Source organism: Bactrocera tryoni, chromosome 5, assembly GCF_016617805.1.
Source record: "Bactrocera tryoni isolate S06 chromosome 5, CSIRO_BtryS06_freeze2, whole genome shotgun sequence".
Lineage (NCBI taxonomy): Eukaryota > Metazoa > Arthropoda > Insecta > Diptera > Tephritidae > Bactrocera > Bactrocera tryoni.
The window spans coordinates 43,201,107-43,345,285 of record NC_052503.1 but is presented as its reverse complement, the minus strand read 5'-3'; the positions used below and the strand labels follow the sequence as shown (position 1 = coordinate 43,345,285).

Here is a 144,179-nt window from a genome sequence, read left to right as displayed (position 1 = left end):
AAACGCATGTCAATGCTTTGGCAACAATACCAAAATTATGACGTAGATCTTGTTTACTTTTTAAAAAATAACCACATAATAATTGCGAATTATTGTCATAATATGATGGATACGCAATTTTCCTTTATTTTTCCTCCTGAAAATCGACCCACTTTAGTACATATAGATATGCTAATACATTATAATTTTGTAAACATAATATAATTTACTATCAATTAAAATAATACGCGTTGGACTAAACCCAGAAGTGAATTACAATAATATTGTATCACACTTATTCACAAACATACGAACAATTAATAATTTACTAGTAATATCGAATTATTCTAAAAAGCATTGTATTTAGACAAATTTGTGTAGTCAACAGAATGGCTTTTACGTTACTAAAGTGAACAATCATCTATTAAAATCGATATTCGGTTTTATTATTGCGCCCGACACATCGATTGAAAACGATCTTCCAAATTACCGATTGCGTCTTTGTAGCAGAATCGCAGTGTTTCGTTCCAAAAATAAGCCTCAGCCTCAGCATATTTTCATTATAAATCTGCTTTGAATTTATTTTTGGCCAACATTTTCTAGAGACCTGATTACAGAAAACCATTGTGGAGCCCGATTCATCTAATATGGTGTACTCATACGTAGTTCTAATCTTAATGCATGAAGTTTTTCAATCCTTTCCATTGATTTAAAGTGGGGCATCGAAAAATTAGTAGTACTTACTTGTGCGGTAATTTCGTTTACCCTAATTTTGAAGAGTGATGTTTTGCAACACGTTATTTTAGATATCTTTAGATTAGCTAACAATCAATCAACTTCATTTAACGGTTATCCAAAATCATTCAGATAATTTCACCCTGTAGAGGGTATAATAAGTTTGCCAAGTTTTTAGTACTCGCCGGAGTACATATATACGTATACATATAAATGGGTGCAACGAGCTAAGCCGATTTAGCCAAGTTTTGGGTCCTCAGTTTTTGCACACGGCCTTTTCTCACAAAACAGCTACTTATTTTTCGGAACTGCTGATATATGAACTATATTATATAGCTGCAGCTGAGCGATCAAAATCAGAATAGAGCTCCAAAGCATACAAAAAAATACCAAAAGCTCCGTCAAGATCAGGAAAGACCTCTTCGAGTCGTTCGACACCAAACGAGGTTTCTGCCAAGCCGGCTCCTTATTATGAGAGAATATAATTGGAGCTGCAGAGCTGAATATAAAAGGTACAATCTTTTATAAGAGTGTGCCGCTGCTGGCGAACGAATAATATCATTGACCTCAACAACTGCGCCGTTAGTTATGCCTTCTCCAGTTTGGACAAAGAAGCGAAGGAAGAACGAGAGAAAGACAAAATATATCCTGTCATCAAATAAGCCGTCGTCGCATTCGCGACTTGACTCCCACGTCACTTTTGACAGTCATAACTTCGACGTCGTAGATAATTTCGTCTATCTTGGAACCAGTACTAACACTATCAATAAATGTCAACCTCGAAATCCAACACAAAATAAATCTTGCCAACAGGTGCTACTTCCGAATGAGTAGACAATTGAGAAGTAAACGTACAAAAGACCAAATTCTACAAGTCACTCATTATTCCCGTCCTGCTATATGGTGTAGAGGCATGGACGATGACAACATCTGACGAGTTGGCGTTACGAGTTTTCAAAAATACATTCTGCGTAAGTTTTATGGTCCTTTGCGCATTGTCAACGAGGAATACCGCAGTCGATGGAATGATGAGCTATACGAGATATACGACGATATTAACATAGTCCAGCAAATTAAGAGACAGCGGCTACACCGACTAGGTCATGTCGTCCAAATGGATAAGGTCAATCCAACACTGAGTGCATTCGTGTATGGCGCTGGTAGAAGTAGAGGAAAACCTCCACTCCATTGAAAACACAAGGTGAAGAAGGGACTGGCTTCACGTGGAGCATCCAAAAGCAAGAATGACTGGCGTGCTGTTGTAAACTTATCTTCCTGTGGCACCCCCACAGAAATGGTACTAACGTTCTTATCCTATATAAGCAAATAAGTATTTTTTGAATGAAAACACGGGAATCGTTAATGAACTCAAGAAAAGTTGCTCTTCAAACTATATATAGAACTCGACATTTACATATCCGTTTTGAAATATTTTCAGACTGACCAAAATCAGGGAAATCTAGTCGGACAACAAAATTACCAACTGCTTGAATGAAAAAAGACAAACAGTTAACTAGTTGAGCTTGGGGTTGATCCTAGTTGTAGAATAGTTTATGATTAGCTGACTTAAAGTATTTATATACTAAGATGTTATATACATTTCAGTAATGGTCATATAACTACAAAGGCTTATGGCCAACAAAGTATTCCGCAAAATACAAAGGCTCGATGGAACAAAATTTTTGCATATGTATATGGTCTCTTATGTGTATGTGTTGGCAAGACCACTTGCCTGTTTGCGATTTAATCTGTATTCATACATCACTGGCGTGTAAGCCAACGACCCGAGCGTCAGCAGCGTTGCAATGTTGCTGAGCGTACATGGATTGCCAATTAAAAATTGCATATGTGGTGATTGGGCGTAAACAATCATGGCGGCGCTTTTGTTATTTTCTGTTGTTTTCATGTTGATGAATGCACAACGTTGCAACGAAATTGCATGCAGTCATTTATACAAGCGCGTACGCTTTCACAAATACATAAATACATGCGCATACGAGTATATTTGTGCGAGCATATGTGTATTATATGGTGCAAGAGCCTCTCATATGTATGCGTGTACGTGTGTGTATACAATGGACCATATGCGCCTATTGCCTCGCAGCCGCATCCTTCACCATTTTTAAAATCCCATTTTTGCGCTAAATATGATGGTCAATGAGCATTGATAAGTATTATAGACAATGCAGTTGTGTTCGTAGCTTGTGGCTTCGTTTTGTTTGCAAATCTATTGTTTGCTCGCATATTTATTGTGTAAGCGCCACCAAATTTAATTAATTGTGCAAATAGTTAAGAGTGGAGAAAACACACACAATTAGTTAGCAGAGTGTAAACAAAGCGCTTACAACACTAATTTGAAAAGTGGTGCTTCATTTTCCCCACAATGATTTCACTAAATTAATATTATCTTAGCATTTCATGTTTTCAAGCAAGTACCATCGCATGAAGTAAGGTCAGTGTCGGAAAACTATATTCACTGTTATATTTGCTTTGGATATTTATACACAATGAGACATCAAACAAACTTTAATTCACAAAATAAAATCCGAAAATGTTGACCTTAATTTAAGTAAAATAATAAAATTTATCGTGATGTGACCTTACTTCTGCAGGTGTGATCTAATAAGTACTTAACCTCACGGTCCAAACGGGTTAATATTATAAGAGAAAGTTACTAACGTATGGTCTTAGATTTCCATAGCCGGCTGTTAGCAAAATTACAGTCGAAACAAACCCATCTTGCATTGACTATGTGCAAAATATGTTTCCGCTAATACTTAGGGAAATTTTAAACAGGAATTAGCGATCTTTGCATTTTGAAGGAAAATATCGTATTGAGATCAAAGAGCCATTGAATGCTGTGTAGGGTGATAACACAGGTCAACATGATTTTTGGGTATGACATCTAGATGTTAAATTTTAGTTTCTCCTATGACAAAAATAAGGAAACAATTTTTTTCCGGTTAAAGTTTGCTTTCGTAGAAATTAGAACAATTTTTCGATTTTTAAGCAGAAATTACTGATTTTTATATTTATTCTACAATTTCACTATAGATTATAATTAGGAAACTTATTTTTAGATACAAGAGTCGTTTTTATTCAAGATGTGTGATAAACAATAATAAAATAACAAGAAATTACTGTCTAAAAGTGCATATTTTTTGTATTTCTTTTATGCTCATATGAGCTCTCTCGTATTAAACCCCAAATATACTTAGCGATGTAGATCAGCCAAAAGCAAACTTAAAGAACTAAAGATTAATATTTAAGTGTTTTTCAATGTCTAGAATCAGAATCAAAGCATTAGAACAGAAACCCAAAAAAAATATATTTTTTTTTGACCTGTGTATTCCACCGTTTATTGACGAGGTCAAAAATTGCTTTCATGAGTTTCATCGTAATCGCAAAGTCGTCTTTTTTATATGAATAAGGTGGGGCAAATTCCATGACTTCGTTTTGGCAGAAGCCGTACATATCGTACATGAGTTGACTGAGCTGCCGCGTTTTCTTACTACAGACAATAAAGCATCCATGAAACCACTTCACAGCATATTTTAAGGCATGCAGGGAGCCGTCGCAACAGGGGCTACACCTCAGCAGTGTGTTTCGACGAGATAAGGGCCCTTAATTTTTAGAATCAAACCGTGTAATGCACAACGCTTACTTAGAGAAGGCCAGAAGGTCACACGGCTCTACTTATATTAACATGTCAATTCCACGGCGAATCTTTAGAAAACGTATTTTTCAGAGGAATTAAAGAGGTTGGAGAATGGCAATGGCAGACGCATGGAGCTAACAGACAAGAACTCGATTTTGATCGTTTAGCTTCTTTGGCAGATATGTCTAATCTGAAAATTTTCTTCGGATATTGCAGCATTGCCTTAAGCAATAACATTGTTAAATTTGGTGAAGATATCTTGTCAAATAAAAAGTCTATGCAAAAACTAGATTTAAATCGTTTAGTTTGCATGGCAGTTATTTACTAAAGTGGTTTGATATAAGCATATTTTTGGAAAAAGAAAAACGTGTGCAAAATTTCACCGATATCCCATAAACTGAGACGCCAGTTCGCGTTTATTCAATCCGACGAACATGGCTAAATCAACTGAGCTCATCACACTGATCATACATATATTATAGAGTTTGAGACGTTTCCTTCTGGGTGTCACAAACTTCATAGAAAACTTAATAAACTCTGTTCAGCGTGTAAAAATATTGTGCTTTAATATTTATATGCTGCTAAGTATATTCTAAATAGAATTGTCTGACCAGGTTCCAATTTTGGTTATTTCCATCTAGTTTGGAACCAGCAACAACACCAACAACAGCGTCAACGTCAATCCAACGCAGAATCACTATTTCAAACAAGTGTTACTTTGAAATGAGTAGACAATTGAGAAATAAAGTCCTCTCTTGACGAACAAAGATCAAACTCTATTAGTCACTAATTATTCCCGTTCTGCTATATGGTGCAAAGACATTGACGATGACAACAACTGATGAGTCGACGTTGCGAGTTTTCGAGAGAAAGGTTCTGCGAAAGATTTATGGTCCTTTGCGCGTTGGCTACGGCGAATATCGCATTCGATGGATCGATGAGCTGAGCTGATCGATGAGCTGAGATATACGACGACATTGACATAGTTCAACGAATAAAGAGACGCGGCTACGCTGGCTAGGTCATGTCGTCCGAAAGGCGCTCCAGCTCTGAAAATATTCGACGTCGTACCCGCCGGAGAAAACAGAGTAAGACCTCCTTTCCATTGGAGAGATCAGGTGGAGAAGGACCTGGCTGCACTTGGTATCTTGAATTGGCGCCAAATTGCGAAAAGAAGAAACGACTGGCGCGCTGTTGTAAACTCTGCTGTAACCGCGTAAGCGGTGTCTACGCCAATAAAGAAGAAAAAGAAGAAGTCCTTCTGCCCGCCTGAAAAATAAAGCTCTTTTCTCCAAATCAAATAAATTTACAAGTTCTTTTATACAAATATACCTTAGAACTTGAACGCACTCAAAGTTGTACATCAAATACACAGTGGTACATCATGTCGTATGAGCAATACAGAATGTATAAATCATTTATAGGAATACTGAAGTCACTTAATATTTAACTTTGACTGCGTCTATTTAACTTTAAATTGGTCTGACAGTGAACAGTGCTGAACCCAATTTAGCTGTAAGTATAGTGGCATTAGATGAATTCGCCAAAAGGACTTTCGGGCATAGCTCAATAAGCGAGAGTTGGTGGATAAAATAGTCCACATATCATAACGCTTTATCTTATTTTCAAGTTAGACTAAGAGAGGGTGGAGGCCGCAGGAATATGTGATTCGCTAGCGGAACTTATTTACTACATCTGTCGATATCTATTACTCGGAATTCGACCTCAGGTGACCCTTCAAGGCGGAAGTCTTTACGGTCAGGATAGCTAATAACAAAAAGAAGATCAGTATATCGTCGATAACCGGTTATACATAAATAATGACCATACATACAGAAAATGCAGGGAAGTAGCCATCACAGAGACCGTGGAACACCGCTTATATTTCAGTCCAGATATCTAGAAGCTTCGTAATTCAAGGAACTAGACGAAGTATACCAACTCTATCTTAAATTTAGCAAAATGAGGCAAATATTTCGGCTCAATCGTATAATACTACTAAAAATCAGTAAGTGACAGCCAGCCAGTATAACTTAATCTTTTAACCTTTAATGAAATTGATCATTAAGAAGAGTGAAAAAATTTAAAATAGAATATCACTTTTTAAAATTGTAGATTTAATAAGTTTTTTAAGTTTAAATTTCGGGTGAAAATCCATTTGTCGAAATACGTTTTTATATATTGGTATAACTGTCAATGACATCTGTGACAAATGTCACGTCAAAATAATCATTAGTGTTTGGTATAAGCTCTTCTTTCTGAAGTACATAAAGAGCATTCGGCGATTTTTACGATGAGTGAAACTATTCAACAAAGAAGTTTCTTTAAATTTTGTGTGTAGTCAAATTTCTGGTGCCGAAACATTCAGAATGTTGGAAAAGGCCTTCGGAGATATTCTTTGTTGCAAGCAAATGTTTGGTACAAATTATTTAAAGAGGGTCCACAACTCTTTGACGACGAATCACGTTCAAAACGGCCATCAACATCAACTGATGATCAACACGTTAATGAAATAAAGGATTTGGTGTTTGAGAATCGCCGATTTAACAGTCAAATATTTTACTGGCATCGTAGGATATTCGAAGGATCAATGTAAATAAATTTGAAAGATAATTTGGGCCTAAGAAAAGTAAAAGCACAAATGGTTCCAAAATCACTCATTTTTTTCCAAAAACAGCAACGCGTAAACGTCTGTGAAACCATGCTTTCCTACTCCCAGGATGTCATGAAATGTATTATTATTGGCCATGAAATTTGGATCTGTGATTATGACCCAGAAACAGGCAGAACTTCTTCCGACCGGCCAAACTGTCAACAGGGAATACTATATGAGTGTTATGCGGCGTTTGCGTAAAGATTTTGGTAAAAAGAATCCGGAATTATAGGCCGGCAACTCTTGGTCTTTGCACCACGATAATGCATCCTCGCATTGATGATGATTCTTCGTGAAGTTTTTGCCAAATTTTTAACCAATATCGTGCCTCAACGACCGTATTTGCCTCAGTTAGATCTGTGTTACTTCCGGCTATTTAGCAAATTCCATCGACCGCTCCGAGGAAACCATTTTGAATCAAATGAAGACATTAAACGTAAATCACTAGGCGCATTGAAAGCTATTCCGGAAATTGACTTTAACAACTGTTTCGAGGTTTGAGGAAAACGTTGTCACAAGTGTATTAGGGTCAAGGGTGATGGAAAAAACGTTGATACGAGTAAAAGTGTATTGCGTATTACTTTAAGGGGGACGATATAGATTTTGAAGAATAAATTAAGTATTTGAAAATTAAGAGCAAAGTCTTACTATTTTTTGCCCATATTAGTATATGAGAAAGCGAAAATTATTTGGACACGGTTTAAATTAAAAATAAAGATCTTGTTTAAAAGGACATGCATGTTAAAAATTGTTGTTGAACACATGCGCAACAAGTGGAAGGGCATAAAAATAAATCTCATTTAGCATTATTTACAATTCTGCACATGTTTCCCACATGAAAATATTTTTACTCATGTGGAATAATTTTAAAATGTACAAAAAAATTCATTAAATTAATCTAAATACGCAGCACATACTCACACATATGCAAAAAAAGAGAAAATGGGTTCGTAATGCTACCTTAGCAATATGAAGCGTGAAATGCTGATAACAATTTGACGATGTGTTAAAAGTTTACGACATACAGACAGCCATATGTTGGTAATGTGACGGAAATGCTGAAGTCTTACTTAGGCACTGGCACGATTGAATTGATCGAAATCGGCAAGCGAAGAGCGAGACATTTTTGCATAGATATTGACTTATACGCATATGTAAATGTAATTACTTACAAATCATTTATTTGAATGATGAAGCGTGACATTAGAAAATAACAAGAAAAGGCAGCAAATGCGTGTGTAAGTGTGTGCTTTAGGCGTACTTTTGTATTGCAAAATACACTTGGGACACACTGCGAAGGAGGAAAGTTGAAAAGATAAATCCCAAACGTTGAAAAGGTTGCTTTTGTGTGCACTTGACAAAGCTTTCAAATACATTTTCAAGTTGGTGGCTGCAAGCTGAAAGCGGCAAACGCCAGAAAGCGCCATGAGCTGTTATTGCGGTAGCGGTAACTTCAACCCGCCCACTGACAAAGTGCGACAAAAGTGGCGACGAAATGCAGACATCAGGCAGCCAGTGAAGTGGAAAAGCAGAAGCGCTTCGATGCCCAAATGGCAAACAAAGGGAAGATAAAAGTAAGTTAAGTAGTGCGCTGAATACAATTGCGCGTGAGTGGTTGTATATGTATGTATGTGTTTGTGTGTCTAGTTGGGCATGGAGGGTCGTTGGGCCAAGTGTTAAATGGCGAAGAAAGAAAACTTTGTTTATGGCCTTGGAAACGGTGTTGATTTAGCTGTTGAGAGTAACCGAAAATTTACAGCATGCTGGTAGCATAATGTATTTGCTTGCGGCTTTGTGTGCTCAACAAACCAGACAGCAGCACAGCGACATGGGCGTCTATAAAATACAGAATCTCGCTTTAACTGAGCCATCAACGTAAATGTTATTAATGGTGTACACTTTGCGGTCTGCAAGACATTCAAAATGCATTTACGTTTGGCACAAATCTACATCTCTACATAAATACATGAATACAGCTACTGCTTAGGCCAACCAACTTTGAAGTCACTCATACGCCATGTACCACCTTGTTGCGTACAAATTACAAACACGCATTAAGCTTGCTACTTGCTACCAAAATTCTATGTTGCAAGCTAATTTCGCGCAAAAAGAAGTATCATTACTCTTAGTTGCAAACCACAAGCAATCAGTGGCATACTCAACGCAGCACTTACCATATAAACCGACGGCCGCCCGCCGTTGCCGCAGCAATGCAAACAAGTGTTTGCCATTAAAATTGCCAAACCGCACAATTGCAATTAAGTGGAGAAGCCAGCCGAAAGATGAACTGCAGTGTGTGTGTATGCATAGATTATGCATAAGCGTACAACAATTGGCTTTTAGAGCTTTTGCGTCTTTCATCGGAAGCCGATGCACTCCGATTAACAAAAACTGTCGCTTAGCTTGTGGCTGTGGTTAGCAAACGCATTGTACTGGTAATGACGCTTTGACTTTAGCAGCGATTGTAATAAATTCTATGCAGTTCGTGTTCATTCTACATACTCATATATAATGAGTTACATCCTTTTTCACGCTTAACTCAATTTACTGCAACGCAGAGCAGATAGTGCTTAAGTGCTGCTATCACTAAGCACTAGTATTGCCATCATGTCACATCATAAATAAAGGGTGTGTTAGTCTCACTTAATGGACTCGGGTTTTGCTTTAAAAATTTTTAGCAACATAGTTTTAGGCCTGCGCTATTAAATTAGCTTCTAGCGTTTTGGTCTACCTCACACCACTGAACTTATTTAATATTTTGGGATGTCCGCGTAGGATAACACTCCGCACAAGCTACAGTGATAAGACGATCTCTCCCATTAGTGACATTTTTAAACTCTATTTCTACTTAATTTAGCACGAGAAATTCTTCTCACAGTCCCATGTAACAGCGCGAAAATTAATGAAATCGGACTTCAACCACGCCTACTTCTCACATTGCACAATGCCACGTGATTCTTTGACTTTCCAGTACACAAATCAAGAAGAACGTTGCACAAATAATGCCTTTAAAGTAGCCACTTTATGACCAAGAACTGTCCAAATCCAACCAAAACCGTTCAAGGCATCAAATATCGGAAATGTGGACTCAAGTATCTGCAGTTGACTTTTGACCGATCTATGTATGGGATATACAATTGAAACTCAAAGAGAACACTTTTCTGGCCATAGTATTTTTGTGAACTAAAAATGGTTTAAATCAGGTAAAAACTTCCCAGAGGCCCCATATATGTTTCTAAGATTTTCAAACTTTCGATTGACTTTATACGGCATATATCAGCCAATACGTGAGTTATGTTAATGAAAATGATAAAGATTTTCAGTGCATGGAGGTTAAAATTGTATTTCTTGGTTCATGGTTAAAGAGAGAACAGGTCTTAAAGGTAATAAGCAGAAAAATCATAAATCGAGAACCGATTATTGTCATTTAATTCTATTGAGATATCTTGCACTCCAATATGATTTAAAGTCAGTTATACTATATCCGTATTAGTATAGAGTTGTCTCCATGACTGTAGTACTGTGATAGCTTATTTTGTTTAAAGATCTGTCCTGACTTATCTGACTTTCCAAGTGAACAAGTTTGATTAATTTGGAAGGATGGACACTTGAAGTTATAAGAACGAAAAAATTCCATTGAATTTGCTTCCACTGCCTTTTCTAAGACGCATTTTTATATTTTCTGCAACACTAAGCTGTTCATTAAAACAGTAGTGTTTGTCGCTAGGGGCCGATAAATGTAATTTATGAGATAGCCATGATAAAACAATGTATTTAAGTGACTAAGTTAAGCTATCTATATGCCGACTAGTGCGTTAGAATCTGCTATCTTTAACGATTCTCGAGCGAAAATTTCATGACATTTCATTGATTGGAAATGAAGTTATTGCGTTTTAAGCGTCAGTATGTTTGTGTTATCGGTGGGAAAATGAGCTTCGAACAAAAGGCCAACATTAAATTTTGTTTTAAAATTGGTAAAACTTTTACTGAAACGTTTCAATTGATGAAACAAGTTTGCCGATGATTGCATACCCCGTAGCAGAGTGCACGAGTGGTTTCAACGTTTTCAAAGTGGTCGTGAGGACATAAATTACGACCAACATGTGGGCCAATCAAAATCCGTGATCACCGGAAATTCCATCGAAACTGTGCGTGAATTCACCAAAAATCAGCCGAAATCATCATTGAAATTCTTGGGAATGGAATTGAACATCTCCGCAACATCGAGCTAAAACATTCGTTCGACATGCTTTTGGACCATGCAAAAAGCTCTATTGAAGCAATAGTCTCCATTTTGTATAAAACAAATTGATTTTGTCGAAAAAACCATTTGTTCTGTTTTTTTTTTAAGTTCCGATTACTTTGGAACGAACCTTGTAAGATAGACCAACTGCACAATTTATAAAATTCAAGTCCTAATCGTCCTCAAATATCAAAGACTTGCTTAAACTTGTCGCTTACTACTCTTACAAGTCGTTGGAAGCTAAGAAACTTGTGTGTGCAAGAATTAAGGAGGGAGTCTGCTTTAGAAGCTTCAAAAAATCGATTTTTTTTTTGCTTAAGTCTCTTTAAAAATAATCTAAGAATATGTCCCCAAAGTTATAGATGGGAATTCCAAATATTTTCGACGCTAGAAGGGAAATAGTGACCGAGCGTCTAGCAGATGTATTAGCGCTTGGGCAGCAAGCGAAAACTTTCTCGGTTTTTCATTTTTACAATTTTACTGAATTGGCGGGCAGGATAGAAAAAAAACTAAACGTCGTATGGAATTGGAGCAAAGTTTATTATCTTTGGCATTAAATTATCTTCTATTTAAACTAAAAAAAGACTAAGAAAATTCAAGTTGGAACATATTTCAAAACAACATAAAGTAAATTTTTTTGGTCAAAACCACTTTTTTCAATTTTTAAAATTTTTTAGAATTTTAACCTGTTTTTTGGCATTTTTTTAGTTGAACTAGAAGATAAGCTTTTAGCAAATATGAATCTCTTTGAATTTTTTGTTTCCGGCAGAAATTACGACCTGCATCCTGTCCGCCGTCCGACAAATGCACATGCGAGATGCATCGCACCCAAAGGCAGAATATCCAAGATTTCGTATCTAAAAAATTTGTGAATGATGTTTAAATATATAACTATAAACCCTAGAAATTTTGCTATAATCACTTGTTTCTTTCCTTCCCAGAAAACTCTTCCAAAAAATCGAATTTTTTAAGCCACTAAAGCAGGCTCCCCCCTCAAGTTTGAAGGAACAGGCTCCAAAAATTAAGTCCGCCCGCTACCAAACACATAAATTATTCCAGGCAGGCTACCTAAAATTTTAAACATGGTTTTTTGAGTATTATGGTATAGGTTTACTTTTCGTACTATGGTGTTGGTCCTACATATTTTACATATGGCACCATGGACTGAACAGAGTATGTAGACCTGTTAATGAATGTCGTGCTGCCATTTGTCAGCTGAAAAATGTGTAAACAGGATAACGACTTAAATCATTGACCTAGTTAGCTTAGGAGGGATTTGCATCAGAAAACATCAACATAATATCCTGACCAGCGCAAACCTGAATTCAATCAAAAATTTATTGGAAAATTTAAGCAAGTTATAGCAAGAACAAATCCATCAATTAAAACAGAACTTTGGCTATTCCCGACTACGCAGTGTCAAGATCCCATGCAACGTTGGTGCATCGAGGCTGTACAACCAAATATTAGTCAATCAGAAGTATTTAATAATATATGAAATTTAAATTTTTAACTAGATATTTTTCTGTTTTTCCTTCAACAAAATGGGCCGAAGCCATAGTCCACTTAGTTGAGTCTGCAGTAAACAATGGCCTTGCGACTACCCAATCTAAGCGAGATGGCTTGTGTTGGACTACGGGTAGACACTGGAAGATTATCCTCCCTGTTATGAAGCCTTGTCGGGGACGACCTACTAGTTCTGCTAACTAACAATGTGAGGATTCCACTCTGCCGTGGAAACAGCATGTTAACCTGACCTTGGTCGAAGCCACTAAAGCACTAATGGTGTGCAGTCAATCAGCTGGTCAATCCTGAAGCTACAAGGCAAGAACATCAGCCAAACACACACTACTTCGAATGACAGCAAAAAGACAGACGTAAGGTAATCTCATCCCAGCGTATGAAGGGCTTAGTGGTGTAGTGCAATTGGCTCTTCTTCCAAGGAACAGCAAAAAGAGTAAACTTCACTAAGAAGTTCAAGGTTACCCTTAGGCTGAATTGAATGATTCCACTCTGGAGCTACTGCGTAGGGATAGTACAATCAAGTGATACACCGACGGCTCGAAAACGTCGGAGGGTATTGGTGCAGGAATCGCAAGATCATGCAACAAACTCTCCATACTTATGGAAAGTTTTCCGAACACATTTCAAGCAGAGATCTTTGCCATAAGCCGGTGCGTAGAGATAAACCTCCAACGGTCAGGTTACTAATAGGTGGTTACGTCCTCAACAGGTTTAAATATGTAATCAACCTCCCAAGGGGCTAACACAGGCTACTTGTCGCATTCTTCACTGGCTACTATAAGCTCAAGAAGCGCTTATGTATATGACATGGACCTAACTTCTTGCGCAAATTGGCGGTTCTGCGACAAACAGTCTGGAACTCCAGAGTCAATTGGATCCCTATCCGAATAGGGATCATATCGCCTCATTAGCACCTAACAATATATAGAAATTTATCAATATTCTGGGACTAAGTGGGTCGTTGTGACTTAGGAGAAGGCACAATAGACTTTCAAATGCCCTTCCACTGACACCCTATAACACAACTGTGTCATGCGTTGCGCGTTAAACTTCTATTTGACAACCTCCGTTGCGTGCGGCATTAGCTTGAGGATACTAAGAGCTATTTGAAAAATGATTGTCATTTACACAATTACCAAAAACCAAAGTTAACCGAGAGCTAGAACAAAAAGTTACATGGAGTGTCGAAAGTAAAAATAAAATTGTATAATACGACAAACCCAAGCTTCTGCGTTCAGTGTGAGTACAGTTATAAAGTTGCAAAACATAAAAGTAATAGTTGTTGTCGCTTTGGGTGCAGTAAAGCATTTATCTGTGGTGGTGTGAAGCAATTTGATCCAGTACGATGGAGCTTTCGCAGCTTTTCTTTCCTTGCCCCGACATGGCATTTACGTGTGTGCATATGTATGTGTATGCCTTTACGCATCGTTTATTTTGCATATTTATTTCCGAAAAATACGTTAAATTGCACTTGCTGGTTTTGTACATGCAACTGCCTGTGCTCGGGTTTAAAAGTGGTCCACCGCGCATTTTTCAAAAGCTTACAGCCAACCAGCTAACAATGCAAGGCATGTAGCGATTTAGAACGTTACGGTTTACGTCAGCTACAACCACAAAAAAGAGACTGTAGCCATGTGTTTTAATATTTTTTATTTCGCCCTTTTACCTACTCTAAATTCAAGGGAAGGAGAAGCCGTCCCACGAGCGTACGTGGTTGCATTAGTTGACCTATTTTCTCAAACGTTTATGTGAGGATTAAGATGGCTATCTCTTTGATATCCGATCTAATAGCAGTTGCGTTTTTGAGCTGGATTCCGGTGTACCACTAAGAAAAAAAGAAATACATGGGCCTATTCATCTCACTTTTTGAAAAAATCTTTTTTTGGAAGATCTCATGGATCATATGTCATAAAAGCAGTGTGAATATATGGACATGGAGCAGTTCCGAATTTACACGACGATTGAGGTTGTTATATCACTCATTTCTATGTATGAGCCGGGGAACCTGGAGTGACTCTCATCATTGCCAATAGATATTTGCAGTCTCCAATAGCTAAAGTCTCCGAGTTTATAATTTTTTTACATACTTTATGGTAAGTTTTCACTTTTATCACTAATTACTTCAACTTCTAATCTCGGATTTCCCTTCATCTCATGATACCACAAAGTACGACACTCATTATGTTATCACATTGCTTTCTCAAGAGCATTATGTGAACACTGTTAGTGAGACAACTCGATACATTCAAAAAGCTGTATTAGTAAAAGTACTTGTATGTCGTTAATAATTACAAAACCGAAACTTAATTATATAACCTCAACTTTCACATGACAGTATTAATGTTATAGTTTATAATGTTGAATAACTTTTGTTGATAGTAATTAATATACTTAGTATTTCCATAAATTCTGGTACTATATTTATATTTCATACAGAGAGGGCGCATTATTGATCGTTTTTCCCAAACGTCTTTAGTTGATGGAATGACTGGTTGTCCTCGCTTAATTCAAACTATTTCAGCCATAGAGACTGTTCGCCAAAGCATCTTATGTCGATGGAAATGAATACATCGACCAAATCAATGTCAAAACTTATTCGAGATAACCTCCACATGAAAGCCGGCCGTCGTTCAACTAGTTATCTTCTCACACACTCTTAAAGCAATTTAGCTGCCATAATGGTTTGATGGGGAGTCTTCCATAAAGGCGTTTTTCACTACTGTGAAAAGAGATTATAACTGGAGCAAAAATACACCAAAAGGATGTTTTAGTTGGTATCTATCAATATATCCGGATAAATCTTTGCATAAATAGTTACCGGTGTGGCACCTAATGACAAAAAATTTTACAAATCGGTCTAAAACTTTTCAAGACCCGAGATAGCGAATAAGTGGAACCCAGCTTCTATTACTAAGCTTTTCATCGAAAATATCGGTCAGTACGTGAGGTATATTATAGAAATTCAAGGAAAATCTTTTATGTTAATAGTACGCCGGTATGCCATATACTTAATATGTATAAACAACTTCCAGCCGAATTCACACATTTCCAATGACTCGTTCGAGCATTTCGACTAGGAACTGGCGAATGGCACTTAGGATGCCAATTTCTGAATCGAAGCGGGATTGTCCGCATAGATAAACATATCTATTGACGGTTACGTTCTCGCCGGCATCATTTTTGAAGAAATATGGACCGATGATTCCACCGGCCTACAAACCACACCAAACCGTTGTTTTTTCTGAATGAAATGGCAGCTCTGGAACGCTTTCAATTTAAGATCTCAACGTAAAATGCGCCAAGTCGTTCCATACTGACGTATGTTGCTGCGAATAACGCCCATCAACTCTTCACGATCTTCATGGACATTCTTAGCTAAGGCTAAGAATATTATCCAATAATTAATGTTGAGTCTCAAAATGGGTGATAAGGTTGCGAATAGCTCTCTCAGCAAGCCGATTATGTTGACCATAAGTTGAGTGAAGCGCTTGAAACACATTCATTACAGAACGTCAATTTTATGATGGTAGCTGAAGTGCTTTAATGAAACTCAGAGAGATCGTTTTCCGTTAATATGCTAATGAAAAGTAATGCCAAAAGCAGATAAAACAAGAAAAAAGGTTAACTTCGGCTGCATTGTAGCTAATATACCCTTCACGGGTGCATTTCTTTTAGTAACTATGTGTCCAGTTTGTATGGTAACTATATGCTATGTTGAGCCGATCTGAACAATTTCTTCCGATATTACATTATTTCTATGAACAATAACTCATACCAAATTTCGTGAAGATATATTGTCAAATGTGAAAGTTTTTCATACAAGAACTGGATTCCGATCGTTCAGTTTGTATGGCAGCTATATGTTATAGTGGTCTGATATCGGCACTTCCGACAAATGAGCAGCTTCTTCAAGAGAAAGTGACGTTTGTACAATTTTACAACGATATCTTAAAAACTGAGGGAAAGTTGAAATATATATACAGACACACAGACAGACAGACAGACAGACGGATATAGCTAAATCGACTCAGCTCAACATACTGATCATTTATATATATTTTATAGGGTCTCCGAAGCTTCCTTCTGGGTGTAACAAACTTGGTGGCAAACTTAATATACCCTGTTCAGGGTATAAACATATCACTATCTGACATATACCTAATACAAGGTTTTAACTGAACGTATAATATTGAATACACTATTGTTTGAGATTGAAAATCAAGCTTATATGTGCCCCATACCACTGCGCGATACGCCGTTGCCTCAGAGCTTTTTCAACATCACCAATTGAAATCATTCTTGCGGAGTCAGGTCTACCAAGTGTAAAACACAGGATTGAAGACGCAACCCACCGTCTGCTATCAAAAGCGGTGGAAAGCACAAACTCGTCGCTGACCAAGGCCTTTGCTACTTCGCTGAGGCGTACCAGGCTAACAAAAATTTTTTCAGCAATAACAAAATGCGTTATCTTTGCAAAAAAAATGCTCTTCCACTGTCTGTGAGGAATAAAGTAAAGCCCCTTCATCCTCATTGGCTAATCCCGTGTGAATCACTCCCCAACAAACTATCCAAGCTGTCCAAACAGAACACACCAAACGATGTTTTCAAAAAAACGTTTTTGAAATGGAGCATGAATACGAAAAAAATGGCTGGAAGTTGATCTTCACAGACGGATCTAAGTCATTCGAATACACTTCCTTTTCCGTGGTCCCGAACACAGGTAATACAATCTGCAACTGGCTTATTCCTCATATGAGTTCGGTTTTCTCAGCAGAGGCATCTGCCATATTGAAGGCGGTCGAGCATGCAAAAAAACACAATGGTAAATACCTCATTTGCACCGACAGCAAGTCTTGCATCTCAGCCATTAAGTCGTTATCAAATTACAATCCGATAATAAGCAAAATCAGAGACGCCATGATCAGCGCTGGGAGAAAAATCAAAATAATATGGATTCCGGGCCACGTGGGAATAACTGGCAATCAAAATCAAACACAAAATGCTCGAAGAAAACTTAAATGCTTGGAAACTACACACTCATAATTACGCCATCATCAACCCAGATAGAATACCAACCTTGTACGGGCCCACCACGAAAATAAGCGCCATCAAACTCGCCCAGGATCGGACACACCATCCTAACTCACTCCCATATACTTGTGGGAAAATCCCGTTCCAATTGCCCATTTTGTGACAACTCCGTATCAATTCAACACATACTAGCAGACTGTCCAGTAATCCACTCAACAACACATTACTCTGACAACATAGACTTAGCACAAGCATTAAAAAATCCCTCAGATAAAAACGTAATGATTACATATAAAACTTACTAAAATACATCTAACACACTAACAACTAACACAATAATAGTACCTAAGCTATTAATAAGGCGGCTGAAGGCCTAGTAGCCAGTGCTGCGATTTCACGTATTTATATAATAAATATTTTATTGTATAAATGATTATAAAATAAAAAAAAAATAAAAATAAAAAAATAAAAATAATTTTTGAAATATAATGATTTTCGTTATCGTAACAAACCTGAAGCCGAATATGACGGTCAGTGTGAAAGTAAATACATATTTACAAAGTATGAAAACAAGTATACCTGACTATTGTCAACATTTTGTGTAGTCAGCTCAGTCCGTTTCCGCCGCCAATATACCCTTTATAATGATCCATCTGAGCTTAAACCGTTCAGGTTTATTAAAATATATAACATTTTAATGAAATTAAGTGAACTTTAACAAATTATATTAATGGTGTGTTGCTGACCTAAACTGATCAGACCTTAGTGTAAATCCTATATACCTAATGTAATGAATTCCGATCCTTTTGTTGACGTTTTCCAAATATGCGTATTAATTTTAGCTTCTTCGATCAATTGTCGTCAGATATGTCTTATTTAAAGATCATTTGAATATAATTTTCTCTGTTGGGAATTAAAATATATTATAAAACTAAATTGGTCTATGAGCTTTAATATTATTTAATAAGATAAAAATTCGATTTTAATAAATTAAAGTTTTCGTCGAACAATGAATGTTGAATTCTTTTGTAACTTTTTTGGAATAAACTCTTGCTAAAACCTAAAAATATTTCTCCGACTTTAATAATAGCAAGTTGCAATATTATGAAATGAATTTCAATTTCAGACTTCCTTACTCGTTTTCATTTCAAATAGAGAAAAACTTGAATAATATTTTAGTCCAACTGCTCACTTTCTGTCCAAGAATCTGGATTTTGAATCATATTTTATTTATGAATGTCCAAATGGTAATTTATGACAAAATATGAATTCCATTAAAATCAAATACGAAAGACCCACACGCAAACATGTAAATTCGTTCAAATCGTCATAATATTTTTTTCACAATTGAACGTATCCTTTCATAATCTTCAGATAACAATAGCCGAACTCTAACATATTTATATAATATGCAAAATATTGTTGCATGAGGTTAAAGGCAAGTTGATTCGCCGCAATAAAATTGCTGGTCTACTAAAATCTTTAAGAAATATTTCATACATTTCATTCTGTATCTCCACCGTTACTCTAAATGAGTTTCTACATTCCTTGCTTATAAAGTGTATTTGGTCTATCAACCGTACAATCCGAAACAGACACAGCAAAAACTCATTTGCATTTATTACGTTTATATTGAGAAATTGTGTCCTAAGACGGCAGAATAGCAAAAAAGTCAGTTGAGGGAGAGAATGGCTGAGCCAAAAAGTATTTTAATTCGAATGAATATTGCAAATGAAAAATCGAATATTTCTAAACCAAAACGAAATGAATCGAACGAAATTGAATTTGTGGCGAATTGAAGCGCAACGAAGGACAACGAAACCGCGCTTTCCTCACAACTTGTAAGGAGGGAGTATGTACAATTTTTTACGAAATTGTCCTCATCAAGGCAACAATGATTCTGGAGTCTGCTTGCCCCTAAGCTTTAGATGTGTATCACTGTCTTTGCTTATTCATTTTCGTTTGGTCATTCATTATTATATTGGCTACTTTATTGCATTGCCTTAGATTTGCCACCGAACGCACACTCACACGCAATCTTACTTCATTTGTTTTCTTAATATTAATTTAGGGATGGGTACACATAAATTCGTTACCTTTCGCTGATATTTAATTTGTATGTATCTGAGTATTTCAATAAGAAGAATGAAGAAAATATTTTTGCTCACAAACAAAAATAAATACTGGGGCGCACTGATTATAGATAATTCTACATGTACTGATACCATACAAGTATACGACACCATTAGATATATAAAACACTTTAATTTTTAGATAATTTTCTATGTGTGGAAAAGAGCTGAAGCCAAAAACAAGAGAAAGCTTGAACTTCGGTTGCACCGAATCCATAAAACCCTTCACAAATACAAACTATTTCTTACAAGACCTTTGGTCAGTCAGTTTATACGGCACATATATGCTATAGCAATTCGATGTGAATAATTTCTTTGCGGATTAGAGCACTGCTGTAAACATAACCCATGCTAAATTTCGTAGAGATACCTCTTGAAATAAAAACCTAACAAGAACTTAATTCCGACCATTTGTATGGCAGCTATATGCTATAGTAGTCCGATATCGACGATTCCTACAAAGCTTCTCAGAGAGAAATGAAATTATGCAAAATTTCAGATCGATATCTCTAAAACTGAGGGACTAGTTTTGGTATATCAGACAGACCGACAGGCGGGCTTGGCTAAACCGACTAAGCTCAGAACGATGATCACTTACAAGCTTACAAGTATATATATTCTAGTCTTGGATTTGGTTAAGTCTTTTTTGAATAAAGGTCTCGGCAAACTCTGTTTTGCCTTAGAGGAAACAAATAAGAAAGTCTTGGTTTTGGTTAAGTCTTTTTTGAAGGAAATACAAATAAACTATTTAAGTATTTTAATGATTCATTATTGTTCATGTATTCTAGTGCAGAGGTCGTACTCTTCAGTTAAGTACCTTGTGATACACGATCTTTTCAGTTTAATTATCGTGCGCAAAAACAAACAACGCAGATGACCTTCCGTCCCTTGAACATGTCACAAATAAATGCACATGCGAAAACATAGGTCTTCCAGATTCAAACCATAAACTTTAAAAGATTGACCTTGTGGTTTGTTAATGGTCATTACGAATGACAGAATCGGAAATTGAAACATTTTAACCTCAAACGGCATATCGGTTGGGATCATCGGTATACTCCGAAAAAAAAAACTTCCTTACCTTCGAATTTTCCTTTGAGTATAGTAACGCAAAACCCATCGTTTACTTACCAACAAACGCGCACCGTTGCATAATTTTATTTCGTTTATGTTTCGAAGCATTATTACTACGGAGCCATCCATTAGGCGTGAATTGTGAGTTGGCAAGCCAGGCTCATCCAAGGAGTTTAAATATTCAATTGATTAGTTAGTGGCTTCATCTTCATTTATTACTTAACCAATATATTTGAATTCATGCATTGATCCGATGTCCTTATTCTGTACACGTAGGTTAGGTCTTATACATCTTTATTCTTTGCTAAAATTGATCACTCAACAATTCATTACCTTTGTGGTTAGTAATGATGTTTTGTGATAAGTTCGTCTTTGGATGAGACAAAATTGCAGAAATTATCGGGGAAATGAAATCAATCCGCTCGATGCATTAACAGGTACTCAACTATTACCGATAGTCAACAATTGCCCAAAGAAACCTTCAGCAGATTTACCATTAAACAATGCAGTCCTTCGTTGCAGAATTTGGCGCTGGCATTCCTAACCTGACGAATAAACTATTGCACATGACATAACACATGTCTTCATTCAGTCGTTATTCTTTTCCATCTTTGGCGCCAACTGGAGACTCCAAGCATAACCAGGTCCTTCTCCATTTGATCTTTCCAACGGAGTGGAGGTCTTCTTCTTCCTCTGCATCCCCCGGCGGGTACTGCGTCGAATACTTTCAAAACCGGAATGTTTCCATCCATTCGGACGACATGATTTAGCCAGCATAGCCGGTGTCAATTTCGTCCTATATCTCGTAGAGCTCATCGTCCCATCGACTGAAAAATTTGCCGTTGCCAAACGCAAAGGACCATTAATCTTCTGTAGAACCATTCTCTCGAAAACTCCTAACGCCGATTCATCAGATGTTGTCATTATCTATGCCTCTGTACCATATAGAAAGACAGTGTCTTGGAAGCCATGTCGTGAAAGCTTGCTTGCTTCGCTTCTTTGTCCAAACTGGAAAAAGCGGAACTAAGGTGCGATTGCTTCGGCCAGTATTATCGATGTCGCAGCTCTTGATTTTGCTCTACGTCAGTTCACATAGCCATATTAGTTTTGCGGGAATACCAAATTCAAACAAAGAGGCATAAAGGCAGCTCCTTTTCGTACTGTCAAAAGCAGCTTTGAAATCGACGAAGATTTGGCGCATGGTAAATATCAGTTGTTGATTTTCCAGGCCTATAGCCACACTAATAAGGTTCAATCAGTTTGTTGACGGAGGGCTTTAATCTTTCACACAATACGCTCGATAGAACCTTATTCGCGCTGTTGAGGAGGCTTATCCCACAGTGGTTCCAATGGTCGGGCATGCTTTCGTTCGACCATATTCTACAGAGAAGCTGAAGCAAGCTCCTTAACAGTTTTTTGCCATCGGATTTGAATACCTCAGCAGGCAAGACATCGACCCACGCCGCTTTGTTGTTCTTCAGATGGACAATTGCTATTCGAACTACAACATCGTCGTTTGCTTCATCGAATCGGATTCACCATCTTCTTGGGTTATGCTTTTACTGCCATTTAGCAAATTGGACAAGTGTTCCCTGTATAATTTCAGTATGCTCTGGGCATCAGTCACTAGATCATCTTCGGGAGTTCTACAAGAGTATGCTCCAGTCAAGAAACCTTCTGTTAGTCGACACATTTTTCGTAGAATTTTCGAGCATTATCTCTATAGGGCAGTTTTTCATACTTTTCCTACTTACGCATTTCGGCCTCTCTCTTTTTTGTTTGCAAATCATCTGGCTCTCTTCTTCAACTCTCGGTATCAATCCCATCCCGCGTGTGTTGTGTTTGGTTGTGACGATTGTAACAATCAACTCAGGTAGAAGTAGTTTCGATAGTGAGATCAGTGTATGGGTCCCTAAGAGCTAATTATTTTAAAGTACATATCTCAAAAAAAGCTATGATGAATTTAATTTGGTAACAATATTGCCTTTTGCCTCTTTTTGTTATGCAGTGAAAACATGGAGATAAGCTCATAAGCAACTTGACCAAATGCAATATACTGTCAATTTGACAGTCTAATTTTCATAGCAATAGATAACTTAGATCATAACAAATATTATCAAAAATAGTTTAGTGGCGTCACTAAAAACTAAATGATCCGAAAATTCTCTTTCTATCCCCGTATACTAAAACCATTCTGCGTTGTTAAAAACTGTGTGAAATCGATTCTTTTCGTCATCCATTTATCTAGCCAAAGTGAATTATTATTATCGACATCTTTGAAGTTTACTTATTATTAAAACCAATATTTTACTTCAAAGGTCTTTAACAGCATTATATTGCCTCAACCTCGCCCATGACATAAGCTTCCAGCAAAAAACAAATATCTATATATTCACACCAAGCAATATACATACATATGTTGTACGTATGTATCATATTTGTTTTTTGTTGCTACTATTGTTGTAGGTAATGAACGAAAAACCAACTAATTTAAAACGAAAATGAATTACATTCATAAGGACGTACTGTAACATCGACCCTGCAATAAATAAACGCGTATTTCAAGTTGGAGCCGGTTGCAAGCAGCCAGAGGCGGCGACACTTGATTGCTTTCTAATACGATTTTTCTTTCCTTTCTGCCATACCGTTGCACGGTTAAGCCACCGTTTTTTCTGGATTTATGTATATCCTTCTCAATCGCGATATAATTTACAAATTCACATAAAAAACGGAACTTTGGCAAAAAGAGCTTTGATAAATTTGCTGTATCGGGAACAACATCAAGGCGATGGTGTTCACCGCAAAAAGTTTCCTTCATATTTATAATCATTCAACTATATGTAGAGCATAATAGAAAGCTACAGTGCAGCAAAAGATATCAGATGCGAGTAAAATTTTGGAAATAATAAATTTGTAAGTTTTCAGTTCTCCACTGAAATAGAATGTAAATTATCTTCTTAGTGGCATTGAGGATGGGTATTAGAGAGATACATGCAACTACCGGGAAAAGGGTGAAGAATGCTGGTTAATTATAAATAATGGGTTGTCAAAAAAGTCTTGCGGTATTTTCGCTAGTTGGCGCTGAAAGCGCGTAGTTCTAGTATTCGTCGCATCGGTCCTTACTATACCTTTTTGGAAAGCTCATTTCACGCGCTAACACGTGTTTGATTGATTGTCGTTTCTTTTAAGTCGTTCGTGAGTTATAGCGTCGCAAACATGGAGCAAAATAAAGAGAAAATACGCCATATTTTACAGTACTACTACGATAAAAGCAAAAATGCATCTCAAGCCGCCAATAAAATTTGTGCAGTTTATGGACCCGATACAGTTTCCATTTCCACCGCACAACGATGGTTTCAACGTTTTCGTTCTGGTGTAAAGGTGGTCGAAGATGCGCCACGCTCCGGAAGACCTGTCGTCGAATATTGCAATAAAATCCCTGAATTGGTCGAAAAAGACCGGCATAGTAGCAGCCGTAGCATCGGTCAAGAGCTGGGCATGAGTCATTAAAAATTCATTTCATTTTCAATACAAAAAAAATAAAATTCAATAAAAATACCGCAAGACTTTTTTGACAACCCTTTATTTCGAGACTAAAGAACAAAAAGAAATAATAATTATCGCAAATCAATTTACTGTTTTTCATTAAGATATATAAACTTTGGATGCGCTTAAACCAATTTTCAAACACTTTTGGCTGTCTGATTGAGGCGTTTCTGAACGCATCAACCGACTCTTTAGGTGTCAGAAAATGATGATCTTTTAGTTTAATGAAGTCTTTCGGTGCGAGGTCAGAACTATACGGTAAATGACTCTTCAAATCAAATTTTTTGGGTGCTCAAACATGCAGTTACATCTCAGGAGAGCTCATAGTGTCGTGCTGAATAGTTTTTCATCTTTGGCGGTTGGTTTTTCTGATTTTTGAAAGAGAAGTGGTCAGCAAATGGTTGTGTACCCTCCGCTGTACTGTTCTGTGTTGTTCCAGTTGTATAGATCCAACACATCTACATAGTTTTTCCGAAAAAACAGACAACCTTTACCAAATACGTCTTGAAGTGATTTATGAACTCGATTGAGTTTACAATACATTTTCTGCCTTCTGTATCAGAATGTCAACTTTGGAAAACTCTAGCTAAAAATAACTTCTCGAATATTCAAGAGATTTAACCAGTATATGCATGTAAGAGTAGATATAAAGACAAAATTCGAACGATAGACAATAACATGTCTTAATAGTCTTCCAAAAGATAAAACTAACTGTTTTTGATCACTACAAGAACAATCGAAACCTGTGTTAAGACGAACAATACACAAGTATCAAGTCCTGATTCCATTTTGACATCATACGTCAAGCCAAATACTACGACATACTCGTATAAAACCATTTTAACTTTGAAAACATTGTTTATAAACGAATCAGTAAGAACTTGTAACTCGAAAGTAACAGTTTCTTATATATAGTGTTTTCCAATAAAAGTGATACGATTCCATTAAAAAACAAAAAACACAAAAATTTTTAAGGAAATTTAAATGTGTTTTTATTTAATGTGAAGTTCAATCGACACAATTAAGTTATGAATAAAACATATAGTAATTCAAATGGCAGCAACTACCTGATTTATTCAATATCAACTTCTATAGCTTGAATTTATTGCTAGAGCCCAATAACTTCAAATAACCCCACACGAAGTAGTCTAAAGGTATTAAATCCCAACTTCTTAGCACCATATAATGTCACAATTTTTTCAAAGAATCAAATCTACAAACTTTTTTCACAATAATTCCGTTGTTGCAAGTGCAGTGTACCACATAGCCCTGGAACCTGTTCGAACCAGATGTTGTCAAGATCAACTTCTTCCAATTGCGGCCAGAAAAAGTTGGTAATCAGCGATCTACTTGTATACCGCTCACCATTAACAGTAAATGGGTCACCAGCTTCATCTCGAAACAATTTCGGATCGATGCAAAAATCAAAATCAGCAAATTAACGACGTTTAGAGTGGTTCAATGGCTACAGTTTTGAGTGATGGAAGCCCAAAGCCTTTTTCAAAATCAGCCATGTTGTGGTTTGAGACAGTCCTAGTTCTTGAGAAAGTCTTCAAATCAATAAATTGCGGTGTTCAGCAACACTTGGCTGAACGGCACCAATATTTCCATTACTTTGAACGGTGAAGACGTAGATGTTATTGGCTCTTGAACATTATGTAAAGAAAATTTGCGCTTGAAATTTTCAACAATTTAATGAATAGTGAGCACAGGTGGTCAATTATTACGAGCACAAAATGGCAAAGCGCGCGAAAAGTTGCAAATGGAGGGCGATTATTTTGCTAATAAATTGACCAATTTGTAAGTGTTGTTCTTGTTTATGTCATTCTTTGATAAAATTGTAAACATAACTGAATATCATGAAAAAATTATAGACCATCATGACTAATTTAGGGGTTAAATGAATCTCCTCGGGTAAAAAAAAGTCTTTCTTCAAGACTTTTTCTCAACTGAAAAAATAAAATATTTTGTTATAATTTTTTATTGTTACAAACATACACTGTTAACAAAAAAGTTCAGAAATTTTTGGAAACACATTCATATTTTAAACTCGGCCATTGCTACGCCATTTCCGGTTACCCCTCGGAAAAAAGATGCGCCCGCGTTGGCAGGATAACTCCTTACAGGATCATCTAAAGTGAAAAAATACGTATTTTAATTAGAACCTTTACTTAGAACTTGGACGAAGGAAAAAAACGAAAATTTGATGTTTGGTAGACATTTTTACAAAAAAATAAAATTTCAGTGAAAAGCACTTGTTATCGAAAAGAAAAATCCTTCGTCCATGTCCTTATGAATTTTATCTCAAAGGCCTGCGTAGAATTTCATGAAGATCGGTTGAGTAGTTCTCGAGAAATCTTGAAAAGCGACTTCAAAGACAGTGTTTCGAGGAAATTACTTACATAATCAATAATAGTTTTTTCACTGATTTTCATCGAAAAAATCAAATCTTAGAATCTTAGAGAGGTGTCGGCAGTTAGCTACATGATACTTCCAACCAATATTGTGCTAAATCAAAGTTATGTAATTTCCTTAGTACAATTACCTGCTTTAACTACCTTCTTTATTAAAAGGAATCGTCTTAAAAATTCTCTTAAAAGTAATTGGCTTTCTTACTTAAACTCTATGACCTAAATAGCTGCCAAATGTAATATGAAAGCCAATTGAATGGAGCAAATATCAAAAATTCAATAATTCCATGTGTCCGTGGTTTTTTCACCACTGTCTTCGTTTCCTCATACATTCGTATTATCAATAAATGAGTCCATTTTCGCAGTTCATGCAGTACTGCACCGCACTACACCTACACATATACATATATATATATATTTGCTTCTTTGCAGCAACATCTGCTCCCACCACGCAGTCTACTTCATTGGAGATTTTAAGATGCCGAACTTTTACTTTTATTTTGTCTCGTTTAGTTGCCTTTCGTTAGATGTGCTTCCTTTTAATATATTTTTGCTACTTTTTCCATATTTTCCAGAAAATTTTTCAATAAAATATTATAAGTAGAAACGTTTGTTGCTAAGTGTATGTCGAATGCTCCGGGGCAGGCAAGTCAAACGACTGGGGCATGATGCTCGAACGAACGAATAATTTTACGATACAATTGCAGCCGGAAAATGCAAAGAAAACTCATTACATTTGTTGGCGCTGCTTCATTGTGCCAGCAGCTGCCTGCCCACTTTGTCGGCCTGCTTAAATACTAACTGAGTAGCGGCTGTTCGCGTTGCACGTTACATGTGCTTCGCCTACTTCACCTACTTCGCCTTCTATTGTCTTTTGCAGATGGCAGCGATTTCGCTTACGCGGTATCTTTCTTTATTCCTTTCATTATTACTCTGCTCTCATTACCGTTGTTTTTGTTGTTTGATCGCTATTGTTGGACCGGAACGGAAAAGTAATTCTGGCAATAATGGTCGAAGACGATAGTGAAAAGTGGGTGCCATCTTCGCGTATAAAATGGAGCCTGAAATTAAGTAGCAACGTTAAATAAGAAAGTCAGTCCTTTGGGTTTTGCTATTTTACTTTTATTGTTATTATTGTTATTCTTTTTTTTCTTGTTTTTTCCTTTTTACTTTCTTCTAGCGATAAATTTTGCTGTAGCCCACTTGCCGCTTGTGGTTGATCATGGGTTAAATGTGGGCGAGGCGGCGTGCAGCAGTGCAATAAGGTGTGAAGACAATTCTGAATTGCTGCCATTTCTTCTATCGCCTGCGTGCTATGTTGTTTTAAAAATTTTCCTTTACATCTTTATGGTAGTTTATTTTATTTTACAACTTTCTAGCGTTTTCTTTTTGTTGCACGTTCATACTTTTTAACTTTGCTAGTGCTTGCTGTTTTTGTTGCGGCTTTTATTGCTGCCATTGATAAGCTGCGTAATGAAAGGCATTTTTATCAGATTAAAAATGAAGCGCTCAGCAGGTAATTGTTTTAGAAAAAGTTACGCAGGTGGATGGAAAATTTCATTTCCTGCCCTTTCAAGTTTATTAAAAAGGAAAACGCTTCATAAGCGCAGTGCAAAGGCTGAATTAACGTTGCTTATACGCAGCGGTGCACGTAGATTAAATGCAATCAATTTTTATGATTTCGTTGCAGGCAATTCATGAAGTGTGGAAAGAAATTTTATGACCGAAGCTCAATTCATCACATTTTGTTAAAAAATAATGGCAATCAAAAGAGTAATTGATGAATAACAATGAAAGGACTGACGAGAGTAAAAAGTGTAAAATAAGGGAAAATTAGTACGAAGCACAAACCTATAGATTTATTCTTCATCGGAAACTGTTTGCAAAATATTATACAATTATTTATTACACCAACTTGTACAAAAATATGTTTTCATCATCATTAACTAAAAGAGAGAGCTTTAGTTTGAGTACCTACGCCAAATATTAGTCGAATATATATATCTCACAAGCTAATCGGTAATATATTGTCAAGGCAGTGTAACAAAAAATATTAAGTAATAACTATGTAGAGAATTAAACCGCTTTCTTCAACGCATATAGAAACACAAAGTGAGTATTCAAACAGTGGGTTAGGCAGTTTCTCAAGCAAAATTTTGGTCGTCATTTCAACCATTACAAACTATTACACCAATTTCGGTATTTTCGGTAACACACTCTGACAGAAAGAAAGTTATTATATTAAGTATTTGAGGGCTTGAAAAGTTATAGTCCCTTTGCGTGTAGCTAAATGTGTATTAAATGTGGTGCTAATAATTATAACAATAACCTCAACGATTACCTTCCACCCAAAACTATATTTTTAATGAACTAACAACAAAGCAAGTCCACAAAAAAGGGTCGTTTGCTTCAGCTAGGTGCAAGCCAATGCTAGCCAGCAGTAAACGAACGGTTTTAGTACCATTAATTTCGATAAATTTATCGCTTTGTTTTTTGTTTTACAAAAATGATTGAAATGAACTCAACTAAGTCTTACTAATAATGGTAAGTCATTGAAAAAAAATGCATGAGCATTTCCCTACGACTAGTGACTAAAACTATGGTTTCAAATGGCAAATAAACGAAGAAAGATTTCAGATAAAATGCCATTGGAAATGTTCTAAAACAAAAAGTAAAAATAAAAAAAAAAATTATGGTCTCTAATCTATCGGAAAAGATTGAAAACCCATTATATAGGTCTAATCAAAGAAAGAAAAAATTAAATCATCGTTAACCAAGGTCAAGAGCATATTTAACTTTTAAAACTTTATCCGTATATATGCAATATGCTTCTTTAATCGATAGAGCTATCTTAATGGCAAATAATTCAGATTTAATAATCGTTTTGGATGATTTCAATTTACCGTGTACCTCATGGAAAGCTTTTGATGACTATTTTGTACCGATAATCAATCGGTCGTACTTTAACGATTTTTGGAAAAAATGTCGGAATTGGGTCTGAACTCGTAATAAATTTGGTAAATGCTTAGATTTAGTACACCCTTCAAAGCGTTCCGATATTCACAGTAATTTTCTTCTTCTATCTGAGGACTCGTGTTTTTCTGATTTGGAAATAACTGCTGAAATCATAGACAATGTACTGGATAGTAATCATCAAATTCATAGCTTTTGTACATGGTTTAACTTTGCAAAAGCTAATTTTAAAAAGTTGAATAGTGAGCTTTCAACTATACATAAATTGGCCTGACTATTATGGAGATATTGAATTGAGTGTCTCACACTTTAATAGCACTATTATGAAATCATTCTTGGCTCTCGTTATTTTACGTAGCGCGTTACAAACCCAGCGCCCAACCCTGGGAAGGGATGGTTTGCCTTCTAATGTTTTTGGCTAGCCAGAGGATTCTTGGTCTAAGGCCGGAAGTCGTGAGCTGCTTGAGCCATATGTAAAAGACTGGCCACTCCCAAAAGAATGGCAATCAATCTTTCCTCACTTCCGTGAACTTCTACACATGACTGCATCCTTGAATAGGAAAATTCATCAAGCTACCTGGTTGTCTCTGGATCGAAAAGCTACCAACCAGATCGATCACACTGCGATAAACGGAAGACACGTCTCCAGTAGTTTAGATGTGCGTGCGCTCCGAGGTCCTAACATCGACTCGGACCACTACCTTGTTGCAGCCAAGATTCGCATCCGCCTCTGTTCAGCAAAAAAACGCACGTCAACAAACACAGAGAAGGTTCGACGTCGATAAGCTGCAATCACATCAGACAGCCGAACGATTTTCTATTCGAATTGCACTCCTGCCCTCTGTGAGCACTCGTCAGCAACTCTTTATATTGCAACTGTAGACGACATTTCAAACTCCTTACGTACAGCTGCAACCGAAATCATTGCTTGGTTGACGATGGAGCAGATGTTCCATTGCCCGACCATGAAAAAGTTCGAATAACATTTACCCGTCTGAAGAACAACAAAGCGAAGGGGGCCGATAGATTGGCGGCCGAGCTATTCAACCACGGCGGCGGAGAACTGATAAGGAGCATGCATCAGATTCATTGCAATATTTGATGAAATAAAATCAACGTATGCTGTCCTAAATTCCTCAACATCGCGTATAAATCAACATTGAGCGAGATTTTTAAAAGACTGAAGCCCACCGTCCACAAGCTGTTTGGACCTTATCAGTATGTCTTTAGACCTGGAAAACCAGACTTTCATCATTCGCCAAGTCTTGGAAAAGACCCGTGATAGGAAGATCGGCACACACCACCTCTTTGTCGCTTTTAAAGCCTTCTCCGAAAGCACAAAAATAAACTGACTCCGTGCCGCAAAACTAATACGGCTTTACAAACCGGCGTTGAGCAATACCAAAAGCTCCGTTACCATCGGAAAGGCCATCTCTAAGCCTTTCAACACCAAATGAGGTTTCAGACATAGCGACTACCGTTCGTGCGGCTTCTTCAATAAAAGTTTGAGCTGCAGAACTTAATCGAGCAAATAGAATCTTTTATAAGAGTGCACAGCTGCGGGCGTTTGCCAATAATATTGATAACATTGGCCTCAACAACCGCGCCATTAGTTCTGCTTTCTCCAGACTGGATAAGGAAGGGTCTGATTATGAACGAGGACAAGACGAAATATCTACTGTCATCAAATAAACAGTCGTCGCATTCACAACTTGGCTACAATGTCGCTGTTGACAGTCATAGCTTTTAAGTCGTAGATAATTTCGTCTATCTTGGAACCAGCAACAATGCCATCTTCGAAATCCAACGCAGGATATCTCTTTCAACATGTGCTACTTTGGACCGAATAGGCAATTGAAAAGTAAAGTCCACTCTCGACGAACAAATACCAAACTCTACAATTCCCATATAATTCCCATTAAGTTATATGGTGCGAAGGCATCTGATAAGTCGACCTTAGGAATGGTCAAGAGAAAGGTTTTGCAGAAGATGTATGGTCCATTACGTATTGGCAACGGCGAGTACCGCAATCGATGGAATGATAAACTGGATATATAGCGACATTAACATAGTTCAGCGATTCACGCTCATGTTGTCCGGATGGAATAGAATACTCCACCTTTGTAGGTTTTCGATTCAGTACCAGTACAGAGGAAGACCTTCAGGTTGAGAAGGACCTGTATACACTTGGTATCTCGAATTGGCGCCAAATAGCGAAAAGAAGAAACAACTGGCACGCTGTTGTTAACTTGGCTATAACCACGTTAGCGGTATCTACGCCAATTAAGAAGAAGAAGATTGATAAACCATATTTTAATATAGGAGAAAAATTGAACAATCGTCAACCAAAACAAGAACACATTTTACCTTTGAAACCGTTGTTTCAACAGTAAAATACAAATTAATCATAAGATCCACACTAATATTTATATCGTTAAGTTCAGTAACTTACATTAGGTTTTTTCATAAAGGAAGAAGATGGCGCAGATTTTCGTGAAACAAATAATTTAACATTTTTTTGGTCTGTGCGACAAAACATGTCTAACATACCAATTCACTAAATTGTAACTGCATATTGCCAGATTTTGAATATCCTTTTTAACTTTGGAAACTATTCATTTCAGAGATTTCTATAAATCAATTTTAATTCATACAATTTAACGCTGAATAAATCTCTGAGCTGTAAAGTCATCTGGGAATACGCAAGACAACAGCACTAAACCAAATATGTCCAAATAAACATAAAATAATGATAGCCAGCACAAATATTCCACTAATATTTGACTTCTAAAACAATTCTTCTGCGAACAATCACACCAACAAACTTAAAAGAACAAATACCCTGAAGCAAATGAAAGCTCTATATAAATATGTCAAACTGCTGCTTTCAATTCCATTATATTGGTATTAACTACACACGTATATAATATTTAAGCTTGGCGGCTAGTGTGCGTAATTATCAAGTCACTTTGGTTGACAGTAGAGTACAAATAAGCATACTCTATACGTTATATATGCAATAAGGTGCTCGTAAATACCTAAGTACATTATTTGATTTTTTTACAAACGCCTCCTGAAATTATACCTTTTCAGTTTAAACCGTGCCCAAGTCATTTTATTTCTCCCATATATTTCATATGCGATTTTTCGAAATTTTGCAATACATTTTTTATATTCAAAAGAAAAAATATTTACTTTAAAAAAGCGATGCTCAAGTACAAAATTTCCCACTCTACAAAAAAACTTTTTGTCATACAAACACTCCTTAAAAAATGATACGTAGTTAAAGTCATGCATCAAATCTACTGTATTCATATGGTACACCATGCAGAGTGAGCACCACTGGACGTATGTATATGGTAAATTACTTTTAAGAATACTCAGGTCATTTGCTGTTCAACTTTAACTGCGTTTAACTTTAAAAAGAATGTGTTTGTGAAGAACTAACTGATCAACGTGTTAAATAAGGGATACCCTAATACACATACCATATATATATATACATTAGGGTGTTTTCTTTTTTTGAACTTTTAATTTTTTCAGTTCCGTCACGAAATTTCTTTGGAAATACCCTAAAAAAAATTCCCTGAAAATTTTAGCCCTTATTATTAACATTAACAACTGGACCAAGGCCTGTAAAAATTTTCCATAGAAAATACACTACAATCGTGAGTTTTTATCTTTAAATTCCTACAGATCAGAGATATTTTATGGCATCGCTTTGACTTTAGACGCATATTTCTCAGAATTGTTCACTCTACAAAAGTGCCCTGTGCAACAAAGTCGTAACTCACACCAGCGAGGTAGTATGGGGCTCTAAGCCCGATTTTTCCAAGAATTTCGCATTTTTTTGTATATAAATATCTCGTAAATGACAGGAGCTATAGAAAAAATGAACATTTTATTTTCTATAAAAAAGTTTCAAGGTCTAAATCGCTATCATTAATACTTCTCGATATACATACCTGGCTTTTTAAGTAAGGCTGTATAGAATTTTCATAGATGGTATGTATTAAAAAATCTATGAAAATTGCAAGTTCAAAAAAAAAAAACACCCTAATGTATATGCATTGACACTTGATAGTCATATATGCTTTGAACAAATGTATTTCATGTGACAGTTTGCCACACAGTGTGGTCAATATGCTACACTTGATATATTTAAGCACAAATAAATGTACACATATAAATACATACTTAAACTCGTACAAGTTTTATATGTATGTATAGTAGATGCTTAAGTTCTTGTCTCTATATGATTTCTACATACAAAACATTATTAAGTATTTTCATGTTCATGTTTTGTTATATATTCCACAATTTATGTAACAGTATATGGAGTACTTTTCTGATTGTGTTCTGTTCTTAATTGAATGGGTGTGGTATTAGCCAACTATCTGATTATTAAGTGCAGACGTTATATAGCAAATCATAGTAGCATAGGCTAGAAAGCCACAATATTTACAGGTTAATTGACTCTTTGATTTAGTAAACTGGACCATTTGGTGTCGGTTTCTTAGTAAAACTGCTATTGCAACATATTCAACAACCTTCTCAAATGTTGCAAATATTAAGTAGAGTGATGAAGTTGTCTTTTGTTGCCAGCGTCCAAGAGGATGCGATTCAAATAAATAATAATGCCCTTAACTCTTGAAGCCAATCTATGAACGAATACAATAGTCGGCCGAATACCAATTGAAGTATAAAGCCAAATAATGAAAAAAGAAATTCCTTTCAGTTTTAATAAATTTTCATGAAAAAATCCAAATATTCATACAAATAATTAAAAAAAAGCTGCCACCCTTCAGGCTTATACAATTTCTAAATATGCCTATAGCAAAGCTAATATAGGAGAATGTGCCGAAAGCTCTGCACCGCGTCCCCAAAGAGCAAATTTAGAATCGTAGAACAATCGAAGACTGATAGAGTCTGCCACTGCCTATCATATGTGTTCCCGAAAACAAGAAAATATAAAGGAATAAGTGAGCGATGGAAGTACAGTTATCTCTTGGCAATCGGAGGCAATGGAAAGTACCCGGAGGCTCGTTAGGATAAATCAAAAGATAAAAGTTAGATGGTAGGATATGGCTAAGTAACTTTGGCCTAGGGTAGCTTAGCAAGAACAGCACTCTCTACACAAAAAAAGGTTGGTTGTTTTCAACCCAACTGTAATGATTGCAGTTTGAAGGGGGATAACAGATAGATGTGATAGATAGATAACATTTGACTGTCAATAATCCAACACATCACTCTTGTAAAACCAACCTACAAAGAACAGCACGGCGAAAATGTTCATTACTCATCGCAACTCTTTCTCATGACCAATATACTAGTGAGTAACGAATACAGATATAATTTGGTAAAAAAAAAAAAACAAAAAGAATCATTATATAGTGACCTAAAATGTAAAACAACGCATCACCAAAAAAATCGAAATTGAGTTTTTTATTGCTTACGATTCACTACATCATATTATAATAGGTTGTCAAAAAAGTCTTGCGGTATTTTCGCTAGTTGGCGCTGAAAGCGCGTGGTTCTAGTTTTATTCGTCGCATCGGTCCTTGCTATACCTTTTTGGAAAGCTCATTTCACGCGCTAACACGTGTTTGATTGATTGTCGTTTCTTTTAAGTCGTTCGTGGCTTATAGCGTCGCAAACATCGAGCAAAATAAAGAGAAAATACGGCATATTTTACAGTACTACTGCGATAAAGGCAAAAATGCATCTCAAGGCGCCAATAAAATTTGTGCAGTTTATGGACCCGATATAGTTTCCATTTCCACCGCACAACGATGGTTTCAACGTTTTCGTTCTGGTGTAGAGGTGGTCGGAGCGCCACGCTCCGGAAGGCCTGTCTTCGAAAATTGCGATAAAATCGCTGAATTGGTCGAAAGAGACCAGCATAGTAGCAGCCGTTGCATCGGTCAAGAGCTGGGCATGAGTCATCAAAAATTCATTTCAATTTCAATAAAACAAAAAATCAATAAAAATACCGCAAGACTTTTTTGACAAACCATTATATGTGCATGTAGCATAAAATTTCAGCTTCCGCTGTCAGATATAACCAATATATAACCATTTTAAAATCAAAACTCAAATTGTTTCAATATTAGTGGTTTGTTTTATATCGTTTTTCCTTCGCATGTAAACTTATGAAAAGTGATGTTACATTTGTTTGCATTTTCGGTGACGATATTCATATAATATATTATTAATTTTATATTTATTATTATTATTATAATTATTACTACCACATTAAGGAGTCAGTAGGGTAATCTGGCCTGTATTTTGACATTTTTTTCATAGAAATTTTTATTCTACAATAGAACTTTCTTTTTCATATCATGAAGTATATAGTGGAGTGTATAAAAATTTTTTTCGGAATTCTTTGATGACATCTGTCGGAGAAATGGCTGTGTGAATGAGATGAGTTTTTTCACTGGCGGACACGATTTCTCATATTTGGATCATCTGAAACACAAAACCCCAATTTATTCTTAAAAAGTACGTGACTGGTTATCGTTCCTACTAGAATCATGAAAAAATGTTGATAAATAAAAAAGTAATTCACGTTTTTTTTTAATTTTTCCTCATTTTTTTAAAATAATTTTGTCATAACATTGTCAATAAATTATAAAAAATATACGGACGTTGAGTGAAAATTAAAAAAAAAATAAGCAAATCGGTTGAGTAGTTCATGTCCGCCAGTTTAAAAACGTGCGTTTTGAGAAAAACCCGTTTAAGTTAGGGTTGTGCACTCCGAGCACTCCGAACATTGAGCGGTATTATTATTTTTGGGCCTTTTTAGAAACCTTGTAATGGTAAAGTGGGTTTCTACATTAATTCTGAGGGTATAAGCGAACAGAAAATGCAAAAAAAAAAAATTTTTAAGATTACTCTACTGACCCCTTAAATATACATAACAAACCAACTATACTAACAATTTATTTTGGCTACATTGCCAATTACTAAGAAAGCATTTGTGTAAATTGTGCAAGTACAAAGTAAATTCTAAGAAAGCTTTCGAGAAGAAAAAAGCTTCGAGACGATATAAAAACACTTGCGCAAAAGAAATCATTGCACACAAACAAAGTCACACATAACAAATGCAAGAGCCGCGAAACGTACTAACAACCGTTAGATGGCGCCGCGATATATCACGAACTAAGTTCATGTATCATACGTATAAGAAAAAAAGCGCCAGAAATAGAAGTATATTTCAAATATCGCTGGCGTTACAGAATTTCTAACTATATTTTTGCCTTTTAGTAGCTTTTATGAAAGCAAAAATTGTAACCTGAACGGAGTATATTAAGTTTGTAAAGAAACGTATGTAATATGTACATAAATATTGTATAAGCAAAACATTGTAAGGATCTACACAAAATTTAAAAATTCTTAATTTATTCTTCAAAATCTATGTCGTCCCCCTCAAAGTAATCCCCCTGCTCCAATGCACCTGCTAATAGTTTTCCAAACTCTCCAAACCGTCATTAAAGTCAGTTTCAAACAAGAAAAAACGTTAACTTCGGTTGCACCGAAGCTAAATACCCTTCACAGGTGCATTTCTGTTAGTAACTATGTGTTCAGTTTGTATGGAAGCTACATGCTATAGTTATCCGATCTGAAGAATTTTTTCGGAGATTACATTGTTGCTTTAGGAAATAATATATACCAAATTTCGTGAATATATCTTGTCAAATGTGAAAGTTTTCCATACCAGCATTTTATTCCGATCGTTCAGTTTGTATGGCAGCTATATGTTATAGTGGTCCGATATCGGCAGTTCCGACAAATGAGCAGCTTCTTGAAGAGAAAATGATGTTTGCAAAATTTCAAAACGATATCTTAAAAACTGAGGGACTAGTTCGTATATATACAGACGGACAGACAGACGGACGTGGCTAAATCGACTCAGCTCGACATACTGATCATTTATATATGTATATACTTCATAGGGTCTCCGACAATTCCTTCTGGGTGTTACAAACATCGTGACAAACTTAATATACCCTATTCAGGGTACAAAAAACTCACGAAGAATCTATGAAGTATGCGACGATGCGGCCCATAAATTCGGCCTCTTTTTACGAATAGCTTCGCGCAAATGACGTATAACACTCAAAAAATATTCCGTTTCATCAGTTTCACCGGTCCTTAGGAATTCGGAATGCACCACATTTTGATAATCGAAGAACATGACCATGATTTTTAACCTATTTTAACTTGGTTTTTTCGGCTTCGGCTCACCTCTGCCACGATATTCGGTCGATTGATCATCGGTTTCCTAGTCGTATGGGTAGACTCAAGACTCATCGCTAGTAATAATTCGTTTCGTCACAACCTGGTAGTCGGAAAGCTTCGTTTCAGAGACGTTAACGCGATGCTGTTTTTCGAAAAAATTTAGTGATTTTGGAACCAATAATCTTAAAACGACTTGAAGGTTGTTTATATCAAACAAAGTGGCTAAAATGATCTAGGATCCTGTTTCCTTTGGCGGGTTGTATTTTTTAATATTTTTTTATATAAGAATTCAAAGCACATAGTGAAATGCGTATTAAATACATATTTTATAATATGTGTTCCCATTTATATACAAATATGATAGCAAACATTTCATTATTAAATTTCCCGAGGTAATTAACAATTTCATGCAACCTATCAGCATTTTCACCGAAATCCTCGCACTATGGTAGCTTTGCATTATTGGTTTAAATGTCGATAAAATATGCTCGCGGCTAAGCGTGATGCATACAAATGAAATCTACATATCTACTTAACATACTTTAGATATCCACAACTGCTATGCACAGTGTGTACTTTTCGCGGAATTAAGAGATACTTTAGTAGCGAAGCTCAATAATAAAAAATTTCCTTGGTCCAATATATAATTACGCATGCACATATATCTCCAATTTAGCTGTAGTTATAAAAAACATCCTATAAATAGCTCCAGTTTCATATATTTTATATCCAACCTTCTAGACTTATTCTTTTAAAAAACTTAATAAAGAGTTCTTACCATTCCCCAACGTGAACTTGAATGTCGAAGCGTCGACTTGTAGCTACCCAATTTTTGGTTTCCATGTCACTATTGAGAGGTAGTAATTATTTTTGTGTTCGTTAATAGCATATTATGATATTATCAGGTAGTTAGAGCACCATATAATAATATCCATATAAAATAAACGATACCTAGGTTGGGCTAAGCATCGAGATTAATCTCTGCTCAGAATATCCTGTAGATCCCTCAGTTAAAGCACCAATTTTTTGTGATACCGAGAACTGTTAGGTATTGATAAAAATTTGAGACAGTCAATTTATATTCTGCAAACTGATGTGGAAACTTAATATTTTGGAGCGAGTAAAAAGGCCGGTGGTGATCTATATGGTGTTATACAGCAGTAGTCAAGCCAATCTTGCTTTATGGTACTTTGATGTGGTGGACCGCTCTCAGCAAAATCTGATACAGAAAACTGTTGGAGATAGCTAATAACGCAGGAAACAACATCAGCAACAACAATATCAATATATTGTCGACAATTAAGGCAATCATCTCAGAAGAAGAGAATTTCCTTAGAAGCTGAAAGACAGTAGATGTAGCGACTGCATTTATATTGGATTCCAGGCCGCCAAAGAATTCTAGAAAACAAAAGCAGTACAGGAAATATGTTAGTCACTAAAAACGTTACATAACGAAGTTTCGGGAAGGGCCAACAGACTGCTCAAGACGAAAGGGAACGCCTTGAGCATGTGCAGAATCGTCAAGATCATGAACTTGTTGCTGAAGAAAAACGTGCCAGTTTTCTACAAATACGGTCTCGAAAGAACTGCAAGACGACTGTTGACCTAGTCATGTGCATGAGTAACGACAATGCATGCAACAGTAAAGAGAAGTAGGCATGGGGCAGACACTCAAACACCGTCTGTGCTTCTGTCCTTCTGTCCAGTCTTAGATATGTAGGAGCTTTGCAGTTCAAGGGAATAGGTGAAGTATCAAAATTAGATGTGAAGTCGTTCTTAAAGTTCGGAAGCAGCGTACTTGAGCTCAAAATAAGCTAAATCTTTAGTAGATATATATACAAGTATGGTGTGATAATGTATGGCCAGTATTAGATTAAATTAGAAAAAAATAAAAAGGTTTCCGTATTATGACATTTCAGTTTATATGGCAGCTATATGCATAGTGGTTCGATCTGAACAATTTGTTTGCAGGTTGTACCGTTGCCTTAAACAGTAATACGCAGACACAGGCGAATCGTTGCATCTTCGTTAGCTCAAGACCTACCGAGGTCTGCCATGATTTAGAGGCCCAAGCCACCGCTCCATATGTAATAATATGTCGCACGATCATGGTGTACAACCATCTGACAATCTTTGACTTGCAGTCCCAGGCTAGCCGATGAAAAAGCGTTATTGATCCGACATGATCCCTATTTGAAAACATCGATCCAAGGGCATTTATCCTGCGCCTATAGACTGCTGTGCAGTCAACTAGCAGGAGATTTGGAGTTTCAGGCTCCATGTTCCATAACCGGCAATTCACGAAGAGACTAAACCCCTGTTATATAAGAGCTTCTTGAGCTTACAATAACCACTGTAGAAAGCGACTAATATGTAGAGTGAGTTTGTCCCTTACCAGGTTGATTACATATTTAAGCTTTTTAAGGTCGTAACCACCCATTAGCAACTTGGCATGGCGCATGCCCAGTAGTTGTTGCCAATACCCCTCCCTGCCCACTCGTTCGTCCTTGCATAGCAGCTTCATTATGGTATGGGGACAACCGCAATGAAAGGTGCGGTTCCTACCATGTTGGGTGATCAGCCAGTCATTCCCGGCTATATCATTGCAACCGGGCACACAGAGAAGGTGCACTTGGATACGATCTGATAGAGCCAGTATAATCTAATCTAACCTACCATATATTCTATTACAGCCAATTCATCCCTATGGCTAAAAGTATGACATTTAAGGTGTTGTAACCTCAGTCTATCGAAATATGGACAAAAAAGAAGAAGTGTCTAGATGTCTGAAGAGCGAAAGGTGTTTCTCTTTGTTAAATATGTAAGGTCTGTCCAAATTTTTAACATCAACGCTTGTACGCCTACGTGTATTACACATCCCCAATTACAATTTTTTTACCAAATAAACCACGTGTTCTGGCCACAGTACTCCGCACCGGATTGCCGATTTCCATTTAAATCGACCTTTTAATATTACATAACGCACATGTGAACATTTTCGCACAATTAATGATTTATTATGCCTGCGTCAATTTATTCAAAAAATTTAATATTCAATTAAGTATTTAAAATACTTATGTATACAAGAGCGTACATTGCAGCACAAGTTGAATGCGTAAAATTAATAGCGAAAAAATGTGTTCAGCGCTTATTCAGCTTACATTCAGCAGATTTACGATTATTTATCTTAGCCATTTAAAAATTAACATTCGCAAATACTCATAGTCAATTGTGCTTTGTGCGAATGCATGTGTGTGTGTGTGTGTACAGACGCAAACGCAGTCGTATTAACATAAACGTGTATGTATGCGTAGTACGCCAACGTTAATGTTGTTCATATATCTGTATGTGTAAATTATTGTTTATTTGCTTATTACAGTTTAATGTGCGGCAAATGTGCGTGAATGTGTGTGTGTTATTGCTTGTGTGTTTGTGCTGTGTTTGTTAAGACACATTTAATGAGTCAAAGGGAGGCCTTTGTTGCACGGTTGTTGCGTGTGTTTACGGTACAATACCCCAACTGTCAGCAGCACGTTGACACTTCGGCTGTTTGTTTAAATGCTTAAAATGTTAATGTTTAATTGCTTTTTGCTTTTCATGCAAAACTTTAATTATACAATTCATTAAAAATGAAAACACAACACTTAAATGCAACACAAATGCATTTGTCCAACTCGTATTTTGTTTGTCCCCTTCCTTTGCTTCATATTCCATTGCATTTTAATTCATCTTTCTCCCACAATGCACTGCTTTTGTGATTTTAAATTAAAATTCATTAAAGGGTCTCATTTATAGGTAAATATCCATGTTTTGAATACAGTCCTGAAACAAATTAATTCGTGTGTTTATATACCTGGCTTTGATGCGCAATGAATTTTACTACAATTTACAAAAGAAAGAAGCGTTTAATTTAATTTTTAACTGCTGACTTTCTTTATTTTCGAACAAAGCTTTGCACGATTTTAATAAATTTCCCAGGCAACTGAGATTATACCGTATTAATATTTCTCATACTTATACACACATAGTTATATGTATCAATATATTCGAGCTTTGAACATATTTGCCTAAAAGTATGCTACAATCTTTCCTGCTTCAAGCTCAATCTTATAAGATGAAAATCGGTGAAAATTAGGCGTGGTCCCCCTTCTAAATGATGCGGATGCTAAATCAACCAAACATGCGCTGTAAATATGTGTAAAATCAGATAATAACCAAGACCACTCTCCAAATGTTGGTTATATTGAAAACTAGTAAAGGTGCGAAAACGCACAGAATAAATGCGCCACAAAATTTCACAATCAAATGATTGAGAAGGGTTTTATAGGTTCAAGTGTAAAATTACATAAAGGAGTGGCACCGCCCACTTTTAAGTAAAATCCTATACCTCAAAAACTACTTGACCAATTTCAACTAAAATTGGTTATGAGGATATCCAATTATTCCTATTATAAACTGTGACACATATGTACTTCTCATACAAAAAACTTTTGAATTCCACATGATTTTATACAAATCAAACATCAATTGTCAGAATGCCACTTTTCTCAAATAGTTCCCTCAAGAATTTTATCTAACACTCAAAAACATATCGAAATTGGACTATAACTTTTCAAGGACCTACATATCGATAAATCTGAGAGATCAAGTTTTAAGATTTTGTGTAAATATTTTTCTGACTACAGCATGTCTTTGTGCTAAAAAATGGGTAAAATTTTGTCATTACTTCCCTTAGCCCCCATGTACCTCATATAAATAATGGGTGGTCAAAAAAGTCTTGCGGTATATTTATTGAATTTTTTTTTTTATTGAAATTGAAATGAATTTTTGATGACTCATGCCCAGCTCTTGACCGATGCTACGACTGCTACTATGCCGGTCTCTTTCGACCAATTCAGCGATGGCGCATCTTCGACCACCTCTACACCAGAACGAAAAAGTTGAAACCATCGTTGTGTGGTGGAAATGGAAACTGTATCGGGTTCATAAACTGCACAAATTTTATTGGCGCCTTGAGATGCATTTTTGCCTTTATCGTAGTAGTACTGTAAAATATGCCGCATTTTCTCTTTATTTTGCTCCATGTTTGCGACGCTATAAGTCACGAACGACTTAAAATAAATGACAATCAATCAAACACGTATTAGCGCGTGAAATGAGCTTTCCAAAAAGATATAGAATGAGCCGAAGCGACGAATAAAACTAGGACTACGCGCTTTCAGCGTCAACTAGCGGAAATACCGCAAGACTTTTTTGACAACCTAATATTTTCGATCCTTCGGCTAGATTTCGGCCGCATCTATTGGTCAATATGTAAGAAATTTAATGAAATAAAAAAAAAAATATCTGTCTAATAACAGTATATCCTCATATCTTAAATGGTTGATGTCAGAGAAATACTTCCTCTGGCCTCCATATACCTAATATTTTTCAAACATTCGCTTGACTTTATATCTTATACAAGGTGCGTCCCAAAGTAAACAGGAATCTAGCGCCCCCTGGTGGCGCCATCTATATGTCGACTAATGCATTAGAATCTTAAGAAGCTATCTTTATCAATTATCCAGTGACATTTCTTTGATTGGAAGTGAAGTTATTGCGTTTTAAGTGTCAGTATATTTGTGTTATCGGTGCGAAAATGAGCTTCAAACAAAAAGAAGAAGAGAAATTGGTAAAACTTTTACCGAAACGTTTCAATTGATGAAACAAGTTTATGGCGATGATTGTCTATCCCGTAGCAGAGTGCACGAGTGGTTTCAACGTTTTCAAAGTGGTCGTGAGGACATAAATGACGATCAACATATGGGCCAATCAAAATCCGTGATCACCGGAAATTCCATCGAAACTGTGCGTGAATTCAACAAAAATCAGCCGAAATCATCATTGAAATTCATGGAAATGGAATTGATACAAAACATCGATTTATCGCATTTTGACCTAACATTTGGGCTTACGAAAGGTGTGTGCACGGTTTGTTCCGCACAAATTGACTGACGACCAAAAGTTGCTCTCATCGATCGACACATGTGACCGATTATTTGACCAAAACTCATATTTTAACCATTAACCCGTCCCCTTATTCCCCTGATATGGCACCGTGCGACTTCTTCCTTTTCGGAAAAGTGCATTTTCCCATGAAAGGAAAGCGTTATGCAGACGTAGAGGCCATTCAAAAGGCTTGCGCCGGCATACCGGCGACCATACCGGGCAACGATCTAAAACACTCGCTCGGCAGGTTTTTGGACCGTGCAAAAAGCTGTATTGAAGCAGAAGGAGACTATTATGAATAAAATAAATTAATTTTGACGAAAAAACCACTTGTTCTTTTTTTCTAAGTTCTGTGTACTCTGGAACGCACCTTGTATATTGGCTAATCTGTGATATTTCTAATGAGATTCAAGAAAGGAAGAAAATTGATAAAAATGCAAACAACGAATGTTGAATTCTTTCGCAACAGCTTTTAAAAAAAGTTATGGAAACACCTAAGGCTATTTCCCTGGCTTTGTTCCTTATAAATTGCGATATTATAAAATGTTCGTGCGCACCCGAACTTAGCTCTTCTTTACTTTATTTAAATATCTTCATTTATACGAATGTATAAATGCATTCGACTAACGAAAGTGTTTTATTTAGTTGAGACTGCTATTAGGTTGAGATTAACAAGAACCAATTTAATTTATACTTCGTGTGTCTTTGGAATCGGTAAATTTTTTTTCTGTAAGTTGGGAGTACCTTTAGTGACATCTATGCTAAATTTCACGACAAAATATTCATTAGTACTTGAGATACGCGTCGTTTTGTGAGACTCTAAAAGTGAATTCTTCGACTTTTACTATGTCTGAATTTATTGAGCAAAGAAGTGCGATAATGCACCATCTCATACTCATTGGTTATGCGTGATTATTTCGCATATTTGCAAATAATATCGTGCCGCAACCACCGCATTCGACTGATTTAGCTTCGTGTAACTTCAGGCTATTCAGCAAATTCACATGACCACTCCGAGGACACCGTTTTGACTCAATTGAGGATATAAAAGCTGAATCGTACAAGGCTCTGATGGCCCCAAGACGGAAGATTTTTCCAAGTGCTATGATGACTCGAAAATTTGTTGGCATAAGTGTATTGCAGTGGGAGCGGGTTGCTTTGAAGGAGCTTAAATGGACAAAATTTATCTCTCAATTTGATCACAGTAGTATGTCTTTATTTATACCAATGTTTTGGACCGAACCAAAGAATCATCTAAGTGATTGTTATTTTCACTTCTCAATATCTGAACTTGTCTTCGGCCAACAGCGCCATCCAACACATCGCAAAGCTCGGACTGGCACAAAATTTTGTAAAAACTTTGCTTTGAGAAGGCAGTGGATTTATATCAAACACACAAATATGGAGGATAAGAGCTTTAAAGAAAAACGCTCAGGAAACACTCGAAAAGAAAAATATTGTGAACGATGTTCACATTTTTTTTGGAAACCATAAGTCGGAAAATTACAAAGACTATAAACGTTTGATGTCATATAAAGCTTTGTGCAGTAATATATGGCTATGTTCGTAAATGCATCATGACGCGCATCATGACGATTGCATAACAAACAGAACGTTCAGAAATGCAATATTGCAACACTGCAATAATCAAGCGTTCAAAGAAGCAACACTTCTATCAACTGTCATACATAATTTCTATCAAAAAATTGTTTACTGCATTTAACTACGATGTCTGACGAAAAGTAAGTGCAAAACTGTTTTATTTTAATTTTTATATTGAAATTTAGTTAAATTATGTTAATAATAATTGTATAAATTATTATTTTTAAATTTTTAGTGAAAATCTCAGTAATGGGGAGACGCAGTTATTGCTGAGATTACGGTTAAATATGGAGGACGAATTTAAATCCGGTAGAAAGAAGAAAAATGTATTGTGGAAGAAAGTTTTGAGCGAAATTAAAAATGTAAATCCACATATAAGACTGGACAGCACCACAGCGCAAAGAAAATTCTTAAATCTCTCTTGGTAACGTACAAGCGCATTAAGAAAAGAAATAATTCTTCCGGTAGAGAAGCTACATCCTGGAGGTATTTTTGAGGACTTCGACGAAGTTTATGGTACAAGGCACTCAATTACTCCTCCAATAGCAAATTTGCAAGCCTCTTTGGATTTGGCAACCTTCAACGTCGCCCACATCTTCAAGTGAAGTAAATGAGTCGCCAGATTCTCCACCGACTAGCAGTCAGAGAGCCACTCGTCCTCGAGCGACGTCTAACAAAGACATTTTAAAGTTTTTCGAAGCAGAGGCGGTTAAAGAAGAAGCTCGACATAACGAGGTCATGGCTATGGAGAGGGAAAAGCTGTCTCTAGAAAAAGAAAGAATAAAAGCTCTACTAGACATGAAATCGGTGTTGGCAGATTATTTAAAAAAATAGTGTTAATATGAATAGATAAGTATTTGGCCTGTGGTAGAGAACTGAAATGTACCTTTTTATTTTTTATATGTGTAAGAAGTTCAACTTATTTTTTTATTGAAACTAGGTTTAGTTAAATAAATGTTTTTTCTTATAGAAAATGTCCTCGGGAAACGACTTTATTGTTTTAATAAATGATTTGTTTTTAGGTATTTTTCTTTTTAAAGACAAACATTTGTACCTACAAATTTTTCTTTTTGACTTCAATAGCCTTCTTTTTCTTAAATTTAAAGAAAATCTATCATTTCTTTGCTCACAAATTTCGTCTAGTATTAGATTCAGCAAAATTTCCATTTTAGTATTATAGGCGTTCAAAAATGCAAACAAATGTATCTGCAAATTTTCAAAAATTGTATAAGAAGTATCAAACGTCAAACTTGCAGTGTTGCAACTGTTGCTTATGCTGCAAGTCATGATGCATTTACGAACATAGCCAATCCTTAAAAATACTATGCTGGACTATCTGGATTTTTTTCCGGCAAATTTGGGGGCTGTGAGAGTCGAACAAGGCGAGAGAATGCATCAGGATGTGCAGGAATGCCAGCAGAATATTTTGGAAACCAACACAGACCTTCCAGAACCTAAATATTCACGAAAACGATAAAAATTGCTTGATATGATGTAGCTGAAATTCTTTACCGACAGCACGATTTGTTCATAACGAACTTGTTGCCAGTTATTGTCTAATTAAAATATTAAGTAAATAGCTCTTCGTAATACGTTATACTAAAGGGTTAGATATAGAAAATACGCATATCAAAGTAATGATAGATTCTGAATATATAGTACATATATTTGTATGTATGTCGGATGACCGGAATTTGTGAGAGATATCCTTAGTAGCAATTAAAATAAAACGTGCTACGCAAATAATTAATCGCAAAAATATAAGCGATTTAATGCAAATGACATTAAAACTAACTTTTACAAATAAAGGGCATAGTTGGTTATAGCGCGGTTAGTTTTCTAATAACGAGTGATCCAAGTAGAGGTACTTTATTCAATAGCCTTTTTTGACAGACCACGCATGAGCCGTATCAAGCTGTCATGTAATTTTTGTTCAGTATTGTTTGGCATTTCATCATCCTACCTTCGTCTGAATAACTTTCAACTTTATTACGAAAATTCACGTCCTGTAAAGAATGTGTTTCGCGCGCTTCGCGCGCTCGTCTTGAGACCCAGCGTTAATTATTGGATAATATTCGACCAAAGAGACTACGTTCACCTACGCAGTGATGAAAATATAGCAGCTGTAGCTGAGAGTATACAAAGAGTGTGGAGACTCGATTCGGCGCCGTTCGTAGCAACTCGGACTGACGTATGAAACGACTTAGCGCATTTTACGTCGTGACCTTAAATTGAAACCACACAAAATACAGCTTGTGCAAGAACTGAAATCGCCCGACCTTCCCAAGCAACATCGCTTCGCTCTATGGGGTCTTAAAAGGTTCCGAGAAAATGCTTCGTTTTCGAATCAAATTTTGATCAGCAATGGGTATATAAAAAAGCAAATTGCCGTATTTAAGACGAGAGCAACCTTAAGGAATTCAAGAGCTGTCATTTCAAATTGAAAACAACGGTTTGGTAGAGTTGGTGGGCCAGTGGAATCATCGCTCCATATTTCTTCAAAAGTTATGCCGGTGGGAACGTAACCGTCAATGCCGACCGTTATCGCGCCTTTATAACCGACTATTCGATGCCTGAAATTGAAGATTGTGATCTCGGCGGCATTTGGTTTCACATAGATGGCGCCACTTTCTACACATCGCATCCAGCAATGGATTTATTGAGAGTACACTTCGGTGAGCGGATAATTTCACTTTTTATGCTGGTCAGTTGGCCACCAAGATCGTATAATATCACACCGTTAAAATTGTTCCTTTGAATATGTAAAGTCCAAAGTCTATGCGGACAATCCTGCTTCGATTCAGTTCTTGCAGCAAAACTTCACGCGTGTCATTCGCCAGTTACTGGACGAAATGCTCAAACGAGTCATTGAAAATTTTACTCAATGGATGGATTATCGGAGACGTAGCCGTGGTCAACATTTGAAAGAGATAATCTACAAGAAATAAATGCCAAGAATCTGGTCTTTCGAATGGTAATTAAATTTGAACTTTCTGTTTTTTTTTTCTTTAAAAAGGTAGGAAACACTGAAGGGGATCACCTTTTATGTTTAATATCTGTATCTAGTACTCACCAACTTTGACATTAGCGCTTTATTTGCTTATCGCGTACCAAAATGTGAAAACCAAAGACATTTTTTTTATATTGGAATTGAAATCCCCTTTTATGTCAAATTCTCTCATAACATTATTAACGTGAACGATGTTCTCAACAAAATCTAATCGGAGAGGGGCTTAAAACGATATACTTTTTGAAGATGGATGCCCCCAAATACTTTTACAGTCATACTTTGTAAATAGTTCTATAACCAGGTATGTTGATAACATCTCCAGGATTTCTGGAAAACCTTCGTGGTATGGTGCATTGCAAAGCACTTTAACTTGCCTTCAATAGGCACGTTTCTATATGTAAAAACGTAAAAGTGACAAATATTTAATTTACTTTAATTAATTTAAAAAAATACTCACCTTATTTGAGTATACAGAGTTCGGGGCTTCTCTCCTGTCGATGAAAATTATGCAAATATGCAGTAATAGTGTTAAATTCTTCGGCGAAAGCAAAAACTACTAACACATTTGCAAAGTCAATATTTAATTTAAGTAGTATAAAACGCAAAAAAATGCAGTATGTCATGAAAATTGTTTGCTAAGCAATAAAAACATTTATATGAAGTGTGTGATTTATTAAATTTTTTATTGGATTTCAATGGTTGACACAGCGCTTGCATGCCGCTGCGAACAGTTAGGCTGTAATGAGCTGAAAATCATCACAAAAATTTCAAATGTGTGGATTTTATTTATTACTTGCGCTCTTATTTCAAAGCTTAATAAATTACTTTATTTAATTATTATTATTTATTACAAAAAATATTACAACTAATGCGACACGCGAAAAAAATGCTCGACAATGGTGCACCTACGGGAAGTACATTGTATGTTTGCAAAAAAAAAATAATTTCATTTGATTTTTTATTCAAATACTCGCATTACACAAAGGTATTAAGTAGGAGTATGTGTGTGTGTGTGTAAATAATATCATATTTATATATCTTTTAACTGCGGCAGATACACATCTCATTTAATCATTGTGCATATAATTGCGTTGATTTTTCTTATTTATGGCTTTTAATTAAAAATATTATTTTATCTTATTTTGCAGGCATGTTAATGTCCATTTAGTTAGAGCTTTTTTGCGATCATAATATCAACGGATAGTTCAAAATATTTATATATAAATACATGTATTATATTTTCACGCTTTACAGTGTATAATCTTAGCAAAAGGTTGACTTAAAACTAGAATTAACATTCATTGTTAGCAGCTTGGTGGCTAAAAAACAGCTGGTGCTTATAACAAACTCAACACACACCTGTGTGTGGTTGTTGTTGCTACTGGATTGTCATGCTGTTTTGTCAATTGTACACTCCATTGAAATTCGCATACACAAATGGCTGAGGTGGGTTGAATGATGCATAAAATTGTGTGTTACTGAAACCGTTGCGTACCGTCTGTCTACACGCTGTACCTACTCGCTGCTGCCAAACGCCAACATAACCGCCAATGTGCTACAAAGAGCATTTACTTTCTTTTCATCATCAATTTAATTCGTTTTATGTTTACAATGCGGCTTTTAATTTTTTTTGTTTTAGTATTTATGTACTTTTTATTACAATTAATATATGTATATATATATACATACATATATACACATTTAATTTAATACAAAAATCATTAAAATTAAAAGTTACTTGTGTAAACATCCAATTAAATTTATATAAAATATAACTTCTTTAAACAAATACATGTGTACAAGTGTATGCACATACAAGCAGACGCGCATATGTGTATATGCATGTATGTGCGTGTGTGTTTGTGTGTGTGTATCAAAGCGCATAAATTTAAAATCTAAATTGTCCCAATTTCCCTCGCTCATTGTGGTACACGCGTAGCGGTGAATAATTAGAGCTGCCATTCAGCGCCGCGCCAGCGCTGGTGCTGCCCTGTCCGGTGCTGCCGGCCCCATTGGTGCCGTTGCTGAAATTCTGCGATGCCGAGCCGGAAATCAGCTCCTCGATATGCTGTGACTTGGCCGTGCAACGCGGCGCCAAAATCAAATTGTAAATGATAAAGTAAACGAGCGCAATGATGCAAGCGGCAATCGCCAACCACTGATGGATGGCCTGCGCGTCCGCTTTCGGCTCCTTGTCGTCGCGCGCCAAACCAATGACAGCACCCAAACCCTTGCCTGGAAAAGAGCATACGTAGTTAATGCGTGAGTTTTGCAAATTATAAGATAGATATGTAATAGTTCCTAATTGTCTCGTCGCAGATCCGGTAGTAACAGTAAAAAGATCAAATTTCTAAAAGTCTTAATAAAGCGGTTAGGTTAGGTTAGGTCGTAGGGTTCAACCCAAATCGAGTTTAGGTTAAGTTAAGTCGGAGACACTTGGACAAATATTTGTCTATATCCGTCGAGTCAAAATTCCTACAATAACTACGAGATGGACTTTGCTAAGGGTAAGTAGTTCGGAGTACCTCTTACGGTTCACTTTGGATCCTGGATAGAAAGTGACATAAATATTCCACCTCATATTTCTTTGTATTGCTTCGGCAAAGGACATCCGTTTAGTCATAATCCCTAGTCATAATCCCTACAATAACTGCGAGATTGACTTTTCTCAATTTAAGTAAATCGGCGGACCTCTTACGGTTCATTTTGGGTCCGAAAGATTTCGCAGCCGCACAAGCTCTGGTTTTTGACCTGTGATTGCCAAGCTCAGTGTAGCTTTATAAATACAGCGATAGAGCACAAGGGGACATCGGACAACTGACTCGATTGGAATGGTATGAATTAAGTGTAAGAGTGCGCTCCCTAGCAAGCTCATCGCTTTCTCGGTATAAGTCTAATATGGCAAACACTTAAAACTATTGCTAATGAGGTCAAGCACTCCTTGATGAGTTTTTGGAGGTGCGTAAGACCAGGCAGAGAGCGCAAGAGAACATCGGACAACCGACTCGCTTCCAATAGGATTAAATTATCGTAAGGAGACCCTCCAAAGCCGGTCGGCTATAAGGGTGAATGCATATCTACTTTGATGACAGAGATCGTTGATGGGCTTGAATGATGCTACGGTGATCTGGTGGTCTGAAACTAGAGTCGATGTAAAACTCCCTTTTCAAGAAATTATACTTTATGTCCAATTTTGTGTTGGAATAAAGTAAATATCATGAAAATATAAAGGTCAGTTAAGTAAATAGCGATGCTCTAGGATATCCTCATTTTTAATAACCGTTAAGTAAAGAACTTCTAGAATCTTACCAAAAGCTTTAACAATTAAGGAAATGTTCTTGCTTCACAAACATTCTTATTAAGAACACCGCTTAATATGCAAGTTTTACCTAACGCTTCAAACTTTATTGTACCATATTCCGTCACCTTACTAATCTCTAGTATCACCATTTCAAAAACTTAAATGTTACTTACCAATACCGAAGAAGGCCAACACAGCCACTGCCTGTCCGGTCGCTGTTAACTTGCGAGGCATTGCATGCCGCATATACAGTATAATGGTTATCCATACAACACCGATGACGACCGGCTCGACTGCCTCCATGACAACGGTCAACCATTCAGTGCCCTCACCACTCAACGCCGTGAAACGTATGACGAAGACCGCAAAGCCGGCGATAAAGATATTCGAATGTCCACAATATTCAATGAATTTGTCCACATTGAAGAACAGCACCAACACCAAGATCAAGCCCGAATAAGTGACCGCATACGTGTCACTGAATGTCCAAATGAGGAAGCTGTGTATGCTGCTCCAAAATGTGCCGAATAGTATGGCGACCAATGTAAGTACGAAAATTTCCGGACTATAACGGCGTATGGCCGACATGGGATAGACTAGCATGCCGGTCTTTGTATGCCACCACCACTCGGGCGGACTCAGCGGCATTTGTGTGGCAAAGAGCAACACTAATGCACCGATGAGCAGACACACAATGACAAGTATTAGGGCCACCAGTGCAGCATCGTGTTTCGAATCGTTGGCGAAGGCAAATAAATCGATTGGCGAGAAGAGTAGCACATAACCGATAGCGCCCCAGGCATATTGACGACATACCTCACCGCGTCCCTCCGACGTTTCGCGCACAGCTATAACGATGGCAGTATTGAGTAGTGTCAGCGCGGCCATCACGAAGATATCGCCCAGCAGACGGATGGCAGTGTAGCCGCCCAATGTGGCATCCAAGTCCCCAGTAATCTATTTTGCGGTTGAGCCAAAATGAGCGTGTATGTGAAAGAGAGGGGAGAGAGAGAGAGAGGTGGAAGTGGTGGGGAAAAACGAGATTAAATGAGTATGACTGACAGGTTGCAGACAAGCGGTGTGCGCGCGCTTTTCGTATTACTTACTTTAATGCATTCACTATCGGCCAATACACTGCCTTTGCTGTCGTAAGGATCAATCACTTGGCATTCAATCATCGGTTTGCATGCGGTGCCGTTCTTGATGTCGTTCATGTGCTTAATCTGTTTGAGTGGTATATTACACTGGAAGCCATCTGAAATGTGATAAACAGTATACAGGTGAATTGGTTGTCGTGACCAAGGAAATGTATGGATATTGCCAAAAATTCCTCCACCACACTTTGTGCGAGTATGTGTGTTCGGTAAGTGTTGGTCGCTGTTTATACTTGCAAATTGCCTGTCATTACATTTGTTCGCACGTAAATTTGTTTGCTATCGGACACATGTGCATATATGCATGTACATATGTATGTAAGTGTGTAAATAAGTGTTTATTTGTGTGATGTGTTCATTGAAGGTGATAATGATGAGGTGAGTGCCATAGTAACTGGTGATTAGTTAGTAGTTGATGACACGATTGCTGGTTGACACAGTTGTTTACAAATCACCAAATTGACACGAATATTTGTTGTCACTAATTGAAAGTGTTTGCAAAACACTTGTGACCTGGCAATTTACAACAATACATTGATTTGTGACACCCACACATTCATATGGACTGTGGTTGGCGTTTATCAGTGCAGAGAAAGCAGCCGTGAATTAAGATTGAAGGGGATTGAGTTGCCAGAATTTCCAATACAAATTGACCATAATGAAATAAAATGTCGATTACTATGTAAAGCCGCTGACAGATGACGCGAGCAAGAAGAATTATCATGAAGTTGATCTTCAGATAAGTCCTCTTATTATTAAATAAAGTTTTCATAGTGTGATGAGTGGTCTGTTGTGACTATATGTGATATAGCAGAGGCGATAGACCTATAGGTCGCAGTGCAAAACTTCAATTATTTTCTAACTATCTATGCTGAGTGGTAATTTTTATCTTTATATTGAATACCAAAATTAAATTCTGTTGAAAAACATAAGTTTGAAGAACAATTGATTTTAAACAGTCAAAACATGTTCTCGCAAAGTATTTTTTCTATCCAGGGCAACTTTTAAGGTGTTACGGGTAGTTAGAATTTAAAAAAAAAATCTTTGCAATGCATTTCTATAATTAATATCTTTATATATAAAAATTACGTGTCACGTTGTTTGTCCGCGATGAACTCCTAAATTACTGAACCGATTTCAACAAAACTTAGCACACTGTGTCCAGTTCGAACCAACTTAGAAGATAGGATAGTAAAAAAATCATAAATAAAAAATACAGGAAAGCTCTATTAAATAGACGCTTTATTAGGCGGACATCTCCATTAACCATGCACATTGGCATGTTGATGTTTATTAAGTACAATCTATTAAGCGGATAACTCTATTAACTGGACAGAAAGGCTGAAAGAAAGCTTAAGAAAGCAGCCATAAATTCACTGTTTTATCCAATGAAACTTTTTTGTATGAACATTTTCAAAGTTATGTAAATCTCAAATGCAATCCCTTGGATTCTTATACCGACAAAAACGTTTTTGCCTTTATTCGTAAATAAGATTTTCACTGTATTGAATAGTTTTTTATCTGAATAATAGTATAAAATTTATTCCACAGCAACGTGTGGCCGGAACCCCCTAGTATATTATAAAATATTCTCTCCAAATTTGAAATAAGTCTGACAAATAGTTTTAGAGTTATTCGTTAATTAGCAAAACGTTCTCAGGTGCCGTGGAATGTTCATTCAAAACTTAAAATACATTTTCCTCAAAACTTCGTTCTTTGTGTAAACTGGTGACTACTGTCGCTCGACAAGCGCTCGGTTCGATTTCAAAGAAATTTTTTTAGAATATGACTATCTTGTGCTCTAATTTTAAAATTTTTTTATTTTCAATTTCGATGTTTTATAAACAATTAACTGTGAGTTTTTCCCAACAATTCGGAAAAAACACGGAGGCCTCCATTTTCTTAATTTCCGAAAAACCAAAATATTTATTAGGACGGATCTAGTAATACACCTAATTTTGTTTGTCTAATTAATTTCAGATAATCCTAGAAGATTTAGTAATAGCCACCGCAAGTGACTTCGGTTGGAACTACTTACTATAAATCAACCCAAACAGCCATTACATATAAGATTATTAATTTGGTTTTATCAAATTTCTGTCATGTCAAGACGAAACCTTATTTAATGATGCTTTGTTTATACTTTTATAAAATAAAATCATTTACTGACAAAAAGACATACATATATAAAAATGTCCATGCCCCTGACAATAGCTAACTCTTTAAGGGGTTATATGGGTATACGGGTTTCAAAAAGTTGTGTTTTGAATTGAATTTTTATTGTCTTATTAAATTCTACGATACCTTTACAATATTATCTTAAATTATTAATTATCAAGTTGATCCGAAAAATAGTGTCGGAGATACAGTCTTGAGAACTTGTACGCTCGAGGCTAGCTCGCGTTTTTCTCGAAACTGTGTTCTTGAAGTCGGTTGGCGAGATTTCTCAAAACCTACTCAACCGATCTTAATGAAATTTTACACAGGTCTTTGAGATATAGTTCGTAAAGACTTGGACGAAGGAATTTTTATCAATTACAAATTTTGAAAAAAAAATTCGTGAAATTTTCGCTGCAATTTCCATTTTTTTGTAAAAAAAAATTTACCAAAAATCCAATTTTCAGTTTTTTCCTTCGTCCAAGTTCTAAGTTAAGGTTGTTTCTAAAACACGTATTTTTTCGCTTTAGATGATTCTGTAAGGAGTTATCCTACCAACGCGAGCGCATCTTTTTTCCGAGGGACACCGGAAATGGCGTCGCAATTGCCGAGTTTAAAATATATTTTCCAAAAATTTCAGAATTTCTAGTGATAAAAAATTGTAATAAACTATTTCATTTCTTATTTAAGAACAAATTTTGGAAAAACACTATTTTTTACCCGAGGATACTCATATAACCCCTTAACTGAAAATCTCTCGCTGAAAGGCTTGCACGATGTGGATTTTTTATCGATGATCATGTTAGAAAGAAAAAGAGTACGCTTGGGTTCCAGTTCAAATTTGTAACATTGAAGTGCTAGGATGAAAACACATTAGATGTACAGTTTATGCGGTACTTATGTATATATGTAGAAAACCCAGCTTGTGACTATTCTGTCTGGCTCTTACTTTGCTCTGTCTTCTGTTTCTGGCTTTACAACTTGAAGATCGTCAAGAAAAATTTTGTGATTTTACAAAATATTATCTATTAACCGATAAGCGGAAATATCATAAAAATCACAAAATTGGATTCGTGCATAACTTGGTCTCACATACAATGTTCACCCGTAGAATTAGATTTAGAATGTAAGTACTACAGTTTTTTCGCGCCTAAAAGTATGCTATAATATTTTTAAGATTTTTTCAATGTTTACATTAACAGCAATTAACTTAACGGAACTGTTAATTACAGCAATTCCCGCTTGGGAATCTTCGTATTTTAGTTAACGTACAGGTATTAGATATTTCTGAAGAAAACTTTCTAAGTGTTGATAGCTGCTTTTTAGAAGAGAAAATTTTTTTAGTAACTAGAATACTCCAAGTTTGTTAAACTAGAGTTTGATCAATGCAAAAATAATGGGGTCCAACCAAGAGTTTTCTTGGTGCTGAATCGAAATGATTTTTGCCGCTAAGTTATATCAATTCGTTTCGTACTCACCCAAAGGATACTTGCACCACTCGGCGCTATGTGTGTCGTTATCCTTGCTGTTATCCGCAGCACGCAGTACCGAATTTACAACAATATTGTTGGTGTCATGGGTGTAGACATGACAATTCTTCACCACCGTCTCACCGCTGTCTGTCTTCTCCGTGAGACACAAATGTGGTGGCTCCACATAAATCTTCTGTGGTGTGCCATCTTTCAAAGCACGCTCGACACGTTGATGTTGTTGTTGTTGAACCTCAGCACTCAACAACTCACCGCCAAATTCAGCCGAACCAGCAATCGCGCGTCGCTCCCGCAAACTCTCTGTTGATGTCGCTACCGATTCATCTTCATAATCGAACTCGGAACTTTGTTCCGTCGACGGCAACGGTGTGGGTATACCATCAAACCATGGTGTATACAAATTCTCATATTTGGTGGGATCTTGGCAGGTGTAGGTGCAGCGTGTCAAATTCACATTGCCCACCTTCTCTTTCCAACTGTGGCAGGTGGCGTCTTTGGAGCAGCGTTCCTGAAATATGACTGCGCCATGCAAATCACAACCGAAACTGACAAGCGGACGACGAGCTTCCTCCCTCTTCACTTCGGGTATGGCGAAGAGACAAGCATACACAATAACGGCGAGTATCAGAAAGATGGCAGTGAGGAAGCGTAGTATACGACCGAAACTTGTGGCATTCTTAGCAGCCAAACGATCGGCCAACGGACCGGCAACCAGCGGCCCAAGTATTGAGACGAATGGCGCAATAATGCTGATGCGGCGATACTCATTGAAATTTAGGCCGAGCAGCAGTGGCTTGGTGGCATGCAGCACGTGCAGCGCGGTAATACCTGTGGCAACAAGATATATATAGCAATATATTTGAATAGTTATTTTCGTTAAATTCTACTCACCACTGATGACGAAGAATACCACCACTTTGAGCGAGATGAGAGTTTTGTTGATGCGCGGCTTGTCGCGTGTTGCGCCCATTTTGAGTTAGTGTTTGGATGTGTTGTTGTTGAAGTTTGCTTTGATTTATTATTTATTTTTAACTTAAACTACAGCAAACTAAATGATTGCTATTGGGTTAACAGGAGAGACTTGTTAACGGTAATTTTGAGTACTTTAGACTGGCAGGATCCGTTTTAGTTTTTGTTTTCAGCAAACAACAGTCGAAATGCCTCGGAAGCAAAATTTCACAGACGTTTTTCGTTCATTGTTTCATATTTTTCATCGGAATCGTTCGGATTTTCTACAACCAACTTGCTGGAAAAATATTAAAAAAAAGAGGTTAATTATTTTTGAAAACAAATATTGGAGTTGTTATCTATGATATAGTTATGGCAAGAATTTGTATGACAATCGAAAAAATTTGAAATTCTTAGTAAAATTACTATATTGTGACCAAAAAGCACCCAGAAATTTACCGAAAAAAGTTAAGCATCGAGATCTCGTTGAAGACATGCGTCGTTCTGGACAACCTTCGACCTCCTAAACTGATGAAAATATTAAAAAGTGAAGGATATGGTGCTTGAAAGTCGTCATGCAAGTGTTCGAGAGATGAAAAGAAAGCTCGTTATATCTTGCGCGTCTGTTCGAATGATTTTGGTGGATATTTTGGGTATGAAACGCGTTCTTGCTTTACTCGTTCCGATAAAACTAAATATTTTCAAAAAGAGTACCGTAAACATGTCTCTTTGGACATGCTTGATCGGAATAATTAATTATTTTTCGTTTTATTTGCAATTTAAGGGTACTTTTTTGTCACAATGTGTAACTGTAAATAAGGAAAGTCACCTTGCAAATTCATTAATACCTATGAAATGATTAGAGACTAGTACTGGTATCATAAGAACGGGTAAGAGTACAAAATAAAGCAGGAGAGCACTTAGCATGGCTTGTGCACAAGCCAAAGATCTACATTTGTGCCTGTACTTATCTGGGTATGACTATAAATCAAAATATATTGATCTTTAAATTCAAATTATTTTCAATTATCCGATTATGTTCCTAAAAAGGAGTTCACACCACAATTGTCATCTTTGGTCAGGCAGAAATTGAATCAAAACATTTATTTGTATGCAAGTCGGCGAGCCACGAAACGACATAGTATTCATAGGTGCTGTATGTACCTGATTCAAAAGTGTTCAAAACAGACTTTTCATGCCAAAAATATATATATATATTTTTTTTATTATGAATGTGCATTAAAAATTCATAAATTACTCCGGAACAACGTTTGAAAATCGAGAGAATTTATTACTAAAATAATGTTTCGGTTCGCGAGATGCGCCCGATCCCGAATTTCACTCTTTTAGTTGAATGGGTACGTTAATAAACAAAATTGTCGCATTTGAAGTCATGAAAATTCACAAGCCATTGGTGAGACGCCATGACATCCTCAAAAAGCCACAGTCACGGGGGAATGCTATAGATCCATTATTACTTACTTTAAGGGCTTCAAGAAGGCGACGCGACATGCTATTTAGCCAAAGAAACAATCAATTTAGTGAAGAAAGTTTTTGGGGAGCGCATTATCTCGCGTCGTGTACCTCTAAAATCATGTGATTCGACACCGCAGAACTATATTTTGTGGAGTTATGTGAAGTAGTTTTAGAAGAGCATATTCGGCGCGTTATAGCTGGAATATTTTCGAGCCTGCTGCTGCAGTCACACGCAGCAGCTCAAACATTGAGAAGTGTCATATGCCAGACTTTGATTTCAAGTTATTAAAAAATACGATAAATAACTAAATTCTGAAAACTTTTATGAAAATCACTTTTATCACTAATTTTCTTCCATTTGGTTACTGATATATCAAACATTCCAGCAACCAAATAACTCTACTAAGTTAATCTAATATTAAATCATGTATGTATATAGACCACATGCTAGTATAATATCACCAAATCGGCCACAAAGGTTAGACAAAACCACCCACTTAGCTTTGAAAGCACAACATTACGGAAATGACCTTTATATCCGACTGCCATCAAAGTGTGTAATCTGAGACTTCATTAAAACCTGTGCAATTAAGCCAAAGCCCAGGTAAGCAGAAAGTGGCTTAGTTGCGGTTAGTTGGTTCATAACAGTCAGTAGCTATTATTTACTCAAACACCTGTAGTAGCAGCAGTACTTGCCACAAACTACAACAACAAATTAGTCCTACATTTGCTCTGCGCTTGTTATTGTTGTTTATGAATGTTGTATATGTGCATGTGTGGTTCAAGCATACGTTTTGAATAACTAATGACATTAATGAGCTGAACTTGTTCAGTGTGTGGATAAATGCAAATGTTACCCCAGTTTAACGCACATCTATATTATCAGCTAGTATTTACTATATATAAATGAGTCAATGACATATTAATCCAAGATAACACCGCTTGACCAGACAAGCTCTCTATGCATTTTCAGGTTATTGCTAATCACTAACAAATCTGCGCAAATCTGTTTATTTGAAAAATTATTAGGATTATCCGTCTAAAATTTAACACAACATCGATTAACATATGTATATACGATTGCATACATTTATTACGTGAGCAATGTTTCAATGAATTTTAACGTTAAGCTTTATAAAGTGGCTTGTGGCGGAATGGGTTGGGCTGCAGCGTTTCCGTTTTTTGAAAGATGGGAAATAAAAATGCATTTATATACATATGTATATATTTGTGTAATAATCACATCATAACCACACCTACTTCCAATTCGTAAACTTCATGCATTTTACGGCTTTCGGCCAAAGGGTTCGGGAAATCTAGCATTTTAAAAAGCGCAAGTTTGGGTATTAAGAATAAACTAGCTAAAAAGGTATTTAACTGATGCCACAAGGGTATTTTTACTTGGGCTCTGTGTAATACAAAGAATCGTTTTCCAAATTCCTAGGTTGGTAAGTTCATGTTGTAACGGTTATCTAGTCCCCGTTAGGGTGGTGAGGTTCAGATACTAAGTTTTCATCGAGGTCATCCGTGCAGTTTTGACGGGGTCTGTCGATAGGGAGAGGGGTGTTAAGTCTGTAGCGTTAGCTGGGCATGCAAAGAGAATATTAGAGTCGTGCGGGGACTCGTTGCATGCTGGTTATATATTTGGTATGTCGCGGGCCGATTCTGGATAAGTAGGAATTTAAACTGCTACAGTATGATATATAGAATGAAGCTGTGCAAGGGTCACCTTTGATTCTCGCCAGCCTGCAATGGGTGGTGGTTTGACTTCAAGTACGTCATTCACTGAGTGGGAGTCGGTGAAAGTGTTTGTGGTTCCACAGTGAATGTGGCGGTTAGTACATATCTGAAGTTAGTTGCGACCGAAGTCTGCTCGGCGTATTGTCTTATGTCGTCGACGTAGTTAAGGAAGTTCCTCTTATTGTTCCTGCGTCAAGAAGGCGACTACAGGTAGGGTTTTTAAGAAAAGAACCCAAAAGAAACTGCATGTCTGAAGCTTTCTCGTCTCTGTTCTAAAAGTGCAACTTCCGAGACATAGTCAAGAAACCTTTGACCGATAGTTGCGATTATTTTACTATATAAAGTCTTGCATTTGCATAGAACATATTCCACAATCTCTTCTTCTTCTACCTCATTTTTAAAATAGTTCACATTACACTTGAATCCTTCACCCAAATATTCTCGGAGTCTAGAGTTCCGCGCAATATCCTTTCTCAACCCACAAGAAAGTATTCGGTAGAAAGAAATTTAGTGGCCATGAATAAGCAAATGATAGATTCGGTTTGGTAAGATTAAGGAGTCAATCCTAAAAAGCATCCTCAATTGGACAGCTTAGAACGCCGCTCCGTTGTGGTACTTAATATTTTCTAAATACTGGATCATAAGAATCTTACAGATCCACAAAGCGTTTTGAGCCTATCACAAATTTGTTGAAATTTTTTCCTCATATCAATTTCGATTTCGACTCCTAGTGTATCGAAGGTAAGATTACCGATATGTTTCAGCCTCAGTCCCTTGGACAGCGGAAGGGAAAGTCCCTAGCAATTTCTAGCACACCCTTCTCCATGTAACTGTGACAACTAACGACCATCAAGATTTCAATCCTTACCGCATGAATGCCTATTGAACAGTGTCCTTTAAGAACTCCTACAATCGCGGAACTTTGCTCATGGCAAGTAATTCATAGGCCAAAAGGATCTCACAATCAGATAGGACCAACGCTTGCTAAGTGTACGCAAGATCTATTGGTCCAGTTCTAGAACGCAAGACGCCTATGCTGGTCGAAATCGGTACCATTCCGACGTGAGGTGGATAAAGGTGCCTCCTCTGGCTAAACTATTGGCTTTGCAGCTGCCAGCGATTCCGCTGTGAGCAGCTACTCAAACGAGTCTGATGCTGAATAGCATCTCTAGTGACTAGCATTGAACACTTAGTTAGCGAGCTGAGCGCAAGATTGATACGGGCCACTTCTGCTTGAAAAACACTACAGTGGTCCGGCATCCTAAAGCTAAATGCAAAAGCTGAGACGTATTTTGAAAGCCAAGGTTACAAAAATAGTATCGACAAGTGGAAGATCTTTTGAATTTTAATACTTCAGCATTCACCAGCAGTTATGTTGAATATTAATAAAAAATTTTGAAAAAAATGTAACTTTTCAGACTACTTAGTATTGCAGAAATGCATGGCAATTAAAACTTTTCAATCGATAAATTTTGTTCAGCCAATTGACAGTTTAAGTTATGAAAGTCGTAAAAGTGACAGTATGTTCGAACGCTATGCATCACTCAGCTGTCAGCCATATTTATTGTGTGTACTTTTCATCAATTATTTATTTATTTTCATTGTGAGTTCGCAATAATTTAGATCGCTGGTGTTACTGATGATGACATAATTTGTATATGCAAAAGGGTGTCAGTGTCAATTTAATTACATAATTTAACAAAAAAGTAGTTAGTGGTTGTTGTTGGGAGTACAAGTAAAAGTAACACATAAATGTGTAATTCGAAATGAAAATATTTATGTGACCCCGGAGAGCAGTGCTACTGAACATTAATTGAAATTGTAGCGCCAATAAAAATTCTAAAGCTCACACACATACACACACACACACACATACACGTATATGTACAATAGCAGCTTCGATATTTTATTATGCATTTATTATACAGTTCAACAGATCGCATTTTGTTTTCTCATCTGCCATAAATTAACAAGCATTTAGCTATGTACATACTTCAATCAATTGTCGAAGTGAATATCTCCCGGTGGACAACAACAACGAAACAACTAATATATTTAGCACTACTGCTATATTTGTGTGTGTGTGATAGCGGTTGTGTTGCACTTTAATGACGATTGATAATTATGCTTTTAGTTGTTGTTGTTGGGTGTCGCCACCGCGTAGGCACGTTCTAGGCGTGTCCGTCACTATGTCTGTCCGCCACCAACACGCCGTCTTGCTGCCATAAATCACCGACGCTGACTCAATGCAATTGTATTATTTGTAAGCTTATGAGTGCAACAAGCAATCAGCAACAACTACACAACAACAACACAACAAAAAGGCAACATTTGTCGTTTAAAAAATTAATTCAATAAACACAGTTAATGTGCGCATTCAGCAGAACTACGCTGCCACTGTGTATGTGTGTATGTGGGCGAGTGTTTGTTTGTGACTAAGTTCGTTGGTCGCCAGGCCGCGCAGCAGAAGTATTGCAACACTCCATTGTAGAAAGTCTGATGTACATATGTGCTGCCAGCAGAATAAAATGAAAAATACTGCAACAATGTTGTTGTTGTTGTGCACCTTAAGTGAACTAGCAGACATGTGCAAGTAAGTAAATGGCAAAAGAGAAATTGCGTGAAAAAACCAAGCAATTTCTGTTTACTTAAATATTTGTAGTGGCAACTGACTTTTTTATAATTTTATTTACTTACTAAAATGCCTTCAATGCTCAAAAGGAAAGTGTCATTGTGCGCTTAAGTGGTCTGCTAAACTTTTGCCACTTGTGTTTAATTTAATAATGGCATTTGTGGTGTCTGACATGGATTAAGTATGCAAGCATGAATGTAGGCATATTTTAGTTTATGAGTGTGTGTGTGCGAGAAGCTAAAAGTGGAAATTCGAAGCGGTTGCTGTTCTTGAAGTTTATTATAATTTATTGTCGACTTATTAGAGAGGCTTACCTTAACCCAATATTTCAAAGAATATTAATAATAAATGTCATCGAGCGATTAAATGAACTTCAAATATCAAAATTAATGTGTTATAGAAAATAGATCATATTATACATGTATGTATGTACGTGTATCAACATTTTATCAGATGATTACCATATATGCTATTTTATGACAACTATTTTATTCTTTCGGAGGCGAGCACTAGCAATGACTACGAGTTGTATATTACAATGGATGTATTTGTTGTTGCTATAATTAATTTTATTGGATATTTCTTGAAAAATTTGAAAAATCAATTAAAACAGCTTTGAAGTAGAAAATATTTCACGTAAAAGAATTTTTTAGAAAGGGTAATTTCAAATTAATATTACCCTATTAATTTAGAAGTAGATATATGTTGTGACAACAAAGTACCCGGAAATTGTAAATAAAACGCAAAATATTTAATATTATTTTCATTGTCGCCTTCATATTAGGTCTACAACTTTGCTTCCATCATTTTTTTTTGTATTCAAAATATTGGCCGTCGCTAGCTACTACTTTTGACCATCTTTCTGGCAGCATGCGTATTCCGTGACGAAAGAACTCCTCATCTTTCGAGTCGATCAATGTATCAGTCCAATTTTTGATTTATTCATAAGAACTGAAGTGCTCGTTAGCTAAACCGTGTGCCATCGATCGATTGTAGTAATCTTCACTAGATGTAATACCCTTATGTCAACGATTTTCCAGTCCTCGAAACACATTTCATAAACACTTTTTGGGATGGTTTTCAGCTCCTTCATCGAATTTGTTTATCTCTTCGATCGACAGAAAACGGGTTCCACGGTTTTAAGCTTGACTTTGGCCAACTCTGGTAAATACGGTGGTTTATTGTTGGTATTCGTAAGCATTAAATTGGGTCACAATTGTACACCTTTTGGAAAAAATTCATGAAACCGCGTGTTTACGTGGCGCATTTTATGGCGGAAGGCATCTCCAGAAGAACAATATACTCAATACAAAAAAACAAAAAATGTTGTCCAAAGTTATGCTCTACATAGCAGTTTCTCCTAAGGGTATTTCTGAGCCATTCTTTAAACCAAATGGACTGGCAATAAATCAAGAGACGTACATCAATCAGTGTTTGGACAAAATGTTGATTCCTTTCATACATGAACACCATAAAAACGATGAAATCGTATTTTCGGCCAGTCAAATCCTCTTCTCATTATGCAAATGTGACATTGGAGTTCTTGATCAACAAAAACATCTACTTTGTGCCTAAAGAAAAGAATCCGACAAACTTAACACAATGCCGACCGATTGAGGATTTTTTTGGGAGAAGGCAAAGCTTTAGTGTATAAAAATGGTTGGAAGGCTCAAAATTTGAAGCAGCTGACACGTCGCATTCGGAAGTTCCTCAAGGAAGTTGATACTAACGGTGTATAACATGCTTGCTGAAGTATGCTGACTAAACAAAGACGGATTGCTGACAATAGTTTTTTTGAAGTTCATTAATTTTTTCGTTTTTAAATATATAATATAATTATACTACATACAATAGCTTTCCTTTTTGTTAATAGTATATATTGAGTTACGCTGAAATAAAATTAGTGCAGATTTTTAGTTATAACGCGTTAGCTGATATAAAACTGAACGATCGGAATCAAGCGCTTGTATGGAAAACTTTTTCATTCGACAAGTTATTTACAAGAAATTTGAAAAAGGTTATTCTCTACGGTAATGGTATAATATCCATAGTAATTGTACAGATGGAATCACTATAACATATAGCTGTCATTTTTTATTCAAAGTAGTTTCCTTGTGCTTCGATACAGCGTTTACCCGGTCATTTTTCGGAATGCTCTTGAGAATATCGGTCGTCGCCTTTTGGATAGCTGAAATGTTCTGAAAACAATGTCTTTTCATGGGCAAATGATTTCCAAATAGGTAGAAATCACAGGGTGCCAGATCAGGTGAATAGGGTGAGTGATTAATGGTTAATATGTAGTTTTTTGTCAAAAAATCAGTGACAAGCGTCGACCGCTGACACGGCGCATTATCGTGCAACAGACGCCAGGACCCTGCCTCACGGTATTGTGGTCGAGCACGACGAATGCTTGACAAAAAACGCTTCATAACACCAAGCATTGATCGTCTGGCCAGGTGGGACGAACTCTCGGTGTACAATACCCTCGGAATCGTAAAAACAAATCAGCATTGTCTTTATTTTTGACTTCTGAAGACGACTTTTTTTCGGTGATGACTCGTCTGGATGCTTCCATTGGGCACTTTGACGTTTGGTTTCGGGATCATATTGAAAGCACCACGTTTCATCACCAGTCACAATCGAATATTTGTAGTTTATGTCCTTTCTCGACTCCTTATTCAAATCCTTACAATGTTGAATTCGTAGCAATTTTTGCTCTTCAGTCAATTTGTGCGGAACAAACTTGGAGCTCACCTTCCGTAGACCCAATTTGTCTATCAAAATGCTATAAATGGAGTCTTTGGTGATATTTTACTCCATTTCCATGTAACACAAAGAAGATTTCGGCTCATTCTTAATAAATTCCTGCACTTTTTCAATATTGTTTTGGGTAATCACTGATTTTGGCCGGCCCGACTTCTGATCGTCACAGAGGTCCTCACGAACTTCTTGGAATCGCTTAAACCTTTTACTACGGGATAGGCACTGATCACCATAAACTTTTTTCATCATTTGAAATGTTTCAGTAAACGTTTTCCCAAGCTTTAAACAAAATTTAATATTTGCTCTTTGCTCAAAATGCATTTTACGACCGATGACCAAAAGCTGCTGTCACTTTTTGATCGATAACATCGATTGTAGTTATCCAATTGTCTTAAAATTTTTACGAAATGTAAACAAGAGATCAAATTTTTTTTTCATATACCCACCAATAGGTGGCGCCAACAGAAACAGTTATATTTAAAAAGTTCTGTTTCTTTTGCGAGGGTCTTACAAGGTCTATCAAAAGCTACATTTGATTAAGCCTCAAAGAGAAAAACTCAATTGTGCCACAACCATCATTGAGTTATAATTTTAAAAACAAAGTGAAATCGTCCATTGAAGTCTATATGGATGTTGGCTCTACAAATTCCTCCGCATATGCTTACAAAAGGCCTTAACTTACTGCAGCAATATATCACAGTGTAAATCAAGCTATTCAACGTCTACAATAAAAATTCTTCTGAGAAAATATTGCCATTCTAGTCGAGTAGCTGGGAAAAGTAATGTGCAAGCCGCAAAAAAAAAATCATACTTGTTATGTCCAAAAGGAATGACCTTCAATACTTTTATCGAATGATATTTAGTGGATTCAATGATTTTAAATACAAAAACGAGTAACAGGTGAATACCAAAGGGCCAATTACAATCATGCTTTATTCTACCCACAAATTCGGTCGTAGAACCAAATAGTATTCTTTATTGAGTGCGTTTGACCCTGGGGATCAAAGACATCCTGAACTACACAACGGTAATCTAAGAAAAGAGTGAGCATTATATCGATTTTCTACGTGAATTTTCGGTTTTTGAAGCGTCATTCACTATTTTGTTGAACAGTTTTTAAGTCATTTTCATAAACTCCTCACCAGTAATCATGCGTTTCATGAATATAGGGTTCTCAGCTAAATTGTCAAGAACATCTACGCCTTCATCGTTTTCTCGTGATGAAGTAGACTCCTCAAAGCACGTTTGCAACAATTTTAACAATTCTGTACCCGTGATCTGATTAGAAAACAAACCAAATTTCGAACAAACTTGTTTTTCATTTCTTTTATGGTCCAATTTCCTAGACAAACAATTTAGTAAAAACCATCTATTCGCCTTGCGCGCGCAGTTTAAATGGAACCCTGTAAAACAGAAGTGTCTTACAGCATTGACCTTGCATACTACATATGTACATATAATATAACACAGCTGGTTATGAATGCTCTTATATGGATCAGTGTTGGTATGTTCCTCCATATTTTTTTGGAATTACAACTAAAAGCATCGCAATAATCTAAGAGGTATATATGTATCTATGTATGTACGTAATTCTTTCAAACTCTAAACTATTTACCGTTTAGCTTCTTGGCTAATACAACAAAGTAAATAATTATTAAACATGAAAATAGCTTTAAAAATATTAACAATGTAAATCGACTTAAAAATTTAAAACATGAATTTATCAATAAGTTAGTCTTAAACAAACAATGTGCCTTCAATGTTTGCTTAACAGCAAATCAAGCGCATGGAACCGGTGATCAACATAATTACGACACGCCTTTTATAAAAGATCAACAGCCATAATGACATGTGTATTCAACAGCTCATTGTGCGGCAAAAACAATAACGTCATCATTAATAGCTGACACAAATAAGCGTAATGAGCTATACAAACAACAACAACAACGATAATAATAAATGATGTGATAATATCTATTATAGAGAGACAATAATACATATACAAATACAGAAGAGCATATGGATGTCATAATAGCAATTACAATAACAAAACGCTTAATACCTTAATGCGTGTTTGCAGGGAAATATTCTTGAAACACATATACATATACTTATACTTAGAGCAAACTATATTTGCACGAACGAATGTGTGTTGGTGTCGGCTTTGAAATCACATCATCAACGGAAGAAACTAAGCGATAAATACGCCCACAACATCAGCAGGCAATATATATACATGTGTATGTATAAGCGTGAACGAAATGCTTTGAAAGATAAACGAATCGAGTTATAAGTCAGTATGTATGTAAAACATTGTGATCATATCTCTATGTGCAAATAGCGGAGGCTGAGCGTAAGCAATAAGTAAGAATCCAATGCCAACAAATGCTCTTATAAATATCTATGTATATATACATACAAGTACTATATACCCAAAGTTGTAGAAAAAACAAGATAAAACATTAACTTTAGTTGGACCGAAAACTTTAATACCCTTCACAGACTCCTTACATGAACCTTATTTTGATCGGTCAGTTTGTACAACTGCTATATTCTGTAGATATTATATTCATCCACACCAAACAGCCAATTTTACATAAACACGGTCGCCACGAGCTGTCAAAATCACGTCGGCTTTATAGATAGCAAACTTCGTGACAAACTTAAAATACCCTGTTCAGGGTATAATATATTAAGTGAGATGAAGTGACACTGTAGACGTAAATACTCTGACAGTAATGTGGGCAAAGCTTCGTTCCGAATGAAAGTAAAGCAACAGTAATTCGTTTAATTATATTAAATTGGAATTGAAAAGCGAATAAACGTTTGAAGGCAGACATATGTATGTATATTTAAACAAATATATAAATACAAACATGACATATATAAATACCTCTGAAAGTAAAAAATATTTTTTTTATAAAAGTGGAATCTCTCTTTTTCGCCAGAAGTGCAAGACACTTCGCCTCAACTACCTAGCGCTACAGTTCGAGAGGAAATAGTTTGATAGCAGCTGATTTTTCAACTATAAGACAGTGACAGCATTTTGTTAGACCATGAAAATCCATTTTATCCAGCGTTTTCGTATTACAAAAAGTTGCGTCTCTCAAAATGTCACATCTCACGAACCAATTACTCAAAAGCTGTGGCATGATGCATGTGTTTTGAAAGATTAGGTCTTTCATACAAAATATATGAATGCAACCTTTGACTTTTCTTTCCAAAACACTTGATTTTGTTAAAAATATTCAACAAAATTTTTGAAATAATTGCACAGGTTTAGAAGGAAGATATTAGTTCAATCGGTAAAGATTAAGCTTTGTGCGCCAATCCTTTTATTCCTGCGATAACCTTTATATTGGGTATGTGACGTTTACAATTGGAGATTTTATTTTTGTAACCGTCGTTTGAACGTTTTATATCGGATTTCAAAACTTTAAGGCATTTCGCCACAAATCATGTTTTTAAAGTCGTTACCCTGCATAATGTTAAAACTACTGCGCCGATTTTTAAATTTTGATTTTAAGGCTGTAGGGTTCTTTTTTATTAATTGTTGATATTTATTGTTTTACAATATCAGATTAACGGATTTTTTCGCAAACAATCACGTTTTTTCCCTGAAAGTTTTCCTAAAATATTTCTGAAATCCTCTCTGCGTTACCTGGGAAAAGTGATTATATAACGACGCGATAATGATTTTTTGATTTCAGATAATCCAACACACAAAAAAATTATAAAAACTGGTCTTGTTTGACACGTATTAAATCTGCTCTGCCCTTATTATTCCAGCAACTATAACGTATGGGCGGAAGTCTTCATCTGTGTTATTTCCTTATCTGTCATTAACTTATATTTTGCTCACTTCTGCGACATCGAGCGGGCAGAGTATGTCAGCTAGGTGGGTCAAGCAAATTGCGCCGTCTAGGGGACACGCAGGGCTTTGAGGGCATCACCTGGCACCACGTGGCAATCGCAAAAAAAGCACTTTTCGGTTTTTCTTGTCGCCCTTTGGCGGCCATTGACACCTAAACAGGGTGCACTGGATGACGGAAACTAAATAAACTAGGTGGCTGCACATGAGCACTTAATTAGAGTCATCAACCAACGATATAGGTTGAAATTCGTAAAGCCCAAACTGCTCGTATTAAACTTCCACCTTCATCAAAAGCCCAAAATACCGGAATATTTACAAAATATACTCTTTCGTCTTTCTTAGTTGGACTTTGATATTTGAAATCTTATGTATCATATTTGGGAGACTTTCTTATAAAAAGCTATATGTTACGATATTTGATTCTTCCAATAGTAAGGGTCTAGTAAAAATCGCTTCTCCACCATAACAATATAAAAGAGTTTATAAATATCGATACGCTTCAGTTGATACAAAAGACCGTTAAGTGAACAATTTCTTATACTCTATGCAATATGTTACGGGACTAAAAAAGTTTGAACTTATTTGCTTCAGAACAAAAATGTTCATCTTTCCAGATTGGACGGCTGTAGCGCCTAGCTGTCATACAAACTGAATGATCAAATTCTTGTATGGAAACTTTATTATTTGTGAAGAGCATTCTAGTTTCAGTGCAACCGAAATGTGAAAAACCATTCCTTTTCACTCATTTCATATCTTCGCCAACACGAAGACTTACTCTTTCTATATGCAGCGGAGCCATAGTTAAATTCTGAACCAAAGAGACGTTGTTACGACCCATCGCAATTTAGCTAAATTATTATTACCGCATACTTATATTTAAGAAATTTAAAAATGAATTAGCAAACATGTACCAGTAACGCCCATACTTCTTGTAATTTTTCCAAGTTATTTATTAAATATTTTGAAAGTGAAGCAATATTGAACTAAACTTTTGTATTGTAAAGAAATAAAAATTCGTTGAAAAAAATATATGAAGCATTACATTATTTATAAACGAAAAAATCGAACACCAACAATTTCCAAAAAAAAAGAAAACACATGTAAATGTAATTGTTCAAAAATAACTTTTCAGAAGGTCAGCTGCTACATGGCGGAGCCGTACAACAACAAACAAGCTTTGTCGATAGTCCCCTTATAGTTCGATAAAATAGTGTATGGAAGCAAATGTATCAAAATATATATATTTAAGTATGTTATATATATTAATGTATTTGTATGTATTGATGTATTGTATTTGTATGTTGAGCAAAATTTGTGTATGTAAATGAATTCGAATTGAACTAATAGTGGCTCATTTATAATGCATAGGGCGAAATTTGACATTGAAATGAAAACCAAATTGCCAGACGAGTTTTGAATAAATACATAAATTATTAAAACGCTACAAAGAAAACAATACCAAAATTGTTTGGCACATATTTAAGTATAAACACACTTTTCTGCATATTTCTACATGTATTTGTAAGTTGTTTTTTACATAGAACTCATGTGGTTATGGCGTTCACAAAGCGGACTATAGTGCTCTGGAAAGCTTTTGCTAATTCAATTATTAATTTTTTTCATTCTAAAGCAAGAAGGATTTGATGCGAAAAGGCCTATGGTATAAAATTATTTTTATTTTGCATTAACTTATGCTTATTCTAATATATTGTTTAATTCTACCATAAATTATGCAGACACTTGGCTGTCGAAAATAATAATTATTGGAAAATAGTTAATTTTAGCAAATAATTTTAATAATTTGATTTATAACATCCGCGGCTAGCTTTCAAGCGCACCAAAAGTAGTAGCAAACGTTTATTCGGTGTATGAAATTTATGAGGAAGTTCACACCAAATAATTCATTGAATCATGTTGTTTGGATAATAATAAAAAATATTGTGTTTCTAATCCAAGTTAAGAATAAAATTGAAAACACATACTTACATATACTGAGATTTCGATAAATGGAAAATTTAAGTTTATTGGTATATAGGAAGCCATGTGTGGAAATATTCATATAATGTCTTTGATAACGTTTTTAATATAATCTGCTGCTTTATTAAACCTACAATCCCGTAGGATTGGCGCCAAGCTAAAAAAGGTTCCTCAATCACTTATTAATCTACTTCAAAGGGATTAGTTTCTAAAATTCGTAGATGCTTTTGCCACGCTGGTTAAACAATGGTGTCGAATACAATTCCTATTTAATTTTAGTTTTCAGTCAAATTTCCATACACGGAAGACTTCAGTTATAACGGAAGGGTGATCCCAGTAAAGGCACTATTTTCAATAGCCTTTTTTTTGACAGATCACAAGTGATTCGTGTCAAGCTGTTATGTTAGTTTTATTTTGTTTGACATTTCATCATTTAAGGGTTAGACGCCTGAACAGTGTTGACAAATCTTTTGACTTTATTATGAAAACTCACCTTCTGTAAAGAACGGGCGTTTTGCTCAACTTATGGTCAATATAATTGCCCTACTGAGCGTACTATTCGCCACATCATCATCCATCGTCAGACCCACCATTCATTCTTGGATAATATTCGACTATATAGACCACGTCCAGTGAGGAAAATATAGCAGCCGCTAAAGGGTACCCGAAGACCGTGGATAGGCAATTCGACGTCGTTCGCAGCAAATGGACTGACGTATGGAACGATTTGGCGCATTTTAAATCGGGATAAAAGCTTACAAAATACAGCTTGTGAATCCACTGAAGCCGCTCGACTTTCCCAAGCGAAATCGCTATGCTCTATAGACTGTTGAAAAGTTTCAAGAAGATCCAATGTTTTCGAGCCAAATTTGTTCAGCAATGAGGCCCATTTTCGACTCAATGGGTATGTAAACATGCAAAATTCCATATTTGGGAGGAAGAACAACCTAAAGAGATTCAAGAGCTGCCATTTTATCTAGATAAAAAAACGGTTTGGTCTAGTTTGTGGACCGGTGGAATCATCGCATCATTTTTCTTCAAAAATTATGGCGTTGCGAAAAGTTAAGACTTTTTTGGAAGCTTCTGAAAGTTTGCTGGATCTTCCGCCTTAACGTACATATATACTTATGTCTATAATACTCCTGCTTACTTGAGCTTTGTTTGATCTTAGCTATCTTTAATTCAAAATTTCTTCGCTCGCTGTCCTTAGTACAACCGCTTGCTATTAAATTTTGCTTTACACGTTTGAGCCCAATTTAACCATTATGAATGATTCATGTGATAAAATTCTCTCAAAAATTAAAATGCAAACATTTTTATACCCTGAGCAAGGTAGATCAAGTTTGCCAAGAAGTTTGTAATACCCAGAGGGAAACGTCGCAAACTCTCTAAGTTACATAGGGTATATGAGTAATCAGCTTGACAAGCTGAGTTAATTTCGCCATGTCCATCTATATATATTCCAACAAGCCCTTCCGTTTTCGAGATATTGATCTGAAATTTTGCTTATGTCCTTTTCTGTCCAAGAAGTTATGGTCGGAATCATCGATATCGAGCTACCATAGCACATAGTATAGTTCTTTATAGAACACGTAAGGTTTTTAACTGAGAGACAACTGCTATGTATTTAATGGCTGAGAGAAAGACTTCTCCTTCAAAAAAGAAGCACAAAACTTTCGCGCATGCGTCACACGGCTGACATCACTTATGGCACTTTGTTTTAGCAACTAGACAGTTATTACATCATGTGGACGCCTACTGATCGGTAGTGCATCTATTTTAATATACATACACCTAACTGAATGAATCATAAAACTCCGTTGCGTTTACTTCGTCAGCGTGTGGTACCAACTACAAACTTTCCTTCACACGTTTCACCATATACACATGAATTTTTTGAAAAACATGTATCTACATATATAAAATCAATAGACGACTGAATTTGCATACGCTTTTAAATAAAATAATTCTTGTTGTCACTACCCATCAACTGGGTCAGCCATATATTGCAGTAAAAATGCGGCTTTTGTGTCGGCTCCATTCATATTTCAGCGAACGCGTGCCTGCACACATATTTATTTATGTACAAAACGAATGTACATATGTACATAGTAGAACAGCAACTGTTTGATGTAAAGCCTCATCGTAATTCGACGTTCCCGCACGCAATAAATCTCGGAAATTTCGGGCGGAGACCGAGCACAAAATAATTGAGCGGAACGAATTATGGGTTCTGCTTAAAAAAAAAGTTAAGAAAAATAATGCTTAAAATATAAAATGCATAATTTGTGTTACGAGTTGCAAGCGCGTTGAAAGAAATTCGAAATTTGGGGTGAAAATTGGAATAAAATTATTCCAATTCAATGAATTGGTGTTTAAGGAGATCCAAATGCATGCTGCCTTGTTCTCAATCGTGCATATACATATATATGCAAATATAAATAGCATATTGGAATATTTGTTTATTGACTATAAAGCGACTATAATGAAAGATCGCAGCTGTTTGGACTCACCGGAAAAGTTTTACTAATTTTTATATATTTCTTATAAGAAAACAGTCGACCATGACAATTTCAGGAAATCGCTTTTTGTTGATATTTAAGATGTGAGTGCGATCGAAATTAAATAAACTAAAATATTTAAAAATTGTGTCAATAAGATGTAAACTTAAAAGTGGAATGTTTTCTATTAGATTTTTTTATTAGTTTAAGTTCTATGAAAAATTTTCCCAGAAAGCATCACATTTCGTCTAATAAAAACAGCCGCTTTCGGAACAAAAATCCTGTATCAACAAAGCGCCTTGAACTTTTTACATACCTACCTAGATATTTTTTCTATATCCGCTAGTAGACTTGGATATTCAAAAATGTGAGATCCACAGTATTTTAGCCTTAATCACGTACAAGTGGAACAATAAAAAAGGAAGTTTTCATATAATTTAAACCCGTTCTTCCGAAATTAGCTTCAACAACTGACATCTGGTAAGAGATCTAACTCAAAAGCGTGGTCGTCGTTTGAGCAATTATCATACCATACCTACTGTTGTGGGCAAAAAATAGCAAGACTTTATAATTAAAATTTCGCGCGAAAACCTATTCGTTGCAATTTTTTATTCAAGGTTGGTATGAAATCAGTGACATCTGTGCCAAATGTCACATCAATACAACCATTAGTGTTTAGTATACACATTTGACTATTTTTTCGATCAGTGAAATTATTCAAGAAAGAAATTTCATTAAATTTTATGATCGGATTGCAAATTTCTGGTGCCGAAATGTTCATAATGTTGGAAAAGGTCTTGGGAGATATTGTTTGTAGCGAACAAGTGTTTTTGATTGGTACAAATTATTCAAAGAGGGTCGAGAACATGTTGACAACGAACCACGTCCAGGACAGCCATCAACATCTACTGATGATCAACACGTCAATGAAACAAAGAAATGGATGCTTAAGAATCGACGATTACAATTCAAAGATCTTACTGGTATTGCTGGAATTTCAGAAGGAACAGTGAAAACCATTTTGACAGATCATTTGGACCTAAACAAGTGAAATCACGATTGGTTCGAAAATCACTAAATTTTTCCGAAAACCAACGTCGGTTAACGTCTGTGAAATAATGCTTTCCGACAACCAGGATACCACAAAACATATTATTACTGGCGATGAGACTTGGATCTATGCTTACGAACTGGAAACAGATGATCAATCGGCTGAAGACCTTGGCAAAGATGGGCCGAATTGGAAAAAACTACGTCAAAGCAGGTCAAAAATCAAGGTTATATTTACAGTTTCCTTCGAATATCGCGGTGTGGTGCACTCCGAATTCCTTCTGACCCGCCAAATTATCAACAAACAATACTATTTGAGTGTTATGTGTTGTTTTTGGGAAGTTATTCCTAAAGAGAGGTTGGAACTATGAGCAACTGCTTTGATTCTTCGTGAGTTTTTCGCCAAATTTTCAATCAATTGTGGCTTAACCACCGTATTCGCCTGATTTAGTTCCACCTGACTTGTCGCTATTTGGCAAACTCAAAATACCGTTGGAAATGGATTATACACGAAAATATCAAGCGAAAACGGTCGTGTTCGAAGGCCGGTGAATCGCCCCAAACAGTGGCCAAGGCGGGGTTGACGGCCAGGAAGGGTTTGCTTTGTGATTAATGGTATTGGAAGGGAATCTTCCACTATGAGCTGCTCCCGTATGGTCAGACGCTTAATTCTACCATCTACTGCGAACAACTGGACCGCTTGAAGCAGGTGATGGACCAGAAGCGTCCAGAATTGGCCAACAGGAAGAGTGTAATGTTCCACCAGGACAACGCGGGACCACACACTTCGTTGATGACTCGTCAGAAGCTACGGCAACTCAGATGGTAGATGTTTATCGCATCCACCATATAGCCCGGACATAACGCCAAGTGATTGACACATGTTCCTGTCCATGGCGAACGCCCTTGTTGGTGTAAAGTTGAACTCAAAAGAGGCTTGTGAAAAGTGGCTGTCCGAGTTCTTCCCAAATAAGGAGGGGGGCTTCCAAGAGGGGGTATTATGAAGTTGCCGTCTAGATGGAAATAGATTATGGAACGAAACTATGGATATTTGAACTAAATCCGGTCACTCTTTATAAAGCATTGAATAGAGAGCATAAAAGCGGAAGGGAGATTTTTGACAACCTAATATATATACAAATACGTATACTAAAAAAATAAAATTGTTCCAAAAGAAATAATTTGCTATTACTATAAAATGTTCCTCTTTTAAAATTTTTACTTCCACTATTTCGGCATAAATTTCATATTTTTATTAGAATCTTAATTGAAGCATTCGTGCCTGTATGGGCTTTTGACCAACAGCAAGCGCAATCCAACTCATTTTGGGGCACTTTCTCATATAAAACACACGCACATGCAATTAACCCATAAGTACTTGCGTAGCCATAAATACGCACAAACCATAAATTGTGTACTTAAGATACGCAAAAGCAACCGAAAACCCCAGACACACACACGTAGACAAAGTAGTAGCGCTAGCAATAAACTTTCACTTAACAATGAATATACGAAAAAATATTTCTACTTTGAATAAGCTTTATTTCTACGCCACGCACCCTTTCTATCTGCGCTTGAGGCGGCTAATGGACGCGCTTATAAAACTAGCTGGCGTCATAGTTGGTTGTTAGAAGTGTATGTACATAATTAGCAGACCATGTGGCATGGGCCGCGGAAGCAGATGCCACAACAACATGTTTGATTGCTGATAATATTGCGGAAAAACTCCAAAAATAATAACACTATGAACAAAGCCAACTAGTTGGCGGCATGAAGCCGTGTGCACACTCGTGTGCCGGTTAGTGTAGTCAACAATGAGCAGCCAAAAAGTTGTTGTGTGTGGCAGCACCCACTACTGCGGCTGAAGAAAAGCGCGGCAAACGAGCAGCAACGCGCATAAATAATGCAGCGTAAGAGCGGCAGCGGGTGGAAGGCAAAAGATGGAATAATTTTCAATTAAAAGCCAACAAATTGCACTTTTGGTGGTGTACGGTTGATTATCAGGCAGAACCGTTACCATAACTATTTTGTATCGTAATGCTACCCGCATAGCGAGTGGCTTTTCAAGCGTATGCATGAGCAAGCGTTTATACTAGTAGCTGTTTAAGTGTCTGGCTGTAATTTTTTTCTAGACTCATTCGTTAGTGCGTGAGCGCAAGCGCAGTGCTTTTCCTTTCAACATATACATATGCATAATATCTAGTATACATACATATGTATACGGTACTTGAATGTGCGTAGCATGACAATTTTTTTTTCGTTCAACATTAACATATGAAGGCAAGCATTGCAGGCAACAAAAGGTGATGCTCTAATAAGCCTGACTAATAGGAAAATACCCAAATTTAAGAAAAATTGAAACTCACCAACGAATAACAAGAATGAGATCGCGCTTTTCAAAACAGTAAGTCGCGTACATTTTTCGTATAATTTTCAAAAGAAAAATAGTCGAATATTTTTCAAACGCATGAAAGTGTTGAAATATCTGAATTCGTACAAATTAATTTATAGGGTTGTCAACTTTTGTTAAATAGAAGATAAATACCCCTCTAGTGCTAAAAAGTGGCTTAATTATCCTAAAGCATAGAAACAAAAACTGTTTGTGGCGATCTCTTGATCATACTCATACGAACAGATTGATGTGTCTGTCTTCATCAAACAATGTATTATTACTAAGGTTAAAGGAAATATATTGACTCTTGTGAGTCAGAACAAACCAAATATTTTTTTGACTTAGTACACTGAAAAATATAGAGGTTTTTAGACACCTCTAATCCGAGTAAAGTTTCTCTAATTAGAGGGGGTAGGTCCTCCGTTTTACAGTTTTTTATTTTATACTTGTTATCAGATAGAAAAACTCAAATCTCGCTCTTAACAACTGAACAAAATATCCCGTATCATAGATTTTGAATGAAATTTTTTGATCCACCAAAAAGTATCGAACGAATTTGTCTTAAACCTAAGTGATTAAAAGACATTAACGATTAAAATTTGATTATTTTAATGCAATTTTTTTACTTATGATATAAATCAATGAAAAAAATTATAATAAATGGGAAAGGTAATAGTCTTTAGGACACTTTTTGCTCTACAAAAATGATCTGGAAATGAAATTAGAGAGCATGTTTTTGTGACAACAGTGTATCTTCGTGCATAAAATTGACAAAAACTTGATTTAGCCCTCATATAACAAACATATAACATCGGTGTGCCTTTACCCAATATTATTGGTGATTGTATGTGAGGTACCTTAATGAATCTCGGGGAACATTTTATTAGTATGTGGCATTTTCATCGTATGATGATATGATAAATAGGTCAATACTAACCACAACTAACAAATACTACATATGTATAATGATTTTCTGTTTTCCAACAAACCTTTTGTCGAATATGTCGTTAAGTGTTTGAATTATGTATATATATTTATATATATACCTTAAATACAAAACAATGTATTATCAAAAAATATTTAAAATCGTTGTCAGATATAATAACCAATATAAAACCGTTTTGTGGCGAAAACTCTAGTTTTTATTATGAGTATATGATAACTAATATATAACCATTATATAACAAAAACTCAAATGTTGTCGCAATATTAGTGGTTTCTATTATATCCTTTTTTTCTTCGCCTCTAACTTATGAAAAGTGATGTTACGTTATTTTGCATTTTAGGTGACGATATAGTATAATATGTACTCTGGTGGCCACGCAAATCTTACCAGTGGATTTTCTTATGTTCAAATTTTAATAAATTTTTGCTGTGATCTATGCAAGAACCTTTATTTGATATTGAAGTGTGAAATGTTTACAAATACATACATATGTATATTTGAATGATTTGTGCGAAGTCGTACAGTAAGCAGAAAGTTTTTGAAAATGTGCGCTAAGCAAAAGCGTGATAAAAAATTGATTATGTTTACAATAAAGAAAGTAAGAGTGTCGGTTAGCGAGATAGCGAGAAAAATAAGATGTAGCCATCCAACAGTACTCAATTTATTAAAAAAAATTAAACAGGACGGTTATTTGGAGCGTTACAATAGTGTTCGGACTAGGAGGAAGACATCTCCTCGAATAGATGATATTATCCATAGAATATCTTTAAAGGATAGCTTCAAGAACACTACAGAGAGAAGACGGGACTTAGAGCAGGCAGTACAATGTGGCAATAAGTGCGTGAACAAGACGGAGGACGTTGCAGGAGTATGCTTTGAATGCGCGGAAATCAGCGGCCAAACCGCTTTTAACGAAGAAAATGAGGTTTGCTTGTTTGGAATGGGCGAAACGCTCCGTAAGTGGTCCTTTAGTCGGCAGAAAACGGTATTATGGTCGGATAAAAGCAAATTTAATTTGCACTAATGGTCTGGGCGAGCTTTTCTTTTTATATCCGGAGTCATTTACTTTTTACTGATGGGATGATGAACGATCAGAAGTATGGAGAAGTTGTATCCCATTTTATTGTGCCCGTCGTATATATAGGCAATACTTCTGACATCATCTTCCAGGTCAATTCCGCCCCGTGTCATCGGGCTAGATCGTTTCAATGCCTCCCCGGGTTCAAGCAGTTATAGCCGCCAAAGGTGGCTTTACTGCACATTATACCATTTAATTAAATATTTATTAATTTATTATGTCAAAAAAAAAAACAAAGCAAAAATTACTCCAATATTAAAAAATAGAATACAAAATAAAAATTCTAAATATAGGAGAAACATTATTTTCATAGTTTTCTTACAAATAGTATAAAAATTAAAATTATTTCCTCACAAAACTACTCATTTATTATATCATATTCTGCATTTATTTTAATCTTAGAAAGGTTTGATAAGTTAAATCGCGGTAATTATAAAAATACGATAATATAAGTTTTCGTACTTAAAGTTGGAAAATTTGCAATTTCGGACCCATTTTTAAAACAATATTTTTTTTTTTATTTTTTGGCAATTATCGTTGAGCAGATTATTGCTCAATGCCTCATCTAACGCCTATTTTCAACATGAAAATCTTTTGTTTTTCTAGACATAATACTGAACACATATTTTTTTTTTATTTCGGCACAATATGAAAAATTTGGAATTATGAATTTTCGAAATTTCGAAATTTCTACGATCGAAAAAGCACTCTTAAACAGTGAAGAGCCTAATGAACAAAACAAATTAAAATTTCTTCCAATTCGAAATACAAATATTTGTTTAAAAAAATAGGTCGAATAAATCCAACGTATTTTCTATTCGAAAGCTGAGAAAAAATCTTAAACAATATGCCGGCTAGTTATTTTTATAATGAAATACTTTTCTTCGTTTACTCAAATACATTCCGTGTCAGAGAACACAAAAACCAATACTTTGCAAAATAAAAATTTTAATTTAAATTTTGGATGGAATGAAAGATATGAAAAATAGCCTGACCAAATGAAAAAAATGCTAAATTATTCTAAAATTCATCGCTATGGCAACACTGCCTACAAAACTGCCAGTTGGTCAAGTTTTGCAGCTGTTCAGCAGGCAGCCGACCGCGACCAGCAGCAGACCTTCGATGCTAATTTGAATATTCACCTAACCAAGCGCTGTCAGTCACACATACATACACGCCACACTCCAATACCTTTAATAAAAGCCAAACACGTACCTACATATGTACATATGTATATTTATATGAACACACTGTTATTGTTGACTTTTATTGCTTATGCTATTTCAGACAATAACAATAAAACAAAACGGTGTTTATTGTTGTTGCCATCGTAGTCATAGCAACATTACGTCATACCACGTTTTGTATAAAAAGTGGACTTAAAGTTGCCGGCAGCATTTATCATTCATATATTCGTATATATATTTATAGTGTATGCGTCTAAAAAACAAAGAGAAAAATAAACAAGCAAATAAGTTGATTACGTTGATTGCCTTTTGCTCTTCACCTTAAAGCGCGCGAGATTTTCATTCAAACTCTGTTTGCCAAAGCTTTAGTAACTGTGATTCTACTATTATATAATACATGTATGTATATTTAAGTATTAAAGAATTTGTTTGTAATGGCGATAAAAATACGATCTGCTATTGCTGCTGTAACAAAATGTTATTTTTGGCAATTTTGTTGTCATTTTACTTCTTCTTCATCTTAGCTGGAACCTTACAATGACAACATATTTACATAGATATGTGCTTGTATGTAAAATGTATATTGTCAGATATTTCAGTGATCATGACATTTGTTGAATAAATGACATTTTCTGAATATCAAAACATACGTACATGTTGTACATATATGTATGTGTGTAAGTGCATGTTACAGCTGATAAGATGCTCGATTGTTGTGTCTCAGTCATTGTCAGCATTTTTTTAATTAATCACAATATATACACACGTACATACATATATATAAGCAAATGCTATCATCAACTTTTTATTCTAGACATTTTTATTAGAATAAATGGGTTAAGGCCAGATTTTACAGCGCCATAAACCCATTTTTCATAAATTGCTTGCGAATTTCATGCCAAACAAAAAAACACTGTTTTTCTAATAAAAATTTAATATTGATAAGAAGAATGTTCATATTTGAATAATCTTATAGCACAAAAAAATATTTTTATAATAAAGGGTGTCCCAAAATGAACGCAATATTCAAATTTGCCGCCATTTCTGTACTAAAGTGTTGGCAACCCCAAAAATATCTTACGGCAAAAAAAAAATATTTTTAATAGAGGGTGCCCCAATATGAACGCAATATTGAAATTTGTCGCAACTTCTGTACCAAAGTGTTGACAACCCTAAAAATATTTTTTGGACTAAAAAAATTAATTTATAATAAAAGGTGTCCCAAAATTAAAGCAAAAGCAAGAAATAAATACAGGGTATGCCAAAATTAATGCAATATTTAAATTTGCTGCTATATGTAATAAAATGTGGTCAGCCCTAAAAAAAACAAATTGATAGCTAACAGTTTAGTCTTAGTAAAATGAAGCGTGACACGACCGCAGTTTAAAAACTTCGTACCAAATTTGGTCAGAATAATCCATGGTGTTAATTTTGAGACACCCTATATAAGTTCACAATTTACTAAAAATAATAGAATGAATCATTGAACTGACTTGATAATGGACGAGTCAACTGCAATACAATATTTGAAATAAAAAATAACAATAAATCTGAGATCACGCTTATTTTTACTTACTGTAAAGTTTTGAAATTGGTGTTGCTATGTCAATACTATATTTGTTATTAAACTGATGTTATTCAGTTATTAATTTAAAAAATTTTAGACTTGACTTGGAATAAATTTTTATGGATAATGTAATGCGTGGACGCTGCTCAGTGCAAAGATGTTAATAAAATGTTATTTGACGCAAAGAAAAGGCTTTCTTCATGTCTTCAAGCAACGAAATTTTATATTTATATTTTGTGAGGCCAATTTGGGGGAAATTGCAATCCAATGCTGTTATTCTGTTTGAGCTTCTAGTATAGTATGTTTAGCGAGGGTAGCTAGCGATAATGGTCCCTATAACATTATCCGGGCTAACTCTGACCATCGTATATTTTTAATTTCAGAAAGGTAGGTAAGTAGGTCGAGTGGCTGTTGACGACGCACCTCTAATTAGAAGGTCCATTGTCAAACCACCGCGACTAAAACCCCCTCACTCCATTGAATCTGAGCTTCTGATGGAGTTCATCAGTGCAAACAAGTTTTATCCATGCAACCGTTAGCTCCTATCTGTTCCGACGACTGTCCGGTCTACGTAAGCGGAACGGCTTTTTATCCGGCCAAAGACTGCGAACTCGACAGAATTCTGCCGCTACAACAACAACTTAATTTTTACTAAACATTCAAAATATGTTTCATAGTCTCTTATTCTTCTACCTTCTGACACTATTACAATAGTCATTATATGGTGTTCCTAGTCTGCTGTCATGTCTGGCAATTAGCCAGATAACACGCGTACTAGACTTTTCTTAAAAAATGAGTAAAAACTTTTAAACTTTCTGTTATTGCCTTGTTTACTGTATCTAAAATCGTTCTATGAGAAAGTTCATGGAATACCAGCAACATCTACGTAGACAGCCAAGCAGCAATCTAGGCAGTAACCTTATATCGCATATCGACCAGAAGTGTTTTGGGAATCAGTGGAAAGTGTTGGCCACAAGGGCATCGAGGGTAATAAAATAGTGGACAAGATTACCAAGAAGGGTGTGCGGCTAACATCCGGAACATCCGGATTGGGCTGACAGATCGAAAAGATTGCAGAAAATGTCTAGAACAGCATCAGGAAAATAATGGTATCTCTTGTGCACTTGTATCGCATTGGGAAGCCTACGCTGTAAGTATCCTTGGTCCCCACAGTATGATACATTGGAGTAGGTATCGACAGTGAGGCCGCAGAGCCTATTAAAATTCGCGTCAAACGCAGGCATCCTAAACGATGACTACTCCTTTTGGACTTTGCAAATGAATTCAATGTGGTATCGCAACGGACCAAACATGTCTATGTGTGGCTTATTAGTCTACCAGACTTACTTAACCTAACCTTTATAATTAGCAGTTTCATAAAAATTGTCAAAGTTTAACTGTTATATACCATAAATTTTACTCAACATGACATAGTAACTTGATATAGAGATAGATATAAGATTATAGATTCTTACTATGAATAGACCAAAATCCTCCTTAAATGGGAGAGTTTCACAAAAAACTTCGTGCACCAAAAGATATTTTTTTCCAACGATCGAGATATCGATCACGAAATTAAGGAGTCGTTTCTACGAGCGCGAGCCGCAATAAGTGATTTCTTATGCTCTTAACAGGTGATCCATTTCCAGGTTTTCTACTTTTTGAAGTAAAAACACAGAAACTTCAAATTTAATGGGAAATGTTTATTATCATTCGAAATAACATTCTTTGGCAGTTATTTTTAGCAAATTATCTCTCTCAAATGTTGGCCTCTTCTCAGATGGTGTCCATCCGTTGATTCAAATTTAGTTAGTTAGACCTAACATTCAAAACCCACATGGTTACATTCGGAAAATTGGTTTGTGATATAAAATACTTTCTTTAATATGGTGATAAAAACAACAATTTTTTACTTAAGTTTCAGAAAAAATAAATATTCGAAGTCTTCAAACACAAATATTTCTTCAGAACATACTTTCGAACCTAAACCTAAACTAAATGATCATCAACTCTTTCCCATTCAAATTGTTACTGTAGTATTACTAAGCTTACCATTTGTAGCCCGCTTTCAAGAGCTACTTTGCAAATTGAGCAAAACTAAGCGAACAGTCGAAAAACAAAAACAAAACTTAAAAGAGTGAAGCGAAAAAAATAAAATAAATGGCCAACAAAAAGTGCACAAACAAGTGTGTCAATTGATTAGCACAAAGTCGACGATTAAAGCGGCGATAGGCACACAAAGTAAAGTGTGTATATAAAAACATACAATACATATATTTATACCATATACCTATCTGAAAGTGTTCCACATACAATGAAGTGCTACAACTGGAGCAACAAAGTGAGTAAAGAGCAAAAGAGCAATTAAGTGCCGCACGCAAATGTACGCACGGTTCAAATGTCAAAACTTACACATACAAAAAAATTACTTTATGTGAATGCGTGAATAAGAGCTTCTCTATAAGCCCAGTCGGAAATTTTGTTAGTAGGCATTGCTGAGTATATTTTCATTATACGAGGGAAGCAGTGCGAGTATTTAAGCAGTTCATAAGGCTTTAGATCTTTACTTTATCAAGTAAACAAAAATAAATTAATTTTAGAATTGTTTACTATTACTGAGCATAAAAATTATTAAAAATTATTTAACTATTGGTACATGGCTATACTCGCATAAGCTGTGTTTACGCCAGTAAAGAAAAAGAAGATAGAAATAGATCCAAATTGATTAGAGTCAAATTATAGAGTATTTTCCACTGTCATGCGAATAGTTTGATAAGAAATGAACTGAAAGTCGAAGTTATGAAATGTCAAAAATTAACTGAACTTTACCAATAAGAACGAAGTGAGTTCAAAAAATAACGGCAATTTTCATTTTTTGAAAAAAAAAATACTCATTTGTTTATTTACATTAGTGTTGTTGTCTTCAAAGTAGTCTTTATTTAATATTAGACATTTCTTCGATATTATCGTTTCTTTCAATCGTCGAAACAATTCTCAAACTCGTTTTGTTTTTTGGGATAGCATTTAGCTCTTTTTACGATTTTTGACATTCTTGTAGAACGACGGCCCTTTAAGGTTCTCTTTGTCTTTGGAAATAGATAAAAATCTCATGGCGCCACAATTGATGACTATGAAGACTAGGTCATCGTTTTTGGCGAAGAATTCAAAAACAAGCAACGTAGTGTTTGCTTTTAACAAACTAAAATCACCAAGTAATATATACCAATTTTAAGAAACCCCACGAAATTCGAAGGTTTTGATTTATGCGATAACATCTAATCGCTAATACCGTTCCGAGATCATTTTGGTTATTATTGAAGCAGTATCTGGCTTTTTGAACAACAGCTCAAAGATTTCTAATCGTATTCTTTGTTTTTATTGAACCCCGAATGGCAGTAGAAGAGTTATAACTAGAGATTGTCTCTTACGGGCGATAGAGTAAGAAAGTTGAGTGCATTGGGGTTGGCCCTCTTATCCGGGGTCACCAATATCTGCTGCGACAAATTGAACGGTCGAAATATAGGAATCTATATGGAAAACTTTTTCATTTGACGAGATCATTGTCTAAAGTAAGAACGGGTTTTACAATAAGAGCGCTACAAATGTCTTTTTTTAAACAAAAACCATTTGGAATATCAATGTTCTTTATTTTTGTTAGAGTACATTCGATGGCATTGGTCAACTTGGTTTTCAATAAACCGATTGAGGCATTTGCTGTGTGGCTTGTGGTGCCGTCCTGTTGGAACCACATATTGTCCAAATCCATACCATCCCATTCGAGTCAAAAATATTCAGTTATTATTGAGCGGTAGTGATTCCCATTCACAGTAACGTGTCGGTCTTGATCATTACGGAAGAAGTACGACCCAATGACGCCGCCGGCCCATAAACCGCAACAATACGTAATTTTTTCGGGACGCATTGGAGTACGTGTGGATTGCTGCCTGACTAATAACGGATATTTTGCTATTTGCCGAAGACATTCAGCCGGAAATGAGCCCCATCACTGAATTCGATGAAGATTCGGATCATTTTTTAGTTGTTGCTCAGCCCAATTCACGAACATACGACGATTCTGATGGTCAAGCGGCTTCAGTTCTTGCGTCAATTTGATCTTTTAAGGATGTAGGTTAAGATCTTTTCGCAAAATTCCACACAGCGACGTCACGGAGGTGACCAACGCTTGAAAATGACGTGTGAGAGACTGATTTGTGTCTTCCCCTTTTTTGTTTCACTGGCAAGGGAACATTTGGTACTGTGATTGTGGAAAGAATTTTTTTCGACTAGACGCTCAAGGATTGATCTGACAAGACGATTATGACGACCAAAAATTCTCGTTGTTGGATCGAGTATCGTTCCATGATAAAATGGCAAGCCTGAAGAGAAATGTCAAAAGAGCGAGAAAAAATATGGCGTCGTTTGCTGTCCCTATCGGTCTACCTTTGTAGCGTCCCTATTGAAAACCCCATTATTGTAATCTTCAAAGAAATTACTTACATCGAATTAATGTAGCATACTGACACTTTGTATGGACTGAACGATCAGGGATCACGTTTTTGTAACTTTCGGTTCTATCGCAGTTAAGGTCTTTTTGTTTTGGTATATATAGTATAGTGTAGGCGTACTCACATAGAAACGATAAGAACTTTTCAGTCTCGCTGATTTTGTGCGTTCAGGGATGATGCGCGTCTTCCGAATTAGTTTCCACAGCAATCAAAGCTGTACAACAATTTATTTATCAACAAATAAATGTATTCCGATTGGGTCTGTATAAGTAAATATATATCCCTACCATATGCAAACTCGCATACAAAAGGGTCGAAAGCAAACAAATTTACGCTATTTTACAGCATAGTATATTGACATCAATGAAAATGCGTCGTTTTGGTAAAATACCGTTAAATTTTAAGAGCGTTAAAAAATCGAAAAAATACTTAAATATCTATTTGAAAGCGTTTAACTTTCAACCAGGCAACTATTGCGCTTTGATGCATTTTTAAATGAGCGTCAAAGTGCAGGCAAAGCCGTTATCGAACAATAATCACACAAAAAATCGCGAAAAAATGCCACACAAGGCAAATGCCAATGGGCATAATGACATGCACTGTACATGGAAAATAGGGTAACAAAATATTGCAACAACAACAACAGCAATGAGTTGAAAAATTCGCAGCGGATTGCGTAAAGGAACGCACTGCATTTGCACTTTGCGCCAATTTCCAGCACTTCCAATGCGATTAGCGCGTTGAAGTTGCTACATTTTTTCACAGCTTTTCGCAAAATTAGAATAGACAAAAGCATGAATAGAGAATGTTGGCAAAAAACACAGTTTTATTTTTTTGGGACTACAATACAAACACGTGCGTGCGCACACACATGCACAATTGCAATTGCATGGCGAATGGTAGCGAGCGTTGCGCGTGCAGCGCAGCTGACACTTGTTCGCTTGCACTGAATCACTGCGGTAACAATCAAGTGCAACAACAATATTAGCATATCGAATGCATGATGTCACTGGCCGTTTGTGTTTACGCACACAGCTAAACAAACACATGCATACGTGCTTGTGTGTGTGTGTGTGCGTTCGTTCGGCAAATAAACGCTTTTTTCATAATATTTGCGAAAATAAATTTGCTCAGCAATTCAATTTCTTTATGATTTGCGCAAACGGCGGCGCTCTTGTGGCGCTGAAAATTGCTTAATCAAAATCAACCTGGCAGTTGAAAAAATAATAAAAGAAATTCAAATAAATATGAAACACACACAAATACAGTCCGCCGGACAAGCTTTTAATGATTTAATCGCGCGAATTTTTAATTGTGTACGCGCGAACGTGTTGTTGCCACATTTTTCCGCACATATTTTCATTTTCGCTGTATTTATTTTTATGCCCGTTTGCCCACTACGCTGCCAATTAAGCGTTAAGCGCAAGCAAACAACTGAATTATAAAATTTTTGTTGAAGCGCTTGCCACATCAGCGACAGCACCGGCGGCGGTGGCATGTCTTGATTGAATCGAATTAATTTAGCTGTCAAGTGATTAGTGGGCATACTTGAGACATAAGCAGCGTTTGGCGAGCGCTGGAACTTAAAAATGTCATGTTTCTGTTGTTGCTGTCGATTGAAACGGCAGCAGACAATTATTTCATGCGCCAATTATGGGCAATAATCAAAAACTACTGCAATAAATTCATTTGACACTTTTAATTTGCGAAAAACAATTATTTATGGCCATTGAAAATTAAGTTGTAAAATGTGTTTCACTTCTTTTTATGGTGAAATGGTAATTTTTTAACTCATAAGCGGAAATCGAACATTCATTGTCAATTTAGTGTTGTAAACATCAATCATGACACGCTTGGTCTCTACGGCATTTAGGCGCCATATCTTATTTACTATTCAAATTTAATATTAAGCAGAGAAGTTTTCACTAATTGCTGTTGCTATAGTCATATATGCATAGGTACTTTAGTTTACTGTAAAGCTTACTGAATATAGTGATGGTGTGAATTCAATCAAGCTTAAATAATTTAGTGAAGAAAAGTATATGACAGTTTTGAAAATATGAAAATATTAAGTTAGGCCAGGTTCCACGATTTCACAAGTATCCAGCTTGAACAGTTAAAACACTGGTCATTTTGATAAAAAGAACTCCTTACGATGGACCAATAGAGGCCTTTGAGTGTATGATACATTTTTTAAGACGGCTCATATTGATTTAGGCCAATTCTTTCAGTTCAAAATGGTGTATGAGTGTTTTCTTAGACAGTTGGTTTTCAGTGAGGCAATACTTTTTTCGGAGTATAGGCAGTTTATTTTGACATTTCGTAATAAACAAATTTAGATCGGAACAAGGTATGCAAAATCACTTCAAATTATAAAAAATAACATTTCGGTTCAACCGAATCAACGCGCTCTTCCATCAGAATCTAGTCCATATAATCGCCCAACAGAGTCGGTTATACGAGTAACCATAGATGGGCTTCAAACCACGTTTGCTCTATTGGATAATGCCAGTCCTCAGAGACACCGTACTGTGGGCACCCGAAGGCGATTTTGCTGCTGTGGAGCAGAGTATCGAAGAAAACCCGAATGAGTACATGCGCCATCATACGCAACAATTGGAGTTATGCCAATTCACTTTATTGTAGAATTTGTGGAAGAATATTGGTTTTCGAGTTTATAAAATCCAACTCGAGGAGTGAAGCCGAACGTCCGTTAGGCGCATCTCACTTTCAGTGAATGGACCCAAAACGAAAAAAATTAGTTCTGGAATGAACCTCACTATTGAATGGGTACGTCAATAAACAAAATTGTCGCATTTAGAGTGATGATAATCGAACTGTCATGGTTAAGACGCCGTTACATCCTCAAAAAGTCACTATTCGGACTAATCGATGGGTCGAGAGAATTATTTGTCTACATTTCTTTAAAAATGAATGTTATTTGGCGTCGAGAACCTATTTCGCGGCCTTCAAGATCGCTTAATTTAAGGTCCGATCGTACGCTTAACTATTTGTTGTGGGGTTATGTGAAGTGAAAGAGAATATTCGACACGTCACTGCTAACACACGGCCTCAAATTGTTGAAAAAGTGGTCGAAAATTACTAATAAAAAAAAATAATTTTCAATATTGAATTCTTAATCCCAACATCTTGGATTAAAAACTAAAATTTCTATTTTCAAAATCGGAACTAAAAATTGAAAACTCGATTTTATATCATTTCAATGTTGTGGCCAAGAATTTAGCATTTTTGAAGGCATTATTTACAAACCCACTGATAACAATAGTTGTTCAGTAAGTCCTTTATAGAAAATACATACTTCGCTCTTTTGATTTCGAAATGATTCACCGAGATAAAGCCGGATATTACACCAGATAGGATATATTTTTAAATAAATCTAGGCTAACGGATTAGCTTAGGCTATCACGGATAATTTATTATAATCAATGACCCTAATAATGTATAATATTATATTATGTCCCACTCCTCCGTGGGCAAAAATTTCAAAATTGAACAACAAAGTACATTGGAGTAAGATTTGAGTAAACTCATCATAGTTATGGTCGCCGAAATGAACTTAATAAGTTATCATTGCACTAGTATCGTTAGTCGGATATTAGTCTCAAAAAATTAATAAATATACTGGATAAATCTAAATATCAAATTTATTACAAAAGTTTCGCAAATACCGATTAATCTATAAAACCTCCCGATGAGTGCCACTAATTAATAAGAAATAAATAATTTTTTATGAGCGAAATAGTATATGTCACTTCTTACTCGTCAATCTTTCAATAAAACATATATATACAGAGACCCCTTTCCAAATGAATCATTCAATCAATTGAACAACTCGACGTGCTCTGTATTCAACGAATAAACAAATATGTGTGTAATTGAGTGGGAATAAATAAATAATTCCCTTTAGAAATCGCACATACTTATGTATTTCTTAACGCGAACGAATACGAGTCTCACTAATTGGTTTGGAATTCAATGAATATTACTGTAGCAATTTGCGCTTTAACTGTTTAACTGTAGATGAGCACACGTCAATGATGAGGTAATTATTTATGGCAAAATTAAGTCTCTTCACACTTACAATGATTTAATTCTACCACTCAAGTCGTTAAATGAGTAAAATATATATGTTTGAGTTGCTTAAGCAATATTCTGAAATTGAAAAATGTAAAAAAAATGATTGGATTATTCCTATGGCAATAACATATAATTTATTAAAGGATATACAAGGTTGTTTCGAAGCCACTTAGCCACTTGTTATATTGAGAACATACTTATTACAATCAATATATAAGTGTATTGTATATTGATTAACATTTTTCAACATAAACTATTGATGGTGATTATTATAAGATTGTCATAATCTTTAATAAAATTTTGTAATTATTTAATAAAAAGCGGTCCTGTTTATTTTATGCTGAAAAGCCTTAACGTAGAAGCCGGATGTTGCATGCCTATTATACAAGGTCTGTCGCAAAAGAAACATATCTTTTTAAATATAACTGTTTGTGGTGGCGCCACCTGTTGGTGAATATGAAAAAAAAAGTTTGATCTCTTGTTGGCATTTCGTAAAAATTTTAAGACAACTGGATAACTACAATCGATGTTATCGATCAAAATGTGACAGCAGCTTTTGGTCATCGGTAATGTAAAATGCATTTTGAGCAAAGAGCAAATATTAAATTTTGTTTTAAGCTTGGGAAAACGTTTACTGAAACATTTCAAATTATAAAAAAAGTTTATGGTGATTAGTGCCTATCCCGTAGTAATGTGCATGAGTGGTTTAAGCGATTCCAAGAAGGTCGTGAGGACCTCTGTGACGATCAGAAGTCGGGCCGACCAAAATCAGTGAATACCCAAAACAATACTGAAAAAGTGCAGGAATTTTTAAGAATGAGCCGACTCCATTCATTGCATTTTGATAGATAAATTGGGTCTACGGAAGGTGTGCTCCAAGTTTGTTCCGCACAAATTGACTGAAGAGCAAAAATTGCTAAGAATCCAACATTGTAAGGATTTGATTAAGGAGTCGAGAAAGGACACAAACTACAAATATTCGATTGTGACTGGTGATGAAACATGGTGCTTTCAATATGATCCCGAAACCAAACGTCAAGGTGCCGAATGGAAGCACCCAGCACGAGCCATCACCGAAAAAAAGTCAAAAATAAAGACAATGCTGATTTGTTTTTACGATTCCGAGGGTATTGTACACCGAGAGTTCGTCCCACCTAGCCAAACGGTTAATGCTGTGTTTTACCTTGGTGTTATGAAGCGTCTTTTGTCACGCATTCGTCGTGCTCGACCACAATACCGTGAGGCAGGGTCCTGGCGCCTATTGCACGATAATGCGCCCTGTCATCGGTCGACGCTTGTCACTGATTTTTTGACAAAAAACTCCTTAAAAAAAACCTTAAACACTCGTTTGAAATGCTAACTGAGCGGGCTAAACGCTGTATCGAAGCACAAGGAAACTACTTTGAATAAAAAATTATAACTTTTGAAAAATATTAATTTTTTGTTGTTTTTTTAACAGTCCTGTTTCTTTTGCGACAGACCTTGTATATAGCGACTAGTGTAGCAGCTAGGCAACCAAATACCAAAAGTTTCCTTATGCATGGCAACCAAGTACTAATCATAAGCAATTGAGTGAGCAAACGTCATTTTTTTATTATTGAATATAATTATTTTTGAAGACTAGTTGCCCACACATAGTATAGTATCCAAGAGTTAGGCCAACTTAGTTAGGTTAAACTAGTCGCTTAAATAACAGAGGTTTTATAATTAGAAGTTTATGTATAAATCTATTCCTATGAGGGGCGTTTATATTCGAATGAATATTATCTAAGGTCCGTTTTCTCATCTCTTTAATAACCTTACAAAGGAAGTGAATAAGCGTAAAACGCTGCTATTGCTTGATATATTTTGGCTTTAGATATTCAATCTCTTCCAGAAATTTCTATGCTATTTTAATTCAAATATTTCGAAGTCTAGCTGTGGAAATATAAACGTTATGGATAATTACGATAATTTAACATATTATTGATTTATTAACCACTGTTTACAACTATATTATATAGTAACCCAGAGGTACTGAAATCGGTGAGAAGTGTTCGAAAGTAAACTGCCATCTCTCCAAACTTACTCGCTTTTACTCTGCAAAGAGCTTGACACTCACCCCCCAACACACAGCGAATTCGCTAATGCTTTTCTTGCGTCACAGATGCCGGAAGCTAACGAGCGCACTGCGCAACGATGGATATGCCATACGTTTTAAGAGTGGTAGGGGGACAAAAAATTCAATATATTTGGAATGTCATGAATGAACAAAAATTTTTTGCAGATTATTAAAGGCGAATATTTTCGGCGTTGTGTCACATACTTTTCGATTTTTTTAGCTGGAAGAACACTTTAAAAATTTCAATTGTTTAACAAAAAAGTATGTAAAACATTATTATTTAAACATATGGATCTTGAAAAAATATCTATAATCTAGCACGACCATTTTTCTTTGACTTCACAAAATTTCATCGATTTATCTCAAGTAGTTTATGAGAAAAAAATTTTACGATTTTATCATGCTCTAAATTTTAAACTTCAATAACTTTAACAAAAATACAATTTTAACGAAATATTTATATCACGGGGTATGAGTCTGGCCCCCTTCCTAATAACTGCAAATTTTCAAAATCGGTGATATTTCGAAATTTTCATGGACCACTTGACGTGGTTTGACCCAGAAGCTTCAGATGTGTCACAATACTGCACCCCAGATGTTTACAATATGCCTCTTGAGACCTCCGGTTGAACATTTACACTGCAAGGTCTGCATGCTTGCGGTAAAGGATCGAATTAATTCCTCTCCAACCAGTTTTTGCTGGGCTGCTTTCGCTCAAACCATCCATGCATACGTCTGCTTAAAGCGTAGCCGCCTGCTAGTAACATCTAGATGTCTTTCTTTGAAAAGGTCGATGATATCGAGCAGTATACAGGTCAAACTTCAAACGTAACTAACTTTAGCCACGCACAGGCCAGCATTTACAGTGGAGTCATCAACAGCTTTACCGACGCCATCCCAGTGAATGGCGTACTTTAAGTCAAACCTACACCCATTGCACACGATGAGCTCGAGTTCCCCTGAGAATAGAGTTACTTTTGCAAAACTTCGTTTTGGATACTGTAGGAGGTTACACTCCTACTTATTTAGAATCGATTAAGACATATTAAATATATAGTATGTGCAACATGCAATGAGTCCCGACCTCTTTGCATGTCCAACGAATTACACTTTTCCAACGCTTCTCTCCGTTTGGACTGACCTAGTCGAAACAGCACATTCACCAGGCATATTGTGAGAAGACTGCGATGACAACCAATCCGAACCTTATCACTCAATGGGAAGTAGCTAAAAGGGGATTTTATTATGTTTCAAGTCTTCGAAAATAGTGTAAGTTATCAAAAACTGCCATTTCTTACTGAATGAACATAAACGAAAGAAAATCCACAGTACCCAACTGTCTTAGAAAATCGGCTGCCTTTCTAGTACTTCGGTGTATGAACTATAATCTACATATATATACACACATAATCTATATATAGTAAGTTTAATTATTAACTAGTAACAAATGTTATCAATGTTTCACTTCTTCTGAGGCAACTGCGCCTTGCACAAATTTATTTCCAGCACATTTTTGCTCTAAATACCGCACATTCCGAAGAAATCTCGTGCTGCCAATCAACAGCAGTCAACAGTCAGCCATAACAGCAAATGTACAATGCTAATGAAAATATTTGCAAAAAAAAACATTTTCGTTCAAATATATTGAGTAAATAAATCAAAACTAATATGAGTAGCTAAATAAGAAGCACAACCTTCTCGGGTGCCTACATTGCTGCCACCACAAGAATTTGTAATGTCTTAGTCATGCGTGAAGACAATCGACACACCTTAGAAGACAACTGTGCTCAAACTTATATAAAGCTTACTAAATATTCAGCATGTTTACCCACATATACATATACAAGTTTGTATCTGCGCCCGCTTGCATATATGTTCAAAAATAGTTAGGCTTGTAAACATATTCACACCACCTAGCAACTGGCTATCTTTATAGACCATCTAATTCATATGCCTGACAGATTGTTGCCAATTAATTAGAAAGCCGGTTCTAGCACATTAAAAGGAGGCAGTGTCTATCAAAGGGTGAAGTGTCAGTAGAAGAAAGAGTTCATGCGAACTGAAGCACATGCAAGTGCATAACAAGGATTGGCTTCGATTTTCTCTAATGAAATATGACAGCAGTTTGGGTGGGCCTATCACACATGTGTGGTGTAAATGGACATGTTCTTGGCACATTGAACTCTATTATCTATTTTCTGAATAGAAATTTACTCAAGGCATTGTTGTATTAGTTGTAACACTGGGCTAAGACTACTTTACTCAAGGCATTGTTGTTTTAGTTGCAACACTGGGCTAAGACTACTATAGAAATTTGTTTTGAGTAACTGTAACTGGCAAGTGGTGGCAGTAATTTAGTTGCTTGTGGGTTTTCAACCGGAAGTATGTGGGTTAAACTCTCGTCTAGGCCTAAAGCATAGAATTGTAAAGCGAGTGTTGTTCTAATGTTAGTTGAAGCTCGTGAAATAATATGAAAAACCTGAGAGTTTTTTTGAGTTGACAAAAATATATTAAAGAAAACATCAATCACCCTCTAGAGGCAAGTTAAATCTCATAGAACTTTTCCTTCTGATCTTCAATCAACTCTCTATACATGACTTTAATCTGTTAGAACTTTTCTTTTTGATTATCAATCAACTCTCTATAGAGGACTTTGATCTTGTGGAACTTTTCCTTTTGATCTTAAATGAACTCTCTGTAGATGACTTTAATCTGGTGGAACTTTTCCTTTTGATCCTCAATCAACTCTCTATAAACTACTTTAATCTGTTAGAACTTTTCTCTTTGATCTTCAATCAACTCTCTATAGAGGGCTTTGATCTTGTAGAACTTTTCCTTTTGATCTTTAATCAACTCTCTATAGAGGACTTTGATCTCGTGGAACTCTTCCTTTTTGAGAACATCATACAGAAATAAGTGCTCGATATTTTAATAACAGAATTTTCATTATACTTAAACCACTAGGTTCCAAAGGATCAGTCTTTACGTAAGACACCAAGTGTGAACTAAATATTAATGAATTGCAATATAATGCTTAATTATTAAATAATATCTTAATAAATGTAAAATTATTAAAATTGTTTATAAATATTTGGAATCAACACTCATAATCCACATTTTCCTTGCAGGGCAAGCCGCCAACAAACGCAATATTCTTTACACGCGCTCGTATCCCGCTGCTAGTTAATAATAAATTTCGCCACATCAGCAGCCATGCCACATAAATAGGACACGCGTCGCGGAGTGAGAAATAACTTGACTCGTGTGAGCAATGTGCATGTGTATAGCTTTATTTTTAACACGATATGCGTCCGTGCATAATACATATGCTTATATACGTATGTCTGCATGTAGCTGCGAAAGTTGTCTAAATTTATAGATCAAACGCACGCAGGCGAGCAATCTGCACGCGAATGTGCAAGCAAAATTGATAGCTTACCTTTTAGGTGGACGCGGTGGTTGTACTGCAAGGACCTGAAAATGGAAGAAAAAAGCAACAAATTAATGGAAACCCTTTTACTTGCGCAGTTATTTTCGAATATGTTGTGGTAAGGAGAATACATGTATAAATAAAAGTAATATATTGCCAGGATGAACTGTATTTTTATTTGAGACGAGCTTGTGCGCGCATATGAGCTTGAAAATTTAATAAATTGTAGAAATTTTAATTTTTGAAGATATAGTTTTTTAGAACAACAGTGAAATAATTCGAAAACCGCTTTGAAATTTATAATTAAATGAAATATGTTTCTCTTTTCAACAAGACGACGCAAGAGGCCATACGAGTAAGTCAACGAAAACGTGGCTTCAACCTAAAAAGATCGATTTTTTGGAATGGCCAGCTTGTTCTCCTCATGTAAGTCCTATTGATAACATCTGGAAATGGCTGGTAAGAAAGGTTTACGAGGATTGTTCAGTATGTATTTGACCAGACCTAGGGTTTTGTCCAGTGAGGCCCCTATACTTATTGTACATGACATGGGGACTCACTAAGCCCAACGTGGCGGACGCGGCGCGCGCCCTGGTAAGACAGGTATCGATTTTTGGTGAAATTTAAATGTATTTGACCACGTCTGCCGTTTTGCTATTTTACAATATATTATTATTATTATCGAAAAACAACAATGGCAGACCATTATCGCGCGTTTAACATTGCAGCAGACGGTTTTGAAAGTGCTGAAAAAAATTAAATTTTAAAAGTATTTGACCAGATCTGCCATTAATATATTTTATTCATTTGTGTCTTATAAACCTATTTTAATCACGGCAGACGATTTTATTGTACTCACTTCAGCAGACAGCATAATCTTTATTACTATCCGGTCAGGTATATGCATAGACTGTTTGTAGCCATCCTTCATTTTTCCCCTAAAAATTATTATTTCACACACTCTAGGCTATAGTATTCTCTCGTAAACTTACTAGCTTTCGAATCGTTCAGATTTTAGACTTGAGAGGGCCAAGTTGTATCCTCATCTCAAGTGTTTTTGTCAGATGTTTTCAGTACAGTGTGAACCTAGAGTGCCTTGTGTTTTGTGAATTTCTAAAGTTATTTATCAAATCTTTTAAAGTTTATTATTCATTTGATTTATCTGAAATGTCGAGTGAAGAAGAAAAACTAAAGTGTGTTTTTTGTGACACTGTAAAGGCTGAAAAATTACAGCTTTTCTCACCAGAGACATTATCAAAATGTTCATAAATTAAAATATCATAATATTATTTTACCGGATGAACTTTATGATTCTGCGTACCATAGTACTTGTTATAAAACACAATAAATTATTAAGAAAAAAGAGAACTTTGTTTCTTTCTTTAGCTGTCTTTATAGATATGAGACACCGTTATCAGTGGATTCGCTTACTACGATAGTAGCAAAAGTATCGTTAGAAAAAATGTTTTTATAGAACTGTTAGAGTTACCATAGAGCTTTAAAATAATAGCATTCGTTTTTGGAATGGAAACACTTTTTTTTCAGTATTTCACAGAAATACTTTCTTTATAGCAATGAAACATACTTGAATATAAATGAACAGTGTGACGAGCTGAGTCGATTTTGCCGTCTTTCCGTCTGTATATACGTGAACTAGTCACGCAGTTTTAGAGATGTTGATCTGAAATTATGCACACATCCTTTCTTCCAAGAAACTGCTTATATGTCTTGTATAAGAAACTTTCGTATTTGACAAGTTATCTCTTTAAAATTTGGCATGGATACTAACTTAACACGAGGACGTAATCTCTGAAAACATTGTTCAGATTGGACCACAATAGCATATAGCTGCCATACAAACTGAATTACCGGATCTAGTTCGTATATTGAAAACTTTTTTATCAGGCAAGATATCTTTATGGAATTTCACATTGATTATTATTCAAACCAAGGCTATATTAATTGAAAAAATTGTTCATATCGGACCAATATAAGATATAGCTGCCATACAAAACGATCGATCAAAATCGAGTTCTTGTATGAAAACTTTTTATTTATGACGGGTATTAGCTTTGATGTTAAGGAGACATTCTGGTCTAGAAGCATGAATTTCAGATAATTTTTAAAGTGTCGTAAAAAAGGCAATTAATATTTTTACCATCCATTTTTCTTATTAGTTATTTGCTAATTTTAGAAGAGTACAGAAAAAAGTTAATAACTAAAAAAAGTAATAAATTTCAAAACTTATGAGCTGACGAAGTGGGGGGTCTCTAAAAATTTCCACTTGACCATACCCATGATTTCAACCCTCCTAGTTATCTGAACCAAAAAAAAAAGATTATTAATCTAGAATAATGTCGCAATGGCCGGAACTACGGAAAAGTGGGAAAACAATTTTTTCACAGAATGGCGACTGCCTGAAAAAAAGGTTTTTGGATCACTTTTTCTGACTATTTTGAATTTTTTAAAAATAAAAATTTGGGGATGGGGCTAGTTCCAACCATAGACAAGCCTATAATGAAGAATCTATAAAAATTTCAAGTAAATCAGTGTAGTAGAACCTGAGAAATCGTGAGTATCGTTTCGAAAAAGTCAGTTTTGAGTAAAACGCATTTAAAGTTTAGGAGACAAATCTGGTGAACACGGACGGCACGTCAAAAAATCGGCTGTATCTCCGAAAATAAGTCGAATTTTGAAAAATCCTTCCAAAGTCATATTTTTGAAAGTCTAAACTTTCAAGATATGCAAAAAAAAATCGATTTTTTCAAAAACCTAGACAAGAATACCCCCTTAACCTTTTTTTTCTTTTTTTATAAATTTATATAGCTAAAGTCTTAAAACACCTTTGGGTTATCTGTCTATTTTTAATTACAAATATTTAATATATTATTTTATTAAATTAAATTTATTTTAATTTTCAATATTATTTGTCTTTATTAAATTTTAGTTTTGTTCTGCAAGCCTATCGCTCTGTTTGAAATAGATGCTTGTTATAACAAACTATTTACATATCGTCACCTAAAATGCAAAACAACGTATCATCAAAAAAAATCGAAATTATATTTATACCCTGAACGGGGTATATTAAGTTTGTCACGAAGTTTGTAAAACCCAGAAGGAAGCGTCGAAGACCCTATAAAGTATATACTATATAAATGATCAGAGTGTTGAGCTGAGTCGATGTAGCCAATTCCGTCTGTCTGTCTGTCAGTCTGTCTGTCTGTCCGTTTATCGGTCTGTCTGTCGGTCTGTCTGTCTGTCTGTCCGTCTGTCTGTATATATACGAACTAGTCCCTCCGTTTCCAAGATATCGTTTTGAAACTTTGCAAACGTTATTTTCTCTTCAAGAAGCTGCTCATTTGTCGGAACTGCCGATATCGGACCACTATAACATATAGCTGCCATACAAACTGAACGATCGGAATCAAGTTCTTGTATGAAAAACTTTCACATTTGACAATATATCTTCACGAAATTTGGTATGAGTTATTGTTCATAGAAATAATGTAATATAGGAAGAAATTGTTCAGATCGGCTTACTATAGCATATAGTTGCCATACAAACTGAACACAAAGTTACTAAAAGAAATACAGCTGTGAAGGGTATATTAGCCATATATAACAAATTTTATAACCGAAACTCAAATTTTGTTTCAGTATAAATGATTTATATTATATCGTTTTCACTTCGCCTATAAAGTTATGAATAATGATGTTACGTTATTTTGTTTATTTTAGATGACGATATACATACATATAGTATGTATATTTTTGGAATTCAGCTACATCGAATTCAAAATTTCACACACACAAAAAAGCACTTGTTTTAGGAATAACGGCATATTTGAAAAATTATGCATAAATCACAATTTTATTGCCAGCAAACGAGTTTTTTGAAGGCAATCAAATGGCAAGGCGCAAAGTAAATATTTATATATCTCACACGAGTTGTATTTTTATAACACCAATTTTCTAAATTTTCTTTCTATTATCCACCATTACTTTATGGAAGCTAATTAGTTTAATTGGAACACACTGCAACGCAGCCACACATTTTACTAAAAGTTTTCGCGTTCGAGCGTATTTGTTTGTGCTAAAACTCACACACATACACATACATACACATATAAGCAATCAGAACTCACAGTATGAGGAAAAATTAGAATACGAAAATTTATAGCGACGCGCTGACACATGCATGCCACTACACATGTAAATATAGTATATCTGCCAGCACCCACATCCACTTGCCGGCAGCCCGACTGTCACAAGCAAGCGCGAAATTATTGACTAAACAGAAAAAGAATTGAGCAGCGCCAAGTCCCAAATTTATAAAAAAGAATACTCATACATGCATATGTGTATTATTCAAAGCTTTTTGTGCGATTTCCACACACAGAACTCAAATACACATACAGGCATAAATATAAACGCAAATGTAGTCGGAGATGAGTTGCCTTAGGTGAATGCTGCATAAATATTTCAAAACGCCACCAAAGTCAAATATTCAAATATACAATATTTACGATTATGAGTTCGTATGCTGCCTTTGCCGAAATTGAAAAGGTGCCGGTAAGATAAAATATGCGCTTCAGTTGAAAATATATAGTTTTGTGAATAAAATAAAGGCGGCTTTCAGTCAAGTGAATTAAAAATTAAAAACCATTTTTTTAAATCTTTCACAAAAAGCACACAATAACAATAAATAGCACAAATGCATGGCATACCTATACATTCGTAAACAGTTTATGTATGCATGTGTGTGTAAATTTTAGGCTTTCAAAATTTCACAAGTTTCGTATGGTTGGTTGACTGGCGGTAGCGCTTGACAGATGCAACATGTGGCAAGCGTCGGCTAATGCTTTTGCACTCAAAATCATTTCTATTTCATCTACAGTATTTTATTCATTCTATTTTCGGAAAAATCTTTTTGTTTTGCTGCTTTATTTCGAGTATTTATTGCATAGTTTCATTTTTGGATAGCGGCCACAGCAAATCACAGCTGCTAAAAATTAAGATGGTGTGAATAATACTTAGTACTTTTTTTGTTTTTGCTGCGTTAAGTAGAATTGAGTGTGGGAAGTGCATAAGCAAAATAGTTAGCAAAGAAAAATTTTTGAAATTAAAAGATGTGGAGTAAATACATGAATGATTTTGTTTTTTTTTAATATCTGAGGTGGTCTCATAAAGCTTGGCTTGAAACATATTTTTGGTATCACAAATTTTTATGTCGGTTGTTGCAAATTCATCCGATTTACCTTAAGTTTGAATTTAGAGATATTTCAAGCTCATTGTAACGAAGGCTCTAACAGGTGATCCACTAGAGACCTCTTTTTGATAGATTATGCGCGTCGCGTCAAGCTGTCATATTATATTTGTTCGGTATTGTTTGGCATTTCATCACGAAGAGATTTACGATTGAACAACATTTATAAATTGTTCAACTTTATCTCGAAAATTTACGAATATATTTCGCTCGCTTCGCTCAACTTATCGTCAAGAATTAAGCGTACTATTCGACACCATCACCCATCTTGAGATCCAGCATAAAGAGATGCCATTTCATCCCGAAAAAGCTAAGATTTTGTGTGGTCAATGGCGACCGTTATTGCGCCATGGTAACTGACTATTTGATGCCTGAAATTGAAGCTCGTGATTTCGGACACATTTGACTTCAACCACTTCTCCCACATCGTGTCAATGAATGGATTTATTAAGAAAACACTTCAGTGGACAATCTCTCTTCGGTTCAGGACATGGAGTAAAATATCACGAGTGTCATTCGCCAGTTACCATTTCGACTGGCTCGAACGGGTTATCGAAAATTTTTATTCAACGGAAGTATCATCTGAAACGTAGACGTGGTCAAAACTTGAAAGAGATAATCTTCAAAAAATAAATGGCATTGAATAATCTTTCGTATGATAATAGACATTCCCCATTAAATTGAAAGTTTTTATGTTCTCTCTTTAAAAAAGTAGAGAACCTCAAAATGGATCACCTAATAGATATTTCCAACTCGCGTTACTCCAGTTACCTTTGATAATTGTCGTCTGCCAAGCCCTAGCATAGGTGCCTAAATCATCTTACAATCGCGACAAGATAAAATTTCCCGTTAGCAAATAGTTCAATGAAATTAATCAACGGAATCTAGGACAGAAGGATCTCGCAGTTGCGTAAATGCAAGCTTTCAATCAACGATAACTGAGCTCAATCGAGGCCAATAGATCTTCGTTTATATGCCGATACTATTGTAGACTGTAAAAATATATATCAAAAGCTAATGAAATTGTAAAAATAACCAATAAATAAAGCGAATAGCTGTTAAATACGGGTATAGGAACCATAAGGCAACGCACTTTAATTTCAGTTGCAACTTAATTAACATATACTAACTTAATTTAAAAATAGACCGTTAGTATCTAAGGTGTGTACTGTTTAGTTGTAATGCGATACCGTTATAATATATTTCCCATTTCCACTGCACATATGAACATATTTCAATGGTTAATTCACAAAATCAGCAATTCAGCAGCGCATTAATGTCAGCAAATGTCAACCAACGAAAGCCTTCGGCGACAGCCAAAAGCCGGCAAATGTCAGCTAACAACAAACTGGTTGGATGACATCATGGGACCAATCATTAGTTTAAATTTATGCCACCTTAGCCAACAGCATGAAATTCACTTTTACTTAACCTTACATTGGATGTGTGGTCGACGACGATGACGCGCTCAATGGCAAAACAACAAATGAAACGAATTTTAAAATATGAAAATAGAAACAATTTATTTTTTTACAGTCAGCTAGCACAACAGGTTTGTTTACTTTTCAGTGCGCCATGGGCGTCCACACACATCCAGCGCTACATAGCGTAAAAAATTATGAGTACGCTCACACTTGGATATTGGGTATATGCAAATGAGTGGTGGGAACAAGTGTCACCATGAAATTCTGCATGTGCTTTTGAATTAGTAGAGCAGAGCATCGCATTTCAGTCGCTGGCAGATTACCGTAACTAATTAGTCTGAATTTAATGCGATGAAAGATTGTTAGTTAAAAATTAGCGTATATTAAATCTAATCCCAACATAGTACTTATTAGCTATAGTAAGCATAATTGTTCAAATATTGTTACTGTTAATTTTCAAGTATTTCCCGACCATCACTTATCTTTACATCTTATGTATGAAGGTAATAAAAGCAGACCATAATACTTGAATGATTACATAATACTTAAAGTCCACTATTTCATTTAGCTTCGAAGACTTATGTTTTCTATCAGAAATTATATCTTAATTCAAGCAATAAATATTTAAAGACAATCAAAAAGTCTTTGAATGTAATTTTTTTTGGTAGTAAGTTGTTGTTTGAGCCCTCCAAAGTAGTAAAACGTGTCGAAATATATAAAACAAAACTCTTTAATTAGATACCCTTAGAGGCTAGACAAATGATCAGCATGACGAGCTGAGTTGAGTTAGCTATTTTCGTGTGTCTTTATATACACGAAATTTGAGATGTCGGTCTGAAATTTTGCTCACATATTTTTCTCACTAAAAAGTTGCTCATTTGTGCGAACCGCCGTTAAGGGGACAGTAGGGTAATCTGGCCTGTTTTCTGACATTTTTTTTCAAAGAAATTTTTATTCTACAATAGAACCTTATCGTGGAGTATTTAAACAAATTTTTTCGGAATTTTTTGATGACATCTGTCGGAGAAATAGCTGGGTGAATGAGATGCATTTTTTCACTGGCGGACACGATTTCTCATGCTTGGATCATCTGAAACACAAAAACCCAATTTATTCTTAAAAAGTACGTGAATGGTTATCGTCCCTACTAGAATCATGAAAAAATTTTGATAAATAAAATCGTAATTAACGTTTTTTTTTTAATTTTTTCCCATGTTTTTTTACATAAATTTTGTCATAACATTGTCAATAAATTATAAAAAATGTAGGGACGATAGCCAGGCATTTTGTGAACATTTAAAAAGAAAAATTTAGTAAATCGGTTGAGTAGTTCATGTTCGCCAGTTTAAGAAAGTGTGTTTTGAGTAAAATGCGTTTAAAGTTTGAGGTGTGCACTCAGGGCTCCGAACGTCAAGCGGTATTATTATTTTTGGCCCATTTTCGAAACTTCCAATGGTAAAGTATTTTTATACATTAATTCTAGGCGTATAAAAGAACAGAAAATGCAAAAACAAAAGAAAATTGAAAAAAGATTAGCCTACTGACCCCTTAAAGACCACTATAGCATACAGCTGCCATACGAAATGACCGATCAAAATTATGTCGTTGTATGGAAAACTTTTTTATTTGGGAAGATATCTTCACGAAATTCAGTATGAGTTATTGCCTTAGACGACTGGTGCAATATTCGAAGAAAACGTTTAAATTGGCCCACTATAGCATATAGCTACCATACAAATTGAACGATCGGAATAAAGTGCTTGTATGGAAAACTTTTTCATTGGACAGGATATCTGCACGAAGCTAAATATGGATTGTTATTCAAGACAACGGTACAATAAATTGTTCAGATTAAAAGCAAATTGTTCAGGTAGAACCACTGAACCATAAAGCTGTTATAGATCATATAACTGCCATATAAACTGACCAATTAAATTCAAGTTCTTGTGTGGAATCCTTTCTATTTGTGACGGCTATTGTAGCTTCACTGTAACCTTAGTTAAGGTTTTTAACAGTTTTGACAAAATTTAGCATTTCACCTTAACAAAATAGTGAAACTGGTCCAAATCTGTAGAAGAAAACTTAGAAGTATAGACGAAAGCGGTTGTAGCACTTTTATGAGGTATTTGCTTACTCCTTTGTATCGAATTAGACTTAACTAATCTTGTTGTTGTTTTTCAATATCAAATTTTCAGCCGGAAAGCAGGGCTCAATGATAACGAGTAGAGATATGGCGAAGCGAACACACCTCATGAGTATTATATTATTCAAATTCATGAAGGTGATTAATCCCCTAATATGAGACTCACTACTATGTAAAGCTATCATTTCGAAGACCACATTTCTAACCCACGCCCACAGTTTACAAACTTTTTTCAATGAAAAAAATATTTGGTACACTTAATACATTATTTAGTTTTACTCCCCTCTCCTCGGGTATTATATTATTTTTGTAGTGTCTCAGCAACTAAGCAAATTAATGCTTACGAATTCCGTTTAACCGCGACTCGCTTAAATTTGACATTTTCAATGAATTAACAAATATCATAAACTAACCATAAATGGGCAACTAAATGTATGTACGCATGTGTGACAGCGCACAGTGTTGTTGACAGTGAAGACAGCTGACAGTTGTTAGCAACAAACTGCCGACTCGTGCCTACTCGAAAAATATATTTAATATAACTTTATGAACTGCAGCATAACTAAACGACTAGCTGATCATATTCAGTCAAACAAACACACAGATATACAGTCTTAGTATGTATGTACATATAAAAGTCGAGTTTTGAAAATTAGCATTTTGTAACGATTATTACTAGCTTTTAATATTTAACTCTCAGTAGAGTGGGCAGTGCAGAGGCGCACGATTAAGATTACTTGAAAAGTACCGTTGCAACAAAGTCGCTAATCAATGTATTTAGTAAAAATTTATAGCGACAATTTCCTGTTTCATTTTATTTTATTTATTTTTTTTTGTTGGAAGGAGAAATGCTTTCGAATGATTTTATTCACTAGCGCTGCTGCCAACAGCTACCAAAATTTTATTAAAATCACTTTATGCTAACCGTTACTTGATTTGAGATTAGCTATGAGCTTTTACGTTTTAAAATATACAAAGCGATGAAGCGTTCAAAAATCAAAACTTTTTTAGCAATTTTATGTGTTTTTGCCATCAGCGCTAGCGGCACTTTACCAAATTTAATCAAGTACATTTTTTTAATTTGTGAAATTTGAAAAAGTGAAAATGCACATCCGTTTTTGTCACTTCGTCGTTTTGAAAACGAAATTGCTAAACATATTTAGCCCGCAGTGCCTGCAATTAAATCCGTATTAAATTTTAATTAAACAATTGGCAATCAATTACAATTGCTTTAATGTTTTTTCAGCTAAAAAGGTTGGTTGACACGCCGATTTATGTGTCGGTCGGTATGTCTATGTCTGCCTATGTTTGTATGCAGACTGCAATTAAAAATAGCCAAACTATTTCGGCTACAAACGCTTGACAGTGGAAGCGCTTGAAATGAATAAATAGCAGACGGAAGTGAAGCGAAAGCGGCGTTGTCTGTTTTTATTTATATATGTGCATACATGCATTCGTACATACACACATATTTATATATATATATATATATATAGACTACGAAGTGATGTGCTTTAGGTGCGCTTCTAGAATGTAGGTTAATGGAATTTAGAGGAAATTGCAAAATATTTCTGCTATGCATTCAATGACTGCATTGCAATTGAGTTCAAATCAAATTAGACAATTAGTTTAATTTATTTAATAGAGTCGAATTAAAAGAAAAATACAACGAAGTCGCTCACAGCGCAAAGCGGTTAGAGAAACTACGATATGAACTTATTTGATGAAGTAAATCTTCCAAAAGTGAAATTTATTTTGCGCGTTTTATATCTATGAGAAATTTTACTTGCTTTTGAAGAGAATATACCATAAAATGACGTCACTCGCCAAGTTTGTTGGTTCAATTCCAACTGTTAGGGAGACAACTTGTATGGCAGCCTAACAAAATGGCGATTTTTGAAAATTTAAAAAAATATTGTATCAATTTTCTTAAAAATTTAAAAGCATATTTAAATATATTTCAAAAATATAAGGTTATATTTTTGATAAAAAAAAATAAAATATTTCTTGAGTTATGTGAGGCCTCCGACTGCAGCAATTTTATCATTTTCTGTGGAAGAAATCGAAGGAAACCTCTCTAGAAGATATTCACAGTATAAAGAACTAAAATCTAAAAAAAATTTAAATTTGAAAACCTGCCAACATTTAAAGAAAAAAGTATGTTATCCTAAAATTTAGAATTTTTTGAACTGGCAAAATTCGATTTTTGATCTTTAGAACTATATACTACTGTCGGCAAAAACTAGTAAGACTTTTTAAGAAAAATTTCGTACAAAAACCATTCGTCCAAAAATTTTTTTTTCGGTATGACTGTTAATACATCGGTGACAAATATCACATCAAAATAATCATCAGTGCTCAGTATACGCTTGATTTTCTGAGGTACATGAAGTGCATTCGGCGATAATTACGATGAGTGAAATTATTCAAAGAAGAAATTTCTGTAAATTTTGAGTCGGGAATCAAATTTCTGGTACCCAAGGTTTAGAATGTTGGAAAAGGCGTTCGGCGATAAATGTTTGCCGCGAGCCAGTGTTTTTGATTGCTACAAATTATTCAATGGGGCTCGAGAACACGTTACGATGAACCAAGTTCAAGACGGCCATCAACATCAACTAATGATCAACACGTCAATAAAATAAAAGAATTGCTTCTTAAAAATCGATGATTAACAATCAGAGATCTTACTGGCGTCGTTTGAATACCGGAAGGATCAGTGAAAACCATTCTGAAAGATCATTTGAGCCTAAGAAACGTGAAACCACGAATGGTTCCAAAAACACTCAATTTTTCCAAAAAAAACATTGTCGCGTTAACGTATGTGAAGCAATGCTTTGTGAATACTAGGATGTCATAAAATGTACTATTACTGGCGATGAGTCTTGGATATAAGCTTACGACCCGGAAGCAGACGATCATTTGACCGAATATCATGGCAAAGGTGAGCCGAAGCCGAAAAAACCTCGGAAGGCAGGTCAAAACTCAAGGTTATGTTGACAGTTTTCTTCGAGTATCGAGGTGTGGTGCACTCCAAACTCCTTCCAATCGACTAAATAATCAACAAGGAATACTATTTGAGTATTATGCGTCGTTTGCTCGAAGTTATGCGTAAGAAGAGGCCGACAAGTGTAGTTTGTAGTTCTTGCACCACGATAATACACCGTCACATACTTCGTTGATCCTTCGTGAATTTTTCGCCAAATGTTAAACCAACATCGTGCCGCAACCACCGAATTTGCCTTATTTAGCTCTGTGTGACTTCTGGCTTTTCAGCAAACTCAAACGACCGCTCCGGGGAAACCGTTTTGAGTCAATTAAAGACATTAAACGTGAATCGCTACGACCGTTAAAAGCTATTCCGAAAAATTTACCTTAACAACTGTTTAAAAAATTGAAAAAACGTTGGCACAAGTGAATTGGTGCCAAGAAAGAATACTTTGAGGAAGAATTTTGATTGTAAAGAATGAATTAAGAATTTTAAAATTATTGACAAAATCTTACTATTTTTTGCTCATATTAGTAAGTAACATAGTATTATTTTACGTACGGCTACAAGTCAAAAACAAAGCAAGACGCTATAATAACCGATCAACTGACTTCCTGTCCTTAAAAAAATTAGCAGCAAGGCCTTTCGGAACCCAACCAAATAGCATAAAACAAATGTTTTTTTAATAAACCAAAAAAAAATCCCAATACACGACGATCAATATATCAATAAATTAGGCGCATTTTCAATACACAAATTGCGTATTTAGCGTAAGGGTAGAGAGGTTGATTTACAAAACAAACAAAAAGTTTCGGCATAATAACTGAAGGGTAGGTCAGAACATCTTTTCTCTCAAATCTACAAGGGTCACATTTGAACGACCTTTTGCCTTCACATAAGCGCTCAAACGATACGGCCACTGATCAATAGCAACATGCACAATTTCTATTGGTATAGACGCTGTTATTCGAGCCATAGATTTTTGAGTCTCCTCAAATTTATGTGTGTTATTTGACAGGTCATGTTCTCCCATGACCATGAAATGTGGTACATTGGATTCAAATTTGGACTTTCAGGCCGCCAATTATATGCAGCTATGAAATCAGGATGTTGCTAAGTCATTGCTGGATGATTTTTGCTGTCTCAGAGGATTTCTGGAAAATCCATTGAAGCGAGTACTGCTTAACTGCTTTACAACAGCCAAAATATTCTCCTGGTATACATTTCTTCGTTTTAATCCCTTTTTACAAAAGGGAAGTAGTGTAACGCCTTGCCACTAACTCACTATCAAACCATTGCAGACATTATTTATGTTTTTGGAAGCGTTTGCGTAGAATTTGTTGTTTTGCTTACTAAAACTTTTTCAACAATTAAATTTTTTCAGTTATAAAAAGCACACTTTCATGGCCGTTGACCGCGTGCCACTGAAAAAGCCGCTTAAATCTGTGGAGCCTAATTTGCTTCAAGCGCATTGTCAGAAAATGACCAGTTGACCGACTGTAGGCTTTCAAATGGAGATCAACTCGAATAGGTATTGCTACTGATCTGGTCTATATATCTATATCTACTGCTTTTTAAGGAGGTTTCAGCGTGTGCATTCGCAAATAGCTTATTTATTTGAGCTGGTTCGAACCATGAGATGACGTCCACTTATCTCTGAGTAATCAACTGTAGACGTTTGTAATAAACGGTCAATGCTTACTGCATAAACATTCTCGAATCTTCTCGAAAAGCCATAAGAACCACGCCGTTAGTTCCACTTTCTCCAGATTAGACACAGAAGCGAAGCAAATTGGTCTGGTAGTGAACCATAGCAAAAAGAAATATCTCCTGTCATCAAACAAACAGACATCGCATTCGCGACTTAGCTCCCATGTCACTGTTGACAGTCATAACATCGAAGTCATAGATAGTTTCGTATATCTTGAAACCAGCTTTAACACCTGCGACTGTTTGAATTTTTTGCCAGTTTTATGGCAAAGATCAAAATTTTTTAAAAATAGTAAAAAACAAAATTTTTTAATAATCCTAGTTCCAACCATAGAGAGATATATAAAGAAGGTCCACACCAAATTTAGTTAATATGTTCATTAGAACTTGAGAAATCATGTCAGAAGTGTTGAAAATAATAGTTTCGAGAAAAACGCGATTAAAGATTTGAGTCTAACTGCAGGCAGTCTATACTTACATTACTAAAATAGCTATAAGTCGGTAAATAATAGGAATTTTAAAAATTTCTTTGGGGAATATATTATTAAAGGTCCAGTCTTTACGAATATGCAAAAAAAATCCATTTTTTCAAAATTCTAGACTAGAATACCCCCTTAACACCAGCAACAATGTCAAAATCGAAATCTAACCCAGAATAAGTCTTGTCAACAGGTGCTACTTCGGACTGAAATAGGAAATTAAGAAGTAAAATGTTCTCTCAGTGAACAAAGACCAAACTTTACAAGTCCCACATCATTCCCGTCGAGCCATATAGTGCGGAGACATGGACAATGACATCGTCTGATGAGTCGACCTTAGGAGTGTTCTAGAGAAAAGTTTTGCGGACGGTTTATGGTCCATTGCGTATTAGCAACGACGAGTACCATAGTCGATGGAACGATGAGCTTTACGAATTATACGACGACATTGACTGAGTTCAGCGAATTAGGAGGTGAGGAGATGAAAACACTCCAGACCTTAGAGTATTAGACGGAGTATTCGTCAGGGAAATCAGAGGAGGACATCTACATCCTTGGGAAGACCTGTTGAGAAAGGATCTGGCAATACTTGGAATCTCCAATTGGTGAAAAGAATAAACGACAGGCGCGCTGTTGTAAACTCGGCTATAACCGCGTAAACGGTGTGTACGCCAATAAAGAAGAAGAAGATTTTCGCTGCTATTTTACTGAAAGACTTTTTCAATATATTTCATAATTTCTTTGCCAAATTGTCTGTATGGACTCAATATTTCAGACAAAAATAGTTTAATTTGCATGTTATTTACAAACGATAATAATCTACAACATCAACAAATAGCCTGACGACTTTAAGAGAGAAGCATCTTGTACTGGAGTCCAATAAATTAAGACTTTTCTTTAACCCTCGCTCAATTCCAGATTTTTCTGCAAATTTTCCTAACAAATGCGCATGCCAGCGAATACTTTAATTGTCAGCGAGGAATTTTAAAATCCAACAAATGGTCCAACCTGTTACACCTGTCCACAAATCAATTTATGGCGCCACTTTTTGTCAGAGTCTACGTAATTTATTGCTTTAAATGCCAGCAATTTCTTCAGCAAATTTCAGCTGCTACTTTTGTGCTGCTTGCAACAGCTGTGGCGCAGCGCAGAAAGCGACAAATCCTCTACAACTTGTTAACTTGAACCCGCCACATTGCTACTTTGAAGCGCGCGCGCACACAAAAACCGATGATTGACGACAACGGAGACAGCAACAATGTTGCTACATAACAATCACTACGCAATTTGCAGCAACATTTCTCTGCACAGTGAAACGACTAGGCAATAGGGCAAAAACTAAGAATATATAGCAAATAGCAAACATAGAAATATATCTAAATATATTTGTAAGAGTATATAGCAAAGGGCACCACAAGCTAGAGGCGAAAAATCGGTGGTCGCTGTCCTGCAACCTGCCAACATGCAACAAATATATTTTGTATACCGCTTGCCGCATGCAACTGAGCAATCGTAGAACAGCAGAAAAAATACGAGCAACAATATTAATATTGGCAACGGTATGCAATGAAGAGGAACGGTAACTATTGTGGCAACCAAGCAAATTCTATTGCGCTGACTAGTAAAGCAGTGCAACATCACTCACTCATACACACACATACATACCCACAAACCGAATGCAGCATCCAACGAATCTAGCTGACAGCAAGAATAAAACAATAATTGTGTAGAAAAAATTGCTGTTTGCTACAATACAATAACAAAAAAAACAACAACAACATTTCAAGTGCACAACGCTGACGACAATGACAATCGCAATCATGCAATGGCAACATTTGCAATGACAATAAAATAGAGGTGCACAACCAGCGACAAGGTAAGTTGGCCAACAGCAACAACAGAAGGGCGACGAACATCTATCGCCGCCGTTGAGCGACTGTGGTGGCAGCTGTAACGGCGTCACGCATTAAAATCATTTCCTCTATTGTCTCGCAACTGGTTTTCGCAACAACAGGAACAATGGCATACATAGGCATATACACATAGATAGCAGTTAGACTTCTAACTGCTGCTGCTTCGACTGTTTGTTGCTCGCAAATACACAGAAGAAGTTTATTTTTGAAATTTTGCTTTTGTTTACAAATTCGCGTTTGCTCGCTCCATTGTTACTGTTTGACATGTATGTACATACATATACATATATGTATCTGCAATAACAATGCATGAATACACATTTGTAACTATCTAGACTTATTTAACCGGCTTAGAGCTTAAATGTGCGCTAAAACGCTGAAGTTCGTGGAGTAAAGGTTAAAGCAAATAAATGCCTAAAAGCCTCCTGGCCAGTTTAGAATTGAAGTTTGTATAACCGTTCCAAATAGTTTCAAGAAGAAGACGGATCTTGAATTAAAAACAAGTCAGGGTGGGCTAAATTCGGGTTTAACAGAAAATTTTATACTCTTGAAACTTGCAGGCATCAAAGCCAGGGAAATTCCTTTAGGAAAATATGGGAGTTGGGAGTAGTATTGACCCGATTTTATGTATTTTTGCAAGTAACACATACTATTAACATGCCACATACTAATGAAATGTTTCCTGAGGTTCATTAAGGTACCCCACAAACATACCTTCACCAATCGCATGGAGTAATGACAGACGGATATTCGAAAATTTTGATAATAGCTAGGTATGGTTTTCGGCCAATTTTATCTTTGCAAGGCAGTAACAATCACAATAAAACACGCTCCTTCATTTTCATTGAGATAACTCCCATATTGGCTGATGTATGCGGTATAATTTCACTTACCAAATTTGATTGAATCGGTAGGGCGGATCCCGAGATATGTAATTTCATCTAAATGTGCACGGTTCCACGCTCACTTTTAAAATTTTGTATCCCTCAGGTGCCCCTTTCCTACCAAATTACAGTTCTATGGCTTAATTAAGTGCATATTAAGTCCCATACAATTATAAAATTATCAATTCATTGCAGTATACATTTGTGTATAGATAGACAAAATGCGGACCTGGATTTCCACCTGACCCAAATACTCAGAAAGCATCAGTGCTTTAAAAGCTATCTATACAAATATCGTCATACATTTAGTCCATATTGGCTGACGTATACAGAATGTCAAAAAGTCTCTGAACACGTACTCTATCATTGCCCTCGGTTTTGAAGTATAAGGGAAAAGCTGATAGCCACACTTGGAGATAGTCTCACGGTAACTGCACTTATGTATGTGCGAGTCCTCTGAAAAATGGAAAGCTGTCACAGAAGCTTCAACTCTAATTATGATAAGACATTTACAACAGATTAGGCGTCAGTCAGTCCGTACAATAGATGAAACTTTAAAAATTTGTCCCGTGTTTCCGTTGAGATGGAAGTAGGTTAGGCTTAGCGGATTAAAGTTCCGCACTCCGGCTTTCGATGCTTCTTCCTACTATAAAAAAAAATCATGACAGGTCATATGAACACGAAAGGCGATGAACCCAGTTAACAGTCAAGAGAAAAAACGTAAAAAAAAATGATTCCGCCTGCACCGACACTATAAAACCTTCCTCAAGTGCATTTTTATAGCAAAAAAGTGTATAAAAAGATCTTTACCTTATATAAAAATAAAAAACAAATATATAATTAATAACGGCAATTGCGACAAATCAGCAGCTTTTTTGTAAGGAAAGTACGACGTTTCAAAACCTGAGAGAATAGTTCGCGTATTTGCGGACAGATAGACAGACGGATTTGACTAAATGGACGCAGCTCACCACGCTGATCGCTAATATAGTATGTACCCTGTTCAGAGTATAGTTAAAAAAATTGGTTTAGGATGATCATAAAGAGGATTTTATTGAGAGATCTGATACTTTAAATGTATCAAAAAAACTTGTTAAGCAAAAGCTCTAGACAAAATGATTGTGGAACAGGCCAATTGCAAAAATATACAAGTTGGACTTTCTATTGCTTACGCATTTAAGGTATCTTCCGGGTATAGACCTAGTGTTGTTTCTTGTACTCATACTTCAAGAATATGGAAATGACCGCTGGTAGTAATAGCCCAGGCTTGCCATATTTTGACGCAACAAGCAATCTTAATACAAAACGATGTCGAAAGGCTAGATTATTGTTATAAATGGAGCATCACCCTTGACGACACCTCAACATTGAAGTTTCGCGAAAAGTATTTTCTTTCTATACGATACGAAATTATCAGCCTGTGTGTTAAAGCCCTATTAGAAGTTGCCAAAAACAAGTGACCTACTTCATGATCAGCCCTAGTTCAACAAAATACCAGCAAACCGAAGCAATTTCATGTCAAAAATAATACATATAGCCGCCAAATTGCTTAGCTTGAGTAGGCATATAAAATCATAAAATTTAGTTATTAAAATATTATTTATAAGTGCCTATATTTATACATTTGGGAGAAACTTGTTTTGCTTAAATTTTTAATCTGTATTCTCTCACCGCACAACAAGAAATATTTTAACAATATTAAACAAAACATTTATTCTCTTCCAATAATGTTTATCCATTGCAATAACAATAAACACTTTAAATCCTATTAGCCTCAGCTTGTAATTACACTTCTGAGCATAGTGACACTAAGTAGCTTAAGTGGACTCAACGCCACTTGACGCAAAGTATGAAGCAAAAGCATTTCTCATTACTTAAAGCGGACATGACGAAGAAGTGCAGATAGGAATAATGTGGTCTCTTTGATCTTAGGCAATTACGTATTTATTGTTTTAATTTTTAAACAAATTTATTGTATTACAGAAAGTAATAGGTTTAGAGCCAATAAGTAAACAGATAAACATATTAAATTGAGAAAACAGAAATTTATTTAGAATAATAAACATGTCTTAATAATGAAAATAATTATGGAATATTTTTCTCTGTCTTTCTCTTAAGCCATATAAATGAAGCGAAGGTTTGGACTGATCAACATAATTTGCATTGGTATGACGTGTTGAAATGGGCACCGAAGTGGAGGCCCAGAAAGCGTTGTTACCTACGAAAACATCAAAAAGATCTACAAAATAATTTTAGATGGCCGTAAAGCGAAGTTGAAGGCGATAGCAGACACTCTGAAGGTATGAACTGAATGTATACATCACACGATTCAAGAATCTTTGGGTAAAAGAGAGCTCTACTGAAAGTGGATGCCACGCGATCTCACCTTTGATCAAAAACAATGACGAGCTGAAGATTTGAAGCAGCATTTAAAAATATTCATGCGTAATAAACCCGAGTTTTTGCATCGGTATTTAGCAATGAATGAAACATGATTCTACTATTTCACTCCGAAGTCCAACCGACAGTCATTCTAGTGGACTGCACACAATAAACTCGCTCCCAAGCATTGGAAAACGCTATATTTGGCCGGAAAGGTTACGACATCTGTATTTGGAAATGCGCATGGAGTAATTTTTGATGACTACGAAGCACTTTCAAGCAAATGGTTACTTGTTTTTTGAAAAACTGGACATGTGGCAACCATATCACTAGAACAACGTATAGTAGTAAATTCTACGTAGTACATAACTATTTGTTTGCCAGTTGACTTTCGAGAAATCAAGAGAGATGAAGACGAATCAGTCTTCTCCATGACAATGCGAACTCTCACAGATCGACTGAAACAACTGCATTTTTGAGCGCTCAAAGCATCGATTTGTTGATTCATCCAAAGTATAGTTCTCACTAAGCACTGAGTGATCAATTTTAGGCCCATAAATTGTATTTTAAGCAAAAACCAATTTGTAAATTCTTCACCTTGCCATTAAGATCTTTTTTTGCTAACATTACAGTACATTCGTTGTATCTGATTCGATTCTTAACATTAAGATAATGGTTTCATCTCTAATTATTGACTAAAAAATGTATTTTATAATTTACTGTTATATTTTAGTAGTTCTCAAGATGATTCTGTACAAAATTTCTAAAGGACCCCAAGTCATCAAGTCATGTTACATTTATATACATACGTATCAACTAAAATGCAGAACAACGTATCATCACAAAATCGAAATCGAGTTTTTTATTGCTTACGATTCTCAACATCATATTACATATATATAACATAAAAATTTCAGCTTCCGCTCCCAGATATAACCAATACATAACCAATATATAACCACTTTATAACCACAACTCAAATTTTGTTTCAATATGAGTGGTTTCTATTATAACTTTTTTCATTCGCCTGTATACTTATGAAAAATGATCTTACTTTATTTTGCATTTTAGGTGACGATATAATATATGTACATACATACATATATGTATTATATTTATGCGTATGTTGACACATTGCAAGAGAACCCTTTTAGAAACAAAGTCATTTGTAACATTTTAATGATTTCGTCATTATTTCTGCATTAGAATTCGTGCCTGTGATTATTTTTATATTCCCACATGGATATTGCTCATTTAGAGAAGTTGTTCGTCAAGTTTGTGTTTTTCAATTTTTTTTTTTTTCACAGTACGTTTTCGCATATTAACTTGTATCAAACCAGGTACATACACAACTACATACACATGTATTTCTTTTGTCTGTGAATATTACGTATCTTTCATGCTACAACAAAATGTATGCGGTCACCTTTTTCTCTTTCATTCACTGTGGCTTTTTTGATTGTTTTACATTATAGCGTTTTTGTTTCGTTGCTTTGTATAGAATGTCTTTTGCACGCAAACCTCATCCGGCGCGTTCAAAGATCATTCACATACACACACGAACATATGAAAAAATTAATTCCAAATCTCACAGACAAATTTTATGCTCTCCAACATTCGCCTTTGCCTTCCCATACATTCATTGATTGCCTGCTTACTCCTTCACTTTGGATTTCTGCCATTGCTTACCTTTTCCTACTCTATCTCTACCTCTAGTAGTTCTTCTTCTTCATCTAATATTTATCAGCATTTCTTTTGTCTACGATGCGTCTGGTTTGTGCCGACACCGGCGTCTAACGCTATCAACTGCCCGTCAGTTTTATGCCCCAGACGCCCGTTGCTTGCCACATCCTGTGGCACTTTTAATCGCATATATACTGCACAAACGCCCGTCTTAACTGAAATGCCGGTACGCAATTGCAACCCCTATGGGCCGTTCGAGCATTTTCCTGCAATTAAATGTTTCCTTAACGCGTCCTTCGCCCTCTTATACACTCCTGCATACTTTTTACGCTTATTTCATTCAAATGCCATCAGTTCTGCTGGCTTTGATTGGGCCTTAAGGGTGTCTGATGCCATTTGTTTTGCTGAAGTACTGCATTATCCACTCGTTTATTTACGATTGTAAATACCTTCGTATATGCCAAGGTGCGTGAGTTGTGCGTAGCTAGAACCAACTCTGCCTGGTGGTTGTTTTCCCGCATTCCAACTCAATATTCGCTACCCCAAAACACATTCGTAACTTCCTTGCTTTGGCGGCGGTATTTGATGTGCGAAGTAAGTCTTTTTCCTAAAGTCGCTTGTTCACTTCGATAATAAAGGTTCTGTGTATCGTCTTTCCTCACTGTTGCTTTAGCGCCGGTATGCATGCTTGCTTACGCAATGCTCCGTAGAATTTTCAACCCTCGGTGTTTCTGTAATTTCTATGCTATCTAAGTACTGTTATTTGGCCAAAAATTCTCCCATCCATTGTTTGATTCGGTTTTTGTTTACCTTCTTGCTGTGCGTGCATAAAATATCGATTATTTTTTCCACCAATTTCCCGAAAGCCGCTGAAATGTGATCCTTGTGGATTTGAGAGACTAGATGTTCCGGCCTACCCGCTGAGCTATTGTCAAACATTTTTTGTGCGCTATGAAATTCAACACTTTTTCCTTGTCTATGCTCACCCTAAATATGTAATTTGTGTGTTGAAAATGCCTTTAATTTATTGATATATTGATCGTCATGGATTCGGATTTATTTACGGCTTATTAAAATGGTAATATGTATTTGGTTGGGCTAATATGCATAGTTTCATTTGGGAAAGGGCTTGGCGCTGCCGTGTGAATTACATTCAAGAAATTTGAGATTTTAATTAGAGGAAGTCAGTTCTTTGTATATTATACTGGGTATAATTTTTTTTGTAGTTAATACTATGCCTTATATATATAGTTTTGGTAAATTATGCAATTAAGAACGTAATTAGATGAAATGCAGAAAATCCGCCGCCCTCTAAACACAAACCTCTTACTATGGCACTAGGCGTTATTATTTTTGATCTAAATGAGTTTAATTTTCTAACAATTCTTAGCTACATTAGTTATTCGGCATATATTTGTACAAAATTTTTTATTATACCCTGAACAGGGTATATTAAGTTTGCCACGAAGTTTGTAACACCAAAAAGGAAGCGTCGGAGACCCTATAAAGAACATACATATATAAATGATCAGTATGTTGAGCTGAGTCGATTTAGCCATGTCCGTCTGTCTGTCTGTCCGTCTGTCTGTATATATACGAACTAGTCCCTCAGTTTTTAAGATATCGCTTTGATTTCTCGGAACTGCCGATATCGGATCACTAAAACATATAGCTGTCATACAAACTGAATGATCGAAATCAAGTTCTTGTATGGAAAACTTTCACATTTGACAATGTATCTTCACAAAAGTTGGCACAGGTTATTTTCTAAGGCAACAATGTAATCTTCGAAGAAATTGTTCAGATCGGCGTACTATATCATATAGCTGCCATACAAACTAAACGATCGAAACCTAGTGCTGGTATGGAAAACTTTTGCATTTGACAATGTATCTTCACGAAATTCGGTATAGATTATTTTCTAAGACAACAATGTAATCTCCGAAGAAATTGTTCAGTTAGGTTAACTATAGCGTATAGCTGCCATACAAACTGAATGATCGCAATCAAATACTTGCATGGGAAACTTCCTCATTTGACGATATATTTTCACGAAATTTGACATGGATTCCTGCTTAATGTAATAATATAATCTCCGGATTACTATAGCATGTAGCTTCCATACAAACAGAACACATAGTTACTAAAAGAAAGGCATCTATGAACGGAGATTTTTGAAAATATACTTTATATGTATATAAGCCAATATTGAACATATATGAGGCTGCTTACTAATTCAACGATTAAGTGAACAACTTAGTTTTAGCACAAGTCAGGAATACACTAAATATCACAGAAATCAAGCTTTAAATTTGCAGTGTTGGGAATATAGTAACCGTTCTTATTTTATTACGTTTTAATTCCAAGTAATTCATGGGTATAAAAAGAACTTAATTAGTCACGTCGTCAATGCCGAAATACTTGCAGAACCAGCCACTTGTTGTTGATAATTAATTAACGAAATTTGGAAACTAAAGTAAAGGTCTAGAACGAATGGTTTAATGAATATGAACTTAATTACAGCGCGCGAAAAGAGAAACGAAGAAAATAAAATAACACATGCGAAACTAACCACAAATGCTGGCGCATAAATCAGCAACAAAAGGTAGTGGATTATAAAACATACAAATGTTAATGGCATTGCTGGTGGCGTGCCTAAAGCGCCGATGACATCACCAGCATCAAGAATTAAAAGCAAATATAATACTAATATACATGCTTACATATGTACTTATATACGGTTTTATATGCGAGTGAATGGTGGAAATGCCGTCAACATAGCCGCTGCGAGATGTGCCGCGTCGGCAATGAGGCATAGCAAAAGCGCGGGCATTGGCAACATTGACACACTAACAACAATTAAACAAACATGCTAATTCATTACTAGCAGCTAGAGATACATACACACATACATGCGCATTTACAAATACATAAAAACTTACAAAATCTAAAAATAACAGGAAAAAATCCCAATAAAGTATGCAAACAAACTAGAAATAAAATTTTATTTTTCAAATGACGACAAATTTTCAACGTCTTTGACGGGAATATTAAAAAAAAATAAGATTTTGTTGAAAACTGGATTATTAAAAAAAATAAGATTTTGTTGAAAAAATTATTTACATTTTTAATGAAAAGTTTAAAGAGAATTATTTTTGTTATTTCGCTAATTTCTGTAAACAATTTTATTAATTAACGATTATTAATTATTATTTTAATTCCAACACGTAAATAAATATTCATTTAACGAATGTCTAAAATTTGACCTCCCTGTACCTTACATGTGTAAATACACTTGTAAGACCCTTCCACTCTAACACACTTCAGCTTAAGTGCAACTTTCAGCATTTTGCTATGAACTGACATACTCGCATTTGACAGCTTCATTGCAGATTGCTGCCGCATGTTGCATGCTACAAAGTTTGTCGCACATACACAGCTAAGTGCAACAGTAAACAAAACTATGCAATTTCAGTTCTAAGCTCTTGATATGTTAACATCCTTAAAACAACAGCAATGACAGCAAACAATTGAACGAAAAGCGAAAAGAAAAGGTTGTGACAAAAACACGAAAAGCTCATAACATCTAAAAATATGTGTGACATAAATGTTTATTGCTCGAAATCTGTTGGCGACAGATCACTCGTGTCGATGGCGAGTTTAAAGCTATTTTTACGACAATGCCACGCTTTCACAACGATGCCAATAGAAATAAAAGAGGTGCGATGAACACATATGCACATATTGGATTGCTCGACAATCGTGTCTGTTCATAAGGGATCGAGATTTTGACATATATATGTATGTATGTACTTAAATAGTTTTAATTGGGAACTAGGGGTCCTTTAGTAAGACAACTATAGGTGGGTAGTGGTTGGGGTTGCCTTCTCGGGTATTCGTCACTGAGTGTAGACCACCGAACTACTTGTAATTAAAATAGTCGTCGTGTCCCAAAATATTTGAATTACCATATTATATAGAGTAGGAGATTTTTACCTCTCTCATGGACGGGTCCTACACAGCGTTTGTAAGATCAATTCAGCTCTACGCCATAGGCATGTTGTAAACAGACATACTGAAATCTATCTGCTCGAAGTCAATAGAAGCGAATAAAGATTCACTGTGCTCTTCATAACGCGAGATCTAAGGCCACTTCAACGGTGGCTCTTGAGCTATTACTAAATCTGGCACCTATAGACTTCTACGCTGTGATTGCAGGAGAATTTACATTTAGAAGCATCGGGCATAGCTTGGTGGGTAACGGCGGTTTGACAAACACCGACTACATGATCCTAATTTATAATTGGTAAAGAAGGTTTAGGGTAAACACAGGAAAATACAATTGGTGTAAAGGTCGGGTTGCTTTTGTGGGGTGAGCGTAGAGGACTGGGTTCATGTAATTACAAAATGCCCGATGTATTCAAACATTAGGGATCTAAGTGGTATGGATATTAGCTGGACTCATGAACGTTTAGATGTTAGCGGTGTGATCTCCGTCGGAATTCCGTTATGGTCGTTTACGCATGAATTGTTTAGACGGCGAAGGCGTTTAACAAAGAATTATGGTTAGCTTCTTGTGTGAACGGTATTTGCATATAATATGTGTATGGAGTCCAACCCCTGGTCACCGGTCCAGAGCAGTATGGAAGCTCAACTGGTAGTAGTTTCGGCTACGAGGTCTGACCGGAGGTTTAATTCTGGTACCACGGGGATCAGGAGCTCTTGGAATTCGCTCCAACCTGATCATGTGGACTGGTCCCTCAAGGAGTATCGTGGTGTTTGTGGTTAAAACCCGAATTCGGGAAGAACTGACACTTTGTCAGTTGAATGTGAAGTGGCATTGCAAACGGAACCCAAAGTGACCCGCTGTGCTGTTGAGTCTCGAAGGGTAAGGTTGTCGTCAGCAGATACCCACAATACGCAGCCGTTTAAGCTGTCAGGCCACTGCAGCATATTTTAAGCATTGGTCTTTGGTATTGAGAAAGCTGCGAACTTAGCATCTAATGCATAAGCAGACAACTCCGGAGATACACTACCAATAATCAAGTAGGTAATCCCGTCTCGTATATCGGCCAGAAGTCTTTTGGGCAGCAGAGTAGCAGCGGAGAGTGTCGTCAGGCGACATGACTTCTTCTGTGTTCCAGATCCAAAGAGAATCGGTAGCAATTAGATAGTGGACGAGATTGCCAAGAGTAGTGTATGGCTGTAATGCGATAACGTGACCGACATTGGCAAATCCGTGCATTGTTTTTACGACGATCTGGACAAAAGTATGGCAAGGAGGTTACAATTCGATTGAATGATCTATCGTGATGCAAGGCGGCAAAAGGCATATGCAAAGCGGTATATCAAAAATAAAGAGATAGTCTGAACCAAACCATATTCGAATACTCACAGGTCACAAACGACGACACACGCCTGAAGAATGGGACTGACATATCGAGATGAATGCAGGAAATGTCAAGAGACACCAGGGAGACCATAGAGCATCCCTTGTACACATGTCCCGTACTAGCAAGACAATGCTTCAAACAATTGAGGCACCTCAGTTTGAGAGACTGGGACGGGTGTCGTAAGTAAGGCCACAGAGTCTGTTGACTACTTTCATGGACTATGTAATGACACTCGATCTGGCATCGCTAAGAACCAAAACTTATCTATGCGTGGCTCACGAGCCTACCAAAGCACCCTAACCTCACCTGTATGGAGTAGAAAGAAGGAACGCTGACATACGCTGATAAAAAGAGAAAATATTATGGGATTAAGTCAATCTAAAGTCTCAAAACAGGCTTAAATTTATTCTGGGAGTAAGTTTTATTTTTCAATTTTTACACAAAATAGCGGTCACTCGCATAATCTTCGAAGTCATTTCTTGCAATAAGGCCTACATGGAAGACTGTGGTTCTGGAAACTATTCCTGTTCTGTTTTGTTTAAAACAAAAATTGGGAAGCGAAAAGAGCTTACTTTAAAAGCGAAGTTTGCCTCTATGAAGATAATCCTTAGTTGGATATTACGTTCTTTCGTAAACTAAAAAAAATACATCGGATGAAATGTGACAAAGCTTTTCTTCCTTGCGTAGGAATTAAATAGGTTTAAGTCGTTTATGTTATTAACTAGTTTATATTGATGAATATCGTATTTATTAATTTATCATCTCCATTGCGTAAACATCATAGAATACACTAAGCTTTCAACACCCAACATCTTCAAATAAATATAAATTAACTCCACAACCGCGTAACATTTTGATAGCCTATCAACCAAGTAAACCACTCATCTCAGCGCATAAAATTACTAAAATTTAAGTACTTTGTATACAAGCGGACACTTTATTGTTTGTATACGTTTCAGGCTTCTATTTTGGTCGGCGATTATTGACGCTGACTTTCCTGCAGTGTCTGTCTGATCCTCTTATTTAATATAATGTGGCCTCCTTTTAGCGCGCTTTCACCGCGACACTAACTCCGCCCGCCTCCTTCGCACACACGCAATTGTCAATATTTACTAGACAATATTTTCTTGTTTGTTTTTTTGTTTGTGGATCTAATTTTACTTCGTGTATTATACATTATTTTTATTTATGTAAGTATGTCTGCGCACTTTTGTGCTCGCTGTGTTTGTAGCGAAAAGTGGGGCACACAACTTTTGCTTTTCTGATAGTTTTTTCGGCTTCCGACGTTGGCGCTGTGTTGTCGACAGCAAAAGTTTTGTCAGTGGATCCCATAAATGAAATACACCAACACACATCCACACAAACGCAGCCACGCACGAATTTATATTTCATTTTATATATTCGTATATTTTTTTATGTATGTGTGTATGGAAAACTATAGAATTCGAAAACTGTATTTATATTTAGTTTAGCCCCACACTTACTCCTGATAAATTTGAAATGAATTTCATTAATTTTATTTTTATTGTATATACTTTATTTTTATTCGGTTTGTGCGAAATTTTTCGAATGGAACTTTCCAAATGAAATTGAAATTTTTGGTCACACAGAAAAAAGTTGGGATTCCGACTAGAGTTTGGGTATTTTTCACAGCACAAATATTTAGAAATTTCATAAAAATTGGCTCTTTAGCTGGAAGGGAGCGTTTGTTTTTAGACATGTGGTTTTAAAGAAGAAATTAAATGCATATAATTTAATGTTGTGGCCAAGGATTTGGCTTTGTTATATAGATAAGGAGTTTCCACTATGTTTTACAAATCATTTTTGGCCGGAACTTGAGTAAATCCCAGCAGTAAGGCCAATTTTCGAGCACTTTTTGCAACAACTGGGGTCACAATAACGCGCTGAATATTATCTTCCAAAGCATCAATAGTCTCAATCTTATCTGCGAGATCAAATGTCTTCCTAGAACTCTACTAAAACTCAGACGATCTTGGAGACTACGTCGTAGATCCACGAAATATTGTTTAGTATCGTATCCATTGTACTACATTTTCTTGTGAAAATCGTGATCTGTTGCCAACTCGTTTCGAACTCGAATCGAACCGTTATTTTGGTAATACATTTATATGATTTCTGAAACAAGTCGTTTTATTATGGAACAAAATTTAGTATAAATAAAGTTGTAATTGTGAAAAGACAATCTCCGAAAATTAATGCTTTATTGAAATTCACACGTCTAACATATCACCTTTCATTATATATTAGTATATAATATAAAAATATATAGATGAATACGTATACTAACTTTTAACTATACTTCACACATTTTAAAAATATATGCGCACATATCAAAACTGAAGCTTTTTTCAGAACCACCTTAGAACCAATCCGCATGAGGCTAATAAGCGAATGTGTTGCATTGTAATTTAATAGTTTTTTAAATATATATGTAAGAGCATTCATTTCTCGCATTAGATACGTAGATTGCGTTTTATATTTCGGGCAACTCGCAACTTAGTCGTGAACATTGAAATTTTTGATGTTATTCATACTTAGAACGTTTTGACATACGAGCGCTACTAGTGTTGTTCACAGTAACCTAAAATATTCATGTCGAACAAAAAAATCTAATTATATTTTAAATCAATCTCCATCATGTTATACATACTCAGAACATTTTGACAAACTAGCGCGTATTCGTGTTGTTTACAGTTACTTAATACATTCTTCTCGGCCAAAAATTGAAATTAAGTTCTCGCGCGATTGTTTTTTACAACTTTCGACGAGGATTACCTTAGCAACAGTGTATCGATGAACTTAGTTCAAATTTTAGTGATGAAGCACCATTAAGAAACAGTGTTTATCGACGGTACGGTGAATCCAATCGAGGTCGGAGATCACTCCAAGACGAGTTTCCTGGAGGTCGTCCAAAACTAGTTCTTGTTTAAGAAACTATTGATGCTGTGCACCAACTAATACTGCAAGATCGTCATATGACCCATCGTGGGATTGCGAAAATTATAGATATTAGCAAGACTGGCATACATTCAAGATTGCATAAACATTTCATTGTAGCAAACATTTTTCACGTGGGATCGCACACAATTTGGTGATCACTCAAAAGAGGCAAATATACGATAAAGCTGCTTTGAAACATCGCTATAATAACGTGGTATGTGATGAATCGTAGATTTACGCGTATAAGCCCGAAAGTGATGAGCAGTCGACTGTATGGTTTTTTCAAAATGAGACAAATCTAACAAAAGCTGTTCGACTACGAAGTAATTCCTAGCCAATGGTTGCTTGTTTTTGGAAAAACGGAACATGTTGCCACTGCACTAGAATAACGCCAAACAGCAAATTCTGAGTCGTGCACAATCATTATTGTGCCACTTGTCTTGCAAGAAATCTGCAGCCACCAAGCACGGATCACCCTTCACCACAATAATGCAAATTCTCACACAGTGACTGAAGCAATTGAAACAAATGCCATATTTGAGCACTCAAAACATCCATTTGATGAGTCATCCACCTTATAGTCCTGACTTAGTACCGAAAGACATCTTTTTATTCCAGTTCGTAAAGAAGAAATTAAGAAGTCAACGTTTTTTGGCACCTGAAGAGGCAGTTGATGCATTCAGAACGCATGTTTTGGAGATACTTCAATCAAAGTGGTAAAAGTGCTTTGAGAATTTGTTAAAATGCCTGCAAAAGTCTATATGTGACCTGGTCTACGAAAAGGGGGCTAACGAAAACTAGTTTTCTGGGAAAAGCTGTTAAAAATAATCGTCAGTTTCTCGTTATCTCATTAATTGTTCTCCTTTTTTATGGACACCTAAGCCCTTTTTTCGTAGACCAGGTCACATATGTATATCTTATTGTAGAACATTTTGAAAGACAATGAAGCAATTTTCGATAATGATTATATGTTTTTGCTCTCTAATCCCGAAATATAAAAGGCAACCTACGTAGTATGAAACTATCAGCAGTAGCGCCAGTTATTTAAATATAACATCAAAAATTGGAAAGGCAGTCTCGTGACACCTAATAAACTAGCAGTGGCAAAACTATTTCAATATCTCTAATCATCATTCATCACAAGAGATACCTTTCAGCGTGCATACTCTGCAAGTAACGTGGTTAAAAAAGCTTTACTTGCCTACAAAACAGCTTTAAGTGAGCACTACGTCATAAAATCGATAAGTCTACCATAAAGACCGCCTGCATTTCCGCCCCTTAAATAAGAACTCTATTTATTGTACAATATTTAAATTATTTCAACATTCGTAAACAAACTGCGCAGTAACTTTCAAAGAGAGCCTGTGAAAATTAAATTTCCAATAAAATTATATTACCTAATTACTAAATATACAAATACCACGATTTAATTACAACAATTGCTCGCATTAGTATTTGACTTTAAAAACTTTAACGTATTATCAGCAAGTAGATGAAATCAGCGTGTAATTACAGGATAATTCGTTTAACTGCAATCATACAATAACAACTAAAAGAACAAAACGACATCAGCTGCCAACGCTCACACGCAATTTATACAAATAAATGAGAATACCATAAATATATGCATATGTATTGGTGTATATGCTCAAACCACGCAGAGAGTGGAATGGTTAAGAGTGCACACCTGGTACGAAATCGGCAATAACTTCTACGAAAGAAGTGTTTTTAGTTTCTATTCTAAACATATACCTTAACTGATGAAAGATGTCTGTTGCAAAAAGACTTAAACAATTGGGTTGCTTAGTGTGATAGAAATGATTTGCCATTGAATATCATCAAAACATGTTGTTGTTGTTGTAGCGGTAGAATTCTGCCGAGTTGACAGTCCTTGGCCGGATAAAAATCTGGGTCCGTTCCGGTTACGTAGACCCGACTGTCGTGGGAACATGTCGGACGATGCGCTTTACCCGTAAATCCATCCACCACTGTCGCTATGTAATAAAAAAATCTATATAATACAGCAAGTTTTAAACTTTTTTCATTTCGTAGTTACTATGGACCCGAAACATATTTTTAGTCGTCATTTTTACTATATAGAACGGTTTTGAAAGCAAAAGGTGTTCTAATTTTTTTTTTTTTTTTTTTGTTAAAGAACTTCGAGATATTACTAAAAGACTTATTACAACTTTGGTTAGGCCTAAATTGGAATATGGCTCTGTGGTCTGAAACCTACCTAGTTACCAAATACATACTGACAAGTTAGAGTCTGCTCGAAAACTATTTTACTTTTCGCTTTAGCGCATTTCCGATGGGATTCTATATTAATTCTAACTCCACTCACACAGTCACAGGAAAATGCTTGGCATATCATTCTTAGTGAACGCCCTGATGGAAAACTTTGCAATTCTTTCCACTGGTCTGAAGCTAAATTTAACATCTTTGCTTGTATTTTAGATCCTTAATTTTGTAGATTAAATATTGAACTAAATGAATTTTTCTCACATCTTCTCCAATTTTTCCTAGGGGCGTTTACTCAGTAATCTATCTATTATGTATGCACTTGCGAGCGAGCATCCGTGCATATTGTGCAGTTGCTTATGCAGTGCAGCCAACTTCAATGCTAAACTGCTAAATTTATGCATACAGTTGTGGTACACACAACAACGCTGAAATAACACGCCAAATGACACCGCATCGACAAAACGATATTGTCACAAAATGTTGCACGTTAAATGTGCAATAAGAGTGTATATGTTACATATCTGTAAGCGTTTATTTGTAGTAAAGTTACTATAGTAAAATGTGCTAGGGTGGTTCGGAATTGTATACTAAAATGAAAATTAAATATTTTTTTGTTTTAAAGTAGTGATAACCTTAAAACCTAAGTTCAGGATTGATGTATAATGATCCATTGCGATATCTAGAACTCTTATAAAATTGATTGATCCTCAAAAACGACAAAGCGCTTTTAGCTGATTTTGTTGAGACGAACTATGTCTCTTGATTCGCCCAAGGTATGACCGTCAAGGTGTTTCAACTTCAGTCTTTCAAGAAATGGACAAAGGAGGAAAAAGTAGCTGGACATTTGCAACTCACTTTTTTCCATGTTTGATAATTTGCGTCCGACAATGTTTAGTAAGATCTCCTGCAATTGCGCCAAGATGTACTTTGCCAGGGGCCAGTAATTCAAAAGATCTAATATGTTGTACTCTGGGCCAAAAGGATCTTGCAATGACTCAGACCGTCAACCAGCGATTGCTAAATGCCAAAATGCGACCGGAGTGTCAACTCGGGCGCCCTTCTGGCTAGATTACGGACTTCCAGTTTGCAGTGGTTCCGCTATGACCAGGCATCCAAACGAATCTGATAATGAGTTAGCTTGCGAGTCAGCGTTAGTATTGCCGTTCTGCTATCGGAGTGAATTCTCATCTCCCTGAGAGAAGTTACACAACGTAGCAGTAAGTCTATTGCTACTTTAATAGCTGCCATAGTTTCAGGCATATGAGTGCATACGTAAGACTTTTTTAATCGACTTGACATTTTCATACGACCTTATTAGATACTTTCTTTATGAATATGAGCGAAAGAAAACAATTTTGGCTAAATACCATTTTATTGTTTCACATAGTTGTCATCAATAAATATAATTTTTGCAGTATTGTTGTTATTTTGTTTCAAAGAAGAGCTAAGTCTCAACGATTTCTTCGCACTTTCTTGAGTTTGGGAGAATACGGATCATTTGAATCCATTCGAAGCCCAATTAATTCAATTTGAGTTTTCATTAATTTGAATTACAGTAAATCGGCGATGGTGTTATCTCACTGACTCCTTAACTCAGAGCCTTTACATATTCACGTTGTTTTGATGGCTTTAAGGCGTCAGCTGTCTAAATGTCAATTTCATTTATGTTCGAAATTTTGTCTTGTCGGTTAAGGGTTTACATCGGTTTACGGGTTTCAAAAATCTATTTTACATAGGTCTTTGAGATACAATTTTTAAACACTTGAATAAAGGATTTTTTTTTGTTTCAACTATTAAAAAAATGCCGCGAAATTTTTGTCCAAGTTCTAAGGTTTTAACTAAAACAAGTATTTTTTCACTTTAGAAGATCTTGTAAGGATTTATCCTGCCAAAGGGGGCGCATCTTTTTTCTGAGAGATCACCGGAAAAGGCGACGCCAGTTAAAAATATTTTTACCCAAACATTACAGAATTTCTTTGTTAATACTTAAAAATAAAGAATTTAATAAAATATTGAATTTTTTATATGAAAAAAACAATTGAAAAAAAATGCTGCTTTTTAACCGAGGAAACCCATGTAACCGCCCAGTGAAGACCTTGTTGAAATTTTTCATAGTTTTTCTTAGAAAGATGGCTTTGAAATCGAAGGTTTTGATAAAATGTTTACTTCGACAACTTCGATACTAATCTTTTCATAAATTATAAAATCATAAGATCAAGGCAAATTGTGGTAAAAATTAGACGTAAAATTATACTGTTTTGTTTACAGCTTTGCCAAAGGTTCATATTTTTCTTCAAATCCCTATACTAATCACGACCAATACTCATCTACTCACCGATGAAATTTGAGTTTTTGATTTAAGATGAATCTTTCGGGTTTTATGCTGATCACTGCGAGGAGACATTTTTGGGCAGTGCCGCCAACCAATGGTGGAATTTCCAAAAAAATTTAGGAAAAATTGAATTATTCTAACGTTGCTCTTTTATATGCTCAAAAGTAATAAAAAATTAATTTATTTATTTGGCGTACTCACAACCCGTCATAAAGCATCGTAAAATCATAAAATTATAAATTTTTACACTGGTTAACAAATTTTGTAGTTGGATTACATACAAAAATGAGTTTACACATTTACAATTCTCAATGCTATGATTTCAGATCGTTATAACTTATAACTTTATGAGACTATATGAAACACCTAATCAAATGAAAAAAATTGGTGAAAATAATTATTTTTTCGGGCGTCAATACCCACGTAACCCCTTAACACTCATAAAACCATTTTTGCTTTTTGGCAACAGCATTAATTTTGAAGTTCAGGTCGAACAAAAAAAGCATTTGGAGGCGCTTTATTATGCAACTGGACGAACTTTTTAGTCCGCCTGGCTAACATTTTATATGCAAAATAACTTAACCTCACTTTTCATAAATTTACAGGCGAAGGTAAAATGATTTTATAGAAACCACTCAAAGTGAAAAAAATTTCAGTTTTGGTTATAAAATGGTTATATATTGGTTATTATATCTGATAGCAATTTTTGATTTTTTTTTTTTGATGATACGCTGATTTGCATTTTAGGTGACGATATGTACATATATAAAGTGTAAATACTTTTTTATAAAAATAGAACTACCCTAATTTGAAAGTGTATGAGCTCATTCGCCGAAAATCCTTGCCAACAACAGCAATTAAAGCACAACTACACTTTTATTAGAAATATACATATGCAGTTATGTTAAACAAATACAGTTGCTTATATTTCCAACTAAAAATGTTCTATATATACACATATATACATATGTATGTATGGATACATAAATGCATATAGTCATAAGAACGATTTGCACACGAGCAATTTAGCAAACTAATTGCATTAAATGTTGCACAAGTGCACTTGTTTTATAGCAAACGCACGCACACCCACACAAACACACGCGCCTCACACACCGACACATGCATAGACTTTTAGGTGTTGCTGCCGCTGTGGATGTATGTGCGCCCGCCGTAATTAGAAAATTCACAGTTATCACATTATAATTCAGCGCTGCGCTCCTGTGAAATATGTGTGAAATGCAAATTTAATCACGAGTGCATGCGCACACCTACACACCCACACACACACATGCACGCAATGAATAAGTAAATGCCGTTATTGTCACATGTTACGTAAAAACCAACAGACTGCCACTTCAACACACAGTTGTGTTGGTGCAACAATGACGGCGTAAAACTGTTGACACATGCAAGCGCTTGTTGTTGCACTTTTTGATGGCCAGTGATGTAAGCGACCACATCAAAGCGCCATAGCAGCACCAACAGCACCAGCGGCAGCAGCAGCAGCAACAACAAAGTAACGACAATATTTTGGCGCAACAAAATTTCAAATGGCAGCGCTTAGTCAGTGGCAATAACAGCATTTGCAATAAGTTCAACAGAAATGCAAAATGCATTACAAAAGCACATGAGCAACAGCAACAACCACATGACAGCACTTCATCCATTTGGTGGTCGTTGGCGGCAATGGTGATGACGCCAATAAAAATTAATTGCGTTGAAAAGTTTTCACTTTTGCGAATGTGTTGCATGTGTGGCCGACATGCATGTTGCATGTTGCAGGTCACTTCTATGTATTTTTATGTGTCAGTGTTTTTGCATTAGGTCAGCATTGGCTGAATATAAAATAATTGTCGTTTGAATGCAAATGGCTCTATTTAATATTCTTACTTCATTTTTCTAAGCTCAGTTAGAACTCTCTGAAACTCATCAAAAGAAACCACAAAAAAATTTAATAAAATATTTCAATATTTTCATGACAATATAGACTCACAGCCCCACATATAATATTCAAAGTATACATATGTATTTATTCCAAACCCTGCAATAAACGTTGAGTCTATCTCTTTACACTGTACAATTAAAATTGAATTAGCCTTCATTACAAGCGCTTTTTATACGATTAGGTATTAATTAGTTCTAAAGGAATAACTTTACTATATGATTATTGATTATTTTTAGTTTCGACAAGAAGCAAGAAGCTATAATACCCTTCACAAAGAAAAAAATTGTCCATACAACGACATGATTTTGGTCGTTCTGTTGAAATGACAGCTATACGCTATTAGTGGTCTAATATTGGTGGTTTCGAAAAACAAGCAACTTCTTAGGAAAAAGAGATCGTGTGCAAAAGTTTAGAATATCAAAAACGTTCGAGTATATACAGAAAGTATATACAGATTGATTCACAGCTAAGTGTTCTGAGCATCACAACGGACAAGCGTCTTTAGTTGTTCACATGTCATGATCATGATTATTCATGATCTCACGCGAAATCAGCTCATTGATTACACCTAACTTAAAATTTAACTAAAATATTTTGCCTAAAATTTTCGAACGAAAAATTGTCTTAAGAGTCAGATTCGAAAATTTGAAGCATAATCCATAATGGATTGTCATATTGGAAGTTGCACCACGACAACGCCTCGGCTCACACCGCCTTTCTTATGAACAGCTACCTATAAGACCGACATCCCAACACTTCCGCAGCCGTCCTTCTGCATAGATGCGGCCCCGGGACTTTTTTGTTTCCATGCCTGAAAAAGCCGATGAAAGGCAAGCAATTTGAGATGACAAGTGAGATCCAAGCAGCATACAATGCTTAGAAATCGCGCTAACAGCGCTGCATCGACGCAGAAGCAGCCTATTTTGAAAGTTTTCAAAGAATTGTAACGATTGGTTCAATATATTTTTTTAAATCGACTCAGTTCTATTACTTTCCTGACAAACTGTGTATTTAGGTAGGTAGAGTGGCGTTCAGACGTTCCTTGTTATGAAAAAACTTTTTTCAGATCAAGAAGGCCTTCTTTAATTCTATGATCTCCGCTTGGCGGCCACTGCATTAGTATATTTTATACTTAATATAATTAGTAGTAAATTGACTTTTCTATAAACGTAACTTTATGGAAATTTTAACTTTTAGAAAGTAACTTAAGGAATTCCAAAGACTTTTTAATCAATTTTATGGAACTTATGTTTTCCTTAAACGTCTTCTCTACAAATGAAATAGTACGTTAACTGTGCTTAAAAGCACTAGAACTACACCATTTAGGGAAAAGCAGATATATGTAACTAATTTTCTAACTTTATTTCCACCATAAACATGTATTTATAATGATATACGTATATATGATTTGAGTGTATGATTTGAGTGTATGTTTAAGTACATACATACATATATGTGGACTATTTACCTATTCACAGACCTTGTTTCGCGTGCATTTTTGTGGCTTACTCGTGTAATTTCTCCCACTTTAATTGCATACAATTGTAATTGTGTTTGGTTGAAAGCTTTGTTTGAGGACTTTTTTTCGCTCTGCATGGGGCGTATGGCTTATTATGTAGTTTTTTTGTTTAATATTCCTTTTAGGATTGTAAACATGAAGCCGTGGAGAAAACAAACACCACACAACGCCATTAAAACAATTCAAGGCTGTCGTGAATTTGCTTTTTTGACGTCAAACGCTTTACCACCCAGAGGCATATTTACTTTGCTTATGACAAAGACAAATCGATGGCAATGAAGCCATTTCTCTCATGTAAAAATGTATTTAAATCTGAAGTTTGTTTGATGTCAGCAAATTTGCTTTAATATATTGTATGTGATCACATTAAAAAGTAAGTCGGATTGTATATATTGCTTATGGTTTGGATGTGCTGAAGTTTTCCAAAGGGACAAATATATTTTCTTCATTCAAAATAATAACAGCAACACAACACTGGTAAATGAAGGTTTTCTGGAGTTGTTTCATTTTAATTGATTTTTTAATTTGAATATCATAAAATGAATGATGGATAGAGAATCTCTAAAATTGAGCTGAAGCATAAAGAACAATAATGTATTTTTTCTTCCCAAATTTAGCGAAAAAAGCTGTTTTGCGAGGAGTTCTTCGTCACTTTACTTTAATATGCAGAAAATCTTCGCCGAAAATCAGCGTATTTTGATGAAAGTTTATGGTAAATACACTCTATATGAATCAAAAGGGCTTGCATGATTTAAAAGTGGTGATTTTGGCTTGGAACATGAAGAACAGCGTGAGCGGCAAATGTTTCAAGATGAGAAACTGGAAACATGAATTTATGAAGATTATTGTCAAAGTTTGCAGAACCTTTGGGAGTAACTCAAGCAGCCATTTGAATACATTTTAAAGCAATTGGATAGATTTAAAATTAGGGAAATTGGAAGCCATACAAATTGAAGTCAGTAGACGTTGAAAGACGATTTTGTAAGATACATATATCAGAAATACTCAACAGTTAGCCATGGCGTCAAATCATTGATATGTATTAGGTGGGAAAAGAAGGCGGTGCTCTATTCAGAGCTTTTAAAATTGACACAAACCATTAACTGGGCACGCTCCCGAAAACAATTTATCAAATTGAAGCAAGCGATTGCCAAATAGCTCCAAGAATTTGCGACTTGATACGAAGTAATAATTTTCAACATGACAACACCTGGCCTTATTTTGCAAGACCGGTTAAAAACTATGGGTTTGGAAAACAGCGGCTGGAATGTTTTGCCTTACCCACCTTGTAAACCTATGCTTGACGCTTCTGACTACCATTTGTTCCGGTCGATGCAGAATGTCTTCACTGAAATAAGTTTCACATCAACCGGCGCAATTTCTCTGAGATGGAATCCACAAATTGCCAGAAATATTGAAAAATATTAGGCTACAGATGGGCAATACTTTGAATAACACTATTGTAGAAGTTTTTCTTAAATCAACGTTCATATTTTGAAAGAAAAACAGCGCATTCATTAGGTTAATCTTGTAGGCCAATAAGCCACGCACAGATGACGTTTTGGTGCTTTGTGATACCAGATGGAGTTCAGTTGCTAGGTCCATGAGGAGTAGTCATCTCTTAGGCTGCCTCCGCTTGACGCGAATTTGAACAGACTCTTCGGCTTCACTTTTGATACCTTCTCTGGTGTATCATACCGTAAGGAGCCCAGATGCTTACAGCATAGTCTTGTCAATGCAGGACAAGTGCACAAGAGATGCTGCACTGTTTACATCTTGCTCTGCTCTAGACATCTCTTGCCCTGCTTTAGACATTTCTTGCAGTCTTCTCGTTCTGTCAGCCCCATCCTGCGAACTAGTTCGCCACTAGACAGTGACCAGTTAGTATTCCGATCATGTTCCTACAGTCTCATCTATCGAGTGCTAATAGGAAGTCTGTGTACTTCCGATCTACCCTTTGCACATGGTAGCTCGTTCCATCGGGTTTTGATTTTCTTTAACATGCTTCTGTCGGAATCGTCGTATAGCAATACAAGGGTTTCCCAATGTTGATCACGTTTTCGAATGCCAGCCATTCTTAACAATTTCGCCCACTAGTTCATTGTCCTCGATGCCTTTGTGGCATGCCACCCAGTAGAAGTGAAGTTTCTAGCCTCTGGCAACAACTTTATACTGCTGTCCTGCTTCCCAAGTCACTTCCGATACGCGATACGAGGTTACTGCCTTGATTGCTGCTTGGATGGCTATGTAGATGTTGACTTGTGAGATGATAGCATTCATTTTGAAATCTACATATGTATTTACTAATGAAACTTAGGAAACTGAGTTAGGCACTTTTTTGTTCTCCTTGAATATGTTGAAACACGTTATAAAATGTTCATATTAGGATTTTAAGAATCTTTGGCTTAAAGTTGAAATTTTTTCCATAAACTGTGCATATTTACGTACGATGGTGAACTGTTAAAGCAGAACGTTTTCTTTATTAGTAGAAATTTAGAACGAAGCAAGCTTCTTAGGAGATCTAAGACAATGGTATATACTGTCCAGTGTGTGAAAGAGTAAGGAAATAGTAAAAAAAATTAACCTTCTGAATATCTGCGAAACCACAGAAATGCCGTGAGTCAATACAAGAAATATTATTTAAAAGCAAAAAATTCTAATAATGAATGCTTTTTGCACCGTTATTTCAAATGCGCTTATTAGTCATTCTTACAAAGTGTTCCACAAGCAAGTACAGTAATACAAAAATAAGAGAAATGCATCTGACCTACTTTCATATGTAGCCTTATGGTGCGTTCACATACAAAAGCACATACACACTTACTCATGCACACATACACTTACGAGAATTCGCCAGCACTGTACGTGATTGCTATGCTGATTGCCAATGCATAAAGTTCAAGTTCAACGGATGACTCAAAATTTACAACTGCAATGAAGTCACGCGCCAACAAAACCAACAAAAGCCATAGCATACATAAGATGAAAATAAAGAGCGACAAAAACAAAATCTATAAGAACTAAAGGTAATGTCGTACAGCAGGAGACGGCAACGAAAGCGAGGCGATAAAATGGCAAACCAGTTGAAATAAGCCACTACTACTTACAAAAAAAGAAGTTTTTCATGTCTAAGTGTGTGTGTGTAGAAGCTCATATATACATAGAATACACACACGCACGTATAAGCAAAGTAGTTTTGTGTTTTTTCACTTCCTTCTTTCTGCGTTTTCTTTGTTTACGTAATTTTGCGTGGTGTGATGATCTCATCCTACAGAACAGAGATAATTAAGAGAGTCCTTGAATTTTGTATGACCCGCATTTTTGTACAGCTACAGAGCTACAATTCCATACATTTGTCTGTGGGTGTATATGTGGGTGTGGGTGCTGTGGTGCTGCCGTGAAACTTTTTGAATAAGCAAGCCAAACCGAAAAAGTTGTGCGTAAAAATTAATTTCAATTGTTTAAATAAATAACTCGGTGCTCAATGTGGCTAAGCAGCTGCCTTGTCTGCAATTCCCCAAGAGCCACAACAGCATGGCTGACTCGTGTCCTGGCAATAAAAACAATTAAATAATGACAAATGTAAATAACAACAAATGCCAGCAGCAAACATTCCTTTACACACACATATACATACATATCATTATGCAGTTGTATGCGTGTGCCTGTTTCTTTAAGCTCGCACAGTGTTTATTTTTATAAGCAACTCACGCTGCAAGCGTCTGCGTGCCGTATTGGCCCCTCGGCTGACGGGCGCTGTCGCACTGAGCGGCCGGTGGAACTGGCGCGCTTCTGCAGCTTCATTATTGATTCGCTTTATTTATAGTTGCATTTATTTCCACAATAAAAGATTTTATCGATTGTTTTCTTCATCAACTCAGCGCCTACACACACACACACACACGCTCGCACTCATTTAAAATCAAATCGGGAAAAAAATCAAATGAGAACAAACGGTAGCAAAAAACGCACTTTCAACGCTTAAATTAAGCGAGTAGAAATCTTATTGCCCTCATGTGGATGCAACAAATGTTTCATTCATGCAACCAAGTAATTTATAGATTTTACACATACTAAGCTATTTGTGTACTGCTCACATTTTTATGCTCGCTTATATGTACAGTATGGTGTCAAAAATCAGAATCACAGAAAAAATTTTCAATTAATTTATTTTAAATGCGTATTCTCTGCAGCCTAGAAATTTCTAAAACTCAAAATTTTTTCACAATTCGGTAGTTTGTATATTCAAAACTATCTCACAAAAGAGTTCTATAAATTTAAATTTTTTCCTAAAAAATATTAACCTAAAAATTACAAAAAAAAATTTGTTTTTTTTTTTGAAAATATTTCCCGACATTTTTTTTGCTTCAAAACTATCTTAGAAAAAAAAATTTCAAACTCAAATTTTTTCCGAAATTATAGCCGTTTTAGTGTCATGGCAGTTGGAAAAAGTAGCGCCTTTTTCTCAATACTTCTAGTTCTAAAAAGTTGATTTACTGATCATATTCTTTTTTCGACGAAGTTTAAAAATTAGTGAAAAAATCGAGGTTTATGTTTAAGTAGCCGCCATATTATGAAATTTTCTTCAGTTCTGCAGCTTCTTAAGACAGAGACATCAAGAATCTGTTATTGCTTTATTTTCAGACGACCGAAAAGGTAGAAATCATAACGACGAGGAGACAGACTTTTTTCCTCTCTACTTTAAGGACGCATAAATCAGCGAAAAAAATATAATTCTGATACTTCATTCCGTCCCTTGAACTCCAAAGCTTCTAGATATCTAAGTCGAGTTCTTGATAAGGTCATACAGCAGAGGAGATATTACCTACCTCTCATACCTACTTCCCTACCCTTCCCATATGTGTCGTCGTTAATAATAGCAATCCGGTTCGTAGGATGCCAGTTGTGGCCTCTGACTAGGCCAACACCCATCCTGTAGTCTTTTCGAGACCGTGGGTAGAGAATTTTCGTGTTTTCCGTCCGTTCACTTAAAGATGATTTTGGCGATTCTGCTTGCCTTTAAGGATTCAATCTCGTCCGTCTATTACCCTTTTCAGAAATTTTATTAGGTAACGATTTCAGCGACTTGCGTATTTCTTGAACAGATTCGGTAACAAAGCGAAGGGTACTTTGGCAATCTTCTTTTCCCAGAACGCTTTAAATGTAACAATAAGTTCAAGTTAACTTTTGGCGGCCTATAGTTTTGCACTTTACATCCATATTTTCGTTTCAGCATACCTCGGAGAACAGCGAATTTTTTAATATTCTCTCATACTCCTACCAGATATTTACATAAGTTGGATTCGATTCGTTACTCCCAGCAATTTGGAGAAACTGAGGCCTGTTTTGACCAAAACCAATGACGAGTTGATGATTCAGAGCAGTGTTTGGAGATATTCAAGCGCAATAAACACGAGTTTTTGTTTCGATATGTGACAATGGATGAAACATGGCTCCATCATTGCAATCCGAAGTCCAATCGACAGTCATTTGATTGGACTACATAAGATGAATACGCTCCAAAGCATGTTACAGCGCTACAGCCGACTGGCAAAGTGGAGTCTCTATTTAAAGTTGCGCAAGGAATAATTTTTGCTGCACTTCGAATTGCTTTCACATCCTCGTAATCTCCAGACTATTTACTGTTCCCAGATCTCAAAAGCATGCTCGCTGGGAAGAAATTTTCGTCGAATAAGGCGGTGATCGCCACGGATTGTTAAAATCCGAGTCAGTTCCTCTTATGTTGACCCGATTGTCGTGGGAACGTCAAAAAGTGTGTCTCGTATTGAATGTAACTGCATAACTTTGTTGCTACTTTTGAATGTAACTCTTTTACTTAACATTATATATGTATAACTATTTATACCGAATTCGTATAAAATTTCGATCAGAACTTCTATAACTATAGATAATATTATCTTTATGCTTCTCATGTTCCACACATGACTGTATCTATGCATCTGCTGTCATGTTTCGCCTGGCAGCCAAGCGTCCAACCGTAGAGCGCACAAGTATCAATAAACGAACCAAATCCTCGGCAACCGCAAAATTTGCACAACATTCGGTGTTGTTGTTGGCCACATTGCAGATGCAACATGTGCGCGAGCCTGCAGACTATCGTATTTCAGCGCAGGAAATTTGCAAAACCGAAAAAGAACAAATAAATGCCTGCTTGCGGCCGCATACTGCATGCTACTTAATTTTTGCAAAAACCGCACTGATTCGCTAAGTGAATATATCAGCGTAAACTAGCTTCAGTGTTTATGTTGTTTTTTACTTTGTTTTGGTTTTGCTATTTTTTGTTGCGTGCTTTTCCACTTAAGCATCATGATTCTTTGCATTTGGCGCGCTTTCGCATAATTTCAGGGAATGAAAATAGCAAGCCAATTACTGAATGGATTAACTTGAAGGCGAAATGGTAAAAAATTTAAATGATGAGAAGGTGTACAGAAGTTATTAAATCAATGCTTCCTTTATTTGCATAAATCTGATGAAAATATTTTTTTTTATAAAAAATAATTATTTGATTTTTGCATTTGTGATATTTAGAAATAATAATATCAACATTATTTTAACACCTGCTAATCACAGGCTAATTTTGAGAGAAAAAAATGCCCATGTAGAAGAACCGTTAACGTTGTTCTTTTATACAGGAAGCTTTTTCTTTTAATTAAGTTCATGTTTTTATTTTTTATTTTTTGAAAATTTAGTTTTGTATAATTTTTAAGGCTTGGAAGTCATATAAAAATTGCACTGACAATTTTACTTAATTTTTATTTCGTTAAAAAAAAATATTTTTAGTAAGCATTTTATTTATACAAAAAATGTTTCTTTCAATCCATTTCTTTTTTTTTACTTTTAATTTTTTAAAGCTTGGAAGCCAAATAATTACTTAAATAGGTCCAAAAAAAAATACCTTAGAGGTAGATTTCGTTCGTTGTACTACCTAAAACCTCCTATATGCTGGATCATAAAACCCCTACAAATATCGGCTAGACAATAGAGAAGAAAGTGTCTGGATGTTTCCACCGCACTCTCCTCCATACAACTTTTATAACCAGCGTCCGACAAGACAAATGAATGTCTATTGGATAGTACCCAGTAAGAACTCCTTAATGGGCAAAGCAACTTTCAATCTGTTTATAACTTTTTCTGTGAAAAAAATAGTTATACCTTGAAGAGTATATAAGTATTTGCTACGAAGTTTATAACACCGACAAGCAAACGACGAAGATTTGTATAACTTGTATATAAATAGTCAGCATAGCGAGCTGTGTTAATTTAGCCATGTCTGTCTGTCCACCTGTCTGAATTACGTGGGATATCGACCTACAATTTTGCACATGTCATGAGAGAAGAGTCATAGTAGCTGTCGGAGCCACTGTTATCAGATCACTATAGTCTATAGCAACGATACAAAAAGACCTATCTGAATCAAGTTCTCGTGTGGAAAACTTTTTTATTTGACGAAATTTCTTCACAAAATTGGGCATAGAATATTCCCAAAAGCAAAGCTACAATCTCAGTAAAAAGACTCTCAGATCAGACCACTATAGCATAGAGCTGCCATACAAACTGATTAGTCAAAATCAAGGTCTTGTATGAAAAACTCGTTTATTTGACAATAATGGGTTGTCAAAAAAGTCTTGCGGTATTTTTATTGAATTTTTTTTTATTGAAATTGAAATGAATTTTTGATGACTCTTGCCCAGCTCTTGACCGATGCTACTATGCCGGTCCCTTTCGACCAATTCAGCGATTTTCTCGCAATTTTCGACGACAGGCCTTCCGGAGCGGTGCGCATCCTCGACCACCTCTACACCAGAACGAAAATGTTGAAACCATCGTTGTGCGGTGGAAATGGAAACTGTATGGGGTCCATAAACTGCACAAATTTTATTGTCGGAGATGCATTTTTGCCTTTATCGTAGTAGTACTGTAAAATATGCCGTATTTTCTCTTTATTTTGCTCCATGTTTGCGACGCTATAACTCACGAACGACTTAAAAGAAACGACAATCAATCAAACACGTGTTAGCGCGTGAAAGCTTTCCAAAAAGGTATAACATGACCCGATGCGACGAATAAAACTAGAACTACGCTTCCTAAACGCTACGCTTTACTATATCTTCCACCAACTTGGCACAGATAAAAAAATTTCGAATCAAACCCCCTTGGATTAAATCTGCAATACAAACTGACCGTTCAAATGAAGTACTTGTATGAAAACAATTTGTATTTGTGTAATTGACATTGTATTTAAACCATCAGCATAAGAAATATTTAAGTATACACTTAAAAAAACAAAAACAATTTTTAATTTTTATAAAAGAAATCATTCAAAATATGACGATATTTTGCATATCCCTTCCATTAAAATCAGAACTATTTGTTTTATTATTTTTATATATTTAAACAAGTATTTTAAAAATGTATCTGTGTGTATTATTTTTATAATGGCAAGTATTTCTTTTTTTGTTATATGCACGAAACTTAACCCACAAGTCAGTGTAAATTTCTTTCAGAAAAAATATTTCTAGAAAATGTTCTCAATTTCATGCTTTCAAATCCAAAATTATTTACACAAATATATGACCTTGAGTTGTGATCTCTTAATACCACACATTAATAATTTTTTAATTTTATTTCAAATCATTTCTATATTAAATGGTAAGAATCAAACACACACCAGAATTTTCGCGCACTTCCTCCTGCTGCTACTTCGCCTTCCGTCACAAGTTTCTCGCCAAAATTCACTGTCACTATTTCTATTTCAGAAAACTTCACAGTTTAATTTAGCGTATCTTTTTACCAAATATTTGTTTACCTTCTGTTATGAACGTTAATCGTTTGATTTCAATTCAAACAACGCAAAACAATTCGTTGTGTTTGGCAAAAGCCACAAAATTTACTTTAGACGCGCACACACACACACATAAACACAGTCACCGTCTCACAGACAGTAAAAGTCACTCGAAGAGCAGGCAGCTTTGTTAGCTTTAACGTTCCGCGTTCTGCGCACGAAATCAACTTAACTGTCAGCCGTCAGAATTAAAACTGAACCAGTCAACCAACCAAGCAAGCAGCTAGCGTGCCAGCCAGCCAGCGTTGTCTAGTTGGGTGCTCCGCGCCGCTGGTTGTCCGCTGCTCGCGTGTGCTGTCATCATCAAAGGCGCGCTGACGCTATTGTTGCCAACGCTGCCACCACCAACACCACAAATACCCGCACACACACACACACACACATACACAATCTAAGCAGCCACCGTCTAAGCAAACGCAGCCACGAAGCGCACACGGACGCGCGTAGAGCGACCGGCGGAAAGGCAGAAATATAAACAGAAAAGCAACAGACGAACAAGCCAAGCAAAGAATACGTGCGCGTCAACAACGAAGAATAACAACAATAACAGGCAGGCAACGAGAAAGCATAACAACAATAAACAGCGAAAAGCTACAAAAAAGCTGCCAACAACAGCAGCAAGCCAATGCAAAGAATGGCTAAGCAAAACGGAAGGAATGAAGCAAAATACTAAAGCAGCAGAAAACAAAGTGCGCGTGAGCACAAAGTAGCAAAGCATTTATTTCAAAAACAAGTAATTGAGCGAGAGCAGCGCAAACCGAAAATATGAAAGCGTTTTTTCCAAGTTGTGCTTTTACATTCGCCACCACTTTTTGTTTTGCGCCGCCGTCAGCGACGCGCTCGTGGTGTCGACGCCAACGCGCGCTATTACAGCGGCTA

At 35.9% G+C, this 144,179-nt stretch overlaps 1 protein-coding gene across 3 annotated transcripts; it reads right to left on the bottom strand.

Annotated features, from left to right (window-relative positions):
* Positions 1-50,513: 50,513 nt before the first annotated feature.
* Positions 50,514-143,494, bottom strand: LOC120777766. 3 transcript variants are annotated; one of them, XM_040109273.1, is made up of 7 exons: positions 143,127-143,494; positions 97,180-97,214; positions 57,797-58,151; positions 56,894-57,733; positions 53,211-53,359; positions 52,278-53,061; positions 50,514-51,038 (listed from the first exon to the last, which is right to left on the bottom strand). In XM_040109273.1, the coding sequence occupies exons 3-7, from the start codon at positions 57,873-57,875 to the stop codon at positions 50,692-50,694; spliced, it is 2,199 nt and encodes a 732-aa protein (XP_039965207.1). In that variant the 5' UTR covers positions 57,876-58,151; positions 97,180-97,214; positions 143,127-143,494; the 3' UTR covers positions 50,514-50,691. The 3 variants fall into 3 exon arrangements, with proteins under 3 accessions (XP_039965207.1, XP_039965208.1, XP_039965210.1); XM_040109274.1 differs by having other exon boundaries at positions 50,692-51,038; positions 57,797-58,147; XM_040109276.1 differs by having other exon boundaries at positions 50,692-51,038; positions 143,265-143,494.
* Positions 143,495-144,179: the final 685 nt, after the last annotated feature.

Bases quoted from the DNA above. Each gene is read 5' to 3' on its own strand.
- LOC120777766 (XM_040109273.1), bottom strand. From the start codon at position 57,875: ATGGGCGCAACACGCGACAAGCCGCGCATCAACAAAACTCTCATCTCG. The intron at 57,734-57,796 runs GTGAGTAGAATT...TTGTTGCCACAG, and splicing joins GGTATTCTTCGTCATCAGTG to GTATTACCGCGCTGCACGTG. The intron at 53,062-53,210 runs GTAAGTAATACG...ACCGCAAAATAG, and splicing joins CCGATAGTGAATGCATTAAA to ATTACTGGGGACTTGGATGC.